Source organism: Acinonyx jubatus, chromosome B1 (genome assembly GCF_027475565.1).
Source record: "Acinonyx jubatus isolate Ajub_Pintada_27869175 chromosome B1, VMU_Ajub_asm_v1.0, whole genome shotgun sequence".
In the NCBI taxonomy this organism is placed as follows: Eukaryota; Metazoa; Chordata; class Mammalia; order Carnivora; family Felidae; genus Acinonyx; species Acinonyx jubatus.
Window position 1 is genome coordinate 146021433 of NC_069382.1, and position 129350 is coordinate 146150782.

The 129350-nt window shown below is 36.4% G+C and overlaps 2 protein-coding genes and 1 pseudogene across 5 annotated transcripts; all 3 read left to right on the plus strand.

Moving 5' to 3' along the window:
• Nucleotides 1–5120: 5120 nt before the first annotated feature.
• On the plus strand, nt 5121–50111 carry LOC106977024 (sulfotransferase 1 family member D1-like). Of its 4 annotated transcripts, none has more exons than XM_053217275.1 (8): nt 5121–5373; nt 26724–26881; nt 36064–36189; nt 36995–37092; nt 42992–43118; nt 44511–44605; nt 46158–46338; nt 49751–50111. In XM_053217275.1, the coding sequence occupies exons 2-8, from the start codon at nt 26734–26736 to the stop codon at nt 49861–49863; spliced, it is 888 nt and encodes a 295-aa protein (XP_053073250.1). In that variant the 5' UTR covers nt 5121–5373; nt 26724–26733; the 3' UTR covers nt 49864–50111. The 4 variants fall into 4 exon arrangements, with proteins under 4 accessions (XP_053073250.1, XP_053073248.1, XP_053073247.1 ...); XM_053217273.1 differs by lacking the exon at nt 5121–5373 and adding an exon at nt 15063–15215; XM_053217272.1 differs by lacking the exon at nt 5121–5373 and adding an exon at nt 17722–18664.
• A 19891-nt stretch (nt 50112–70002) lies between these two features.
• On the plus strand, nt 70003–92697 carry SULT1B1 (sulfotransferase family 1B member 1). The gene is made up of 8 exons (XM_015074496.3): nt 70003–70193; nt 77217–77419; nt 77938–78066; nt 81249–81346; nt 83283–83409; nt 84026–84120; nt 87754–87934; nt 92011–92697. Exons 2-8 carry the CDS (start codon nt 77272–77274, stop codon nt 92121–92123), a joined length of 891 nt encoding a protein of 296 aa, XP_014929982.1. The 5' UTR covers nt 70003–70193; nt 77217–77271; the 3' UTR covers nt 92124–92697.
• Nucleotides 92698–93868: 1171 nt separating this feature from the next.
• On the plus strand, nt 93869–98038 carry LOC128314537 (eukaryotic translation initiation factor 4H-like; annotated as a pseudogene).
• The last annotated feature ends 31312 nt before the right edge of the window (nt 98039–129350 follow it).

Genomic DNA, 129350 nt, shown 5'->3' on the forward strand with positions numbered 1-129350 from the left:
ACAAAAATAAACTCAAAATGGATAAAGGACCTGAATGTGAGACAGGAAACCATCAAAACCCTCGAGGAGAAAGCAGGAAAAGACCTCTCTGACCTCAGCCGTAGCAATCTCTTACTCGACACATCCCCAAAGGCAAGGGAATTAAAAGCAAAAATGAATTACTGGGATCTTATGAAGATAAAATGCTTCTGCACAGCAAAGGAAACAACCAACAAAACTAAAAGACAACCAACGGAATGGGAAAAGATATTTGCAAATGACATATCGGACAAAGGGCTAGTATCCAAAATCTATAAAGAGCTCACCAAACTCCACACCCGAAAAACAAATAACCCAGTGAAGAAATGGGCAGAAAACATGAATAGACACTTCTGTAAAGAAGACATCCAGATGGCCAACAGGCACATGAAAAGATGTTCAACGTCGCTCCTTATCAGGGAAATACAAATCAAAACCACACTCAGGTATCACCTCACGCCAGTCAGAGTGGCCAAAATGAACAAATCAGGAGACTATAGATGCTGGAGAGGATGTGGAGAAACGGGAACCCTCTTGCACTGTTGGTGGGAATGCAAATTGGTGCAGCCGCTCTGGAAAGCAGTGTGGAGGTTCCTCAGAAAATTAAAAATAGACCTACCCTATGACCCAGCAATAGCACTGCTAGGAATTTACCCAAGGGATACAGGAGTACTGATGCATAGGGGCACTTGTACCCCAATGTTTATAGCAGCACTCTCAACAATAGCCAAATTGTGGAAAGAGCCTAAATGTCCATCAACGGATGAATGGATAAAGAAATTGTGGTTTATATACACAATGGAATACTACGTGGCAATGAGAAAGAATGAAATATGGCCTTTTGTAGCAATGTGGATGGAACTGGAGAGTGTGATGCTAAGTGAAATAAGCCATACAGAGAAAGACAGATACCAAATGGTTTCACTCTTCTGTGGACCTTGAGAAACTTAACAGAAACCCATGGGGGAGGGGAAGGAAAAAAAAAAGAGGTTAGAGTGGGAGAGAGCCAAAGCATAAGAGACTGTTAAAAACTGAGAACAAACTGAGGGTTGATGGGGGTGGGGGGGGGGGAGGGTGGGTGATGGGTATTGAGGAGGGCACCTTTTGGGATGAGCACTGGGTGTTGTATGGAAACCAATTTGACAATAAATTTCATATATTGAAAAAAAAGAATAAATACATTTGGAGGCATAACTATACCTTTTGTATTTTCTTTTATTTTCTGAAAAATGGCCTACTTTGGAATTTATCTTAGTCTAATATAAGTTTTGGGAAGAACTGGACTGATTTCTAGATGTCTATAAATAATCCCAATGAGTATTATTTATGCTTGAATGTCTTTAGCTAATTTGAAATATTTATGCTCTAGAGGTCTTTCTGCCCTAATATATACAATGCAATGAATGTAAGCTCTGTACTCTTTAAAACTTCTAAAGAACGTGATATTTGCCAGTAAAACAAAACAAAAACAAAAGTAAGAGAAGAAGAATTGTTAGTTGCTATTTAAACAATGTTGTCTTGACTTGTATCTTATTTTTCTGTATTTGGTTGATGATTTTTTTCATCAATAAATGAAATTTTGCCATTTGTGACAACATGGATGAAATTTAAAGGCATTATGCTAAGTGAAGGAAGTCAGACAGAGACAAATACCATATGATCTCAGTTATATGTGAAACCTAAAAAAATAAAATAAAAAATAAACAAACAAAAACAAAAGGTCATAGATACAGGGAACAGACTGATTACCAGAGGCAGAGCTGGGGGTGATCAAAATGGGTGAAGGTAGTCAAAAGGTATAAACTTCTATTTATAATATAGTCATGGGGATGTAGTGTACAACATGGTGACTATAATAATACTGTATTGCATATTTGAAAGTTATTTAAAAGTCCTCATCGCAAGAAAAAATTTTGTATGTAACTGTGTTTGTAACTCTGCATGATGACAGATGTTAAGTAGGCTTATTGTGGTGATCATTTTGCAATATACACAAATATCTAATCATCATGTTGTACACCTGAAACTAACATAATGTTATATGTCAAATATACTTCAATTTTAGAAAAAAGTTTTTTTAGTATCTGGAAATAAAAAAATTAATTAAAAAAAAAAGCTGCCATGACATAAATATACTCAGCTCCATGGGCAGACCCTTATGGCCAAAAAAAAAAAAAAAGAGATCATCTGTCTTTGGCTACAATGGAGCTGAGGCATCCTGCCAACAACCATGCAAGTCAAGCATCTTATGTCTACCTAGGCACATATATATATATTTGTTATTAGCAAGAGTTTGAAAAAAGAAATTCCTTACTCATTTGCCAATGAAAATATTTTTTTCATTTATGTCAATTTTTTAAACCATTGAACATTAACTAAAATTTTTAGTACTTTTGTCCAAATCTGTGACTATCAAAACCAAAGTTGTCTACAAAGGGCCATATTTATTATAGACACTTTAGAGCAACTGCTTATAGGGAAAATATTAAACCTGTCTCCAACTTAGCCACCATTTAGGCACGTTTTATGAAAAGAGATTGTATTAGTCAGCTTTACTAAGAAATGAAACAATCTCAGACTTCTTGTTAACTACAACAAAGGGTTATTCCTTGTTTGTGTTGCTTTTGAGTGCTACATGGTTCCAGGCTTTAGACAGGCTGAGACTTTGACACATGTGTTTTTCATTTTGGGGCCCAGGCTGAAGGAGCAGTTCCTTTAGGAGACATGTTCACTCTCAAGGTAGACAAAAAAAGAACAAGAGATCCATGGTAAAATACAATGTCTCTTAAAGCATCATTGGCATCTTCTCACTTCTACTCACATGTAATTGGTCAGAGATCACGGCTTAAGTCCAAAGTTATTGAGCAGGAAAGTATACTGCTTTCAAACGCAAAGTACAGGACCGTGAATATTTGCCCACATTAATATAATCAACTCCCATAGCCTTCTCTCAACTTTTTACAGCTCTTTATTATCAAAACTGTTGGCATTGATTTGAAATCCTGCAGGAAGAATTGTATGATGAAGAGCTCAAGCACTCCCAATTTTTCTCTTAACTCCCTGCCATAACCTAAAACTCAGTTATTCATTCTCGTCTCACGGGAAGGCCTGTGAGAGTCCCAATGTTTGGGCTGAAGTGTCAGAATTGTTGGTGACTCCTTGACAGTGACAAAAACATTGAACTGATCTATACCTAAATGATCATTCAGGGTACATACTACATACATAGTAACATAGTTATAAGAAAATAGAGATTTATGTTTTGAGATATCTTGCCCTAAGTTTCAGTCTTATCTGATCAGGGTAGTATTGATGAAATCTACTGATATGTTGCTGCCAACCCTCAAACACTTATAGTCTCATTCTATATATAATTCATCTTTAAAGTATGTCTCTCTCTATATCTTTCTCTCATATATATATATATATATATATGTATATGTATATATATACACATATATATACACACACACACATTTGGAGGCATATATATATGTATATATATATATATATGCACAAGATCATGCAAATTTTTAAAACTTATTTCTAAACAATATTTATTTATAAAATGTATCCCTACAGAAAAGAATATTTAAAATACTGTTTCAGCAATCAACTTGACAATGCTTTTTAGACCAATAATAATTAGGACTTGGGAAAGTAAACCCTTTGAGTAATGGGGCAAGTTTACTAGGCTGGATACCTTTCATTTACCCCTCCAGGTTCCATCCTGTTTTCTGCCTTGGGAGGTTGAAGTGTATGGATTACATTAACAGGATTTTGGGCTCTCTGGCTTCTATTTGGCAGGAGATCTGAAGAAGAGAGGAGAATAAAGTTAAGCGGATTATCTCCCTGGACCTTTCTCATGAGGTCAAATTAAGTGGGATGCATCCTTCAATCAAACTAACCTGAAAAGTCTCATCCCTGAATTCCCTTGTTTTCATTAATGGCATGCTTTCTTCAGCTATATCTAGTAACACTAGGTCCTGAATCCATAAGTTGCAATTTTTCTGGAACATAAATCTTCAATCTCATGCAAGGGAGGCATGAGAAGAGCCTGAGCATCATATTCTAGCTGCAAGACCTGTGGAGAGGCAAACTGGAAATATTTTCCCCTGCTTTTCAGACTAATCTATAAATGGTATCTAATTTTCTCCAGATGTGTTGCCTTCCTGTAATTCTGTAGCAGTGTGACATTCAGGTTGTTTCTTAGTTTCTTCCCTGAAGCAGACTACAAGATAAAATCCTTAATCAAGATTTTCCCACTGGAGCCAAAGGAACGGTTGGATGTTCACAGAGGATGATAATATAGATTAATTATACCTTGGGGCACCAGAGTGGCTCTGTCGGGTAAGCATCTGACTCTTGACTTCAGCTCAGGTCATGGTGTCATGGTTCATGGTTTTGAGTCCCGGGACGGGCTCTGTGCTGACAGTGTGGAGCTTGCCTAGGATTCTCTCTCTCACCCCCTCTCTCTCTCTGTCCCTCTTCTGCTTGTGCTTCCCCCCCCCCAAACTAAATAAACATTTAAAAAACATCTTTATACTTTGTTGAATGAGAGGTTGCAATTTCAAATTCCATTTCTGTACAGTTTGATAAACTCACAGCTCTAAATAACTTTGCCCTGTGTTAACAGCATGATTTCAAGACCTAGAAACAAAAAGGAAGCATGTCATATATAGGTGATCATATGGAAAATGACAAGAGTTTCAAACCAGTTTTTCTATTTGGAAACAGAATTTTTACCACAGTCACCACTATTGACCCAGGGCTTAAAAAAGTGATACAGATCTGGCTCTGGATGGTAGAGGCTTCATTTAAGGAACAGAAGATATTCCAACTTTCCTTGGCTTCATGTTCTTTTCCCTTTGCTCTGACACAGGGAACATGTTCCTGCTGGTCTAATTTGCCCATGCAGTTCTAGAGGTACAAATAAATCACCTTTAAGTGAGGGTTTCTAATAAAAACACTGGAGCCATGAAATGGCATCCGTGTTATGCTTTTATAGCTGAAATCAAAAGCAAAAGTTAAAGAGCCTCCATTTACTACGCATAATTATTGGATAGTGTTCATTCCAGATTCCATGGATTTCTACAGGCTCTTTGTTTCCATCTATCTACCACCACAAGTAACAACAAAAAGACTTCCCTTAAGCATTTAATACTTAAACTGGTAATAAATAGACTTTGTACAGCTAATTATCAACCTCATATAGCCCTACAGATTTCATCTTTTCTTCCTAATGCATAAGACAGATTATCTTGGTTGACTGAACAATATATAGAGGGAAATTTCCAGTAACCAATTTCTGTAGAAACAAACTCTGGGCCTCCAGTTCCTCAAGACAAGCATCTGGTAAGTGATTTATCAACTCTCTCTTTAAAGTGTCAATATTTTGTGTAAAACTAAATTTAACAACTGAAAAATTAGAGAATGAGAAATGGAAAATTCTCGTATGGATGTTTTGCTGTGAAATGGGAACTATCTGGGGATTCTTAGGTCCAGATTTTCTATCATAAATTCAAAGCATTATTTTTCATATTTAAAATGGTATTGTCTGCAGAGGTAGTCTGCTCTACTAATTTTAACTTTGTAAAGCTAAAACTAATTTTAAAGGTTATTAATCTTCCACCTCAGTATTTCTGTTTATCTCGAAGGAATATTTATCTCAAAGGAATATCTCAACTACTTGGTTGAATTCTTTAAAAATGTGTGTGTAAGAATATGGAAATCCGATCTAGGTAAAGATACAAGTCTGCTTTTTTGTACTTCTTGAAATTACCAAAGAATTGTATTGTATAGATGTTAGATAAATGCATTTTCCATTGATGACTGCCTTTATTTCCTTTTTCAAAAATAATTTGACTATATGGCATGTGTTTCACTACAATGCATATATGATCTTTTTTATCTTTAAATTAGAGAACCACTACAGTAATGTGTTCTTCAGTTTCTACAAATTTATTACTTTCCTAAAGGTTTTGAAACATGATTATTTTTTCATGCACACTCTCCTACTGTCACTTTAATGAAAAACTACTTCAGAATGGTCTCGTCTATATCCCTTTGACTTTTACCTTAGATTTATTATTTAAGCAATATTCTAAAAACCCCACATTAGTACAGAAAACCTTAATAAATGAAGAGTCACTTGATATCACTAAATGTTTATTGTAGTAATGAGATTATTTAGCATTGTATTTTAACAACTGATGAAAAGAGTTTAATACATTTTAAACCTAAATATTTGAAATTAAAATGATTCTAGTAAGTCAGATTAATTTATTTGGGCTAATGCCCATGACCAGTCAATACAGGTTTTTTCAATGCATAAATGTTTACAATCACGTTTTTTTAAAAAGAAAAATATAAATATTTTCTTCAAGATGTGAAAATTAGAAGCCAATGTTCTGAAAATGTTCCAAAATTATATTTTATTTTACACCATTAAAATAGATTTATTAGCTATCAACATGAATAAAGCTATACTGAACTTTAAAATCACTATATTCCCGACTGAAAATGGGGATAATATAGTTGAAGGCTGTACGATCATATGATACCTAAATTTCCAGATATACTAGAAGAGGTATTTTATATGGTAAAAAAAAAAATTCATTTGGGGCCACATGACTCATTTAGTGTTTCATGATGGCTCAGACTATGCAGAGGGTATTTTCAGCAACAATTAGACCCTTTGTTTTCTCTGGAATGTTGGCAAGTGTATCCTTCTTCATTGCATCTAAGAACAACTTCCTGTTGTGTTCTGAAACTTGACAGAAATAAACTTGAAAGAGTTTGGAACTGATTTCAAAAGTCAATAGGAAGTAGCTATCCAAAGCCTTTAAAAGTTTGAAGAATACTTTCAAGGGTGTGTGTCCGGGCAGAATCTAAGACGTTGCAGTTGAAGATGCACACCTGAGTTAAAGTCATCTCCTTCTAGGAAAAATTAAAGCTTTATGAAACTTCACAACGCACACATCTAGCGCTCGCTTTGGCAGAACATACACAGGTACATTCATTTCATTGCATCTCATAGTACCACATCCTGAGAATAGATTTTAGAGAGGAGGAACAGTGGAATAACACTAATCTTTCCTAGAAAAGAGTAATTCTTTGTTTTGGAAAAGGTTTGGTGATAAGAGATCTGACATTGCCCAGGTAATTTTCTTTAGGTCTGATTCATCCCACTATAGGCCACTTTGCCTTTGTCAATGTGGGTTTAAGGCTTAATCTAACTCCAGTTTTGTCAAGTTAGCAGAAGTCAATGTTTTCAGCCTATATAAATATCATTATTTCTCAAAGACATTGAATTTTGTATCTTATTCTCCAAAGAAGGTTGTGCTAAAAGTTACAGTACCCATAGAAATTATAGATGGACAAGAAAGAAAGAAACATATTTTAAAGGAGAATAATGAAATACTTTTGTTAACAAAAGTGCTCAAATTGGTTTAAATATTAAAAGGGAATAAACATATGTGTGCATATATATATATATATATATATATATATATACACATATACACACACACATATGGATTTTTAAAAGGATGAATTGAGAAACAGAGAAAAAATATAGGCTAAGAAAAAGTAGTGCTATTGTCTAATAAGATAGATTCAAAACAAAAAAGATCAAGAGTTAGCTAAATCTATGTTAATAAATATTATATTCCATAATGAACACAATCACAGTTTTATAGTTCAGAGAGCATACTTTCAGAATAAGAAGAAAAACTCATTTACTGTGTATGTTAAAAGTTTTGAGAGAAATTGATAGAAATAGATATGCAGAGGTAAATCTTACACAACAGTAATCTATCTTAGAGATATTAAAATATTTTGAAGATTCAAAAATATATTGACATTGAATACATTTGTATATATGCATATATAAATATACACATTTACATATATATACAGATTTATACATACACATATATACACTAAATATGGACACTAATAGATATACCAATAGATATATCTTATACTACCAATAGATAATACAACTTGCCACAAAATGATCATTTTGATCATTTTGATCACAATCAAATGTAAAATATAAAATTTATGATGTTTGAATTCTCTAAACCAGCAAATTAACATAGAGAATCTAATTAAAAATTGTAAAATGAGACAAGTTAAATTTGCAAATTAAAGCCGAATCAAATACATTTTCTTTATAATAATCTATTGGGTTAGTAATCATATAATTAAATACAAATTATTTAGTACATAATGAAAACTGGAAATATTTGAGCCTCTTGGATTTGGCCAAAACTGACCAGTGACAAATTCAAAGCCTTAAATGTTTTTGGGGTGCCTGAGTGGCTCAGTTGGTTAAGCAACCAACTCTTGATTTCAGCTCAGGTAATGATCTCTTGGTTTGTGAGACTGAACACCATATCGGGCTCTGTGCTGACAGCATGGAGCCTGCTTAAACTTCTCTCTCTCCCTCTCTATCTATGCCCCTCCCCCACTCTCTCTCTCCCTCACTTTCTCTCTCTCTCTCTCTCTCAAAATAAATAAACATTTAAAAAGTTATTTAAAAATCCTTAAATGTTTTCATATTAAATTAAAGACAATTAATTATTCAACTGAAAAACAAACAAACAAAAAAAACAAAAAACAAAGAAGGAACAGGATGGTGTCCAGAATCCATAAATCTGTGTATTATTTTTTTGAGTATAGATGACCCACAGTGTTACATTAATTTATACACAGGTGTACAACTCAGTGATTTGACAAACTTGCACATTATGCTATGTTCACCATGTGTAGCTGCCATCTGTCCCATCACATCTCTATTAAAATGTCATTGCCTGTTTTCTTTATGCCGTGCCTTTTACTCCCATGATATATTCATTCCATAACTAGAAGCCTCTATCTTCACCTCCCCTTCACTGTTTTGCCCAACCCTGCATCTCTCCCCCCTCTGGCAACCATCAGTTTGTTCTCTGTATTTATAGATCTGATTCTGCTTTTTGTTGTTTCTTCTTCTTTTTTATTTTAGATTCCACTTTTGAGTATAATCATATGATATTTGTCTTTCTCTGACATATTTCACTTAGCATAGAACACTGTATGGTCCATCCATATTGTCTCAAATGGCACAATCTCATCCTTATTTATGGCTTAGAAATATTCCATTTTCTATTGATGGACACAGATTGCTTCCATGTCTTGGCTGTTGTAAATAATGTTGCAATAAACATAGGAGGGGATAAGCATATGTCTTTTCAAACTAGTGTTTTCATTTTCTTTGGTAAAAGACTCAGTAGTGGAATTATTGGATCATTTTTAATTTTTTGAGGAAACTCCATATGGTTTTCCACAATGGATGCACCAGCAGTGCACAAGGTTCTTTTTTCTCCACATCCTCACCAACACTTGTTGTTTCTTGTCATTTTGGCTTTAGCCATTCTAATTGGTGTGAAGTAATAGCTCTTGTGGTTTTGATTTGCATTTCCCTGATGATTAGTGAGGTTGAGTATCCTTTCATGTGTCTGTTGGCCATCTGTATGTCCTCCTGGGAAAAGCATTCAGGTCCTCTGCCCATTTTTTAATCAGTTGGTTTGTTTTTTAAGTATTAAGTTATATAAATTCTTTATATATTTTGGATATTAACCCCTTATTGAATATATCACTTGCAAATATCTTCTCCCATTCCATAGGTTGCCTTTTTGTTTTCTTGATGGTTTCCTTTATTGAGCAAACACTTTTTATTTTGATGTTGTCCCAATAGTTTATTTTTGCATTTATTTTCCTTGCCTAAGGAGATACATCTAGAAAAATGTTACCAGGGCTGATGTCAGAGAAATACTGCCTGGGGTTATGATCCTTCACTTCGTTATGTACATGTTGTTTGACTTTGGGAATTTCTCATAACATCTCCAACTCTCAGTTCCCTTTTCTGGAAAATAGGGGTAAATAATATCTATCTCATATATTGCTAGAAAGGTAAATTATTATTATAATTTTTTTGTGGTTAATATTTTATTGATCTTTACTCTGTGTCAAGCATTGTTCCAAGTACTTTACTCATTTAATTCTTACAAGTATCCAATGCGCTGAGACATAAAATAATTCCCATTTTTTATGGGATGAAGATATATATAGTCAAAAAAAATTACAAAAATTATTCAGAATCACACTTGAAAGGGCCTTTTGAAAACTGGCTCCAATCCATTGTGGGTGCTCCATAAATGTTTATTTCCCCACCTTCTTCCATCTGCCTTTGCCTACTTTTGATCGTACAAAACAGGAAACATTTGCTCAACCTTCTAACCAACTCTGCCAAATATTGCCTTTTTCTCTGCAGGAGAAATCCAAAGCTCCTACTTTTTAGGTGAAATCATACAGCACCATGGTGACAGAAAAGCCACATTTTAAAGAAAGAAAGACAAAATCAAGTTAAAGAAAAAAACAACCCACATTCAAACACAGACATACACAATTCTATTTTCAATGAAGATACATGCTTGTTATACTATTCCTAACATGTATATCATTTACACTTACAAACAAGAAGGCCCTATTATAAAGCAGAGTTGTATATACTTTCAGGAACTGAGATAGTGATCTCACCAATCTCTTCCATTGCTAGGTATTAGAGAGCTGTTTTCTGGATTTAACAAGGCCCTGGGGATGCCAGACGAAGAATATAATTAACTCTTTACCATAAAATACCTACGTTAAAAGACCCTGACAGTAAGAGTGCCTGGTAGCAAATGGCATCCATTACTTCCTGACTATGTACAAAGAATTGCCTGAGGATATGAAATAATAGGGTACATTCATCTTGCGAATATCTGTATGAGATGGAGGAAACAGGTAATTGCAATTATCTCCACTTAAATACTAAAGTTGTTAAGCATTTTTAAAGCTAATGGCTTGCTTAAGACAAATTATAGCGGCATCTGAGTTGCTCAGCCAGTTAAGCATCTGAGTCTTGGCTTCAGCTCAGGTCATGATCTCACGGTTTGAGTTGGACCTCCACGTAGGGTTCTGTGCTGATAGCATGGAGTCTGCTTGGGGTTCTCTCTCTCCCTCTCTCCCTACTCTTCCCCAGCTCCAGCTCTCAAAAATAAATAAATAAATAAACAAACAAACAAACAAACGTTTAAAAAAAGAGAGAGATTATAAAGCAGAGATTAAATATAAAAACTTAGACCATTATCTCTTTTTTGTGGGACTGAATCAAAGATAGAGAATAGTTCTCTAGATGAAAGAGAATGTATTTTTTTTCTGGTTTGAGACAGTGTTAAAATTTTAAAAAGCGTGAATTTTGAGATTATGATGGTATAAACGGTGACCATATGATAACACTTTTAGAAATACATGCCCGACAGTGTGCTGCATTTTCTTTTTCTTTTTCTTTTCTTCCAAGTTTTTATTTAAATTTAAGTTAGTTAACCTATAGTGTAGTATTGGTTTCAGGAGTAAAATTTGGAGATTCATCATTTACATAGAACACCCAATAGCATGATGCATTTTCATACACATTATTTCATTTATGATATTCTTTCAAGTTTTTATTTAAATTCCAGTTAGTTTCATTTATGAGCTTATGACAATGACATTGACACAATGACTATGATTCTATGAAATGGATGCTATCTGGTCAGATGAAATATTCTCTGCTCAAAAAAGTTCACTTGCCCAAAGCTACATAGTTGGTAAGTTCTAGATTTTTCTAGCAGTGGCCTTTTCAGCAACAAAGCTGAGAGCTTTCACTGTTGGATGAGTTAATTTCCAGGATGTGAAATCTGATTACCATTTAGAAGTTTTGTGTTATAGGGCAGGTTGCATAAACTCTGAAAATTTCCAATGATATATCATTTTCAAAGCTATTATTAAGTCAAGTGGAGATATATAATATGAAAATTATGACTATAAATGCTCATAAATATTAGTATTTTTCATGTATTATGCTTGGTGTTAATCCATGCTATCTTAGCCAACTAAACTTGATAACATAAACTAAGATCATTTATAGGATACAGTGTGTGGGAAAAGAACATGGGCTCATTTCTATGTAGACAGCAAACAAACAAAAGACAACAGTCAAAAGGCACATAATTGGATAATTTATTACAGACATAAACTGCCAAAAGTCATGTGAAAAATACAGAATATTGTATGTATTATTTTTGAGATTTTATAAATAAGAAGCTTTTATAAATGTACACTTTGAAGTTTGATAAAAGCAAAGCAGCATTTTAACTAGCAGTATCCTAACAGAATTTTTCAGCAATAGAGGAGTGTTGTGGTAAACATGTTCCTTTCTTGTTTCTACTGTTATGACCTAAAACATATAGTTGGGGGGCACTGGGTGGCTCAGTAGATTAAGCCTCCAACTTCATTCAGCTCAGGTCATGATCTCACTGCCTGTGAGTTCAAGCCCCACGTCAGGCTCTGTGCTGACAGCTGAGAGCCTGGAGCCTGCTTCAGATTCTGTGTCTCCCTCTCTCTCTGCCCCTCCCCTGCTAGACTCTGTCTCTCTCATAACTAAAATAAAAACATAAAAAAAAATTTTTTTTTAAACATATAGTTGGTAACCAGAGAATATTCGTTTTACTTAGAATTGGAGAATGTTAGGGGTGAAACAAACCAGAGTGACCATTTTGTGCATTTCCCATATTTTTTAGACAGGTAAAACTTGGCTCAGAAATAGGAGGTAAGTAATTCAGGTTTATACGGTTGGTTTGTGAAACAGCTCAAATGCCACACCTCAGATTCCCAATGCTGTGCTTTGAAAAGCCCCACAAATACAGCATTTCTATTGCTAAAATAGTTTAGTCTTTACACATTTAAAAAGGAGTTCATAAAATCTGTCCTGTTTAGGTGTGTTGAATATCGGGGCACCTGGGTGACTCAGTTGGTTAAGCGTCCAACTCTCGATTTCAGCTCAGGTCATGATCTCACGTTTGCTGAGTTCCAGCCCCATGTTGGGCTCCACATTGAGTGTGGAGCCAGCTTGGGATACTGTCTCTCTCCCTCTCTCTCTCCCTCTTTCTATCTCCTCTGTTTCCACTCTCTGTCTCAGAATAAACGCCTTTTAAAAAAGAATCTGAATATCAAAATATTATCACTTTCTAGGGGAATAATGTATTGATTATTGTGATTTTAATATTAACTTTTTTGTGATTAAGACACATCATATCCTTAGGTACAATATTTCATTATTTTAACTCATTAATAGGCATGAAAGCCAATGTTTGGTTTAGGTTAACATGGACTAACATTGACTTTTACCAGTGTGAAGAATATTAAGTAGTTTCCAAGGACTTATAATTATCTTCCAGAGGAAGTTATATTTCATGGGACATTTTGTTTACATCTATTTAATTTACTTGTTATTAGTAATTATATTTGATTTAAAAATTTTTTAAAAAAGATTATGCCTGGGTGGCTCAGTCAGTTAAACGTCTGACTTCAGCTCAGGTCATGATCTCAGGGCTCCTGGGTTTGAGCCCCGAGTCAGACCCTCTGCTGACAGCTCAGAGCCTGAAACCTTCTTGACATTTTGTGTCTCCTTCTCTCTCTGCCCCTCCCCCACTCACGCTCTGTCTCCCTCTCTCCCTTTCTCAAAAATAAACATTTAAAATTAATAATTACATTTGAATTACCTACAAAAACTTCATTAAATATTAGACAAAGTCAGCCATTATTCCAGTCTATTCTTTTGGTGTAGTTGACAGACCTTGTAAGAGACAATATGCACTTATTTCACTAGTAAACCCAGGTGGAATGAAAGTTTTATATCTAATGCTGAAACGTCTAAAGAAATGTCTGTTTCAATTAAAACATCAACATTAAACTAACTTTTATATCAAATATTTTCCCAGACCATGTGAACTTAAAAAAAACATGTAGGTTAGTTTCTATCTTTCTGAGAGGTTTAGAAAACCAAATCCTTATAAGCACTTGTCTTCAAACCAACTAAATAGAACTCTTTCAGAAATTAGTTTTAGCAATACCATCCAGAGGTAGAAACATGTCACATATTTACAACATATACGAGTGGACATACACCCAAACACACAGACACGTAGACCTTATTTCTTTTTTATTTTCAAGTTACTTAATGTACAGTGTAGTCTTGGCTTTAGGAGTAGAACCCAGTGATTCATCTCTTACATATGACACCCAGTGCTCATCCCGAAAAGTACCCTCCTTTATGCTGGTTCCCCATTTAACCCATCCATTACATTTTAAATGCATAATAAGAGGTATAACTTCAAAAGACAGAGAAAGAACTGATATTCTTCCAAGAAGCACTTTAATTTCTTAAAGCCAATGCTTTACAAGCCTTTAGAGATAAAAAGGGGAAGGCTTTTGTTTTGTTTTGTTTTTTCCTGGGAAACAAGGTTTTTATCTGTGGCTACAGCCACAACTGGGCAACAGGGGCAGGTGGGAACACCCAGGCTGGTGAGTCAAGCCAAGCCACCAAGTCAAGTTGTCTCCCACCTTCAGCAAACAGAATACAAAGGTGGTCAGGGGTAGGCCAGGGGCATTGGTGCAGCAGTAAAAGCAGCAACACTCAACCTCAAGTGAGGTACCTGGAGGGTCATGGAAGGTCCCTGCAGGATGAGGGAGGACTAGAAACCTGGGGCTGGGACTCAGAAGCCTTAGGAACAGGGAACAGAAGCCTTAGGAACAGTTTTCCAATGGTAAAGGAATAGGTGAATTCTGAATCGCCTGCACAGCTGACTTTTGTTTTGCAAAAGGATTTGTGAGTTAAGGATAGATTTTCTCAATCCCTCGAAGAATTGGGTGGTAACTTAATTGACATTATGGATTGATTCACCTATCCAATTATATTATCTTCAATTTGCTTCTTTCCCTCTGCGTACATAGTTTTAATTTTAAATATTTCTGGCAATATTGAATAACCTCCATCAGGTGTCAGATGGGTCCCTAAAGAGAATGAAAAAAAATATTACTTTCTCAAAATCCGGAGTCACTTATAAAATAAGAAAAAAGCAAAGCTAAGCAAAACAAAACCTTGCATGTAACAGGCAGGCAGAAAGCCAAGCACAGTTATGCAAAATGAGACCAGTGAGAAGGCCAAGGCTATCCCTGGGACAAAAAGGTTCAAAAAGCAATGGGTTTGGATTTCGAAAGGAAGGGTCAATGTAACACTGCATTTTGCAATCTTTAGCGGGCACTACAGAGACTCGGAAGAACTGATTTTGGTAAGAATTTTTACCTTTGGCAGGCTTCTACTGGTTTTTCAAAGATCCTCTCTATTGGCTCTGGTATTTGCCAGAGTCTTCCCTTAGTTGTTTCAAGGAAAAAAGTAACCATTTACCTGAAAAATCTCTCAGTTTTGTCCTGTCTAGGAGGGGCCCATATAGGAGCCATCCTTTGGAGGCAGATCTAGGGGTGTCTGTAAGGCCATCATCTGAGATTTTTGTTTACAGTTATGTAGTCTCTTCAGGAGAAACAATTCAGACAGAGGATCACACTGGGGGAGCAGCAGGAGTTAAGTCAGTCATATAATCTTTTGTTTCAGGCACTTCTTACATCTTTAATTTATTGTTAGCCTTTTGTAATCTTTTAATGAAACTGTTTTGAACTTTTTTAGCCTTGTGGAGGCTTCTGCTTGCCAATTAAAAGAGGTATTCAGTTCTGTTTGAGAACCCTTACTTTCAAGTGAGCTTCTTAAATCATCTTATCTGATAGGAACGATCCACGTATGGCCACTTTACTTCCACATTGTCTTTAGCAACATTTTTCCATCTTGCTAGACATCTGGAACATTCTGGAACTATAGTTCTTAGACATAAAATAAGCAGGTGAGTTGGAAGGAAGCACACTCAATTCTCTATATACAGAGGATCCCATTTCTTTCAGCTAGGTTTTGGGTTTCTTGGAGCCAAACTAATACTTAAGAGGGACTTGTCAAGGGGTTGGGATTTAGTGAGGTGTTTTGCAGTGTGTCTCACTGCATGGAAACTTTCTTGAGGTTGGTTGGTGACCTAGTGTCAACCTAACTCATTCTGTGACAAATTTATCCTAACACAGAGTCTTTGAGTTAGGCAGTGAGTGCTCTAACAGCTCTTAAATCCTCAACCTATGCCCACTAAGTTTTGCAGCTTTTTGGCCTCCAAGATCCATGCTACCAATAACTTTTATTTACATAAAACAAGACAAAAAAACATGTGCACCTTAATACACCTGCAGCAACCAAAACATGTCATTCTGGACTGGTCAAGAGAAGGCCCCGTGCATACCACAAGCAAACCCCAATGTGGGCTTAACCAGCATATGCCCTTCAGGAGACTTTGGACAGGAAATTGGGAAAGGATTCAACCAGCAAACTCTAATAAATAAGGACCTTGGACTGGAACTGGGGAAGGGATTCCAACATGGATTTGTGGACTGAACCAAGAGCTAAGAACTGGTGTTCTGCTCTGTGAGAGCCTCCTGTCAGAAATCCAGTTAGATCAGTAGCTTGAATATAAGAACGGAGCTAAAACCAAGACTTACCAGGAGCCCTCAGAAAGGACAAGAAAAACAGTGGACTCAAAGGGCTTGTGGGGCATCATACCTATGTTTCTTGTTGCCCCCCAAATGCTATCAGAAGTTCACTCTGGATCCCATGGGGAGCCTGAATGGCTCAGTCAGTTAAGCATCTGACTCTTGATTTCCGCTCATGTCGTGATCTCATGGTTCGTGGGTGTGAGCCCTACATCGGACTATGTGCTAACAGTGCAAAGCCTGCTTTGGATTCTCTCCCTCCCTCTCTGTCTGCCCCTCCCCTGTTCATGTTCTGTCTCTTTCTCTCTCTCAAAATAAATAAATACACATGAAAAATTACAAAACTAAAACTAAAAACTTAAAAATAAGAAGTTCACTTTGATCCCAATGCTACCACCAAATCGGTTAGGAAACAAAGGTCAACCTAGTAAATTTTAAGATCTAATTTGTTAAATGATTCATGAATTGGGCAGCATCCCATCTATAGCAAGTAGAGAGGAGCTTTCTCATGTTGTTATGTGTGAGTTTTCTAAAAAGATTTATAGTTAAGGTAGGGCCTAGATAACACAGTAGGGAAAACATATTTAGGAGGAAAGAAATGGCCTCAGATTTAAACGTTTTGAATTTGTCAAACAGTCAAGACATTCATAGAAATGTTCAGAATATATAAGTCTTTGTCAGCCTGGTGATGTTGACACTAATACGTGTAAGTCACATATCGAGGGTGTTTACAGAGTAGATAAGAATGCTGACACTAGATTTGAAGTTATCACATTTAAGGTGTGACCACTCATTTATCTGTCCTTTATGTATGAATTCTAGTTATCATTTTTCTCTTACTACTTAATTCTTCATTCCTTATCACTTTACCATGTTCTATTTTTCTTCTTGGTACTTATCTCCATATAGTATGTCTATTCTTATTTTATCAAACTCCACATTGGCTCCATAAGAGTAGATATTTCATTGAGAATGCTCCTGTAGTAGCCACAATATGTTGGATAGTACAATACAGACTCTACTGTGGTAGGGTCCCCTCCCTAAGGAAAGAAAAAAAAAAAAAAAAACCCTCAAGGCAACCTTGCTACTTGACAAAGTCCCTCAAGACCTTGTAACATGAGATCACTTAATCAGACTACAAGTTTGTGTGTTTCCATATATGGGAGACAAAGAAGTAAAAAAGATATAAAAAAACTACACCACGTGGCGTTCTGGGCTCAGTTCTTCGGGTACGAACCCAACTGAGTGGTGCTGGCAGGAATAAAGTTGCTTCCTGGAAAGAAAAGCCTCAGTGTTATGACACTCTGTGCGAGAATCCTGCTCCATTACTTGTGGGCTCTCATCCAGGATTTGGAGATGGTGCGTTTCCACCTCCTTTGCCACTAGGGATGCGAACCTCAGGGCGCCTGGAGAGGGAGTTCACCAGGCACCAGAGGACTGCTCGATCCGCAGGAGACTAGCCCTCCCAGCGCACGGAAGCCAGGACCCTGTGTGTGCCAACGGAACCCTTGAAGCCCAGGAACCAGTTCAGAGAATACCCGTCAGACTGGTAGGAACCCGGGTTCATTTTGTCAGACCTGCCCCTACGAGGCAGAAGGGGAGCCTGATCACCTCCCAGACTTGCCCTAGTAGTTCCACAAGGGAGGAGGAATGAAGCTGCAACTCTAAGGCTTTGGGCGCTGGGCAGCAGGTTGGAGTCACCATGTGACTATGTATGGGGACTTGTGTCTCCTTCATTTCCTGTGTCAATGACTATGATAATTAGAGCCAACAGTCTCTGGTTAGTCTACCTCAGAACGGAGACTTTAAGAAATATTCCCAAGCAGCTGCCGAAACTCCTTTTGTTTCGGGGAAGTTCCCTGTCTTCTCCGGACTGACATGGACTGCCTAATTCTACTGGTGAGAAACAAAACAAAAGAAACCTGGAGTCTGCTCCTCTGTCTGAGTTGACAAGATTTAAAACTGGGAATTCTCTTTCTCTGCCTTGTGCTGGCACCTTGTCTCTTCTGCCTTCCCTTCCCTCCCTCCTGCTTCTGCACCACCTAGGGGGAGGCCTGCATAACTGGCTCCTCAATACCTCAGGCACCATCAACTCCTCTTCCCACCCTAGCTGTTGAGAAGTGAAGACCACCGAAGACAGATTTCCCCACTAACATTCCAGGTAAAAATTAACCATGGGGAACAAATTGTCTTAAGTGGACTCAAGTAAAGCATATTCAGTGTTTAAGCTCATTTAAGTTTGTTGGTTTGAGATAGACAATGTTTAACAACATTAAAAATAAGTTATTCTACCTAGATTTGCTGTAGGTCAAATAAGCTCATGTTATCTCTGTTCCAATTTGTTAACAAAAGGATGACTTAAAGTGATGGTTAATTTTGTCTGTCTCAAAGTTTTCATGGGTAATTGTTAAGATAGCTTTCAAAGTCTTTGGTAACCTAAAACTTTAAAGCTTTGCATGATAAATTGAGATTGAATTCATTGGATATCTAATGAGATAAGAGGTGAAAGCACTAATTACCAGATGTAGGTTTGTGCTTCTGACTTGTTGCAGAAAAAAAAAAACTAAGGATATTTGGAACTATTGAAAAGCATGCTTTCTACTTAATGGATTCATAAGTTTGCCATCTAAAAAAAAAGTTCTGATGTAACATAGAATTCACAATTGGTCAGTACTTAGTTCACTGGTACCAAGGTTTCTAGAAGTTAAAATTCTGCCACATGTAGTTAAAACTGGTAGAAATAAGACAAGCAACTCTATGTAGACAAGTAAGAGATGTAAAAGAAAGATATAAAAAATGAAAATATATATTTTTTTGAAGGTAAAAGAAAGTAATTTTGTCCTAAACGAGATGGGCTATTTGGAGAAAAATGGCTTGAGACAAAATCTAAATGCAAAGAAAAGTTGTAGAAGGCTCGTGAAGGAAAATCTTTAAAAAGAAATTTTTTGTGTGGTCAGGATGGACTAAGGTTAAAATAAATGGATTTTAAAAGTACACAGGGTTAAGATTAAAATTCCTCCTTTGATCCAAAGAATGGGGAAATAATGGCAATACTCTTGGTGCCAGCCTCCAAATCCTCCACATTTGTGTTGTTTCTGTTTAGCAGAGGGATGGATGCCTCTGCCATATGAGGCATGGATAATATAAAGGGCTTTTACTAAGATACATGGGAGCCATTTTACTAAACTTAGCCCATTGTATGCCAAAAATGGATATCCACATGGCAGAAGCATATTTATGTGGGCATTGTTGGAAAAGGCAGGGGAATAGACCTTGACTTTGGCTCTTTAAGCCCCTCCCTCAACGGCAAAAATCGATATGTGAGTTATTGTTGGGCCATAATAGACTTAATGCACCCTATGACAACCAAGAAAATCTTGCTTGGTCACAGTCCATATGCCCAAGGTCTTACAGGCAGGAAATAGGGTGGGGGGAGGGGGAACCCTTTACATTACAAGGTTTAAGACAGATAAAAGGAGATCTAGGTAAACTTTCTGATTGGGTAAGTATATAAAGGCTTTTCAGAATATTACATATGTTTTTGAGTTGTCCTGGAAAGATATAATGCTTTTGTTAAATCAGACTCTTAATGAGACAGATGGTTTGGAAAAAAAAAAGGGGGGGGGAGAAATCTAAGACTTAGCCCTTAAATTATGCTAAATTAGCCACTATATTACAAACATAAAATGGGGAGACCAATGGCCTTCCTACAGAAGTTGAGGGAGGCTCTCATTAAATATACGGGAATCCCCCCGACACCTCTAAGGCTGAGATGATTTTAAAGGATAAATTTGTCACTCAATCAGCCCTAGGTATTCAGAGAAAATGCAAAAATTAGCTGTTGGCCTTGAAGGGACCCTGAAGGAGCTCTTACGAGCTGCCAATTGGGCATATTACAAACAAAACAGAAAAGGAAGCTTTAAAAAAAAAAAGAAAGAAAAGAAAAGAAATATGAAGCCTTAGTTGTGGCCTTACATACTATGTCAGACCGAACTTCCCGAGGTCCTGGCACCAAGTGCCATTTATATGGCCTTTCAGAACACTAAAATGGGAACATCCTCAGAGGGGACAACGAAAATGAAAACCCCATAAGCCATGCCCCTTGTATGGAAACAATCACTGGAGATCTGAGTGCCCTCAGGGACCTCTATCAATGAGCTCAGATAACCAATGTCCCTGGAATGAACTAACCAGGTCCTGGAGCTCTTCACGGTGGCTCCCCTAAACCAATTGTCTATCAGAAACCCAGAACATTGGGTAACTCTGAATATAGAAGGAAAATTGATTTCCTTCTTGACACCAAAGCTACCTCTTCTGTCCTCCTTTCCACTCCAGGCCAGCTATCCAAAGGCAGCATGATAATTAGAGGCATCTTTGAAAAATTTCTAACCAAATTTTTCTCTCAGCCCCTGGGATGTATATGGGGAAACCTAATTTTTTCTCATTTTTTACTGATAATGCCAGAGAGCCTCACTCCCTTCCTAGAAAGGAACATTATAACTAAATCAGAGACTATGTGCTACTAACTCCAGGACAGATAAACAATTACGTGAGTTTTTGAAAATTACTGGATATTGTAGGCTGTAGATCCCAGGGTTCAAAAAAATAGTTTCCTGCTATATCAATTATTAAAGGGGACTCAATCCTACTAGTCTCCCCCACAAAAGTAAACTGGGGTCTGACTTCCAGACACTGTCTCCAGCCCTTGGAATGGTTACAAACAGAGCAGGGCAATTACTATTACCAAGCTCACAGAGCTGAAAGATTATTAAAATACAGCATCAGGACTTTCATTTCGGGAGGGACAAAACTTATCAAATGGCCCAAAGAATGTTTACGAAAAGAAAAATTGTCAAGGACAGTTCTGCAAGTACTATCAGGCTGTAAAGTATGTCTTAAAAACAATCCTCTCAACCACAAACTTGCTTTCCCAGAAAATCAAGGAACTGGAGACTATCCAGTAAAGACTAACAATTAGGTTTCACTCATCTGCCAAAGTCAAAAAAAAAAAAAAAATCCCAACATCTGTTTGTGCGGGTTAATGCTTTTACTCACTGGGTAAAGACCTTCCCCTACAAGACAGAAAAGGCACATAAAGTAATAAAAATTCTGCTTTATAAAATAATACCCAGGTTTAGCTTATCTAAAAATTTACAAATTAATAATGGTAAATGGCTGCCTTGACTCTTTCTCTAGTAGAACTCCTGGCTCTTAAAGAAGTTTTACACATCAAAATAAAGCAGACTGTCTGCTTATACTCAGCAAAACTATTAATAACACCTGATAAGCATTAGATGCCTTAAATTTTTTTTAATTAAGTTAGGGCCAAACTCTTAGAAATAGAGCCACCATTGATTACTTACTGCCACCACTTCTCCATCACCTGGGTTATGAGATTGATTCCCTGACATAAATTGTTTACAAAGTCAGGGTCTCTCCTACATTGTTTGACAGGTTTTGGAACTGGGGACATTATCTTAAGATGCCATCTTGTTGGTCAGTATGATCTCTACGGTGTGTTTTTCTCTTTATGTCTGCTAATGTTTATGCCACCTCATGCCTGCCATCCTTCCTGTAGAACTATACTGTGGGCCAGTCGACTGACCCTTGGGTAGACTCTAACTGCTGAACCCCTACACCATCCCTTATCAACTTGAAGAAGCCAGAGCAGTCATCATCCCTATTTTCTAACAGCAGTTACAGGCCCTATTCCAGGGAAGAAATAAATAGGGAAAGGGTTAACATTAGGCAGGGAGAGATAAGGGACGTTCAGGAGGCAGACTGCAGCTACAAATGGGAGGCTGAAGAACCAGATGGGGTTTTCCCCTTATAAAATCCTTTATGGGCACCCTCTCCCCATTATCCAGCGCATATGGAGGGATCTAAATGAGGTAGACAACCTAACCCAATCTAAGGCAACAGATGCGAGCCCTTGGCTGTACCCTAACCACCTTACTCCACTGGGTCAGGGAGCGATTACCTGTGAGTCTGACCACAGACACTGGCCCCTTTAAACCGGGAGATGCAATATAGATAAAGAAATAAACTGTCCACCCCCTAAAAGCTCCCTGGAGGGTCCCGTTCACTGTCATTTTGTCCACCCCTACTGCAGTAAGGTAGGCAAAGTCGGTCTCTGCATTCACTACAGCAGAGTGAAGCCAGCATCTCGAAACTGGGAGTGCATTCCTGATCCATCAATGCCATGCAAGCTGACCATACGGAAGAAGCAATCTGCAACTCCAGAGGCTCCGGGAGACTGCAGCCCTGCTTTAGTCACTCTGGAAGCTAACTAATCTACACATGGCAGAGGGTTGAGGAATCGACAGTCCAGTGGAACAAAAGACTGCCCTTATTTTCTGTGTTTCCTTACTGTGATGCAGTGTCACACCTAGTTTCTTTATTATGATTCTTGCTCTGTTCTTTGCCTTAGTATCAGCAGAGGCCGACCCGGCCTGGCTAAAAATGTGATGAGAGATTTCCGTGAACACTCACCTTCCTTTTGTGGATAGGATACTTTGTTGGTTGGACCAACATGGGAAAATAATAGCCATAAGAGACTAGAAAAGTAGATCCCCACAAACCTTAGAGTAAAACAAAATACCCTAGTCTTACTGTCGGGGTTTGGCTTCTCAAAAGCTCAATTATTGGGGAAAAAAAAACTGTCTTGCCTAGTGGGGAAAAAGTTCATCTCTCTGTTTAATACTTAACATGCCTAAGCCAAAGTTTTTATAAGTCAACTGCCTGAAAAACCCAATGGTGGGAGATCCCAGATCACCTTGAGCCAGATTCCCCAACCTTTGTCTAACTTCTCTCATCTCTGAGAGACCTGGGACAATGTCAACACAGCTATCAAATGGCAGGCCCCAGGTGGACTATACTAGATATGTGGGAGGACAGTGTATATAAACCTCTAAACCAAGATGATGCCCTTTGACCCTAAATAGAGGGGTCTGAGCACCAAAGGGGGGACTGTGGTAGGGTCCCCTCCCTAAGGAAAGGAAAAAAAAAATCCTCAAGGCAACCTTGTTACCTGACAACATCCCTCGTGACCTTGTAACATGAGATCACTTAATCAGAATACAAGTTTGTGTGTTACCATATGTGGGAGGCAAAAAAGTAAAAAATACACAAAAAACTAAGCCACCTAGCATTCTGGGCTCAGTTCTTAGGGTATGGAACCCAAATGAGTGGTGCCAGCAGGAATAAAGTTGCTTCCTGGAAAGAAAACCCTGGGTGTCATGACTCTCTGTACGAGAATCATGCTACAATACTATAGGAAAACAACAACAACCATAGCAAAACAAAACAAAACAAAACAAAACAAAACAAAAACCCACAACACTAAAATATCAATGGCTTAACATAATGAAGAATTATTTTTTCCTGTCATGGTCTAAAGAAAGGTGGGAAGATCACCTCAATCATGGCAGGACTAGGCATCTGAACACACAGACTAGAAAGACTCCCTGGCCATGGAAGAAAGGTCTGGAGGGTCAAGGAAAAGTTTTATGTCACCCACAGCCCAGTAACCAAAACTTAGTCACATCTTCCCAATCTAACTTCAAGGGAGACTAAAAAATACTCTCTGTGCTTGGAAAGAGGTAAAGGTATTGTGAACACATAGCATTTTCTCTGCCCTGGCCCTTGACTATAAATAGTACCAAAGGTACCCAGTACTTCCCAGCAAATACTATTTTTTTAAAAATCAGAATTTGTTACTTAGCAACAGAGGAGGGTGGACAATGACTAACTATGAACTTTTAAAACTTTACATTTCTTATTCTTTCTTTTCACAGGCAGATATCCACAAAAATTTGCAAATAATGACAGGAAATATAGTAGTACCAATACCATCAAATCATAACCCAGTGCTGTCATAAATTTACTTTTGAGGTGTAGCAACACAAGTACAACTTAATACTATCTATTGTATTGGAACTTTAGGGTATTTATAAATCCTAAGACTTTTGGTAAAAGCAAAATAATAATTAAAAAAATAATGTTTACTTACTCTTAACACAGAGCCCACTTTGGATCCTCTGTCCCCCTCCCCAGCTCTCACTCTCTTTCTTTCTCTCAAAGATAAGCATTTAAAATAATAATAATAATATTTAAATATATATTCCTCCCCCATGATGCTCAGGAACATCTCAGAACCACTAACACATTACCATCCTTTCAAACTAGGTCAGAACTATTGTTAACTCTGTGCATAATGGCGGGTCAGTGAATTCTCCTATTCTGGTGGAGAACAGACAGAAACGCAGTTATATCCCAGACACATTTAATCACCCAGAAAAAATCCTGAAGTCTCTAGTTTCTTACAACATAATTTGGCAAAGTATTTACACACTCCAACCTCATTAACACTCTAGCCTTCTCTCTCCCATTTTAGGGTCTTTGCACGATGTGCTCTTTCCTGGTTGGAAAGTTTTCTTCTCAAAATTAACGCTTGCTCCTTTCTCAGGGGAAACATTTGTAAGCAGCTTGATTCTGTCAGTTTCCCTCTATTCATGGAATATATCTCTGCTTCATAGCACTTACCATCAACGAAAATTTCAATTTATTGGTATGATTGTTTGATCAGTATCTTTCTTTCCCACTCTCTTCGAAGCACCATGAAGATAGCTGAAAGTTTTTATAGTAGTTAGATTCTCCAGTGCAGTGTGTCCCAGATATTAAACAATAATATCCAATCGATACTTTTGAATTAATTAATTAATTTTGCTCTCACAACATTGTCCTTTATGTTAGTATGTACAAGGGTAGTGAAAATCAAAATAAAACAAGTAACAAAATAATAACACCTTGTTCTAGAAATCAAACAAAAACCTGGTAGCTAGCCATGCAAGAACTTGTACATTTTGTCCTTTGTTACACTGACGGAGTGGAGAACATAGCTGGGATTACTCTGGGTAGTATGGACATTTTAACAATATTAACTTTTACAATCCATGAACACAAAATATCTTTCCATTTATTTGTGTCTTCTTAAATTTATTTCATTAATGTCTAATAGTTTTCAGTGTACAGTTCTTTTACTTTTCGGTCAAATTTATTCCTAGATATTTTATTATTTTTGATGCAATTATAAACGGATTGTCTTCTTAATTTGTTTTTGATAGTTTGTTAGCATATAGAAACACAAAAGTGCTTTACATATTGACTTTGTATACTATAACTTTATAATCTTTTAAAATAAAAAGTATTTGCATGAGGCAGGGTAGGGGTGGAGTGAGGAGGATTTGAAAAGGAAAAAAAGATAAGAAATTGCACGTAAGAAAAGGAACAGGTTAAATTATATCCTTTGACTCCGGGTCTGGAGACTTCTGATTTTAATTCTTGAAGAGAAGTTCAACAGCTGCCCGAGGGCTCAGGAAGCCTGATAAACCCACGCTTGTTACATAGTCTCTGTTTTTCTAGCACTTTAAACAAAGAAAAATAACCCCTTAGGCTCATGCTAAATTGGGAAAACAACAATATGTTTCAGAGTAGTGCTTAGGATATATTTCAAGCTCTTCCACTTTTATATGATAGCTAAAGAGAGATAAAAGTACCTTTATTAGAACCATGCTGAGAATATAAAACTATACATGATGTCACTGGTGTTACAAAGTGCATTGGAGCAATGTATCTCCAGTGCTACACCTACCCCAAGCTTGTTTCTTTCACCCAGTCTTTTGTTGTCATTCCCTTCTTCTTCCCCCCCTCCCTCTATACATACTTTCATTCTTGTGGCCTGTTAAATACAATTTAGATGGAATCATTTGCCAGTCTCATCTAGTAATTTAAAGGAGGGAAGTACTACCTAAGGCCACTCTCCAGTTTCTAGTTTACAGCCTGGGTGGCTCAGTCAATTAAGCATTGGACTCTTGATTTCAGTTCAGGTCAGAGTCTCGTGGTTGGTGTGGTTACTCTCCCTTTACTCCAAAGCCCAGTACTTTTACTATCTATCCCACAAATCTCGGCCTCAATTGTCCAATGAACATGTTGATGGTATTTAATGTATAAACAGCACATATGAAATCAATAGTGTAAGACCTATGAGTTTTTATAATACTTTTTTCCTCCACTGGTTCATAAGGTACAGTAATGTGATCTAAAGCTGCTGCATCTATAGTAATGAAATACTAATTTAATAAAATATCAATTTATTTTACTTTGATTACCGCTATTAAAACAAATACTTCTTAACATATTCCTTTTTGTTTAAAATCTAGTTTCTGAAAAATGGACAAGAAGCTGGATATCTTCAGGAGGGAGTTAGTGGATGTTCAGGGTGTCCCCCTCTTCTGGAGTATTGCTGAGGAGTGGTCCCAGGTGGAGTCATTTGAGGCCCGACCAGATGACCTTCTGATCTCAACCTACCCCAAATCCGGTAAGATCTTTTTAGTTGTTTGTACTCGCTGATTGGTTATCGATCTGTATGTGTAAGCCCACTGATCTCATCACTAGTGAAGGGAACACAGCAGCAGTTGCTGGGACAGTTTTGTCTGAAATCAGATAAAACTCACTTTCGATTCTAAAAGATCTGCCACTGAGTAGGGGCTAATCTGAGGGAAAATTAATGCCATTGTCTTATTTTCCTTTTTAAATCCAAACAAAAATGATGAAAACTGCATATCTAAAATGATTTAGGTACATTAGATTATTTACATATTTATATTCCTTCTATGCATTTTAATGTTTACATTATTCATTGTAGTATTTTAAACATATTTGGTAAAATATTTTATTACTTTAAACACTTTATTATTATTTTAAACACATTTAGAAATGTTTTGCTATAATGTTAAACAGCTGCTGACCTCAGTGTTAAAAGCTGCTGACCTTCTCTGATCTCAGAAAAAATAACTTAAGATGACTCAATAAGAATCACTAATTTTTATTTCTCCAGATATTTTTATGACAGTCTTCCAATTCATCCAGTGATAGATATACAGAGAAATATCAGAGAATGAGTTTTTATTGCCTTTTATCCACTTAATTTACTTGAGCCCATAATCAATCAAGTGTTCCAATTGCTAAATTCTCTAATGTCAACTTTCCTTTATATTTCTGCTCCATTTCTTTCTTTTTTTATAACTTTATCTATTTATTTTTTTGTGAGGGAGGAGCAGAGAGAGAATCCCAAGCAGGCTCTTTGCTGATGTCAGCACAGAGTCTGACACAGGGCTTGAACCCACAAACTGTGAGATCATGACCTAAGCCCAAATCAAGAGTTGGTTGCTTAACTGACTGAGCTACCCTGGCAACCCTTTCTGCTTCATTTCTGAAAGGAATTGAGAGAGAGAAGGTTTTAATAATTACATTGACTACTAATTCTCTTTTTATTTTATAAATGTTGAAATTACTTCATAGGGCTATGTAAAAAAGCCTGGGAGGAAACACCTGAGTTTTTGGAGATTCTAATGCCAAAATTATAAACACTGCATGAGAACAAAGAGCTCTTATCAGAAAACAAACAAATGTACAATACAGACCTTTGTAGGAATAGAAAACAAGCCTATTTTGGCAAAAGCTAGTTTTTTCTTTCTTCTTACTACTTACATTGCTCTCTAAGCAATTTAGCAGACCCAAATTGTTTGGAACGAAAACTACTTTGCATTTCCTGGTTGAGGCACAAGTTTAGAAAAGGTGGGGCAATTACTAAAAATGTACATGATCTTTTGTTTTTGCTATTTAAAAAAATATATTCACAAGCAGAAAACCATTCGGATGATCTTTGGAAGGCACCATTATACAGTGCTTCATTTGTGAAAGTGCTTTTTGAAGCTGGATTTCTTTTGACGTAGTGAAAGCTAGGTGGCTAGCTGGCTACATGTAAAGTAATTGAATACTCTGTGGTCACGTTTTGTCTTTGATTTTTTTTCCCTTTACAAGCTGTTGAAAATGTGTCTTAATGTTATTAATATATCAGTTCCCTGTAAATTTTGAGAAGCCAAGCTAACTTATTCCTTATATGAGGCAAATCATGTGCTTTAAAAAAAAATTATGGAAAATAAGTATTTCCAATTTTAAGCATAGCAAAAATGGTACTTTCCGTCAGATCTCAATGGCCACAGTTTGAATCATCCATTGACAGGAAATAAAATGTGTTATATTTTGGAATTTAGGTCTCTTCGTCCCCATGAATCTTTGCTTAAGCCTAACCCAGATCAGGCAACAAAATTTTCAAGGATAGTATTAATTTGACTCACATTTTTCTTAACACTGTAATTGTCTGTGTTAGATGGATGAGAGAGATAGTCTCATACTCATGATTCAGGGACAAGAAGCAGAAAGAACTGTCTATAAGAAAGAACTAAAAAGGAGGCCGAAAGTACTCTCAATTATGGAACCAACCCAAAGGTGCATCCTTGTGCTGTGGTAGGGTCCCCTCCCTAAGGAAAGAAAAAACAAAACAAAAAAACCTGAAGGCAACCTGGCTATAGGAGTACATGACAAGAATCCTTCCCGACCTTGTAACATGAGACCACTTAATCAGACTGCATGTTAGTGTGTTACCATATATGGCAGACAAAGAAGTAAAAAATATACAAAAACTACACCACGTGGCGTTTGGGGGCTGTTCTTCGGGTATGAACCCAACTGAGCCATTCAGGCAGTAACAAAGTTCCTTCCTGGAAAGAAAAGCCTCAGCGTCAAGACTCTCTGTGCGAGAACCCTGCTACATTTCTTGGGGGGTCTCATCTGGGATTCGGAGACGGTGCATTTCCACCTCCCTTGCTGCCCAGGATGCTAATCTTGGAGCGCCAGGAGAGGTGAGCTCCCCTGGCATCGGCGCGCACCTCGATCCACAGGAGATTAACCTGTCCCGGCGCTCCGGGGCGAGGACCCTGTGTGAGCACAACCGAACCCGTGAGGTCCAGGAACCAGTTGGGGGAACTCCACCCATCAGACTGGTAAGAACCTGGGGTTCATTTTGGCAGACCTGCCCCTACGAGGCAGAAGGGGAGCCTGATCACCTCCCAGACTTGCCCTAGTAGTTTTGCAATGGAGGAGGAATGAAGCTCCAACTCTAAGGCTTTGGGCGCTGGGCAGCAGGTTGGAGTCACCATGTGACTATGTATGGGGACTTGTGTCTCCTTCGTTTCCTGGGTCAATGACTATGATAATTAGAGCCAACAGTCTCTGGTTATTCTACTTAGAATGGGGACTTTAAGAAATATTCCCAGGCAGCTGCCAAAACTCCTTTGTTTTGGGGAAATTCCCTGTCTTCTCTGTACTGACATTGACTGCCTTATTCCACTGGTGGAAAACAAAAGAAACCTGGAGGCTGCCCCCGTGTCTGAGCTGACAAAATTTAAATCTAGGAATTTTCTTTTTCTGCTTTCTGCTAGCTCCTCACCCCTTCTGCCTTCCCACCACATCCCCCTCCTGCTTCTGTACCATCTGGGGGGCAGCCTGCATTACTGGTTACTACTTAGTTTTCACTGGTGACTAAGGTTTCTAAGAGTTAAAATTCTGCTAAATGTAGTTAAGACTGATGAAAATAAGGAAGACAACTCTGTATGTAAAAGAATAGATGTATAAAAATATATAAGGAATAAAAATACATTTTTTGTTAAAGGTAAAAGAAAGTAATTTTGTTAAATGAGACTGGTTGTTTGGAAAGAAAAGGGCTTAGGTCAAAATCTAAAAGCAAAGGACAGTTGTAAAAGGTTTGTGAAGAAAAAATCTTAAAAAAATTTTTTTTGTGTGTATGGTCAGGAGGTCTAAGGTTAAACCTTGAAATTATGATAAATTAGCCACTATCTTACAGACACAAGATAAAACCCTGGTGGCCTTCCTGGAAAGGTTAAGGGAGGCTCTAACACCGCTGAGACTGAGACGTTTCTAAAAGACAAATTTGTCACTAGATTGGCCCCAGATATTTGGAGAAAACTGCAGAAACTGACTGTTGATCAGGAAGGCACCCTGGAGGAGCTCTTATGAGCTGCCAATTGGGTATATTACAACCAAGATCAAGAGGAGAATAAAAAAAGCAGAAAAGGAGGCTTAAAACAAAACAAAACAGAACAGAAAACACCAATCCCAGGCCTTAGTTGTGGCCTTACACACTATGTCAGACCGAACTTCCCGAGGTCCTGGCACCAAGTGCCATGTATATGGCTGTTCAGAGCACTAAAAATGAGAATGTCCTCAGAGAGGACAATCAAAACAAAAACCCCATAAGCCATGCCCCTTATGTGGGACAATCACTGGAGATCTGAATGCTCTCGGGGACCTCTATCTATGAGGGCTCACATAACCAATGTCCCTGGAAGGGACTGATGGGGCCTGGGGCTCTTCATGGTGGCTCCCCTAAACCAACCGTCTATCAGAAACCCAGAACATTGGGTAACTCTGAATATAGAAGGAAAACTAGTCGATTTCCTTCTTGACACCAAAGCTACCTCTTCTGTCCTCCTTTCTACTCCAGGCCCACTATCCAAATGCACCATGATGATTAGAGGCATCTCCAGAAAACATAACTAAAATTTTCTCTCAGCCTCTGGGATACATATGGGGAAAACTAATTTTTTTTTTCATTCTTTCTTGATAATACCAGAGAACCTTACTCCCTTGCTTGGAAGAAACATTATAACTAAACTGCAGACTATAGTGTACTAACTCCAGAACACATAAACAGTTATGTGAGTTTTGGGGAATTACTGGATATTGTAGGCTATAGACACCAGGGGTCAGGAAAATAGGTTGTTTGCTATATCAATTATTAAGGAGACTCAACCCTACCTACTCTCCCAAGAAAATAAAATGGGGTCTGAATCATAGACACTGTCTCCAGCCCTTGGAATGGTTACAAACAGAGCAGGGAAGCTCATAGAGCTAAAAGATCATTAAAACACAGCACCAGGCCTTTCAGTGAGGGAGGGACTTATCAAAAGGCCCAAAGGATGTTTACTGGAAAAAATTTGTAAAGGACAGTTTACCAAGTAGTATCAGCCTGTGAAGTATGTCTTACAAACAATCCTCTCAACCACAAACTTGCTCTCCCAGGCAATCAAGGAACTGGAGGCTATCCAGAAAACACTGACAATTAGGTTTCACTCATTGCCAAGGTCAAAGGAATTCCTACATCTGTTGGTATGGGTTGATATTTTTACTAATTGGGTAAAGGCCTTCCACTGCAGGAGAAAAAAGGCACAAAAAGTAATAAAAATTTTGCTTTGTAAATAATACCCAGGTTTGGCTTACCTAAACATTTGTAAATTAATAATGGTAAATGGTGGCCTTGACTCTTTCTCTAGTAGAACTTCTGGATCTTGGAAAAGTTTTACACCTCAAAGTAAAGCAAACTGTCCGCTTATATGCAGCAAAACTCTAAATAACACTTCACAAGCATTAGATGCTTTAAAAACATATTTTGATTAAGTTAGGACCAAATTCTTGGAAATAGATCCACCATTGATCACTTACTGCTCCTGCTTTTCCATCACCTGGGTTATAAGATATTCCCTGACATAAATTGTTTACAAAGTCAGGGTCTCTCCTACATTGTTTGACAGGTTTTGGAACTGGGGACATTATCTTAAGATGCCATCTTGTTGGTCAGTATGATCTCTACGGTGTGTTTTTCTCTTTATGTCTGCTAATGTTTATGCCACCTCATGCCTGCCATCCTTCCTGTAGAACTATACTGTGGGCCAGTCGACTGACCCTTGGGTAGACTCTAACTGCTGAACCCCTACACCATCCCTTATCAACTTGAAGAAGCCAGAGCAGTCATCATCCCTATTTTCTAACAGCAGTTACAGGCCCTATTCCAGGGAAGAAATAAATAGGGAAAGGGTTAACATTAGGCAGGGAGAGATAAGGGACGTTCAGGAGGCAGACTGCAGCTACAAATGGGAGGCTGAAGAACCAGATGGGGTTTTCCCCTTATAAAATCCTTTATGGGCACCCTCTCCCCATTATCCAGCGCATATGGAGGGATCTAAATGAGGTAGACAACCTAACCCAATCTAAGGCAACAGATGCGAGCCCTTGGCTGTACCCTAACCACCTTACTCCACTGGGTCAGGGAGCGATTACCTGTGAGTCTGACCACAGACACTGGCCCCTTTAAACCGGGAGATGCAATATAGATAAAGAAATAAACTGTCCACCCCCTAAAAGCTCCCTGGAGGGTCCCGTTCACTGTCATTTTGTCCACCCCTACTTTAGTAAAGGTGGCCAAAGTGGGTCTCTGCATTCACTACAGCAGAGTGAAGCCAGCATCTCCTGGGAGCTGATCCATCAATGCCATGCAAGCTGACCATACGGAAGAAGCAATCTGCAACTCTAGAGGCTCTGGGAGACTGCAGCCCTGCTTTAGTCACTCTGGAAGCTAACTAATCTACACATGGCAGAAGGTTGAGGAATCGACAGTCCAGTGGAACAAAAGACTGTCCTTATTTTCTATATCTGTTTCCTTACTCTGATTCACTGTCATGCCTTCTCACTATTATTGTGATTTTTGCTCTACTCTGTGCTGTAGGATCAGCGGAGTCTGGTCTGGCCGGCTGGAAATGTGGTGAGAGGTTTCTGTGAGCACTCACCTTCCTTTTGTGGATAGTATACTTTGTTGGTACCAACATGGGAAAACGATGGCCATAAGAGACTAGAAAAGTAGATCCCCACAAACCTTAGACTAAAACAAAATACCCCAGTCCTACTGTCGGGGTTTGGCTCCTCAAAAGCTCAATTATTGGTAAAAAAAAGCTGTCTTGCTTAGTGGGGAAAAAGTTCATCGTCATCTCTGGTCAATACTTCACATGCCTAGGCCAAAGCTTTTATAACTCAACTGCCTGAAAAACCCAATAGTGGGGGGGGCCCCAGATCCCCTTGAGCCAGATCCCCACCCCTTGTCTAACTTCTCTTATCTCTGAGAGACCTGGGACAATGTCATGCAGCCATCAAATGGTGGGCCACAGGTGGACTATACTAGATATGTGGAAGGACAGCCTATATATAGTACTTCCCTCAATCTGGGCATGGTCATATGTGCTGGAAACTATTCATCCATCTTTCTTCCTGCTCCCACTTGCCAGAGGGAAACATTTGGGGGTCAAAGTGTATGGGGACAGGGCGACTCAAATGAAGTGGTGTGCCTTACAAATAGGCGGTTAAAAATATAATAAATGGCCTCCCGAGCATATAATCCACTATTATGGCCGTGCCACTAGGGAGAGGATGTGTCCTGGGGCTACTGCCCTCCCATTTACATGCTAAACCACATAATCAGACTACAAGCAGTTATAAAAATTATAACCAGTAAAACTCCCAGAGCTCTTAACTTACTAGCCAAGCAGCAAACCAAAATGTGCAATGTTATCTATCAAATATTGCTCGGACTTAAAATATTGCCCGGACCTGCTTGCTTCTGAGGGAGGTGTTTGTAAAAAGTTTGACCTAAGCAACTGCTGCCTACAGACAGATAAGGAGGAAAAAGTCATAGAGGAGATCACAAATCAAATGAGAAGGATGGTTCATGTCCCCATCCAGACCCGGAACAGTTAAAATTCCAGGGAGTTATTTGGAGGATGGTTTTCAACTTTCCAGGGATTCAAAACTCTCATAAAAATTATCCTCCTAATTCTGGGAAGTTGCTTACTCCTACCTTGCTTAACTCCTCTTGTTGTACAGTCTGTCTCCTGTTTCACTGAGGCCACGATTTTAAAAAAGATGGCCACTCATGTAATGATGTTATGGAAATATAAACCTCTAAACCAAGGTGATTCTCTTTGACCCAAAATAGAGGGATCTGAGCATCAAAGGGGGGTAGGGTTCCCTACCTAAGGAGAGAAAGAAAAAAAAAACCAAAAACTGAAGACAACCTGACTATACACATAGGTGACAACATCGCTCACAACCTTGTAGCATGAGATCACGTCATCAGACTGTATGTTAGTGTGTTACCATATATGGGAGACAAAGAAATAAAAAATATACAAAACACTACACCACGTGGCATTTGGGGGCTCAGTTCTTTGGGTACAAACCGAACTGAGCCATGCGGGCACGAATAAAGTTGCTTTCTGGAAAGAAATGCCTCGGTGTCACAATTCTCTGTCCGAGAATCCTGCTACAGTGCAGGTCAAACTTCCAATGTCTATGCAGTGCATAGATCATTTAATGTAATTTTTAGTTTCTAACCATGATTATTCAATTTAAAGACTATCATTTATTGCACATTTGGTAAAGAGGAAAGGGATGGGAACAGTTAAGAAGATATTTTTCTCCAAACTTATATTTACTTTCTAAAAAAATTTATATTTCAAGAGAGAGCGTGTGTGCATGAGTGAGCAGGGGAGGGACAGAGAGAGAGAGAGAGAGAGGGAGAATCTCAAGAAGGCTCCAGGCTGTCAATGCAGAGCCTGATCCAGTGCTTGATCTCATGAACCATGAGATCATGACCTGAGCCAAAATCAAGAATCCAACGCTTAACTGACTGAGCTGTGCAGTCGCTCCGTATTTGCTTTTTTAACACAGCCTCAAGAAACTGATCTTTGAATGCTTTAGACGATTAAATATCCTTACATACAGACTTGTGATAATTTTACCTTCCTATAAATGCATCATAAGTTGAAACTGTATTTTAAACCCCTAAACCACTAAACATCATAGCTTACCCTAGCCTACATTAAATGTACTCAGAACACTTACGAAGCCTGCAACTGGACAAAATCATCCAACACAAGACCTACTTTGTAATAAAGTGCTGAATTTCTCATGTAATCTATTGAGTACTGTACCAGAAGTGAAAAATGGAATGGTTGCCTAGGTACAGACTGGTTGTAAGGGAATCTGTTTTTTACCCCCATTCAGAATGGGAGCTGAAGCTGCACTGTCCAGCATCTGGCCAGTATCTGTAGATATCTGAGAGCATCATATTGCTGACCCCTAGATCAGGAGATCAAAATTTTAAATTCAATGTTGGGTTTCTGCTGAATGCCTCTGAGTTTCACACCATCATAAACTCAAAAAAAAAATCATAAGTCAAACCATGATAAGTAGGGGACCATCTGTAGTCTCATAAAGATCTGAGTGACTTGATCTACTCTGCTCAGTGAGGATGTATTGTCTTCTATTTATGAGTAGCACACTAGTCACCACAGACACAATTCACAAAGTTCTCTTTGTATCCTCTCTTCACACCTCCACCAAATGTTGAACATTTTTACCTCAAGTATCCTTCAGTCCCAAAGCCTAGTAATATCTTTTGATATTAATAAGAAATGTACAAATCAAAATTGGCCACTTCCCTCTCCATTCCACTCAGGAGGGTTTGCTACATAACTTACCTCCTGTCTTTTACATTATCCATGTTTTACTTACTTTTCATGACTTACTTTATAATTATTTTAGTCATATTTACTCTCTCTCACACATCACACACACATATACACAATACATATGCATATGTTCAAGTAGATGGTGGTCTCTCCTATAAAAGGGAGAAGAGAGAAAGGGAATGGGAATGAAGAGCACCTTTCTGTTTCCTCTACCTCTATTGACTCTCTTATACTGTTTTGGACAGAAAAGTGTAAAGTTGTTCCATTTCTTCCCCCTTAGGAACAACCTGGATCAGTGAAATATTGGATTTGATCTATAATAATGGGGATGTGGAGAAATGCAAACAGAATGCAATATACAAACGAGTGCCATTCATGGAATTGATAATTCCTGGACTGGATAATGGTATTTTCCCTTAATGTTTCTTTTCCCCATAGCAATAAATCCCCCTATTGTTTTTTGGTGTCTGAAGGAGTCATGATAGAATCGATATAGACAGAACTTGGACAGTTGACTCATAAGTGTCTATAATAGAAGAGTAAGAATGCGGCTATACCAATATTATACTCCTCTTGCACCCAAAGATAATATCTGTGTTAGAGGAGATTTTGATGAGAATACTTTTTTCTTAATAGCACAGGTGGAAGTCTTCAACATTTAAATGTTGTACAATCATTATATACAGAAAATTCAGTGTTTGATCCAATATAAAATCATGTCTACTTCTTGTTAGCTGATGTTTACAGATTCAAGAACAGAACAATGGATGGTAATGCATTATTAAAATTGTGTTAGTTATGAGCCTCAAGGTTCAATTTGATCTTATAATTTGAATATAAGAAAGCTGGAAAAAGAATTTGAAATCTTCTAGTTCAATTTCCCCATATTGTAAATAAGAAAAAGAGAAAGATAAATGAAAGAAAATTTGGATATCTTGACATGGACCTGTTGCTGTTTCCACCTCATCGAGGTACTGTATCTGAGGATATTACAGACAGTTATTGACTGTAATACATGTGAAATAAAACACATAAGTAGCCAGAATTTATCAGTTTTGATCTCATTGCAGATTTTATATGAAGCCATATAGCCATATAATCATTTCAAGCCATATAGTGAGTGGGGTTAATGTCTGCAAAATCTTAGATTACATTGCCATTAACCTTTATGATTCCACATTTATAATATAGTTTAACTTTTGTGCTTGTAGGTGTGGAGGATTTGAAAAAAAAGCAGTCTCCTCGATTAGTGAAAACACACCTACCTGTTCAACTTCTCCCTTCTTCATTTTGGAAGAATAACTGCAAGGTAGCAAATTTTAAAGAAAACAAATCCTTATTTGTGTTGAAATTTCTTTTACTAATCATGCAGAAATTACGATGGGCGATTGCAACCTCTGGATAAATAATTGCAAAAATAATAATGTGATCCCTATACCCCAAAGATTGAAAAAAACACCAGTGGACACCAGTGCCATAGATAAATAGACGTAGACTTAGTGCCCAAGCACTGAGACTCTCTCAGGTTTTCTATTCTCTAAAATGCCTGTTTTTCTGTCTAAATCCCTTCACTCACTATCTACTTTTAAATATTTAATATTTAAGTATTTAAATAAATACTTAAAATACTCAAATAAATATCTAATATGAAAATAAACAACTATTTAATATTTAAATAACCCAATAACTGTTTATTCATGAATTCAATATAATTATAATTTACAAATATGGATTTATAATTATATATATATACACACATATATGTGTATATATATATATACATACACACACACACACATATATGGATGTGGATTCAGTTAAGCTTCCTTTTTTTTTTTTTTTAATTTTTTTTTCAACGTTTTTTATTTATTTTTGGGACAGAGAGAGACAGAGCATGAACGGGGGAGGGGCAGAGAAAGAGGGAGACATAGAATCTGAAACAGGCTCCAGGCCCTGAGCCATCAGCCCAGAGCCTGATGCGGGGCTCGAACTCACGGACCGTGAGATCGTGACCTGGCTGAAGTCGGACGCTTAACCGACTGCGCCACCCAGGCGCCCCAAGCTTCCTTTTTTAAACAACCATTTTAATTGAAGTATAACATTAAAAAAAAATTTGTTTAATGTTTTTATTTATTTTTGAGACAGAGAGAGACAGAGCATGAGCAGGGGAGGGGCAGGGAGAGTGGGAGACACAGAATCTGAAGCAGGCTCCAGGCTCTGAGCTGTCAGCACAGAGCCTGACACGGGGCTCAAACTCACGGACTGTGAGATCATGACCTGAGCTGAAGTCAGAAGCCTAACCAACTGAACCACCCAGGCACCCCTCAAGTATAACATTTAGAAAAGTACATAAATCCTAGGCATACTGCTTGATGAATTTTTACAAAGTGAGCATACCCATGAAACCTGCATCCAAATCAAGAAATTGAACATTACTAACACCCAAAAACTCTGTTTCTTGACATTCTGGGCAACAATCCCTGTATTCAAAGATAACTACTATCCTAAATGTTTTCACCATAAATTAGTTTGCCTGTTTTGTCTGTAATAAGAAAGTATGTAATCTTGAATATTTGACTTATTTCATTTAACACCATATTTGTGTGTTCAATTCTTATCATGTTTGTTATCTTGTTTTTGTTTTGTTTTCTTTAATGTAGCCTGCTATATCATATGTCACAAAATGTGGTACCTTGAACAAAAGAAACATGTTAGAGAAGCAAATCTCAGGCCCAATTCAGACCTACTGAATCAAAGACTATAGGGATGAGGTCTAGAAATATGAGTTTTAATAAGACCTCAAGGTGAATTAGAGTCATGCTAATGTTTGAGAACCACTGATATAAGGCATTCCATTACATCTATGTGAGTATTTCATAACCTACTTACCCACAGTATTATTGGTGGTTGTTAGTTGTCAGTAATTAAATAGTACTTCAATGCACATCCTTTTTTTTTTTAAGTTTGTTTATTTATTTATTTATTTATTTATTTATTTATTCAGAGAAAGTGAGCAAGTGGGGGTGGAGCAGAGATACAGAGAGAATCCCAAGCAGGTTCCACGCTGTCAGCACAGAGCCCAATGTGGGGCTTGAACTCACAACTGGGGAGATCATGACCTGAGCCAAAATCAAGACTCAGTCACTCCTTCAATGCAGATTATTATTATTTTTTTAATGTTTATTTATTTTTGAGAGAGAAAGAGACAGAGTGCAAGCAGGGGAAGGGCAGAGAGAGGGAGACACCAAACCCAAAGCAGGCCCCAGGCTCTAAGCTGTTAACAGAGATCTCAACGCGGAGCTCAAACTCATTCACTGGGAGATTATGACCTGAGCTGAAGTCCAATGCTTAACCTACCAAGCCCCCCAGGCACACTTCAATTCACATTCTAACAAAAGTTTTCATCACACGTGTGTGTACACATTTCTCCTTGGTGTTATATCTTGGGATGGAATTGCTGGATCTAGTGTATACATGTATCCAGCTTCAATAGATATTTTCGAACATATGGACCAATCCACACTTTGACCAGTAGTGCCAGAGTTAAAGTTACTCTACATCCTCATCAACCTAAAATATACCTAAAAATATTTAATTTTAGCCCTACTAATAGATGTATGGTGGCATCTCATTGTGGTTTTCTTCATATTTCCCTAATGACTAATTAGGTGAAACACCTTTACATAGCTTAAATATCTTCTTTCCTGAGGTATCTGTTCAAGTTCCTTGGCCTTTTTCTTCCTATAAGTGCTTCTTTTTTTTTGTTATTAAAGTAGAAATTCTCCATATATTCTGGATACAAGTCCTTGGATGAGATCATTGAATTTTTTTATATCCTAATTCACTCTATTTTTTTTTCTTAATAATGTCTTAAAGAAGTTCTTAATTTTGAGGTTGGTCAATATATCAGTTTTTTTCTTTATTTTTTATTTTTTGGAGTGTGTATATTTGTTTAAGAGAATGCCTTCCCCAAAGTTATGAAGATATTTTCTCTTCTGTTTAATTGTATTGGCTTTATTGTTTCAGTTATCACATTTAGACCTAAATATTTAATACCTATAAGAAAGATGTTCTTCTTTAAATTTTCTCATATAATAGTAATTCTCTCTCTCTCTGTCTTCCTCATGCACACACACACACAAACACACACTAGCATTATTTTATGAATGTTTGTTACTGGTATATTGGCATAAATCTTTTATCCTGAAACCTTATTAAATTCACTTAATAGATCTAATAGATTTTTTGTAGATCCCATTCATTGTTCTATGTAGATGCTCATGCTGTTAGTAAATAAAAAATACAAAATATTCTTACTTTTTTTTATGAATGCTTTTTGCTTATTATTATTATTATTATTATTAATTTTGCCTTATTGAACTGGAAAAAACTCTAATACAATACTGAATAGGAGTGGTGAGAGCAGATGCGCTTGTCTTGCTCTTGATCTTAGAGAAAATTCATTTCGAGTATGATGACGCCACCTGTAGGTTTTTTGTATATGCCCTTTACCTGGCTGAGGAAGTTCTGTTCTATTTACTTTGCTGAGTTTTTATCAGGAATGCATGCTAGATTTTGTCTAATGATTTTTTTCTGTACCCATTAAGACAAATCATATGAAGGCACCTGGGTGGCTCAGTTGGTTAAGCATCCAACTTCATTCAGGTCATGATCTCCTCGTTCATGGGTTCGAGCCCTGTGTAGGTCTCTGTGCTGACAGCTCAGATCCTGGAGCCTGCCTTGGATTCTTTGTCTCCCTCTCTCTCTGCCACTCCCCTGCTCGTACTGTGTCTATCTCTTTCAAAAATAAACATAAAAAAAAGACCAATCATACAGTTTTCCATTATTTTAGTCTGTTACTATGATTAATTAATTACACCAATTGATTTTTTAAATGTTAAAACAACCTTGCATATCTTATATTTAATTATTGATTGTATTCATTTATGATATGTATTAATTTGGTGTTGTCATATTATTGAGTACAACTTGCTAATTTTTAAAAAATAATTTGTATCTTTGGGAGATATTGAACTCTACTTTCCTTTTCATTGTAATGTCTTTATCATTAGGGAATAACCCCTTCCTTTGGTACTATAGGGACTAATAAGATGAATTGAAAGGTATTTATTCTTTTCCAATTTACTGAAGTGTTTGGTTGGAATTGGTACCATTTCATTCTTAATATTTTGTACAATTCACCAGTGAAGCGATCTAAGCCTGGAATTTTCTTCTTCTGGAAGGATTTTTAACTGCAAATTGGATGTATTTCATAGATTTAGTATTATTCAGATTATATACTTTTCTTTACATGATCTTTGGTAGTTTATGCATTGTAAGGATTTGGTCCATGTCATTTAAACTGTCAAATTTGGGGGGCACTTGGGTGGCTCAGTTGGTTAAGTGTCCATTTCTTGGTTTTGGCTCAGGTCTTGATCTCACAGTTCATGGATTCGAGCCCCGTGTTGGGCTCTGCATTGACAGTGCAGAGTCTTCCTGGGATTCTCTCTCTCCCTCTCTCTCTGCCCCTCTCCAACTAGCTCTCTATGTCTCTCAAAATAAATAAATAAACTTCAAAAAAATTTTTTAAAAATAAGCTGTCAAATTTTTGTAATGAAGTTGCTCATGATATTCCTTTAACATTCTTTTAATATATGTAGAATCACATTTCTCATCTTTTCATATTTTTCTATCAGTTACAGAGAGAAGGATGTTGAAATCTGACTATAAATTTTTAATTTCTCCTTGCAGTTCTGATTCAGCTACCTGTAAGCAAAATTCTTCAATAAGCATATAATCAGTAAACATTTATGGAAGTGCTACTGTGTGTGTACCAATATTGTAATTGTCATTATAAATGCAAACACAAATAAGACATTCTCTGCCATCTAAGAGCATGTTATTTTATTTAATTCTTATGAATACTATTGAGCTTATACAAGTAAGTCTGTACATGCATTTATGTGTGACTTTCTTTTTTATTCAAACTCTAATTAAAACAAAAAATGAAAAGAAAGCAAGGATACAGTTTATCATCTTAATTCCAAAGGTAAAAATCCTTAGATGTTTCCAGAAACACATGGTCTTGCTATTAAGAGAATTGGGGCATATCTTCAGGATGGCCTTCTATCTACACTGTGAGAAGTGGAAACAGTCCGCACTAAAGAACTTACATGATGATAGAATAAAATGATTGATTTGTTACCATATACTCCTGCTATTGAAATAGGAAGTTATTGGAAATGTTTATCTCAAGAAATTGGATCAGCAATAGTCTCAACTCTTAGAACTCTATACTCAATCTTTTGAAAAACCTCTTTTTACTCTCTCTCTCTCCTTGCCCCAGAATATGAGAACTACTATCAGTGACTTGGGATTATAAAACTTCCCATTTCTTTTTCCCATCAATTGGAAGAGAAGAAGGAAGCTGATTCTAATTAGAGAAAATGAAATTTCTTCCTGAATGCATTTTCCCTTAGAGTTATGTTTACTGCGTGGGTGGCTGGGACCTCAGGATTATTAGATGTACTTCAGGGGGAAAAGTAGGATTATGGATTTCAGTGGACTTCCCTGAAAATCCAATTAACACTGAGACATAATAATGTCATTTCTTTTGGAGAATATGTTCAAAATTTCTTTTTTCAAGTAGACTTTAGGACTCTATACATAAAATAAATTTTAATCTCACAGCAAATCACTATAAACAGCAATAATTGTTATGTATCCATGGTCATGAACAAAATGAAGAATGTTTAATCATTATTGATTAAATGTATCCTTATAAAAAATTTATTTTCAATTAAAAATAGGGCATTTTTTCAGTTTTAAAAATTTTACTTTAGCTTTCTATAAGTTTTATAATTTCTGTTTCTTTTACATGTTTTAGTAAGTGATATAGAATAATATTTTAAATTTGAGAACAATATTAGCTCATTTTTGTTAATATAACATTTACTATAATTCTTATTATATTTGATTTTCTGTGTTTTAAGAGATGTTCTTTTCAAAAGCTAAGGAGAAACAGGGTGTGAAGGCCCAAATCTTTGCATTAAACAATACATAGTTGTGAATATTCCATGTCAGGATATATATATAAATGCTGAGATCAGGACATTGATAGGAGAAAATAAGCATTCTCGCAAGACAAGCAAGTTTACAAAATATTAAAAAATATAAATGAAATGATGATTTGCCATATCTCTCCACAGATGGTCTACGTGGCACGAAACGCTAAAGATGTGGCTGTGTCTTACTATTATTTCTACCAGATGGCAAAACTGCATCCAGAGCCTGGCACCTGGGAAGAGTTCCTGGATAAATTCATGACTGGAAAGGGTGGGTTCAACTCTTACTTTGCTCAAGGTGTTCTATAGTGAAAAGTCTTTTTTTTTTAAATAATTTTTTTAATGTTTATTTTTTATTCATTTTTTAATTTTTTTAAATCTGTATTATTTTTGAGAGAAAGAGAGAGAGACAGAGTGTGAGTGGGGGAGGAACAGAGAGGAAGACACGGAATCCAAAGCAGGCTCCAGGCTCCAAGCTGTCAGCACAGAGCCCGACACGGGGCTCGAACTCACAAACCGTGAGATCATGACCCGAGCTGAAGTCAGATGCCCAACTGACTGAGCCACCCAGGCGCCCCTTTAATGTTTATTTTTAAGAGAGAGAGAGAGACAGAGAGAGAGAGAGACAGAGAGAGAGAGAGACAGAGCGTGAGCAAGGGAGGTGCAGGAAAAGAGGGAAACACAGAATCTGAAGCAGGCTTCTTCAGGCTCCGAGCTGTCAGCACAGAGCCCAACTGGGGGCTTGAACTGTCGAGCCGTGAAATCATGACCTGAGCCGAAGTCAGAGGCTCAATTGACTGAGCCACCCAGGCTCCCCATAGTGAAAAGTCTTTTTGCAAGAAGATAGAAAGTTCAAATATAAATCTGTTATTATAAAACTAATATGTGCCCAGCACTCTACTAATGAATTAGAAAGACTATAGAAGAAGCCGAATACATAGTCATCTCTTCCCTTTAAGAACTTTTAGGGAATATGTAACACAGATTTTTCAGTTATTAGTCTTGTTTCATTAGTGCTTAGTGACGATTAAGTGTTTTCATCCCTTGCTGTGCAGCCATCGTATTGTTTTGATTTTACACATATTTCTTAGGCTCTCTTTTCTCTACCAGTCCTTTATTTTTATTACATAGACTGAAAATTCTTGAGTAAAGATTTTATCCTTAAGGCTCTGTTTCTCTACCTGTGTATTGTCTTTCAGGGAAACATACTTATGCCAATAGTAGTAGCTCTACATGTAGTTCTCATACAAACATTCTTCTATAAAAACTCTCTTCTCAAGGCAAGTACATCTCAATGGTGTCTTGCAAATTTTTGCTCCTGCTACTGCTTGGATGATTGTCTGTGCATATAATGTCTACTCATTCTTACTATTATCAAAGCCCAATTTTTCCTCTTATATCCAAATACATTCTTCTTTCTCCAGAGCCCTTTCTTAACCTCTCCACCCCTATCATTTTCTCTCCCTCTCTCCTTCTATGAAGTTCCCTGCCACTCCTTTTCAAGTAGATTGTAAATTTAGTGAAAACAGAAGTAATTACCCTATCATCCCAATTTCTGAAACTGATAAGTGCTTTTGTATTGATAATGATGACTTGGAATAATATGTAACAGTTCTTTATGCAAATGGTTTTAATTTTCCAAACATTGTGTCTTTCAATTTAGTGGCTTTTGGTGCGTGGTATGATCACGTGAAGGGCTGGTGGGAGAAGAGGAATGATTATCGTATTCTTTACCTATTCTATGAAGACATGAAAGAGGTAAGAGGCAACTACGGTACAATTTCTCTTTTACTTTTTAACGAAAACTAAGATTCATCTTTTTTTATATCACATTTTCCTTTCTTCTTAATCTATAAATATGACCAATCCACTATCCTATTAATTACACCTTGAAAATTGATATTTTACTCAATCCCCTATTTTTCTACCACTACTGCCTCCTGCGCTAGATCAGACAACTGTCTTGACTTATTTGGGGTACCTCATTTTGCTTCTATTGTCCACTCAGAGAAAATGATCCTCTTGAAAACTCAGACCATGCCCACTCCCTTCTTCAAATCTCTCAGTGGTTTCTGTCCCTACATGAAATACAAAATCATTAAGATAATTGTGAGTTCAGCATTATTTAGTCCCTATCTATCTCTCCAACCTCTTCTGGTATCACCTTTTTCTCACTAAGTGAGCTTGCCTGAAATATTTTTCCCCACTATTTTCAAATTAACTTTTCCTCATTCTTCATGTCTTAAGTTAAATGTTAACTCTCCAGAGAGTTCTTTCATGTCCATAATGTCAAATACTTCACCTTGTCTTATCTATTAAAGTCTCTTTTGCAGGGCACCTGGATGGCTTAGTCGGTTAAGCGTCTGACTCTTGATTTCAGTTCAGGTCATGATTTCACGGTTCATGGGATTGAGCCCTGTGTTGGGCTCTGTGCTAACAGCATGGAGCCTGCATGGGATTCTGTCTCTGCCTCTCTGTCTCTCTACCCTGCATGTTTGCTCCCTCTCTCTTTTAAAATAAATAAATAAACTTTTAAAAAGTATCTTTTGCTATTGATTTTTTCATAGCATCTACTACCATATCTTTTTAAATGATCATATGATTTTTATGTTTCATTTTGTTAATGTGGTGTATCACATTGATTTGCTAATGTCAAACTACTTTTCCATCACTGCAATAAATCCACTTGATCATGGTATACAAACCTTTCAATGTGCGTTTGAATTTTGTTTGCTAGTATTTTGTTCAGTATTTTTGCATTGATATTCACCAGAGATGTTAGTCTGTTATTTTCCTGTGCTGTTCTTATCTGTTTTTGGCATTTGGGTGATGCTAACCTTGTGAAATTGGTTTGGAAGTGTTACTCCCTCTTCTACTTTTTTGGGAGAGTTTGAGAAGGATAGATATTAATTCTTCTCTAAATTTTTGATATGTAATCTATTCTTGATGTTAGATACGCTTTAAAAAAGGAGATCAAAATTTTGAAAATTATACCTTATGATAATAGTAACTTGCTTTATTACCATTTGTTATTCTATTGGTTAATTTTATTTTTGAGTGTGAAAGGTTGAATATTAACCCAATTTTTTTTTGCATTTTTTGAAACAGAATTTAATCTTCCTTGTAGCAGGTGATTGCCTGGCATAACCAAGAATAAGACATGTACTTTGGAAAGCAAAGTAAAACATACACATAAAAATGTAAAATCATTTTCTCAATCGCATTGAGATATGTAGAACCTTATTAAATACATTGCCTATTGCATGACTATGTCTACCTGAAATAATTCTTTTATTTTATAATTTTTTAGGATCCAAAGCGTGAAATTCAGAAATTGTTAAAGTTTCTAGACAAAGATCTGCCAGAAGAAACCGTGGATAAAATCCTCTATTACAGCTCTTTTGATGTGATGAAGCAGAATCCATTTACAAATTATACCACTGTAGCAGGAGTTCGTATGGATCATTCCATATCTCCCTTCATGAGAAAGGGTGAGAAATCATATACTAGTTTGCTAATTACATTATAGATAGGTGGAGAGCTAAGAGCAAATACTGTAGGAGATGGAAAGAGATTGAGTATGCTGACAAGAAAAAAATTAGGAACAACAACAGCAACAAAAACTTAGGGGAAATATGTGGCAAATAAACTCTGTAATTCCTGTAAGCCTATCGTGTAAGACAGACCTTCTAATGAGAAATGGTTACTCAAGAGCCTATACATTGATAAACATGAGTCTTGGCATCCATTGCTATGTCAGAAGAATGCCTTTCATTTGTGTGAACTCTCTAGATATTTTTCACATGCCTTACAATTTTTTCTGTGGTCAGTAGCCAGCTTAAATGATGTTAGACATCATTTTTTGCTAACAAAGCTCTTGAGGGCAAAGAATAAAGATTGTGAGACATTGAATTTTCTTCCAGTGACGTTCTTGAAGCTATTTGAGAGATTATTTCTTTATATAAGGTACTGGAAAAATCCATGGGTATTTTGGAAAACTAAGGAGGCCTGGGAGTTTGGGAGTGAGGGATGGAGTTATGGAGTTCTAAAGTTAAAGATTTAAAAATACAAGTGTGGTAGAATTAACAAAATTGATAACATCCTGGCTAGACTTATCCAGAAGAAAAGAGAAAGGACCCAAATAGATATATCATGAATTAAAGGGGAGAGATTGCAACCAACACCACAGAATACAACTGTGAGACTAATAATATGAAAAATTATATGCCAACAAACTGGGCAATTTGGAAGATATGGACAAATTCCTAGAAATATAGAAACTACCAAAATTGAAATAAGAAGAAATAGAAAATTTGAACACACCCATAACCAGCAGAGAAATTGAATCAGTAATCAAAAATCTCCCAACAAACGAGAATCCTGGGCCAATGGCTTCCTAGGAAAATTCCACCAGACATTTAAGAAGAAATAGTATATATTTTTCTCAAACAATTCCAAAAAATAGATATAGAAGGAAAACTTCCAAACTCATTCTGTGAAACCAATTGTCTTGATTACAAAACCAGACAAAGACCCCACTGAAAAGGAGAATTAGAAGCCAATATCCCTAATGAAATGGATGTAAAAATTCTCAACAAGATAGTAGCAAATCAAATTCAGCAGTCCATTAAGAGAATTATTCACTATGACCAAGTGGTATTTATTCCTGGGCTGCAGGGCTGGTTCAATATTTGCAAATAAATCAACTTGATACACCAAATTAACAAAAGAAAGGGTAAGAATCATATGATTCTCTCAATAGATGCAGAAAAATCATTTGACAAAATACAGCATCCTTTCTTGATAAAAACCCTCAACCAAATAGAGATAGAAGGAACATACCTCAACATCATAAAGGCCATATACAAAAGACCCAGAGCTAATATTATCTTCTATGGGGAAAAACTGAGAGCTTTCACCCTAAGGTTAGGAACATGACAGGGGTGTCCACTCTGACCACTGTTGTTCAACATAGTATTGGAAGTCCTAGCCTCAGAAATCAGGCAACAAAAAGACATATAAAAAAGGCATCCACATTGGCAAGGAAGAAGTCAAACTTTCACTCTTTGCGGACGACATGATATTCTATGTGGAGAACCTTGAAAAACACCAAAAAACTGCTGGAACCTGGCATATGAATTCAGCAAAGTCTCAGGGTACAAAATCCACATACAGAAATCTGTTGCATTTCTATACACCAGTAATGAAGCAGCAGAAAGAGAAATCAAGGAGTTGATTACATTTACAATTGCATCAAAAAAACCACATGAAATACCTAGGAATAAACCTAACCAAAGAGGTAAAAGCTTTTTACACTGAAAACTATAGAAAGATTGTGAAAGAAATTGAAGAAGACACAAAGAAATGGAAAAACATTCTATACTCCTGGCTCAGAAGAACAAATATTGTTAAAATGTCGATACTACCTAAAGCAATCTGCACATTCAATGCAATCCTTTTGAAAATAACACCAACATTCCTCACAGAGCTAGAACAAACAATTCTCAAATTTCTATGGAACCACAAAAGACCCCAAATGCTGGAGGCATCACAATTCTGAACTTTAAGCTGTGTTACAAAGCTGTAATTATCAAGACAATATGGTATTGGTGCAAAAACATAGGTCAGTGTAACAGAACAGAGAACCCAAAGATGGACCCACAAATATATGGCCAACTAATCTTCAACAAAGCAGGAAAGAATATCCAATGGAAGAAAGACAGTCTCTTTAGCAAATGGTGTTGGGAAAACTGTACAGTGACATGCAGAAGAATGAAACTGGACCACTTTCTTACACCATACACAAAACTTAATTCAAAATGGATGAAAGACCTATATGTGAGACAGGAAACATCAAATTCTTAGAGGAGAAAATAGGCAGAAACATCTTTGACCTCAGCCAGAGCCACTTCTTCTTGACATGTCGCCATAGGCAAGGGAAACAAAAGCAAAAATGACCTATTAGGACTTCAGCAAGATAAAAAGCTTCTGCACAGTGAAAGAAACAATCAACAAAACTAAAAGGCAACCCACATAATGTGAAAATATATTTTCAAATGACATATCTGATTAAGGATTAGTATCCAAAATCTATAAATAACTTCTTAAACTCAACACCCATAAAAGAAATAATCCAGTGAAGAAATAGGCAGAAGACATGAATAGATACTTTCCTAAAGAAGACATCCAGATGGCTAACAGACACATTAAAAGATGCTCAACATCACTCACCATCAGGGAAATACAAATCAAAACCAGCCCTGTCAGAATGGCTAAAATGAACAACTCAGGAAACAGCAGATGTTGACAAGGATGTGAAGAAAGGGAACACTCTTATGCTGTTGGTGGGAATGCAAACTGTGCAGCCACTCTGGAAAACAGTATGGAGGGTCCTCAAAAATAAAAATAAAGCTAGCTTATGACCCAGCAACTTCACTACCAGGTATTTATCCAAAGGATACAAAAGAGTGCAATAAGTGAAATAAGTGAAATAAATCAGAGACAGACAAACATCACATGATTTCACTCATATTTGGAATTTAAGAAACAAAACATATGAACATAGGGGAAGGAAGGAAAAATAAGATAAAAATAGAGAGAGGAAAACCATCAGAGACTCTTAAATGCAGAGAACAAACTGAGGGTTTCTGGAAGGGAAGTGGGTGGGGTTATTGGCTAAATGGGTGATGGACATTGAGGAGAGCACTTGTTGGGACTAGCACTGGGTGTTATATGAAAGTGATGAATCACTGAATTTAACTCCTGAAATAACTATTACACTATATGTTAACTGAGTTTAAATTATATATATATATATATATTCAAATTAAATTCAAATTAAAACTGATCTAAGAAGGAAATTTTATAGATGTCTCAAATTTGTCATTTTATCTTTCTTTTCAGGTATTTTGGGAGATTGGAAAAATCACTTCACTGTAGCCCAGTATGAGAGATTTGAAAAAGAATATGATAAGAAAATGAAAGGGTCTACACTGTCGTTTCGTTCAGAGATTTAAGAAATACTGTTCTTTCTCCAACTCCTTTACCTAACCCTTAAATTAGAAAAAAAATCCCTTCAAACATTTAGTGAAAAAAATTCTGCATGAAATGTTTCTTTACTTACTAATAGTAGTGTTTTGTAATAGAATATTCAAAGAATTTTGGAGTCTACATATAAAAAATCAATAGTCTCTATGATTTAATTAATTAATGTTCTTACTATTCTTAAAGACAAAATAATAAAATGAAGTTTAAAATCTATAAACATACCTGCTTTATTTTTTTAAGTTTATTTATTTATTTTGAGAGACATAAATAGACAGCAAACAGGGAGGGGCAGAGAGAGAAGGAGACAGAGAATCCCAAGAAGGCTCCATACTGTCAGCACAGAGCCTGATGGGGGGCTTGAACTCATGAACTGTACAATCATGACTTGAGCTGCAATCAAGAGTTGGGTGCTAACTGACTGACCTGGGTGATGCCTCATTGCTTTTTTTTTTTTTTTCAAGTTCTGGGTCATTGGACTTGCAAAGAAGATATTTAGGACAGTCTTCAAGATGGATGGATTAGAACCAAAATATTCACTTTAAAAAGGCTTTAATTTCTCTTTGTTACATGCTTAGAATGATACCAGTGTAATATAAGCTTAATGACATTTTTGTGCAGAGAGTTCACTGAAATGTATTACTCTAGAATGGTTTACTATAGATTAAATTTTGGGTAGTATATCAATCAGTAGTAGTCTCCTGTTATAGTTTATATGCGTTCAAAGAAATTTAAGCCAGATTAGCACTAAGAAAAAAAAATACACAATGAGATATGACCTCACACCAGTCAGAATGGCTAAAGTTAACAACTTAGGCAACAACAGATGTTGGTGAGGATGCAGAGAAAGAGGAACCCTTCTGCACTTCTGGTGGGAATACAAACTGGTTCAGCCACTCTGGAAAACAGTATGAAGGTTCCTCAAAAAATTAAAAATAGAACTACCCTAAGACTCAGCAATTGCACCACTAGGTATTTATCCAAGGGATATGGGTGTACTTTTTCAAAGGGGCCACATTCACCCCAATGTTTATAGAAGCACTATTGACAATAGCCAAAATATGGAAAGAGTCCAAATGTCTATCAACTGATGAATGGATAAAGAAGATGTGGTATATATATATATATATATATATATATACACACACACACACACACACACACACACACACACACATATACACACACACACATATACACACTCACACACACACACAATGGAGTATTACTTGGAAATCAAAAAGAATGAAATCTTGCCATTTGCAACAAGGTGGATGGAACTAGAGGTTATTTTGTTAAGCAAAATTAGTCAGTCAAAGACAAATATATGACTTCACACATATGTGGAATTTAAGGTACAAAACAGATGAACATAAGGGAAGGGAAGCAAAAATAATATGAAAACAGGGAGGGGGACAAACATAAGAGACTCAAATGTAAAGAACAAGCTAAGGGTTGCTGGAGGGGTTGTAGGTGGGGAGATGGGACAAGGGCCCACAGGAAGACACTTGTTGGGATGAACACTGGGTGTTATATGTAGGAGATGAATCACTGAATTCCACTCCTAAAATCATTATTGCACTATATGCTAACTAACTTGAATGTAAATTAAAAATAAATAAATAAATAAATAAATAAGAAAATTAACATTAAAAAAGGAAGGAAATACAGAGAAATAATTGTAAGAACATAAGAAACAGCTACAATAGCAGTAGTTGATATTTACTGACAGCTTACTACATACCAAGCACTGTGCTATACAATTTACATGGCTATACTTTAACTGATCTGCATTCAATTCTTTATTTTTTATTGTTATTTAATTTAATTTTTTTGTTTCAAGTTTTTATTCAAATTATAGTTAGATAACATATAGTGTAATATTAGTTTCAGGAATAGAATTTAATGATTCATCACTTACACATTGATCTTCATTCTATTCTTTAAAATAGGTATTCTAATTTTTCCCAATTTTCATAGTCAGTAAACTATCAGTACACACATAATAAATATTCTGTAAAGGCATAAAGAAAGGCCAATGTGGTTTCTGATCCTTTTTTATTAACTCTTATCCCCACATTCCTCTCTGACTTATTCTGTATTCTCCCTCTTTCATGTTTTCAAATCCCTGCCATTGTGTGTTAATCGCACTTCATGACTACCAGCTATTTCAGATGTAGTTAAACTTACCAAGATCACTGAAAATCTTCTCTGATGAGGAAAATAACAGAAGTTCTCAAATTTCATGCATTGTGAAACAATAAGAAAAACTGCGTTGCTTCAAAAAACCTCAAGTAGGAATAAATAATAGCTATTCTTGGATTTTATTTTTAACTGTATTTTACTGTGATATATACACATAGTAGCGATTTAATAATAATATGTTTTAGATGCCACAAGCTGAGTTTTCAAACTTCTTTTAATCCATATTTATTTTCTATTTTGAGTTACCTTAGATCTTGAAGTGCCTCTCACGTTTCTTCACATTATAGTCTTAATAATTATGACTATTTTATTTATTTTTTTTAAGGGTTATTTCTTTTTGAGACAGAGAGAGACAGAGCATGAACGGGGGAGGGGCAGAGAGAGAGGGAGGCACAGAATCGGAAGCAGGCTCCAGGTTCTGAGCCATCAGCCCAGAGCCCGACGCGGGGCTCCAACTCACGGCCGAGAGATCGTGACCTGAGCTGAAGTCGGATGCCTAACCGACTGAGCCACCCAGGCGCCCCAATTATGACTATTTTAAAGATAGAGAAAATCACAAAGAATTTAAATTATTTTCCCCAAATCATACATTTAAGAAGTAATGAGATTTGTTCTATAATACAAATGACCAACACCGGTTTTCCAATATATGTCATTGAAATGAACAAGTGGTCATTTCAAATTTCTGCCAATATCCTCTATGTTCTGTGCTCTCTTTATTCAATGAAGATTTAAAATTGTATTTTGAATGAATCAAGATATTATTTTTGGCTTAAAATATGTTAGCATCCAGGGGCGCCTGGGTAGCTCAGTCGGTTAGGCGTCCAACTTTGGCTCAGGTCGTGATCTCACAGTTTGAGTTCGAGCCGCACATCAGGCTTTGTGCTGATAGACTGGAACCTGGAGACTGCTTCATATTCTGTGTCCCCCTCTCTCTCTGCCCCTCCCTGCTCACCTTCTCTCTTTCTCAAAAATAAATAAAACATTAAGAAAAATAAAAATACATTGGCATCCAGGGAATTTTTGTTTCATTTTGTTTTTGGAGAAAGACAGCAGAGAATCGAACACACTTCAGATTTCTAAAAAATATAGTCGATATGCAAATGTAGACAAAACGTAATTCCTATTCAATGTAGTACTGAAACTATAAACATGGCATGCATGCTCTGATAAGGAAAACCACGCCATGAACTACAGTAACTACATAAGCTGAATTTACATAATGTCTCTCATTTCAGATACTTTGCCTTCTTTTTGTCATGGATATACAGGTAATTTTCAGACCACATTCCCGTATTTTGATTCAGAAAACATTAGCACTGCACTTGTAATTCTTGACTTAGTATAAAAATAACACTTTGGGCATAAAGGTAGTAAATACTGTCTATCTTTAGCACTCAATTGAAATGGAAGAGTTCAAATGCACTTACCTAAAATCTACATTTGATGTAAACCATTTGATCTTCAAATGATGTGAAGCGTTTTCTTATTGATAAATACTATACTATAATTTCATCAACCAGGTCCTTTTCAACTCTCAATTATTCTAATATTATAATAACCATCAAGAGCTCTAATTTGAAGAGAGGAGATCTCAATTTATTGAAATTAGCAGTTGAGTAATTGAACTTGGCATGCATGTTCCTAGGTTTTATTTTAAAATGTGGTAGTGGGGTGCCTGAGTGGCTCAGTCGGTTAAGCATCCGACTCTTGACTTCAGGTCAGGGCATGACCTCACAGTTCATGGGGTTTGAGCCCCATGTTGGGCTCTGAGCTGACAGTGCAGAGCCTGCTTGGGCTTCTCTCTGCCCCTCTCTCTCTGCCCCTCCCCTGCTCATGCTTGTGCTCTTTCTTTCTCTCAAAATAAGTGAATAAATTTTTTTAAAATGTGGTATTTATACTTTGAGTATCTTACATTCACCTGAAACAAATAAGACAGTTGCTCTGATACTATTCTAGACACACTCACATGACACTTTTAAAGTAAAATGAAAAAGAATACATACTCAAGACTAAGACTGTAGGTGGTTGCTTTTATGTTGCAGTGAAAGATGTAGTCACTTTCCTTACGCTATTAATTTAGCAAACTAATAACCTCCTGATACATAATTATAAACAGACCTATTCTAGTTGATTAAATAATTTTATAAAGTGTGAACTGTTTTATAAATTCAGTAACCATATAATATTATATATTATACTATGAAATAATATTAATAATTGTATTAAATATAAAAGTATAATTCCATATTATTATATTATGCAATGTTATAATAATATGTGTGTGTACCAACCTAGGTAATATTTTAGGATGTTTATTGCTTATGCAGAGCCCAAAGAAATAAAGGGAAAAAGTGGAGCTGTTCCTATGGAAGGAGAATATGAATAAAAACATATATGATTTAAATTCATACATATTTTATTCAGAATGGCAATATTCAGAAAAATTAAAACCATATATATAAACAGAACTTTAAGGAACCATTAAATGGGACTATTTCTTTAAACCACACTTTCCTATGCTTGGTTTTCACTGGTTTCCATCAACCAATTCATGAACACATGGATCTATGTTTCTATCACTACACTATTCATGTTAGAAACAAACAAATGCTGAGCACATGGCTCTTGTCTTTGGGGAGCTTACAACTGAATAAATCAAAGAGAGACATGGGACTACATATTAAGTGTTACATTGTCTTGTTCAGACATTAAATATCTCAGAAATTCTGATAAGATATTTCTTTCAGCTGTGAGAGACAGAGTACACATTGCCTGTCAGCACTGTTTTTATCTCTAGAAAGAAAGAGGTGCATTTTTCTTTTTTAAAAATATTTTTTAATGTTTATTTATTTTTAAGACAGGGAGAGACAGAGTGCAAGTGGGTGAGGGGCAGAGAGGGAGGGAGACACAGAATTTGAAGCAGACTCCAGGCTCTGAGCTGTCAGCACAGAGCCCCACTCAGGGCTTGAACTCACAAGCAGAGAGGTGATGACCAGAGCTGAAGTTGGAGGTTTAATGGACTGACCCACCCAGGTGCCCCAAGAGGGACATTTTTCTTTAGAATTTTATAAGTTACAACTTTCTAAACAATTAACTATCACTGGTCTATATGTCAAAAGATACGGACCAGGAAGATGTGGCGAGAATTATTAGAATCAAACAGTAATAGATGTAGATCAGAATTTCCATATTAAATGTTAAATAAGACAAAGAAAGAAATGGTTAAGATAGTTTTTAAAAATTAGTAAGCTAGGAAGAGAAGGAGAGAGGAAGAGAGAGAGAGAGAGAGTGAGAGAGAGAGAGAATTCCATTTTATATATGCCAAGACTACGGCATCCAAAGAGGGAATTGGAAACTTATCTTGCATTGCTTCCAATTCTTTAGGGAGGTAAAATGTTTTATCTTTTGAGCAAGTATAGAATTACATGTGACTCCTTGAACAGTCTAACCTTATGAATCCTCTCCATTAGTATGTCCTGTATTTCTATTTTTCAAAATGGAAAAAAAAACCCATAGATAGTGTGCTGAAGAAAGTGGAAAAATATTAAATTTTTTATCTCAACCAAGGACTTTAAAAAAGACCCCATTTATGAAAATAAAAGGGTTTATAACTTCAACAAAATGTATGGGAGAATTCCTGAAAATTTTTAACGAATATAATCACAGCCAGATTTACTTTTTTAAGATAAGAAAAAATGGACTGTATTTTATATACAAACTTGGTATAATATTTATATATAAAATATATAAAACATACATAATTTATGTATATAGTTATATGTAAACACATATTAATGTATCCATTATCACACAGAGTAGTTTTGCTACCCTAAATATCCTGTTTTGCCTATTCATCCCTTCTTCCCCACTAACCTCTGCCAACCACCAATCTTTTTACTGTCTCAATAATTTTACCATTTTCAGAATGTCAGATTATTAGAATCATATGGTACGCAGCCTTTCCTGATTACCTCGCTTCACTAGGTAATAAGCATTTAATTTTCCTCCATGTCTTTCTGTGGCTTGGTAGCCCATTTCTTTTGACAGATGAATAATATTCTATTGTTTAGAGTTTAATTATCCACTCACCTACCAAAGGATATCTTAGTTGTTTCCAACTTTGGGTTATTATGAATAAAGCTGCTATAAACACCCCTGTGCATGTTTTTGTGAAGGCATAAATATTCAACTTTTTTGGGGGAAAATGCCATGGAGTGTGGATTAGTGGGCCATATAATAAGAGTATGTTTAGGTTTCTAAGTAACTGCCAAATTGTCTTCTACAGTGGCTGTGCTGTTTTACATTCTCACCAGCAATGAACGAGAGTTCCTGTTGCCAGGATTTGACGTCTTAATGTTCCAGATTTTGGTCATTCTAATCATTTTTAGTGGCATCTCACTGGTGTTTTAAGTTGTATTTCCCTGATGACATAGGATGTGGAGCATCTTTTCATATACTTATTTGCTACTTGTATAATTTCTTTGGTGAGGTGTATGCTAAGGCCTTTGGCCCATTTTTGTGCGTGTGTGTTGTTTGTTTACTTATTTTGGAGTTTTAAGAGTTTTTTGGTATGTTTTGGAGAATAGTCCTTTATTAGATGTGTCTTTTGTAAATATTTTCTTCCAGTGTGTGGTTTGTCTTTTCATTCTTTCGACAGTATTTCAAAGACCAAAATTTAAAAAATTTTTTTAAATATAATTTAATGTCAAACTGGCTAACATACAGTGTATACAGTGTGCTCTTGGTTTTGGGAGTAGATTCCCATGATTCATTGCTTACATACAATATCCAGGGCTCATCCTAACAAGCACCCTCCTCAATTCCCATCACTCATTTTCCCCTCTCCCCCCTATCTCCCATCAACCCTCAGTTTATTCTCTGTGTTTAAGAGTCTCATGGTTTGCCTCCCTCCCTCTCTATTTGTAACTATTTTCCCCCTTCCCCTCCCCCATGGTCTTCTGTTAAGTTTCTCAAGTTCCATATATGAGTGAAAACATATGGTATCTGTCCTTCTCTGACTGACTTATTTCACTTAGCATAATACCTTACAGTTCCATCTACGTTGCTGCAAATGACATGATTTCATTCTTTCTCATTGCCAAGTAGTATTCCATTGTATATATAAACCACATTTTTCTTTATCCATTCATCAGTTGATGGACATTTAGGCTCTTTCCATAATTTGGCTGTTGTTGAAAGCGCTGCTATAAACATTGGGGTACATGTGTCCCCATGAATCAGCACTCCTGAATCCTGTGGATAAATTCCTGCTAGTGCTATTGCTGGGTTGTAGGGTAGTTCTATTTTTAATTTTAGTTTATCAATTCTTTCTTTCATGGATTATGCCTTTCGTATCATACCTAAAAAGTTGTCACCATGCCTAAGGTCATCTAGATTTACTCCCATGCTATATTCTAGCAGTTTTAGCATTTTGCATTTTACATTTAGATCTGTGATCCATTTTGAGTTAATTTTTATAGAGGGAGTAAGGTCTGTGTCCAGTAACTTGCAATTTAAAATAAAATTTATATCACTATTCAATGACTTGCTTTTCCTTAGAAATGGTAGGGGTCTTAAAGTCTGTTTTACCTGATCTTAAGGTGCCTAAAAATTTTTTTCTGATTAACATTTTGCAAGTATATCTTTAGCTTCCTTTTACTTTTAGTCTTACTCTTTCTTTATGCTTTAGGTATTTTCTTGGAAAAGACATTTACTGAATTTTTTTTCCTGATCTAGTAATCTGGTTTTTTCACTATTTTATTATTTATTATTTTTTCTTCTTCAAATTTTTATTCAAATTCTAGATTGCTAACATATAGTGTAATATTGTTTCCAGGAATAGAATCTAGTGATTCATTACTTATATATAACTCCCAGTTCTCAACATAACAAGTATCATCTGTACTTTGATGATGAATTTAATCCTTTTTTTTACTACAGTTGCAGATACATTTGGATTTATTTCTGCTATTTTATTTTATACTTTATATTTATCCTCTTTCTCCTCCTCCTTCCTTGCCTCCTTTCTCTTTTTTCCTCATTTCTTGCTCCTTTTGGGTTGATTTTTCCCTATTCTTGCTTCCACTTCTACTGGCTTAGAAGCTTTATTATCATTATTATTATTTTAGTAACTTCTCACAAAATTTTTCATGTTTAATTAACAAGATATAAAAAATAATCAAAAACTTGACCTCTGATTAATAGAAGGAACTTAGAATCCTATATAACAGTCTACTCATCTCTTCAAGTAATATGCTAATTTTGTATTTAAGTTGCCCCATATATTGTTAATCCTATGATTCACATTTTTTTTACTTTTATACAATTAGAATTTGTTTATATTTACTGTCATGCTTTCTCAACATTCCTTCTTGAACCTCAGAACTTTCTACCAGGATTGCTTTCTTTCTTCTCAAATTTTATTCTTTAATTCTTTTTCATATATATATATATTTTTTTCTTTTATTCTTTTCTTGTAGTGAAGTTCCACTGATGGTAAAGTCTTAGCTTTTAATTAAAGACATAAAATGTCTTTACTTTGGCTTTGCTCCTAAAGAATTATTTTGTCACGCACAATTCAAATTGCACAGATATTTTCTCATAGTGCTTCAGTATATTATTCTACAGCCTCGAGTTTTTATTGTTGCTCTTGAATTTGACTGGCATTCCAATTGTTATTTCTTTACACATCATCTCTTTTCTTGCTTTTGAGATATTTTCTTCAGGGCGCCTGCCTGGCTCAGTCACTTAAGCATTCCACTTCCTCTCAGGTCATGATCTCGGGTTCCATTGGGCTCCGTGCTGACAGCTTGGAGCCTGGAGCTTGCTTCCGATTCTGTGTCTCCCTCACTCTGCCCTCCCTCACTGGCACTCTGCCTCCCTCAAAAACAAATAAACATTAAGAAAATTAAGATATTTTCTTTATTTTGATATTTGCAGCTTTATAACTGGAATTTTTAAAAAAATGTATCATGTCTGCAATATATTGTGTATCTTGAACCTGGGAAGTTACGGATTTCATCATTTCTAGAAATTCTCATCCATAATTTCTTTAAAGAACTGATCTCCCCTATTCTTTCTGTTTTCTCATTCTCAAACTTTTATTACACATGTTAGAATTTCCCACTTTATCTTATTTTCTACATGTGTGTTCTCTTCCTCTTTCCTTTCGCATTGTCTCTTGCTTTGGTTCTTTTTTAGAACTGTTCAGTTTTTTAGTGTTGTTCAGTTTTACTCTTTTGTTGCTTGCCCATCTATTGATTTTTTTATTTCTGTAATTTTAATTTTTTAAATTTTGTTTAGTGTTTTCTTATAGCTGCATAATCATTTTGATAGTTTAATTTGTATTGCTATTTTATTTCTTAAAATATTTTATCATAGTTAATTTAAACTCTCTGTGATAAAACCAACCCTTAATATGTTGAAAAACCTATATCCCATTAACTTTGTTTCCACAATCTCTTTTTCGTAGTGGATTATTTCCTCCTGTACTGTGGAATTTTATTGGGAGGTAATAATTGTGTGAACTTTATATATTGGAATCCTGAAAGACCCATATTTAGAACGGTATTCATCAGAGAGCATTTGTATTTGCATTTCTCAGGCATCAGTGGCCACTACTAACTTGGGATAATATTACTGCAGCTTTAATACTTTGCAGGTCTATGTAGATCATGCACATTTGATTGCAGACCCACATGGTGAAGGCTTATGGTAACAAATTCTAATGAGGTGTTATTAACGTTATCAACTCACAATCTTACCAGAGAGAAACATCTTTCATTGTGGGGTTTCCCTGATTTCATTAGCTCTGCAATACTTGTTGCAATAAATTCTGTTTTATCATAGAGACGGTTCTTTGAACATTCTTTTGCCACAGTTAAAAACCCTGGTTTGTGTTTTCATTTTCTCCTTCTGATTCCAAACAACTGCTGGTGACTGGAGGCTACTACAAAATGGCACCAAGTAAAAGATTTTATGCATTCTTGGCCAAAAAACTGAAAAACAGGGACCATGCAAAACTTTAGAAGCGCGATGTGAAGCAGCCGTGGCTTCGGCACTGTGGAGTTTGGTGGTGGATTGTGGTGGTTCTTTTACAGCAAACAACACTCCCAAAAATGCGTCCATGAAACCAGACTCCATTAGTATGCAATGGGAATGAAACTGGGAAAAGAAAAGAAACGGTTTTATATTAAGCCCAAGTTCTAACGAGTATGAATTCTTACTAATAATTATGATGCCATATGCTCTGTTCCACTTTCAGACCACAAACATTCCTCATTTAAGACAATGTCCAAAAAGAATGACATCTGTGCCTGTATAGTTCTGAGGGTCAAATAACTTGCATTGATAAGCATGCTCCACTTACATCACCTTGTCAGAGATCTGTGAAAGGTTTTAACAGACCTGATACATCAAGACCATATTTTAACTCAGCAATCCATGGTAGATTTTTCTTCGGAGAGCAAATGAATTATCTATAAAACAGAAGTTACAATTGTTATAGCAGTGTCTTTAGTAAGAGTTTCTATGTCCCAAGTACTATGGGGGTTTCAAAATTCCTGGGAACAAATTTGGTAAGAGCAAATGTGAACAGCGTAGGGAGCAATGGTTCCTGTGGATGCCTGTGGTGTGTGAGTTTGGGGGGTTGGGCTGATAAAAGAAGACAGTAAAGGGGCGCCTGGGTGGCTCAGTCGGTTGAGTGTCCGACTTTGGCTCAGGTCATGATCTTGTGCTCCGTGAGTTGGAGTCCCACATCAGTTTCTGTGCTGACAGCTCAGAGCCTGGAGCCTGCTTCGGATTCTGTGTCTCCCTCTCTCTCTGGCCCTCCCCACGGTCATGCTCTGTCTCTCTCTGTCTCAAAAATAACTAAATGTTAAAAAAAATTTTTTTAAAAAAGAAAACAGTAAGAAAACCAGAGAAAGGGAAGAATTCAAACACACACTGACACTTTAGTTGCAAATATAGGTACATAGTAGCAATACTGGGTGTCCCGACTGAGCTTTCTGAGACAACACAATGGAAAACATAAAACATAATTTCTAGGAACTGTCCTGTAAAGCAAAGGAGATGTAGCATCACTGAGGGGGAAGCCAGCTATGGTTGGCAGTTCCATGGGAATAAAGTTATTTCTGTTGTGGACAAAACTGAGCATAACTGCATCTGGTTTATTAAAAATTCAGTAAAATAGCTCATTTCTGTCTAGGCACTGCTCAGAGGCCATATTCATTTTTCCAGCCTATCCTGCTATTGAATTAGGAAGTGAACACAGGAGAAATAATAAGTTCATACTTGCATTAGTGCTGACTACCACTGGAGCATGGTACTAAGTGTTTCACGAATGCTTTTTGAAATTTGCACATCGTCTTTATGAATTTAGCTCAGTATTATCCCCTTTTTACATAAGACATGACTGAAATACAAAGATAGTATGTAGCTTCCCTAATGTCCAATAGAACTGGTATTTGAATCTAGTCAATTCTGCTTTGCTACACAACCCTACCTCATCCTAACCAAAGTTAGTGCTTCATAAATTATAAAATTGGCACTGGAAAAATTAAAAATGCTTCCAGGCTCTCCTGATAGAAAGGGGCAGAGACTAGGTTAGAAAGTATCTTCAGTTCTGACTTTCAGCCCTAGATCTCTAACATGATTGGCTGAAAATGGTGCAGACCAGATAGTGAAGGGGATTTAAAACTAAAGTCATGATACAACAAAACAGAGGTAATTACATCCTGGACAAAGGACACACAGACGATGTGCATAAGGTGAGGGTTTGAGTTGTAATTCACCAATCTACACTTTCTATACTTCTCCCCTTCACAGATTTTTGGTGTAGTCTGGCTGTCCCAGAGAATTACAGCTCTTCAGGAAAAGTTAAAAACGATACCAAGAATAGCAAATACACGAGCCACCTATATTTACCGAAATTTGAATCACCATTCCATATTTACTTCTTGATGGAATGTCTTTATTTTCTGAGTACATTCAGATATTTATAGGGTGTATATTCAACTTTCCATGTCAATTAAAATACTGTATATCCAGATAACATGACATTAAGCTCTTTATTTCTTTAGATATATACAAACCCAAAAGGGTCTCCCAGATCTCAAGCTAATCTGAACTTTGGAAAGTTCAATAACTACAACATATAAGATCACTTTAATTTTATCAAAAGTGAAATGAAAATGTCATTATTATACCCTGTAATATATATACATATATATATTTTTTATTTCATGAAGGTAAAATAAAAGCAATGATTTGTTTTGCATTTCAAAGTCATAAAGCAAACATCTTAGACTAGTTGTTCTTTCATATGTTTACCTCATCTAGTTATGAAAGTCAAGACTTCTAAAAGTATTAACAATACAACTTCTTCAAAAGCAGTAAATGATAGCAATTATTTGCAAGAGCAAGTTGAATAAAAATCTACAAGGTAAGTGGTTAAGAGGGAGCAGAAAACTTTTCTAAAAACTTATTCAGCTATGAAATTATAATTTCTAACGATATTTTTAAAAATTGGTTATATAGGATTTTTGACAAAGTTGTTGACGTATATCCAAAGAACTACTTCTCAATCTAAAATAGGCATTACTAAATATTCATTTTTTAAAAAACCTTATACCAAGTGATGTATTCAACAGGGACTCTTGCCCAACCACACAGTTTCTCAGGCTGAGGGTGAACAAGGTTCTGATACAGGGCGGGTGTCTCCAGCACTGTAGAGATTGGAGAAGGAGAAATGATGGGCAAAAGTTGAGATATTGAAATGCAAATTACATGTAAACAGAAAATATCATTTCTATGTTTTGCTGAGACAGCTGTAAGGTCTCAGGCCAAAGGCTCATTTCCTTAAGAGAGCTTTTGTTTCTTTTTTCAGGAAATGGAAACCACAGACAGAAGTATGGACAGTGGAAGCAGCTGCTCACCTTTCCCAGGCCTGAAGGAGTAAAGAGCCAACCTGTGTTTCCACTGGCTTCTCTCCCCCACTTGGAGTAAGAGGAGGGAACGTCTTCAACTCAAGACCTTAGCATTATGATGTTAATCCCAAGAGTGGGATTACCCACTTTGTATTTTTGTGAGTCAGACTGTATGCGCCTTGCACTGGTTCCCAGGAAAGCAGCTCTCTTGTCTTCCATTTCTTCCTAGAGAGGAGTGCGTGAGTGTGTGTGTGTGTGTGTGTGTGTGTGTGTTGAAGTTGGGTGGGGTGGAGTGCGGCTAGATGGGAAAGAGACTGGAAATCAGGTAGTAGGTTTTATTTCCTTCTCAGGAGCAAGGGAAAGCCAGGATCATGTACAAAAACCATGGTTATCAAACACGGCTTTTCTCTTTGGCAACTAAGAAACTAAACACTCCTGGAGCACCCAAGATTATAACCTTTGGTGCTGAGACATTCACTTTCCATTGTTCTGTAAAATCACTTTTACTAACAATGAAAAAGAAAAAAAAATACGTATCCATACAGCCCCAACCTTGTCTTGCTTAATTAAACAAACTTCCCTTTCTTGAGGAAGAAGAGAATATATTTGATTGGTGGCAGTTATATATGAGAATTTACTTTTGTGCTCACTTTCGTTTCAGTGGAGTATACCCCACAAGCAACACGTAAGTGGAAGAATTTGAACTCGTTCATCTTCCAGATACTGAAGTTCATGATCTCATTGCTGTACTATGGTCTCATTGAAGGATGATTACTTGGACTTTGGGCCAAATTAATGATTAGAGGTAAAATAAGTGTGAGGTTAATTACATGCTAGTGTTTACCAAACACAATTTTCTGAATAAGATTAATCTACTTCTTATATCTAAGACTAAAAACTCCTATTAATATATCATGTAACTATGGTTATTAACATAAATCTAAAAGGCTTTCATTCATCAAAACATTTAGCAAGTGCATTCAAAGGGTCAAGGTGCTAGTCTATAGCACCAGCAAATATAGTTCTTTATGTTGTGCACTCTACAATTCCAGGTCATTCATATTACAGTGCACAACGTGGTGTACTTGAAAGACAATTCATTTATGAAGAGGAATAAGCTCTAGGTTTTGCCATCGAAGGAGTTTGAACTAGAGTTAAACAAGTGAACTCTTGCTTTTGAAGACATCTAAAGAAAGAAGGTCCAGATTCTGCCAGCCCACTTTTGGATATTTTCATTTAGTTTTCAATGTCAATAATTTTTGTTTCTTGTAGACATTTCTTTATTTTTTTTTAAATTTTTTAACGTTTTTTATTTTGAGACAGCACGTGCAGGGAAGAGGGGCAGAGGGGAAGAGAGAGAGAGAATCTTAAGCAGGTTCCATGCTCAACATGGACTCTCATGCAGGACTTGATCTCACGACATGACCTGAGCTGAGATCAAGATCCCTGTGCTTAACCAACTGAGCTACCCAAGCACCCCATATTTCTTGTGGATATTTCTTTACCCAATAATGACTCTTCATTACTGTCATCTTCTTCTTCATTAAAGATGACTGAGGCATACAGGGATGTCAATATTCAGATGAGGGAAGAAGGAAATGAGGAGAAAGCATTTTGGTGACATATGTCCGTGTAACCTGCCTTCACAGAGGGAAGTAGATTCATCTCCACCCTAATCCCTGCCTTCTTAGGTAGATGAGCTATGATGACACAAGGAATTTCAAGGAAATGACTCTTAGCATTATTTCTATCACAGAAAGAGAGAGATGGCCCTTTGCTCAAGAATTTGTAGGGAAGCAAAAGTTGCTAAAAGGATTGGCTTCTCCTTTGGACTCACACATTCCTAAGTAGTGTAACTGAGAAAAATATGCATGCAGAAACCACTGGTATAAAAACAATGACATTTGGAGAGCATAGATAGATATTAGGATAGTAAATTGCACACTCATATAAGGAAAATAAAAACAAATGTCCTCAAAGTGTAGAAGGGAACTAGAAAAACATCATAATGTGAGAAAAACTGTCATCTCTTTTGCCTTGAGTTAAATATCACAAAAATATCATTTCCAGTTTCAACATTTCTTCCACTTTCCATTTTTGAACTTGCTCTTTAAAAAAATTAGAACATTTATTCAATATTACTAGGTTCATAATCTGAGGCTACTATTTTTATAAACATGCAGTAAGATATACCATGCACTGTGGTCATTATAAGACTGTGGTGAAAATTTAGAGACCCTTTTCCATACCAATGCAAATATAAAAAGAAAGTATGTATTCAGCATTTCTTTGTATTTGCCTTGCATATGCTATTTTTTTAATTTTATTTTTTATTTTTTAAAATTTACATCCAAATTAGTCAGCATATAGTGAAACAATGATTTCAGGAGTAGATTCCGTAATGTCCCTTACCCATATAGCCCATCCCCCCTCCCACAACCCCTCCAGCAACCCTCAGTTTGTTCTCCATATTTATGAGTGTCTTCTGTTTTGTCTCCCTCCCTGTTTTTATATTATTTTTGTTTCCCTTCCCTTATGTTCATCTGTTTTGTCTCTTAAAGTCCTCATAGGAGTGAAGTCATATGATTTTTGTCTTTCTCTGACTAATTTCACTTAGCATAATACCCTCCAGTTCCATCCACGTAGCTGCTATTTTCAAAAGCATAAGACACATTCTCTGTCTTCACGGAACTTATCTTCTTATAAGATAATAAAAAAAACTAAAATTTATTAATAAATGCCAAGCTATTATGCAAAGGCAAATTGCATGCCACAAAAAATGACAAATTTGGGAAATATTTGTTCTATTTATGGAAGAAAAATGGTTACTGTCCTTAACATATACAGAGTTTTAAAATGACAAGAACATATTTTAATAGAAAAATAGGAAAAGATTAATAATAGTTTACCCACCCCATTAAAAGCAACATTAAATCGAGATAGTATAAAAAAGTCAAGCTCTGATATAATTTTAAAAATGTCAATTAAAACAATGAGATAACTGACCATTTTTGAATGTAAGATTATAAAGTCCATAAAGTTTTTCCAAGTCACTAGAATGAATAAAAAGTTCATTGGCATTCTGTTGATGAGAATTTAAACTGATAGAGACTTTACAATTACATACTTCTGATTAGCAATTCTGCTTCTAAAAATTTTTCTGAAGAAATAATTTTACTTAATAGTGAAATTCAGCATAAAACTGTTATATATAATATAATTTTATTTTGGGGGTAAAATGTGCAAAACTTTTAGAATGTTCTTTAAATACCCAAATATTAATAGTTGTTTCTGTATGTGAAATTTAGAACAAATTTAAATTCATATTTCTTATATCTTCTAGAATTATTTTACAATATGCCTCTTTATTTTTATAAACAGAAAAAAGCAAATATTTTATTTATTATTTTATTATCACTTTTAAGAGAAAGAGAGAAAATGCAAGCAGTAGGGCACAGAGGGAGAGGGAGAGAGAGAATACTAAGCAAGCTCTATGCCCATTACAGAACCCGACCCAGAACCGACACCAGACTTGATCTCACGACTTTGAGGTCATGACCTGAGCTGAAATCAAGAGTCAGATGCTTAACCGACTGATCCACCCAGGCACCCTGCAAAAAGCAAATATTTTAAAATGTTAAGTTCCTCTCAAATTTTTTTTTCTCACCTGCCATAAAATAATTTTCTAATTTCTATAGCACCTCATAGAATTTATTTATTTATTCATTTATTTATTTATTTATTCATTCATTCATTCATTCATTCATTTGCTTATTTATTTGCTTATTTATTTATTTTACTGGAGAATGACATTGAAAGAATCTAAACTTCTTAATTACTTCTGTTTAGACTGGTTGATGTACACAAAGGACCAATTTCAAAGAAAAAGGAATACATTCACTGTGAATCTTTTCTGTAAGTCTTGTTTTTAAATTAATGTGTATTTTTATTTTGGGGGCAGCAGAGAGAGAGAGGGAGACAGAGGATCCAAAGCCGGCTCCATGCTGACAACAGAGAGCCTGATGTGGGGCTGGAACTCAGGAGCCAAGAGATCATGACCTAAGCCGAAGTCAGGCACTTAACTGACTGAGCCACACAGGTGACCCTGTAAGTCTTTCTTAATCTCTCTTCCATCTCTATTATTTTATGTGTTAAGCTTACATGACTTGGAAGTCATAAGTTGTTTTCTGAAGCTGATTTGTTACCCAGTATTGATAAGCCCTTAGCCAAATCATTTAGAATCTCTGAATTTCATAGGTAAAATTTGAGTTACTGACGTTAAGCCTGCCCTAAATCAATAATGATTTATAAATCAGCAAGGCAAACACAATACCTTTCTTCTTTCCCTGTTATAGTATCTGGAATATGATAGTTTTGGAAACTAAATAAATAAATGAATGGATAGATAGATTAATGGAAGAATTGACCCTGGAATATTGGTGTCTCCTTGAAAGCAAGAGCAAATTTCTATTCATGATTCTCAAAGCATGCTTTTCAAACCAGTAGCATCAGCATCATCCTGGAGTTTGTCTGAATTACAAATTCTCAGGCTCCATCCTGGAGACTGGGGGTTGGGACTCAAGAATCTGTGTTTTATGAAGCCCTCCAATATTTGCTTCTTATTTAAGAATCTCTGACTTAGGTTACTTTTGAATTAATATATACTGATTAGAGTTTGATGAGTTCATTGATAATGTAGTTGCCAGGCAATCCATACACATTTGAATAGAGTTTTTCTGAAATTAACACCTAGTGCCAAACTTTGCAAATTGCACATGCAAATTGGTGCATGTGGTTAGTTGTCCATACTTGAGCATTTAGCATTTGGACACTTTTACGAGAAGAATCTAGATCTCTAAAAATTTTGCCCTCGTTTTCTGCATGGAAAAATACGCTGGATCTGGCATCATCATCACATTACTCACCCACTACAGAGACAAAGTATTATCTTTCGTGAATTGTTGTTTTTCTTAATCTCAAGCTATTTCATAAGTTGTCTATGAGGGGCGCCAGGGTGGCTCAGTCAGTTGATTGTCTGACTCTTGATTTTGGCTCAGGTCATAATTTCACAGTCATGGGATGGAGCCCTGTGTTGAGCTCTGCACTGAGCATGGAGCCTACTTATGATTCTCTCTCTCTGTCTCTTTTCTTTCTGTTTCTCTGTCTCTCTCTCTCTCCCTGTCTCCTACCCACTCTGCCCCTCTCCTCCACTTGCACTCTCTCTCTCTTTAAAATAAGAAAATAATTTAAAAAAATAATAAATTGTCTATTAATGTATGGGTGATTCATTTCTCCAGTTTGTCTGGGACAGACTCAGTTTATACCTTTGTCCTACAAAATTATTCATAGTCTTACCTTTGTCTCCAAAGTGTCTTGGTTTGGATGATAAATTATAGGTCACCCTATTCATAGACATTTGCTTTTGCTACTCCAGACTTGTCATCCCTTCTCAAAGCTAATGTTGAAGATCTTTAACAAAAGACAAAGGTAAATGTGATCCTAAGTGTGGGGAGGGGAAAGCAGACAGGTTCAGAAGTAAAACCCAAATCAAAAATAAAATTTCCTTAAAATATTGTATTTCATTTTAAAACCTATGTAAAATTTTATTGCTACATAATATGTATTTTAAAATTAAAAGAAATGTCTTTAAAGTAACAAATATAAGGACAAAATTGTCTACAATCTATTTCAATCGGTTGAAATACCATTGTATTGGGATATGACTCAGCAAGTTGAATCTTTTTCAGAAATTTGGCTGAATCAAACTGGAAAACAATACATATCAGATTAAAACTTCCAATCAATTTAACTTCCATATTTGGCATTATAATATTTTGAGAATCCAGGTGTTTATCAAAATATCTGTAAAAAATTAAAATATCATTTCTACTAGTTTGGTGATCATGACTAGGCCCAAATATAAATGCCCCTCTCTCCCTCTGCCCCTCCCCACCTTCTCTCTCTCTCTGTCTCTCTTTCTAAAAGAAAAAAAGAAAAAAATTATGAAATGTCCTTAACAATCTGTAAGTAAAATGGAGGGTCTTAAGGAATGTGCTAGTTTCCTTCTAGGCTGTTTGATTTCCCAGAACTACATAGGTATAATCTCCAGGACAAGGGCTTGGCAGTTATAGCTGGATCTATCTTGTTAAGTGGCCTTAACTAAAGGATTGATTACAGCAAGCAGACTATAAGCAAATCTTACAGAGTGGTTGAGATAACAAGGGTAGAGAACAGGAGCCTATTTCTGGGGCAAAGTTTCTTCCCTTCCACACATGGTTTCTTGTTTAATCCTTCTTTGTGTATAGTGACTCAGCATATAAAAATAAAATGCTGAGAAGTTGTAGAAATTAGAGTGACAGAAACCATCAGTTCTACCCTGTTTCTGCTTCCCGAAGTTATTTCATTGTCAGTAAATGTTTGTATATGTTTGCCCTTTCTGCGATATTGTAAACTTACGTTGCTTTTAGATGAAGCACACACACAAACACACGCCTTTTCATCATAATCAAAATTATTATGGGGCGCCTGGGTGGCTCAGCTGGTTAGGTGTCCAACTTCAGCTCGGTCATGATCTCGCAGTCCACGGGTTCAAGCCCCACGTCGGGCTCTGTGCTGACAGCTCAGAGCCTGGAGCCTGCTTTGGATTCTGTGTCTCTCTCTGCCCCTCCCCTGCTCATGCTCTGTCTCTATCTCTCAAGAATAAATAAGCATTTTAAAAAATTGTTAGAAGACATTCTTGTAAGAGGAGCAACAGGCTTACATACACTGATGCTTCAGATTTTCCCCTAGGCATTTCTCTCAGACCCTGTGAATCCCTGTGGAAACCTTCAAATCCAGGCAATCTGACTGTGCTTACTTCTGGTCACCACCCTGATCCATTTCCTTCTCCGCACTTCCTGGTTCTGTCAGCTGTTGAAACAGCAGTGCCCGCCTCTGTGTGTGTGAATGTGTGTGTAGTTCAAACTTTTTGTATCTTAACTGCCTGTAAAGTCACTGACTACTATATGCAGAGCCAATCCTGAACTTGCTTTTGTCCTGGCTTCAGAAGTGAGCCTCCCCAGGCTTCCCTCGCCCTGCCATCCTGGGACTACCATCAGCTCCCAGGGTTCTTTTCGGTGCCAGCACCACTGACTGAAAATAAACACTGAAAAAGGAGATTAAATTGTGAGGTAAAATTTGCGTTTTAAAATTTCTTGTCTTGAAGTTTTTGTCCTGCAGCCATAAAGCATTGGGCTTCTTTAGTGATTTCCGTTTTGAACACATGTTTGCAATTTAAATGCTGTTGCCTAATTCCAGTTTTCCCACAGGAAACTCAGTATTGTTGTTGATGCTGTGCACAGTCTCTCGGGCTTTCCGTGATCACATTTCTTTTTCTAGGGTCAGTTGGACTTTTCTGAAGCATGCCAGGATTGGGGGTCTTCTTATGAAACTGCATGCCTCATAGGGGAATAAAGTTGGATTTCATTAGGGTGAAACAAATGGAAACAAATATTCTTTTCTCATTAAAAGAACCGTTCAGTTTTAATGTCAATTATCTCAGTTAGTTTCTCCTAAGAGGGGAGTTGTTTTTCATTTTTCTCTTTTTTACCATTGGTCTCTTTTTTTTTTCTTGAGAGACAGGGAGAGATAGAGAGATAACACATGGGTAAGGAGAGGAGAAGGGCAAGAGGAAGAGAGAGACAGACAGAGAGAGAGAGAGAGAGAGAGAGACAGAAGGGGGTGAGGGGAGAATCTTTATCAGGCTCATGCCCAGCTCAGAGCCGAGGCAGGACTCAATCCCATGACCCTGAGATCATGACCTGAGCCGAAATCAAGAGTCAGATGTTCAACCAACTAAGCCATCTGGGAGCCCCTACCATTGATCTTTTTAAAAGCTAATCTAGATATTGTAATTTTCTCCCTATTGCTCAAGTAGGAAGACCTGTCATGTCATGTAGACTATCATATATAACCACATAAAATTGTATGTCACTTTCTGATAGGATTTAAAAGATGTTTATAAACTAATTTTTATAATTTTAAATATCATTCATAAACCACCTTCCAGGGTACCAGGCTCAGTGACATTAGTTACGTTATGTCTTCCAACCTGACCCCACTGCATCCATCTCCCCCTGTAATTCTGAATTCATCATTATCCGTGGGTCACACAAAGGCAGTGCAATTCAGGACTACTACTCCTAGATTCCTGAATTGGTTACACCCACTTTCCAGATGTGACTAGTATGTATTCAGAATCAGCTGCTTTATTTTCATCTTGTTACTCATATACATGCTTCTCTGACAACATTTTTGCAGCATTAATAGCTTAAGGTTTTGGTCAGAGGCAAGTCTGCTTTGTCAGAGAAAAATTTCCTTACAAATTATGAACACCCTCATTTGGATGAGATAAATCAAAGTCTGTTTCTGGTTGCCACTCACTTGTGGTGTGTCTTTGAGCAGAGTCTCTGCACTTGATACTTAATCTCTTCCACAGAATGAAAGTGAGACTCGCCATTGGGGTGGGTAGCACAGTCGATACAATTTGTTTTCTAGAAGACGTGAATTCGGTTTGATATATCATTTATATCTACCCTATATTGTTAGAGAGTAGATTAAAAGTGGTTTAAAGTCATGCTTTACACATTTTACTGTGCATACAAATTACCTTGCGCATACAAATTACAATTTAACTTTGTTGAAATATAAATTTGATTCTATGTTGAGGCCTGAGATGCTACAGTTCTAACAAGCTCTTAGGTGATGCCTATAGTACATGGTGCTTGTACATGAACTGTATTTGAATAGCAATTGTGAATTGATTACATAAATATTTTAAAAAATAGAACAAATGAATCAAAATGAATGATTTAATGAAAAAGAATGAGTGAAGACATGAATGGACCCAGGAATGATATTATAAACGTATGAAATAACATTAACCACCCACCAAGTGGGGAACGAATTTGTCCACATGATTTGTAGCAGACAGTACAAAATTGGGGGTGCTGTGTCCTCAGTATTTATTTGCTTTCCCATAATAATCTATATGCATAATAAGAGCTGGTAGTGGGGTTATAGTGCTACTGAATTTTCTATTGTGGAACCAAAGAAGAAAAAGAGAGCCTTACTTACTTTCCTCAATTAATTCAAAATATATAAGCATTCGAATGATATTTGGGATCAATAGTTACCTTTATATAATCTGGGCAGAAATAATTGGCTAATAAATTAGTGGAACAAAACGTTTTAGGGAAAACTGTTTCATTTATTATGTGAAACTCAGGTCTAATATCCAAATATATTATGTTGCCTTCTGCTGTCACTCATTCCTGTATATCCAAATTAAGAAGTATCACTACCCCCAAGATCTTAGAAGATTCTAAGTGGGACATGCAGCTTTAATCATTCACTCATTCAGTTCACTCAATATCTACTTCACTCCAAGTACAGAGCTTATAGAATCTATTTCACTCCTTTCTACTTCCTGCTTCTGCTGGGTTCTTGACCAACCACATTATTTGTTCCCTTCTTGGGGCTGCTGATGTATTCCACAGTAATTCATGCTAGAGAATTTCTTCTACTAGACTCTGTTCCTGCACTAACAAGGGACTGCTAAGGCAACCAGATATTTACCACAAAATAGAAGATGATTGAGAAGCATAGACAAAGCAACAAATTAATATGGAATATTTAATATAGTTTTCTTAAAATGCCCTGGTCACTCAGCTTTTATCGGCATCTCATCTTAGGATTTCATCTGCCTTAAATTCATGTGTCTACTTATACTAAACCTCTGCTTTTCCATCATTATACTGTTCTTCAGGCCTCCAAAGGACCCAGCTCCTTTATGAGTAGTAATAAAGATGAAAAATCCTGATTATTTTTACTGTTTTCCTAGCATAAGATGCCATATATTTAAATTTTTTTTAATGTTTATTTATTTCTGAGACAGAGAGAGACAGAGCATGAGTGGGAGAGGGGCAGAGAGAGAGAGGGAGACACAGAATCAGAAGCAGGCTCCAGGCTCTGAGCTGTCAGCACAGAGCCCAACGCAGGGCTGGAACTCACAAACCATGAGATCATGACCTGAGCTGAAGTTGGTCGCTCAACCGACTGATCCACCCAGGCACCCCAAGATACCATATATTTAAAGACAAGCCCATGATTTAGTAACAACCTTTACGGGGAGACAAAAAGACACACTAATTTTGTGTGCATACCTATTAATTATAATATATAAAATTACGATATATAATACATGTCTTATAATGTAAAATGAAGAAATCTTTGTCCAGATTTCTCTCTTCTAGACTATTTTTCAGGGATGTGTGGAAGAATTACCTCTAAAACACCAGGCTATTGTATTAACAAGTTTTTCCTAATCAAAAACATACTTCTTGCTATACAAATTAATTTTAGGCATAACAGTTTAAGCAGCAGGTAGCTTTTAAATTAGTGATTTTGTGTGTAGCTCCTATTATACAAGTAAATATTGAAAGCTTCATCACTGTCTAAAGTTCCTTCAAGGAATTTTGGAATCACTAAATTATTTACAAAATATTTACATGATAAAAATTATATATATATATATGTATATATCAATCCATTTAAGAACCTCTAGTTGGCAATCTTTGAAGTCTAGTTATAGTTATTTTGCTAGTGACAATAAGAGTTCTTCTAAGATACTATATAATTCAGATTGTTAATTCAAACTCTATTCATGTGTAATATATACTATGTATTATTTTTTTATTACAAGTCTCAAAAATAAATGGAACAATAGGTTCCAAGGGTCCTATAACTTCTATGTTTTACATTTCCTTCCATTTCTAGGATTTTTACATTCTGGGGATGGGGGGTGAGAGGGTTGTAAAATGAGAAACAGTAGTAAAAGCAAAGCTAGAGTTTTATTTACAAAGTTCAGTGCAAAGGGGCATCTGGGTGGCTCAGTCAGTTAAGCGTCCAACTTTGGCACAGGTCATGATCTCATGGTTCCTGAGTTCTGGCCCTATATCAGGTTCTGCATTGACAGTGTGGAGCCTGCTTGGGATTCTTTCTGTCTCCCTCTCTTTACCCATACCTGCATGCACATACTTGCACTCTCTCAAAATAAATAAATATACTTAAAAAAAAAAAACCCTTCAACAAAGTTTAGTGAGTAGCTCTCTGTGATGATCAATTTTATGTGTCAACTTAATTGGGCCACAGGGAGCCCAGATATTTGGGCAACATTATACTAGGTCTGTGAGGGTATTTCTGGATGAGGCTAACATTTAAACTGGTAGACTGAATAAAGCAGATTGCCCTTTCTAATGTGAATGTGCCTTATCCAATTAGTTGAAAGCCTAAATAGAACAAAAAGGCTTCCTCTTCCAGGGAGTCAGGGACAATTCATACAACCTGAATGCCTTGGAGCTGAGGCATCAGTTTTTTTTTTTTTTTTCTGTCCTCACACTCAAACTGAAGCGTTGGTTGTTCTTGGGTCTCAAGCTTGCTGGCCTTCAGATTGGAACTAAACTATTGGTTATCCTGAGTCTCAGTTTGCCATCTACATGTCCTGGAACTTGTCAGTCTTTATAATTGCATGAGCCAATTCTTCATAATGAATTCTCTCTCTCTCCAAATATATATAAATATATTTTTATTATATATAAATAAATTTATATATATAACATTAATTTTTATAATATATATAATTCATATACATATAATTTAACATATATTAAGATATATGTTATATATATAAAATATTGGTTCTGTTTCTCTGGAGAAGAGAGAATAATAATATAATCTGCTCCTAGGATTCAAATTTTTTTGAAGACTTAACAGAGCAATGAGATTCTAATTTGGATTTAGTATTGTTAGTATGATTATGATTAGGATAGTTACATCAAACAGTTTACTAAGGAATTTTTTATATGTACATTATGTACACACACACACACACACACACACACACATAGAGAGATTTATTATACCTAATTGGTTTATGAGGTTTTACAGTCAGACAAGTCCCAAGATCTGCAGGATAAATTGGCAAATTGGAGATCCAGCATAGCTGATGATTTAATTCCAGTGTGAGACTGGAGAAGGCCTAAGAACCAGGAGAGCCGATAGTGTTTTAGCTTGAAAGCTGTCAGTTACCAGACTCAGGAAAAGTAAATGTTTTAGTTCCAGTGTGAGGACGGGAAAAAGGCTGATGTCACAGTTCAAAGATTGTCCGGCAAGAAGCATTCTTTCTTAGTTGGGGGAGGGCCAGTCTTTTTGTTTTATTCAGTCTTTCAACTTTACGAGGGCAATCTGCTTTATTCAATATACCAATTTAAATATTAATGTCATCCAAAAACACCCTCACAGAAATACTCAGAATGATATTTAAGCAAATGTCTGGTCATCTCATGCTACACTCAAGTTGATCAATAAAGTTAACCATCATAGCTCCTAAGCAAGATGGAGTAACAGGAAAAAAATTGAACCTTGTGATTTCCAAATGACTGCCTTGAAGGAATCCCCAGGCCACAAGGAGATAAGAGCAGACATCCAAAAACAAAACAAAACGAAACAAAACAAAACAAAACAAAAACAAGGCATGTGAAGAAGCAGACAAAAGAAACCATAATAAAAAATATATTCAATTGAAAACTACCTAGAACTAACATGATGTTAGAATTAGCAAATGATGGCCTTAAAACAATCATTTTAACTGTATTCAATATGCTCAAGAAATTGAGATAACAAAAGTATAATCATTTCCAAAATGATATTCTGGAGATGAAAACTATGTCTGAGATAAAAAAGCAGTAAGTGGCATTAACATCGTCTCCACATTGCAGAAGAAAAGGTCAATGACCATGAAGGCGTAGCAATAGATGTTATTTTTTTTTAATTTTTTTCAACGTTTTTTATTTATTTTTGGGACAGAGAGAGACAGAGCATGAACGGGGGACGGGCAGAGAGAGAGGGAGACACAGAATCGGAAGCAGGCTCCAGGCTCCGAGCCATCAGCCCAGAGCCCGACGCGGGGCTCGAACTCACGGACCGCGAGATCGTGACCTGGCTGAAGTCGGACGCTTAACCGACTGCGCCACCCAGGCGCCCCAACAATAAATGTTATTTAAAATGAAACACAGGGGTGCTTGGGTGGCTCGGTCAGTTAAACATCGGACTGTTGATTTCAGCTCAAGTCATGATCTCATGGTTTGTGAGATAGAGCCTTGCATGGGACTCTGTGGTGAAGGCATGGAGCTTTCTTAGGAGTCTTTCTCTCCCTCTCTCTCTGCCCCTCCCCTGCTCATGCTTTCTGTTTCTCAAAATAAATAAATAAAATGAAACACGAGGAGAGAAAAGAATTTTTTAAAATGAATAAAGCATCAGTGAGCTATGAATAAATTTACGTGGCCTGAGGTTTCAGAAGGAAGAACAAGAGAAATAATGACTGTAAACCCATAATTCCAAGAAGATCAATAAATCTAAAACATGCACGCGCGCGCACACACACACACGCACACACGCACACATACTCCCTGTGAAAATAACCATACCAAGGCATATCATCATTCAATCGCTCAAAACCAGTGATAGAAAAAAAGAAAATCATAGTCACAAGGAGATAAGTCCCAGCATAGAGAATATAGTCCATGATATTTTAATAGCATTCTACAGTGATAGCTGGTAGCTACATTTGTGGGGAGCATAGATAAGTACAGAGAAGTTGAATCATTATGTTGTATACCTGCAAATAATGTCACATTGTGTGTCAACTATACTCAAAAAAAAATTAAAAAAGAAAATCTTAGAAGCAGACCAAAAAAGCAGAGGTGTTATGTACAGAAGAACAAAGGTAAGAAAGATGATGGATTTCCTACAAGGAAAAATGAGGTACAACTGAAGTGTAATGATGAGTGTTAGATATATCTTACCCTAAGTCCATATAATTCTTAGCATATTTCTGTAAAATCTGATTTCCAGTTCTAAGATGTGCTGTTTCATTTCTTTCCAAGGTTTCCAGTAAAGACCTTTGTCCTGCTTGTCACTGAGCCAGTTGCTTCTCTTGCAATCTACAGCTTTACACCCACAAAAATGCCCTTTGTATTTAGATCTCTGAACACTGAGTGTGTTAAAGGCCAATTTCACTCTGTATCAACTAACAGTGTCTTAAGAATAACATTAGTCACTCAACTTCTAATTTTTATCTTCTTTATTTTCCCAAGACTGGATTGTCAGAAAATAGCAGTATCTTAAGAATTTGTACAACCTGGTATAAAAATGACTTCCCCGAACGACATCATGAGAAAAAACCTGAAGATGATTCATGGCTATCCCATGGTCTATGCATTTACAAACAACTGGGAAAAGATTGAACAGTTCCACAGCAGACCCGATGATATCGTGATAGCCACTTACCCCAAATCAGGTGAGTTTTATAGCCTGACAAATACATATCTGACTTTAGCCTTTGTTTCCTGAAAATCGGCTTCTCTACAAAATCATTATCATCCTAAAGGTGCCTGGGTGGTTCAGTCGGTTAAGCGTCAACTCTTGGTTTTGACTCAGATCATGATCTTGTGGTTTGTGGGTTTGAAGCCTGCATCAGGCTCCATGCTGACAGTGCAGAGACTGCTTGGGATTCTCTCTCCCTCTCTCTCTGCCCCTCCCCTGCTTGTACTCTCTCTCTCTCTCTCTCTCTCTCTCTCTCTCAAAGTAAATAAACTTTAAAAAATAAATGAATAAAATCATTATCATCCTAAATAAAATTATTATTCCTGTCAGTCAGTCTGGCCATCGGCTTTGAGTATATTTTGGATGAGCATTTGGGGCACAGAAAGAAGAATTAAGTTTCTAATAGAATGCATTAAGATGGCAAACTCCCTGTAGGTACTTTTTCCCTCCAGATTCAATAACAGTTATACAAAATGTTGCCTTTCAACGCAGGTACCACTTGGGTTAGTGAAATTGTGGACATGGTTGTAAATAATGGAGATGTTGAAAAATGTAAGCGGGATTTTATAACAGTTAAAGTTCCAATGTTGGAAATGGCCGTCCCTGGACTAAGAACTTCAGGTAATTTTAAACCAGCTGGGAATTATATTTTGGTAGTATTATTTATACAACACATTAAATATTATATTTGCAATTTCCATTCAAAGAAAATGGAGTCAATTTGGTGCCATAAAATGGAATTTTGCAAGCAGTACAATCACCAATACATATAGAGAAACTGTAGTTTAATACATTGCATATCCAGGTATGATAGCCTAAGATGAAAGAATTTTGTTGTAGAAAACAACTAAATATTTGGTTGATAACATAAAAAATGTTCCTTATCTTTTTTTTACTTTTGTTGTATAGAATCTTATAGATTGGATTAATAAGCTCATAATTTAGGATATTGCTGTAGTTAAATAAGTAAAGTACCAATGCCTCTCAAACACAAAATTTATTATTAATACAATTCATCTTCATTCCACAAATATTTTTTGAGTGCTTCTAAAGAATTATGCACTGTGCTATGGGCTATAAAATGATTAGTAAATTCAATACCCTATTCCCAAGGAGTTTATAGTAATACTGTTATTAAAAAAGTAAATAATAATATGTGAATACTATTAGGCTCATGTATCCAAAGAATAGGGCTCTATAAAAGAGAGTTTATTTTAGCTCAGATATTTAGGGAACTCTACTTTGAAATTAGACATAAAGTCATGCACATAGTTGGAGAAAACACCTTTCAGGTGATGAAATAGTAGGTATGAAGTCCTAGATGCAGAAAAGACCTTGCTACAGTCCAGGGATTAAACAACAACAATGAAAGGGGGAAAGAAGGGCTTGCAGTTTTCAAGAAATGCTCAGTGATCTAAGAGAGGATCAGGAGTATGATGTCTTGTGGGCAAGTGAGAAGGGCTTAAGAAGTGAGACCTAGCTCTCCAATGCTGCTGGAAACCTGGGGTAGAAAGACAGAAGTATGGTGGTGAATGTTTATATCAGTTTAAAGAGCAGAATCCAAATTCTCTATCCTACCAGAGTTAGTTACTTCCACAAGCAGAGAAGAACCAATAGGGAAGGTGTCATTCCTTCTGTGTGGTTGCCTGAAGTCAGAGCAAATGCTGAATCTTGGTGCTAAAAGAGTTATTCTGGGATAAGCAAACAAAGTGAGTTCAAGAGTGAGATCAGACTCCAAAGCCATAAAGAAGTATGAAATGTAAAAGCAATAGAATCAGAATAATCAGGGTGGGAGACTCAGGTATGACTAATGGCAAATGGGGGTTAAGAGTAGGGAGTGAGGCTTTGTAGCATCACCAGAGAGTGAGTAGGTGAGGTTCAGCAGGTAATAGAAGGTAAAATGACACTCAGATGGACTCTGGAGCCTGAATATGAATGTGTGTAATGTCATTACGTATTCCCCACATTCACATTTGTGCAATAAAGGGTTCATTTGAAGGACCTTACGTGGTAAAACAATTACAACCTAGAGGTTGAGAAATCTTTTAAGGAAGTTAGGGAGGGAAGAGGAACAACAGCTATGGGAAAAACTTCATAAGAGAAACAAACGTAAGAGTTCATGTCATGGGCATTGAGGAATAATGAGTTATGGAAGATTATGATTTCTCATTTCTATATGCTTTGTAAGGTGACTGTCACTATCAGGTCAGTATTAGCATAATGAAATACTTAGTGAATTTTGTAGGTGTATAACTAATGTTTCCAGATAAAATTCAAGATACCAAATTTAATCTGAAATTCAGATAAATAGCTCTTTTATTTAGCATAAGTATATCCCAAATATTAGATGGAGGATACTTACACTAAAAGATGTCTGTTGTTTACATGAAATTCAAATTTAACTAAGATTCTTGATCTTTGTTTCCTAAGTTGGCCAACCCTATCCACATTAAAATTAAGAGATTCTTCCTAAGACAATTATGTGCTATACATTTTTCTCTACAGAACATTCATTGGTAAACAAGGCAAGCTAGATCTCTGCTCCTGTGGGATCTCCATTAGAGTGTGTGTGTTTGGGGTGGGAATGAGGACGAGGCATGGGAACTGACAATAAATAAATAGACAAGTAATAAACTATGAAACAAAAATAAACCTTACACAGAACATTTTAAAAGGATGTTTTAATAGAGATGCAGTGGCTTTTTAGCATATGTAATAACTTTTTGTAAACAACTGAAGCATAAGATTGTTTTGAATGAGTAAGTCAGCTGCAATTTTGAGCAGGTGTGCCTTGTATGCAAAAGGTGGGAAGATAATGTAGGATTAACAGGTAATCTAGAGGTTAGACTGGGTATAAGTAATATTGTGAAAAAATGCAAAGGACTTTTTTATTGGATATGAAACCTGAAGGAGGAGACAACAATAATTGAGATTTTAAGTGTTGGTGACTGAACAGGAAATAGCATCATTAACAGATATATCTAGGATATGGTAAAGCCACTGAGTGCATTAAAAGAATAGTAAGTTAAAAGTATAGGCCCAGCCTTTCCTAGTCTATGTCAGGAATTCTCTGAGTGTGCCTTTACCCCAGAAGTGACTTCAGACTAACCAAAGTCGCTTAAGTAGTGAGATACAGGATGCTGAGATCTTCCTAGCTCTGAATATACAAAATAAATGGATATTTTCCATCTCAGGGAAATTCACATACCCCTTATAAAAAGACTTGAAGCCAGGTTTCCCACATATTAGTTGTATGACTTTAGTGAGTCCAGCTAACACCTAAAAATTACACAACATTTTCATTTTGCATGTATATACATATGACACATAAAGGAAATAATAAAAACGTAGGTGCAACAGCAGATGCTCTACAGAAATAACATTGTCTAAACCATAATAGCTGATGTGAGAATTACTAGTTATTGATATCTCTTTGAGATACAGAAAATATTTTTGTAATTATTTATAATAATGCAAGGTATGATAAAACTCCAAATTGCTAAATCCAATACTATTACCCCTCATTTTGGAGGTGGAGAAAATGAAACATAGAGACTAACATACTTTCAAATATCTCATGATGAGTTCAGTGACAGACTTAGGATTCCAACACCTCAGAACTATGCCTTTAACCATGATGCAATATTGCCTCTTAGAATCCAGATAAATAAAATCTGTGATTGGTTTAAAATCTAGCAGCATTATATACTGTTCAAAAATATTTTAACCGGTTGTAGAAAATCAGGAAATGCAGGCTCCTTGAAGACTTTAATGTATCTCTATACCAAACTAAATTTTCCCAGGAGTAGAACAATTAGAGAAGAATCCCTCACCCCGGCTTGTGAAGACACATCTACCAATTGATCTCCTTCCTAAGTCTTTCTGGGAGAACAACTGCAAGGTATATTCTACATTGCAAGCCAATATTTTTTAATTAATTAATTAATTAATTAATGTATTTATTTATTCTTGAGAGAGACAGAGATGGTGTGAGTGGGGGAGGGAAAGAGAAAGAGGGAGAGAGAGAATCCTATGTAGGCTCCATGCTATCAGCACAGAGCCTGATGTGGGGCTCAAACTCACGAAACTGTGAGATCATGACTTGAGTCAAAACCAAGAGTCGGTCACTTAACTGACTGAGCCTCCCAGGTTCCCCTGCAAGTCAATTTTTTAATGTGAACTTATTGTTTTAATCACACAAATAGTGATTGCTCAAATGTTTTGTTTGTCACTATGAGAACTGAGCTACATAAGAAAGTGGTTAAAGAAAAAATACATATATTTCAATCTAAACCTATGTATTCAAGTTTGCCAAAGGCAGGTAGCAACAGGATCCCCATCTCAGGACAGTATTGCTGCTGTTATTCCCCAGCGGTCTCTAGATGTTCTGGCCTATTCCCAAAACTCAACATAAAGATGTCAGTTCTTATTTGATTATTTGGTAAAAATTCTCCAGTAAAACATTTGTGCCTGAATATTTGATTCTGGGGAAGTTTTAAATTTGAAATTCAATTTCTTCAATAATTGTGGGAGCTATTCTGATTATCTATTTCAACCTCACTGATTTTTACTGGTTTGTGATGTGTGAGGAATTCTAAGTTGTTGAGTTTTGTAATGAAAAGTGTTTTATAATTCTCTTCTTATTCTTTCTTTGAACAGACTGTGTTTTTATAGCTACTTTATTTTTAGAGCAATTGTAGGTTCACAGCAAAATTGAGTGGAAGGGAAAGAGACTTCCCATATATCCCTTGCCCCTACACATGCATAGCTACCTAGTTTCAACAGCTCCCACCAGAGTGAGACATTTGTTACAACTGATGAACCTACATTGACGCATCATTATCACCTAAAGTTCATAGTTTACATTAGGGTTCACTCTTGGTGTTGTACATTCTATGGATTGGGACAAAGGTATAATGACATACATATATATACCATTATAGTATCATATGGGGTAGTTTCACTGCCCTAAAAACCTTCCATACACCACCTGTTCATCCCCTTCTCCTCCCAACCTGGCAACAACTGATCTTTTATTGCCTCCATGGTTTTACCTTTTCTAAAATGTCATATAGTCAGAATCATACAGTTTGTAGCTTTTCCACATTGTATTCTTTCACTTAGTAATATGCATTTAAGGTTCTTCCATATCTTTTTATGGCTTCATAGCTCATTTCATTTTAGTGCCAAATAATATTCCATCGTCTGGATATACTCCAGTTCGCTAATTCACCTACTAAAAGACATCTTGGTTCCTTCCACATTTTGGTAATTATGAATACAGCTGCTCTGTGTATCCACTTGCAGGTTTTTGTGTGGGCCTTATTTTTCAACTTTGGGTAGATACCATGTAGTGCAATTGCTGGCTTGCAGGTAAGAGTATTGTTTAGCTTTATAAGAAACTGCCGAAGTGTCTTCCAAAGTAGCGGTATCATTTTTCAATCCCACCAGCAATGAATGAGAGTTCCTGTCACTGACTCCACATCCTCATCGGGATTTGGTGTCAGCTTTCTGGATATTGGTCATTCTAATAAGTATGGAGTGATATCTCATTGTCACTTTAATTTTCATTTCCCTGATGACATATGATGTGTAACATCTTTTCATACTCTTATAATTTTAATGGCTGTAAGATTTGTTGTGATACGGCCTGTTTTTTTCCTTAATATTAGTTGTGTCTTCTCTTTTTTATTACCCTTGCTAGATGTTCATTAATTTTGTGATTTTTAAAAAGAACCAGACTTTTGTTTCATTAATTTGCCCTAGTGTTTTCCTGTTATTAATTTCCATGGATTTCAAATCCATGTGGTTTCCTTCCTTTTTTTTTTTTCCTGCAGATGATTTATATGGGTCGAAATGCCAAGGACGTTGCAGTTTCGTATTACCATTTTGACTTAATGAATAATTTGCAACCTGTTCCTGGCACCTGGCAAGAATACCTGGAGAAGTTCATGACTGGAAATGGTAGGTATGCTTGGGCTTGAAATTAATACATAATTTTTTTTATTTTTAATAATACTAATAACCATTACTGGTATGGCTTTTCTTATCAAAACACTTTTCAAAGTCAGTAACAAGTATATTTAAATAGCATTTAAAAAACTTAGATCAACTATAATATCACACTATGACATCAATAAATAGATTTGGTGTTTTACATTGGCTTGATGAAAATTTTCTCCAATGTCTTTTCAGTTGTTAGAAATCCACTCTCATTTCTTGCTTATGACAGAAATTGCTTAACATGCCCATATCTTTAGTTAGATCTGTTATACATAAATAGTACTTAGACAAATAATTAATATGAGTACTTAGTAGGATAGTTTTCTTCCACCCGAGGTAAGTAAAACCCACTGGAGCTCAAAGCACTTTCATTTGAAATTTACATTTACTTTGTACTTTCTATTTTTAAAATCTAATTGTACATTCATAATTATTTATTTTTTTAATTGGCCTTATATATTCAGTTCCCTTGATTACTAAATTCCACAAAACATTTGTACAATTTGGCTTATTGTTTAGAAACAAATCTTTAATTTGATGAATGCTTGTGGTAATAGACTGTTTTTTCTGGTATTAGTGGCCTATGGTTCCTGGTTTAATCATGTTAAGAGCTGGTGGAAGAAAAAGGAAGAACACCCAATACTTTTCTTGCACTATGAAGATATGAAAGAGGTAAATAGAAATTCATTCTGGATAATTCTCCCACTACATCCAAAGGGTTGGGGCCAAGGGGTAATACATATTTTCAACTTAATCTATGGACTAAAAAAATGTTACGATTATTTTGCCTCTTCTCCATGCCTGCTTACTCAAATCTTTCTAAGATCATTAGTGACTTCTAGTGGTGAATCCATGACATTTTTATCTTCTCATACTTTTTCACCATTGTGTTTATTTTGAGCACCTTTTCTTTTTGAAATTCTTTCCTACATTTAACAAGTTATCATACTCTTCTGGTTTTCCTGTGGATCTCTGTCACTTAATTTTGTTTTGTTTTGTTTTGTTTTTTAAGCTGCTTGCTACATTTTCGTGATTATACCCATGCCCACTGCTGCCAAAACTATTTATGTGCTAATGATCCCCCAAAACCCCATTTTAACTTCCACCCTAATTCAGATGCATGCTTTAGTTAAAATGACCCTCAAATTTAACACATTCAAAACTAAACTCATTTTGCTTCTCTCTCTCTCTCCAACGCGTAAACCTTTTCTCCTTTTATTCTCTCTTTGCTTAACGATGTCATTTGTCCATTAATTTTCAAGTTTGAAAATATATTGTCTTCATTGGCTTCCATATAGTGGATATGGTTCCACTCTATTGTGAGTATCTCATTGGTTCATATGACCTATCTATTATAACTCTGAAATGTACCCCTCTCCTTTACTCTCTTACTATATCCCTCTTAGTTTGGAGACTCATAAGCATTCATGTAGTTTCCTGTATGAACTACTATTACTTCAAATACTGCATAGTTCCAGCCCAATTCTGAGGCTATTTTACTTAAATTAGGCAAACACACACACACACACACACACACACACACACACACCAGAGAAATATGTGGAAACCAAGTTTCTCTATTTGAAAAATCTGGACATAAAAATGAGGATACATTTTAGCCTTTCAGATTCATAATGGAAGGTACAATAGCTATCATTTTCACGGCTGCATTCACAGTACATAATATAGCACCTTACATATACGGAGGGACTCATAGGATAACTTGTATGGATAATTGATTATTTGAATGAATAAATAAATGAATGAGCAGTAATAACAAGCTTTTTAGAGACACCAATTTTACTTGTTATAACAGAAATCCTGCCCCATGTAAAATTTCCCTTGATCCAAGTATTTCTGAAAATGCCTCAGGGTACTTCTCACATTTTAACCAAAAGAGTCCTTTGAATTTTTCTGCTCTGCCCAGGCTCCCATCTTCCATCACATCTGTTTGCAGCCCATAGAGAATTCATGGTCTAAGCTTTACTATTGTCCACTTACACAGGGCTTGAGGCAATTTTTTTCAATTTGCTGGTAATATGCAGCTGTGACACTGAAGTGGTCTTATGAAAACACTTTTAAAAAGTGACACTATCCCATGAATGTTTGATTAGCCAGAGTTAAGTCATGAATTCATAAGAGAGAAAATTGTCCTTCTGTTCTATCTTTCTTCACTTTCTAGACCCAGCATAGCCCTTAATAACTTTATGAAAGGATCAATTTTAGCTTCTGAATATAGTCCTTTTTCTCCATAGGGATGAGGAAGTACATTTTCTGGGCCGGGCTGGTATCCAAATTCTGAGTCTGACAGCATGTTGTCCTCTACATGACATTTTTGTGTCAACCATGTATCTCCTTATTTAGCTAAAATGTGTTATTCAAACCCACTTGTTCATACTGATTTATGGTCCGACCCAATCAGCTTTATAAGCATATCTTATATCTTATATGAATATAAGCATATTTTTAATTCCACTCAAACGTGCTACAATCATAGTACTAATAGATGATCTTTTTCTCCTGTCATACCAGTCATTTTTAGACAATGTTATATGAAGAAGTTTATTCTATCAACAATAGAACAAAATTATAATTGCATATCAGTAATAAAATTCAGAGAGAGGTCCAGTAATTTACATCAGGCTTATGAGCATCTGCGTAAATTCTTAACCAATGAGGTGAAAGAGTAATACAGCAGAAGGAGATTCTGTAGGAGCCAGCACCCCGCTTTCACTTGTACTGCGCTATAAACTAACATGCTCATTGATATTTAGGCAGTGGCCAGATTATTCTCCAAACACTTTGAATCCCTAATAGAAACTGTTTTCTATTTGTCTGTCCATCTGTGGTTTTCCTAGCACCATTATTAACTTTTCTTTGGCCCTGTTTCCATTATCATCATTTCTGACCTTTTACTTCTTCCAAGCATCCCTTAATTAGTCATCTCTTTCTGCTCTCATTGTCTGACATATAATACATTGCCAGACCTTCCCTTGTAGGGAACTCCCTGCCAAAATGTACGTATGTGTGTACATGAACACACATACAGTTAATGACATATTATTAAATGCTGTTGCTTCCCTGCATAAGAGATAAAGTACAAATCCTTCAACAGGACATCCAAGGACTTTCTCAGTTTTACCCCAATTTATCTTTCCAGTTTTAAAGCCCTCTCTCACTCCTATGAACAACTCAGACCAAACTTCAACCTCTTTCCTTTTTTTTCTTCCTTCACCATATTATGAGACCCTATACCCCCAAAAGTTTTGACTGTTTTCTCTACTGGAAATGCAGTCTCCAACACCTCAGCAGACCACACATCATGGTAAATTCTGACTCCCTTTTTCAACTCAGCTTAGCTATCACCTTCTCAAAGTATTTCTAGACATACCCATATAGAGTTTAGTTTAGCTTCCTTAAATTTACAAATATTAAGTTTATGTCATTAGAATCCGGAAAGTGATCCATTTATCAAATTTTGTTCTTTTTATCCTCAATTATTCATGAATAACTTAAGTTTTGATATCTTTGCGCTTTCATGGGAGTTTATTTTTGATAATTTATATCCAAGCAAGGTTGAAGGTATAAAGACTCTATGGCAAACATACTTGAAGTTGTTCATGAATTTATTATTTTTGTTTTTAAATATTGTTATTAAAAACAAGAAAGGATGGTGTGTCTGGGAGGCTCAGTTAAGAGTCGGACTTTGGCTCAGGTCATGATCTCACATTTTGTGGGTTCGAGCCCCCTGTCAGGCTCTGCGCTGACAGCTCACAGCCTGTAGCCTGCTTCAGATTCTGTCTCCCTTTCTCTCTGCCCCTTCCCAGCTCACACTCTCTCTCAAAAATAAACATTAAAATTTTTTTTTAATAAAAATAAAAACAAGAAAGGAATTTTGATTAAGAACAAATAAATAAAGCCAGGAAGAATAAAAAAATACTACTGAGTCCCTAAACTTTCACTGTTCAAATCTGATTACAACTTGAATTAAAATAGCTGCTTTTTTTCCTCCATATATTGTTACTATTTAGCCAAGCTTTGTTCTTATTTTACTTTTGATATAAACGAATATAATATGAAATTTAGAATAAACAAAATATTTCTAGCCTATTTTTCCCAAACAGAAATTATTGATTTTTTCATTTTCATGATTAATTTTAAAAAACATTGATGACCCAACAAAATGTGGATTGAATATTCAGAACCAAGACTTAAGAAAACAAATTATAAATATTACAGTTTTCACATTATGTTAATGATGTGTTAACCATTTTCTTGGGTATGTCTCTCTTTACCCACTGATAGAATCCAAAGCAGGAAGTCAAGAAGATTATGAGATTTCTAGAGAAGAATTTGAATGATGAGGTCTTGGATAAGATCATCCATCACACCTCATTTGAAATGATGAAAGACAACCCTCTGGTGAATTACACACATATACCAAGTACAGTGATGGATCACAGCAAATCCTCTTTTATGCGTAAAGGTAAGTATTTTGCTGAATTGAATTTCCCTTTTCACTTTCTTATGAATTACTCTGAAATGAGGATTAACTTTGTGATCTCTAACAAGTTACTTAGCCAGTTTGGGCACCAATTTCTTTATGTGTAATATAAGGACATTAAAAATACCTGCCACAAAAATTTGCTGAACTAGATTAGAAATTACCAGAGGAAATAATGCTTATAAACCTGTTATCTGAATACCTTGGGTATTCGATGTGTATTTCTTCTCCTATTTACTCTGCTACTAAATGGGACTAGTTTTGTCAGTTCTCATGTGAGTCATTCCAAAATTTTTATTCTTAAATCTTGAATCTTTACCTAAATAGGCATAGGCCTCCCTCTCTTCCTCAGTAATTGGTTAACGTCACTCAATACAGAACCATCTACCTCATATCACTTAGAAAACGGAGGTCACTTTGTTAAGGATCCACCAGGAGAAAGGACTTTTTTTTACCCTATGGGAAGATTCTGTTCCCTAAAAATACCATCTGAATTATAGGAAACATGGAATCTAAATTTAAATTAAAAAGATGACAAGAGAGGAATATGGCATTCACTATTGATTCCAATGAAGCAAATATTTTAGCTTGTGGCTTCTTGTACAGGATTTGTGTCAAGAGATGTTTTATTAGTGATAAAAATAATGCATTTAACAAATTATTAACAAATTTGAGAAGTTATCCACCTAATAACGTCACCTTCTATTTTCAATATTCTTTATTGAAGTGGGAGGGAAAGGGGTAAAATTACAGTTAGTGTGCTAGGAAGTAAACACAACCCTAAAATGTACTGTGCATATGAACATGTGGCTGAAAACCCTTGATTTTCAAAGACTTACATGGTTAAATTGTTTTCTAAAACATTTTTCTCTATTAGTTATTAAAATAGCAGATAGTGTTGGTGTTTTCAAATTATTTTTTATTTTTTATTTTCAAAAGCATTACATTTAGAATGCTAGAAACCTAACCTCTAGAAAGTAAAATTTTCATTGTAAGTGGTGTCTAAACAAAGACTCATGCACACATACACACATTTTGCTGGCAGAAAGGAAAAAAAAAATCCGAAAAAAATGCTCCTTTACTAAATAAGGCAAATTGTCATTTTGTCAGATTATCTGAATGTAACTTCCAAGAGAGTTTTATTCCCAGCCATATGAAAATTGGTACCACCTCATGATATCTCATTAGGGTATTGAGGTAGATGAAATAAGTTCCATAACTGGATTCTATGTTTCTCCAACTTCAAACAGAAAAGAGTGCATGCTGGTCTAATGGGAGAGTCAGTCTTTACATCTGCTCTGGAAGTGGTAAAAAAAAAAAAAAAAGAACATATTCTTTGAGGGCAGATTGATCTGGTGTTTATCCAGGTTATTCCACTCCCTGAATCTATGACTTTGAATACATTGAATCAATCTGCCAAAGGTCTGGCTACATCACTGAAAATATGGAGAAAGTAACAAGCTCTCTGTCATAAATTTTGGGGGAGGATTATGGTAAATGACATGTAAACATTTGGAATGTTTTTTCTGACCATAAATAATACATTAAAAAGTAACAAGTCTTATTAGTCTAAATAGTTTATCCACTTATTCATTCATGCGCTCAAGAGACACTTAAAGAATCCTTATTTATTCATTCATTTGCGTATAGGAAACACTCTTCATGAACACCTGAATGCAGCATGTATTCTCTAGAACATGCTTGGATGAATGACACATGCATCTGCTTTAAGAGGCTTATAATGCAATGCAAGAGGCATGCATGTAAATGGATGTTAAACAGGGTTCAGATTGATGTATAAACAAAGGGCCAGGCGCACTCAGTCTTGAAGGATGCCATGTTGTCTAAGTCAAGGTCATAATTTAGTTACACAATAGTAAAAGTAGTATGGAGAGGATAGATGATCTACAATGTTCATACTTATGTCCCAAATCGCAATAAAACAGAAAAATCTGGGCTTCGACCAGCATTTATGTTGTCAAAAAAATTTATACTTCCCTTACTCTTGTGAAGCAAATGTGTTTATGTATATTATATAATTAATACTCAAAATACAAGATCATTGGAATACTTTAGATATAACTCTTTATTGTTTAATCCGTGCTTTTTATTTTTAATGGCATATTTACAGATGTACTGTTCCAAATATACACTACTCTTGCATTTCAAAGAGCTCTTAACCCTAGAGAGCATAGTGAGTGAACATAGAACACAAAGTATAATAACCAGGGAAAAACCTTGTTTACGGGGATGTTTTTCAATAAAAGGATTTGAAATCTTCATCAAGTCACCCTGAGTTAATGTAGCTTGCAGTTCAATAGGACATACTTCATATTTTATAAAATAGCAAAAGTAGATGTTTATCTCCAAGCACATTTGTAGTACATTAAAAATTTATTTATTTTGGGGGGCGCCTGGGTGCCTCAGTCAATTAAGCGTCTGACTCCAGCTCAGGTCATGATCTCACAGTTTGTGAGTTCAAGCCCAGCGTCAGGCTCTGTGCTGACAGCTTGGAGCCTGGAGCCTGCTTCAGAATATGTGACCCCCTCTGTCTCTACCCCTCCCCTGCTCGTGCTCTTTCTCTGTCTCTCAAAAACGTTAAACTTTTAAAAATTTTTTTAAATTAATTTATTTTCCAAATAAATATTTATAAGCATCCAAGTATAAGAAATAAATGTAAATTTGTATCCCAAAAGTTTTGTAAAAATGGTTCAGAGATGTTATATATTTGATTTTAAATGCTATTCTTCTTTTCATCTAAACTTCAAATACAGTATAAGTCTAATGAACTCAGGGAAAGCAGGGATCCTCCAGGTGTCATCCCATCTTCATTTATAAATTCATGGGAAATTATACTTATCAACTTTCTAGTTCATGGATCGTTTTTGCTGATGACCAGTCCTTTGTATAGTTTCCAAAATTAATTCATGAGATAAAATCTGCCCTGACCATTGATCCAATGCCCAGTAGTAAGTAACCTTATGACCCATGACAAACAGAAACACTAAAAGAATCTCGTTCAGGAAACTATTGTACAGCCTGTAAATTTTGACAAGAAAATTAATCATTTGCAGAATGATTCTTTAAAAGTCAATCAAAACCACAATGAGATATCACCTTACACCTGTTGGAATGGCTAGTATCAAAAAGACAAGAAATAACAAGTGCTGACGAGGATGTGGAAAAAAGGGAACACCTTGTACACTGTTGTTGGGATGTAAATTGTAGCCACTGAAGAAAACAGTGTGGAGGTTAAAATTAAAAATAAAATTAAAAATATAACCACCATATATTTGAGAAGATATATGCACCCCTATGTTCATTTCACCATTATTTACAATAGCTAAGATATAGAAGCAATGTAAGTGTTCAGCAACAGAGGAAGGGATAAAGGAGATGTGGTTTATACATACAATGGAATTCTACTTGCCATAAAAAATAAAATAAAATCTTGCCATTTGCAACAACATGGATGGACCTAGAAGGTATTATGCTAAGTGCAACAAGTCAGACAGACAAAGACAAATACCATACAATTTCACTTATTGTGAAATTAAAAAAAAAATAAATATTAAACAAAACAAAGCAGAAACAGACTCATAAATAAAAGAACAAACTGATGGTTGCCAGAGGGGAGGGGAGTGGGGGAATAGGCGAAATAAATGAAGGGGATTAAGAGGAACAAACTTCTGGTTATGAAATAAATAAGTGACAGGGATGCAGAGTACAACATAGGGAATGTGAATTACATTGTAATAACATGATAACTTCATTTATCATGTTGATCATTCTTAATGGATAGAAATGTCGAACCACTATATTGTACGCTGAAACGAGTCTAATATTGGATGTCAAGTATACTTCAAAAAAATTCAGGTTCTGTTTAGTTATAAGCCACCTTTTAGATGGAAGGAATTATCGATAAAAGAGAACTGACATTTTAAAGTATCCAAATACAAGGAAAGTCTTTCTTTTCTAACCTTTTCTTTTAGTATACATTAGTTTTTCCCTCATACTGGAAATATATTACTCCTTCATGTTTTCTTATTTATTTTTAGGGACTACAGGTGACTGGAAGAATTACTTCACAGTGGCCCAAAATGAGAAATTTGATGCCATTTACAAGAAGGAAATGTCTGGAACTGCACTTCAGTTCCGCACAGAGATTTAAAGAGCCTACACTGCCAATCTGAAGGAGGAAGAACTGAGCTGTAATTTGTTAAAATGGTCAGTTATGACTTTACTTGGGCAGTCAAATGGACTTATAAAGGAGAAAATGTGCTTTTAAAATGGATTTTTTTTTTTTTAGCATCATTAATCAGGTCTCAGTTTCACTCCTGACTCTGAGCTTCCAAATTCCCTAAAGTTAGGGCCAATTGTTACCTTTTTGTAGGATCTTCCTGCCTTTTCCTAGACTAGTATGAACCGCAAAGTACTTACCCTACTCAATCTCTATATATTGTGGCTGAGAATTCCATTCCCCTCTCTATTAACATGGTCCAAGAAGTGCTATTTGCACCCTGAAACTATATTTTCTAGCTCTGCCCCAGCTTCCCTTTGTTGAAAATTTGACTCAGGACACTGTGTTCCATTGCTGTGTTCCAGGTTTCAAGTTGTTCCCTGAACAACTTGAACAACATAGATCATCTTCTCACAGTGCCACTATTTGGATAACATAGTTCATGTCCCAGATGATGTGGTTCAGATTTCAGAAATGTTGTTCCTATACCTAATTTCTAAGCATACCAATTTTTAATTGATGAGGATCCAATTTCTGGGTCTCCATAGGTGAAAGGCCTATACTGGTCTCCCTAAGACCCTTCCATGGGAACTGTAGCTCTGCTCTGAGAGCCTGGACTGAGGCAGCAACCTGCTTCCTGTGCAAAGTCCTCCCCAACCTCAACAGTCTCTACTGCAAGGCTGAGAATTGTCTATTGCCATGCTCTGGGCAGCATTCAGGAATTTCAGTTACTTCATTTTGTGATTTTTTTTTTTTTGGTGTGTGTGTGTGTGGCATTTATCAAACTGGTATCAAAGGGAGACTCTGTTCTGAATTTCCACTATGCCCTTCTTACCCCATTTCCCTTCTGTGTACCATCCAACACCTATGCCCATCAGCTTGGGCTATTTGATAAAATGCTTCCTTGGGACATTTGTTTCTCAACTCCAGCTTTGCCTTAGATGTACTTATCTATATCTCCATGTGCAGCAAGATCTTTTATCTGCAGATAATATCAGCATGTAATTAATTGCATGCCAGGCCCAACCTCCCAAACTCATGCTTGGTGAGAATGTCCTGGGTCTTACTTGTTCTGGAGAAGAGTTCTGGAGCTGAGCCATGACTGAGACAGTTACAATAATTTGGGTGATGGTGTTTTGCCTTCATAGGCAAATGGCTGCCATCAGCCTCTGAAGTGGGAACAGAGCCTCAGGCATGTAACTTCTCTCCTCCCTAGCCCCAGCAAACTGTTTATCTAATGGCAACTGCAAATCTCCTGGGAGTGATATATATATATGATTTTGGAAATAGTTGTTTTGATAGTTTTATTATAATATGTATTATAAATTATTTTTGTATGTTCCTTAGAAATATGTTTAGTAGTAGTTAATCTTGAATACCTAGGGATATGGTGAACTAGTTTCAGCTTTCTAGAATATGCTTAACAACACAAAAGTGAAGCCGATCACAGATCTATTTGATTTATTATCTTTATTAATCAGTTAATGTGATACATGCTTTGGATTATATGGTCTATTTTTGAATAAAAAATGTGTCTTTCTGAACTAGTTTTTAATCTGGGTAATATCGGCTACACTGACTGCCTTCACTAGCAGGATAGGATAGTTTCTATTTTCCCTAGTTTTCCTTTGTGGAAATAAGTTTCTGTACCTGGATTTTAATTTTTAAAAAAGTAAGTAAGCTTTAACTATGTCCCAGGTATTTTATTAGGCACTGGATATAGAGTGGAGAAACGAATCGAATTTAGATTTTCATTTACTTTTCTTACAGGTGGTGCCTCTGATCCAAATGCCAGAACTCTGTTCACTCTCTCATCAACTCAAGCTTCACACTACAGAGTAACACTCCTACTAGAATTCCAATTTCAGAAGTGCCTGATATCTTTTAAAATCACTTAAAAACTGCCACCAAGTTAATTTTCCTAAAATAATGCTTTTATCATTATTTTTCCTATTCAACAATCATCCGTATAATTTTCAAACAAAAAAAATTAGAATAATCTCATTCTATTTTTCTCTTACCTAAGCACATACCTCAAGGATAGTGATAGCAGATGTCTGGCAAGGATGAGATTACTTTCATATCCTTGGCCCCTTGCTAATCAATCAAAGACCGTTTTCTAAGAAACCAAATGTGTCCACAAATATTGTTTCATTGTGGCATTCAAAGCAAGTACTGGTACTTGTCCAGAGTAGATGCCTATTATAAAACTGCCATTATTGATAAAAAGAAAAGAGCCACAAAAACTCCCAAGGGAACTGTGTTTTAATCATGGATTTTCCTTTAGTGAAATGCTTAAATTTTAGAAAACAAAAGAAATAGATTTTAGTTTCTTATTCTGTAAAATTAATCAGTTTGTGTTTCCTCCATATTCTAAAACTCTAAAACTATGGCTATCCTGGCCTCATGCTTCCATAAGCCAACTGTTTTCATCAGTGCCTGAATGTTCTTTGTGTTTCTGCACCAGTGCTTTTGTTCACATCATGCCTTTCTCCTCCCAACCTCACTCCCACAAACATCCAGGACACCATATTTCCACCTCCCTAGATTAAAAGCCCAATTCTAATTTTATTTCTCTTTTTTTTAAGTTTATTTACTAATTTCATTTCAATAAACATTTCTCTTGCCACGCTCTCTCTCAAAGAAACTTCTCCTTCCATCTGAGTCTTCTAGTGTTTGTCCCCTGGATAATTTATCTGACAGTTACTAACTAAAGAGGTATTCTCCTAAACACCATTATGCCTTTGGAGCTACCTACCTATCAACAAATTAAGCTATGTTCTTTGATGACAAGTACTGGCTTTCACCTTTTAGTGCTTCCACAAGTGCAAGCTCCATGTTCTTCATGATGACATTAGAGTCACTTGAACTCATCCAATAAAGTTTATTTGTAAACCTCTCTTTTGCAAATTCACAATCTATTTCAATACACATTAAATAACACAAATTAAACAAACACAGCATATATATGTATTGCACTAATAGATTAAGGCACTTTTCTCTGCTGGATTAAACTGTAGCCTCAGACACCTTCTTAACACAACACTATATTGATATATTAATTTACTGAGGTTGGTATGTGCAATGATCGGTTTTATATGTCAACTTAGATAGGCCTATGCTACCCAGCTACTTCATCAAATGAATATAGGTGTTGCTGAATAGGTATTTTATACATGTGATTAATATCTACCATCAATTGACTATTTTTTGAAATTTTTAATAAAAATAACATTTTTATTACAAAAGAATATTCCCAAAAGAACATAGATTATGTGACAGAGCGCCTGGGTGGCTTAGTCGGTTGAGTGTCTGACTTCAGCTCAGGTCATGATCTCACGGTTCAGGGGCTCAAGCCCCTTGTCGGGCTCTGTGCTGACAGCCTGGAGCCTGCTTCAGATTTTGTGTCTCCCTCTCTCTCTCTCTCTGCCCCTCCCCACTTGCACTCTGTCTGCCTCTCTCTCTCTCAAAAATAAATAAACAACAAAAAAAAAAAGAACACAGATTATGTGAAGTCCCAAAATGAAATATCTTCATTATGTGGGATAAGGACTCCTTTTATTTTTTTTATTTTTGTTTTTTGTAACTGATTGTCAAATTGACTTCCATACAACACCCAGTGCTCATCCCAACAAGTGCCCTTCCTCAATGCCCATCACCCCCTTTCCCCTCCCTCCACCCCCCATCAACCCTCAATTTGTTCTCTGTATTTAAGAGTCTCATGGTTTGCCTACCTCCCTCTCTATTTGTAACTACTTTTTCCCCTTCCCTTCCCCCATGGTCTTCTGTTAAGTTTCTCAAGTTCCACATATGAGTGAAAACATACGGTATCTGTCTTTCTCTGACCGACTTATTTCACTTAGCATAATACCCTCCAGTTCCATCCATGTTGCTGCAAATGGCAGGATTTCATTCTTTCTCAATGCCAAGTAGTATTCCATTGTATATATAAGCCACATCTTCTTTATCCATTCATCCGTTGATGGACATTTAGGTTCTTTCCACAATGTAGCCATTGTTGAAAGCACTACTATAAACATTGGAGTACATGTGCCCCCTATGCATCAGCACTCCTGTATCCCTTGGATAAATTCTTAGCAGTGCTATTGCTGGGTCATAGGGTAGTTCTATTTTTAGTTTTTTGAGGAACATCCACACTGTTTTCCAGAGCGGCTGCACCAGTTTGCATCCCTTCCAACAGTGCAAGAGGGTTCCCTTTTCTCCACATCTTTGCCAGCATCTATAGTCTTGATTTGTTCATTTTAGCTACTCTGACCAGGGTGAGGTGGTATCTCAGTGTGGCTTTGATTTGTATTTCCCTGATGATCAGTGACATTGAGCATCGTTTCATGTGTCTGTTGGGCATCTGGATATCTTCTTTACCATCAGTTGATTTTATGTAAAGGAGCTTCTCATTGATAAACTGAGATATACCTGAGGAAGAAGTAATTCAGAAGTTCCACTTAAAAAGTGCAATATCAATTCCTGCCTTAGAGTTTCTAGTCTGAAGGTTTGCCTTACAGATTTCAGACTTGCCTAACTAGGCCTTACAATCATACAAATCAACTTTTTGCAATAAATCTCATGATATATACATATATATGTATATGCAAACACACACATATATGCATGTACATTTGTAGTGTGTGTGTATATATATACATCCCATTTGTTCTGATTTATCTGACAAATATCAAAAATCATCAAAAAAATTAAAATGTTAATAATCTATTGGATGACAACTTTATTAAGTCTCCTTCCTTGTCATTTGTTGAAAGCCAAGAATTGAAGTCCATCTGATATTGAAAGAATTTTCTTTCCAGTAATTACAATAATAGTTAGTCTCAATTTCTAGGAGGGATGAAAGATATCTATGCTGAAAACTATAAGTCATTGATGAAAAAAAATCAAAGATACAAATAAATGGAAACGCATCCCATATTCATAGATTAGAAGAATTAATATTGTTAAAATGTCAATACTACCAAAAGCCACCTATAGATTCAATGCAATCTCTATCAAGATTCCAATGGTATTTTTTACAGATGTCAGAAAAAGCACTCATAAGATTTATATGAAACTGCAAAAGATTCCAAATAGCCAAAGCAACCTTGAGAAAGAACAAGGCAGGGGATATCATTCCTCTTGATTCAAGCTATCCTATAAAGCTATAGTCATCAAAACAGTATGATACTGGTTCCTCTCCCAGAGGAGAAGGCAAATGGCAGACTCTGGTGACAGCTACCATAATAGGTCCTACAGCAGCTCTGGCACGGCAGAGGGTCCTGCGGCAGTGCTTGTGGCCATGGTTCCCATAGCCAGAAGGAGATGCCCACAGAGCCCCGCTACACAGCATATGTAGGAAATCTACCTTTTAATACAGTTCAGGGCGACACAGATGCTATCTTTAAGGATCTCAGCATAAGGAGTGTACTGCTAGTCAGAGACAAAAACACAGACAAATTCTGCTATGTAGAATTTGATGAGGTGGATTCCCATAATGAAGGCTTGACATATGATGGTGCATGGTTGGGTGATCAGTCACTTCGTGCGGACATTGCAGAAGACACAAAACAAGATAAAAGTGGCTTTGGATTCAGGAAAGGTGGACCGGATGACAGAGGCTGTGCTCGCAGTGAGGACACGGGCGCTCCTCAGACCTTTGTCATGTGTGTGTCCCCGTCTCTGCCTTGCATTTATCTGTTTGTTCCTTGGCATAAGTAACAGTGAGATGCTGTGTTTACCACCCTCCCTGAATTTTATAATGAAAATGGGCCTAAAATCTGGCACTTTACTGTTTCACTTGATGAATTGAGGATTTTACTCTGCAGAGCTGTCAAGAGACTTCAGAGGCTATAAGTCACCAGGTCTCCTCCTTAGGACACGGTTGCCTGTTCCTACACACTGTGTTTGGCACATACCCAGGGCCAGGGCCTGGGCCGTTGCTTCTGAGCTCCAACGCCTGTGTGTGAACAACCTGGGTCCTGCACTGAGTCCCGGTCCTTCCAATTGAGAGTAGTTCAGGGCCAGCCAGCAACTAGAGCCAGTGGAAGAGACCAGCCAGTGGGAGGGGAAGGGGGTGCTACAAGGTCCCCTAGCCTGCTTAGCAGTGTGCTTAGGGAGTTGTCCTCACTAGCTGACATCCTTGGCTTCTCTCACTGTGTCTCTGTCCTGAGGTCTCAGCAACTATGAACTCTCTCTCCTTTCCCTCCTTTACCTGCCACCTCTCCTTCCAAAATAAGAACCATTTGTGTAACACCAATACTTAAGAAAGACATGCATTATGTGGTTGTAATCAAACCTGATGCTTTCAGATGACTACTTACATCTTCAATGTGGAAAGCTTAAGAACAAAACAAATTCATCTGAACTGTGCAATCCAGCTGACTTTTAAATGTGAGAATGGAATTCCACATTCAGCTGTATGTCAGAAAGTAAATCTATGGGTATGGCATTTTGTGAATAATCTTTTAAATAAAACAAAATCTTACAAAATACTTAAAGCAAACAAACAAAAACAATATGATACTGGCATTGAAGCAGACAAGGAGACCAATGGAACAGAATTGTCAGCCCAGAAATAAGCCCAAGCACATATGGTCAACTAATATTTGACATAGGAGCCAAATATAGTCAATGGACAAAAGGCAGTCTCTTCAATAAATGGTGCTGAGATAATTAGATATTCACATATAAAAGAATAAAACTGGACCCACGTTTACACCACTCACAAAATTAACTTGAAATAAATTAAATCTTCCATTAAGAACTGAAACCATGAAACTCCTAGAAGAAAAGAACAAAACTCCTTGACATGGGTCTTGGTAATTATTTTTTGACCATGACACCTAAAGCACAAGCAACAAAATAAATAAATAAATAAATAAATAAATGGATATATATCACAGTAGAAACTTCTGCACAACAAAAGAAATAATAAAGTGAACAGACAACCTACAGAATGGGAAAAAATATTTGCAAACCACTTTTCTAATAAAGGATGAATATCCAAAACATATATAGACCTCATATAATTCAATAGCAAAGACAAACAAAGACCAAATAATACAAATAACAAATGGGTAAAGCACCTGAATAGACATTATCCAAAGAAGATATGCAAAATGTCAATAGGTACATGAAAATTTACTTAACATCACTAGTCATTAAGGAAATGGAAATGAAAACAAGAATGAAGGATCACCTCATATCTGTTAGAATGGCTATTATCAAAAAGACATGAGATAACAAACTCTGGTGTTGATGTGGAGAAAAGGGAAACTTTATGCACTGTTGGTGAGATTGCAAATTGGTAAAAAAACATTACAGAAAACAGTATGGAAAATCCTCAAAAACTTAAAAATAGAGGGGTGCCTGTGTGGCTAAGTTGGTTACGTGTTCAACTCTTGATTTCGACTCAGATCATGATCTCACGGTTCATGAAATCAAACCCCACATCAGGCTCTGCATAGACAATTCAGAGCCTTTGTTTGGTATTCTCTCTCTCCCTCTCTCTCTAGTCCTCCCCTGCTCATTCCCTCTTTATCTCTCTCACAAATTAAAGTAGTTAAAAATTTTTTTAATTAAAATTGAACTCCTATATGATCCAGGAATTCCACTTCTGGGAGTATATCCAAAGGTAAGAAAAACTCACCTGAAAAAATATCTGTACCCCATATTCTAAGCAGCATTATTTACAATAGCCAAAATGTGGGAATGACCTAAGTGTCCATTGATAGATGAACAGATAAAGAGGTGATAGTACAAGTATATAAATAAACATTTTTTTACAATATTTACAATAGCCAAAACATAGAAAGCATAGGAGAGAATTATTTACAGTAGGCAATACATGGGAAAACGCTAAGTGTCCATCAACAGATGAACAAATTAAAAAATGCAACAGATAGATGATAGATGATAGATAGAGATAGAGATATGGATATATATATATATATATATATAGATAGATATATAGATAATGGGATATTATTCAACAAGAAAATATAAGGAAATCCTACCACTTGTAGCAATATGGATAGACCTTGAAGGCATTGTGCTAAGTGAAATAAGTCAGACAGAGAAGACAAATACTGTGTGATCTCATTTATATGAAGAATCTAAGGGAAATAAGCCATACAGAGAAAGACAGATACCATATGTTTTCACTCTTATGTGGATCATGAGAAATTTAACAGAAGACCATGAGGGAAGGGAAGGAAAAAAAAGAGAGGGAGGGAGCCAAATCATAAGAGACTCTTAAAAACTGAGGGCTGATGGGGGGTGGGAGGAGGGGAAAGTGGGTGATGGGCATTGAGGAGGGCACCTGTTGGGATGAGCACTGGGTATTGTATGAAACCAATTTGACAATGAATTTCATATTAAAAAAGAAAAAAGAATCTAAGTTGGGGGGGGGACTCAAAAGAGATGAGACTGGTGGCTACCAGAGACAAAGAGTAGTGGAAAAGGGAATTATAGGAAGGTGGTCAAAGGTGCAACCTTCTAGTTATAAGATAATGAAGTGCTAGAGATGTAATGTGCAGCATGAAAACTATGTCTAACACTGCTGTGTGATAAATAGGGAAGTTGTCAAAAAAAAAAGTATAAGTATACCCTAAGAATTCTCATCAAAGGAGATGTTTCCTCCTTTTTTTTCCCCTTTCTTATCTTCTTCTTTTCTTTTTATGAGAGTATGGATCTTAGCTAAACCCACTGCAATCATTTCACACTGTATGTAAATCAAACCAACATGCTGTATGCCTTAAACTTATACAAGGATGCATGTCAAATATTTCTTAATAAAACTGGAAGAAAATAAAGTGAGAAACCTGAAACTTTAAATTAGGAATAGATCTAAGTCTGGTTTACTCCAAAATGTCATTCTTAACAATTATATGACACTATATAGAATTATATATAAATAATCTCCTTCAGGTATTAGATATGAGATGACCTCTCAAAGCACTAACATAAATGTATTCAGGTAAAGATGTCCGAGCTTACAATGTAAATGTTCCAAGCTCTGTCCACTTTCAGAGACCTACTGCTGCAGGGACACTGCCTGCAAACCCGTGCAAGGTTAGATTTGTGAATGTTTTTCTCTGATAAACTATGGTATAATTGGCATTTGTTTATCATTTTTAAAAAGATGGCATCAGCATAGCTCAAGTTCAACTAAATTACTGTGTGCTTTGAGTGTTGATTTAAAAGCTCACTAAGAGTCCAAATACATAACTAATACGATAGTTTTTGTAATGCAGTCTATTCATAAGATGAGGACTGACCGTACCCTGTCCTGTTCTCTCCTATTCATGGAGGAAGAAAACAAGCTGTCATAAATCTTGTGGAGAAACTTCTCGTGCAAATTTGAATAGGGGAGGAGAAGGAGGAGAAAGGACAAAATATTTCCTTGCAACTTGTACCCTCTATATCTTTTCTTTTCTTCTAGGCTATTGAGCAGGAGTACCAAAATTCTTGAGCATACTGAAATTCAAGCATCTGTAAAGAAAGTAAAATTCTTGTGGTTCTCCTTAGAGATTCTAAGATAGCCTGGATAGTGGTTTCAGATTATACATTTTATGTAAACGTCAAAGGTAAACCAATGGCCATATTACCTATTGCTATTTCCAAGTGATGAAGAGCTATTCGTGTTTTCCAAGTAAATACCAGATGGAAAGATTATAGGTATATATGGAGATGGATAGATAGATAGATAGATAGATAGATAGATAATAGATAAATAGATATATAGATAATAGATATAGAGAGATATATGATGCATAAAGATATAGTGATAAATGAAAGATAGAAGAGAGATGATAGATGATAGATAGATAGAGATAGATAATATAAAAATAGATAATAAATGGATAGATTAGATGATAGAGACAGGTAGTGATAGATGATAAACAGATGATAGATGATAGATGATAGAGAGAAAGAGAGAGATAACAGCTATCAAGATACTCTTTTGTACTGACTGGATTCCTATTTGGAAATGCAAAAAATTCAGCAAATAAAACTTAAAACCAGTGGTTTAAAATAATTGGAAAGGAGGAAGGAATTTTAGTGAATTAGACAGCTCTACCTTGGACCTTTAGCCAAATGTGCACTGTTTCAAAATAAAAGAAATTAGTAACTTTTCCAGGACAGTTTGCTCAATGTGTGACCTATTCACTAGCTTAAATAATTGGTGCAAATTCCATTTCATTAACATTTTTGCTTATTTCATGAATGTTATTCCTTCCATTGGTTAAAAGCTAAATTTCTAAACAGATTGGTATGTGTGAAAACTCCGTTCTTACATTGTTTTGCCTGAATTGTCCTTATGGACATATTTTGAGGTCTTATACTTAAAGTACACTGGATTTCTACAACAAAGCCAATACCCAAGGAAAGTAAATCAGAAAAAGGCAGGAATACATAACAAATAGACATAAAGTAAATAGATATAAAATAAAGCTCAATGCAGCCTACTAGGGAAGGCATAGTGTTTAGTGTTACAGAAGTTCTTTGGCAATATGTGAATTTTCAGCTGTCAATACAGTTTTACATTTTGTGAAGCATAACATGCATTCAGAAGAATGTACAAATCTTAAGTATCCAGATAAATATGCCCAAGTAAACACATCTGGGTAACTAGATCCACAACTCAAGAAACAGAAGAACAGCATACCGACCTTCCCCTCCATTGGACCCCTTTCCGGTCAGTATTCCCCACAATGACACTGCAATCCTGAGTTCCAACACCACGGGTTAGGTTTGCTTTTTTTGAAATTTATACTAATGGAATGATACAGATAGATTCTTTGGCTTTCTGATTATTTTCACTCAATATTATAATTGGAGGATTTATCCATGTTGCTTGTACTAGTAGTTTTTTTTTTTCATTTTCATTACTATATAACATTTCATTGTGGAAATATACCAATATTTATTTGCCCTTGATGGCATTGAAAGAGTTTCCTGTTTGGTTTTACAAATACTACTGCTATGAATATTCTTGTTCATATTTTTGGCAGACATATTTTTGGTGTATTTTCCTTGAATTTAACCTAAGAGTTAAATATGATATTCACAGGTTTAAAAAATACCACATAGATTTTTCTAAAGTAGTTATACTAATTTTCAATTACATTACTGGTGTTCAGTCCCACATTCTCCCCATGACTTATTTTACGTAATTTTCATTTTAGTCATTTTGGTGAGTTTGTATCACGCCGTGGTTATAATTTACACTTCCTTATTGACTAGTGAAGTTGAGTAACTTTTTATGTTAACTGGTCATTTTAATATCCTTTTTTTGTGTGTGAAATGCATGCTCAAATCTTTTACTTATTTTCAATGTCTTGACTGTCTAAAGACAGAGTGTATTATGCTAATCAAAATAAGTCAATCAGAGAAAGACAAATACCATATGATTTCACTCATATGTGGAATTTAAGAAAAAAAAAACAGATGAAACTAGGGGAAAGAAAAAGAGAAGAGAGAGAGAGGGACAAACCAAGAAACAGACCTTTAATATAGAGAACAAACTGAGGGTTGCTGGAGGGAAGTTGGGCAGGGGATGTGCTCATTGGTCATAGGTATTAAGGAGGGCACTTGTGATGAGCACTTGAGTGTTGCATATAAGTGATGAATCACTAAATTCTACTCCTGAAATTAATATTACACTCTATGTTAACTAACTACCATTTAAATAAATACTTGAAACTAAATAAATAAATAAAATTGATTTGAAAGATACTGTGTGTCTATTATATTTATGAGTGTGTGTATATGTGTTGAGTATGTTTACACATAGATGTATATAGGTGTGTGTGTATATGTACATACATATATATATATATATATATATATATATATACACACACATACTGGTTATATTTCCTTTATTATATGTACTTCAAATATCTTCCCTGATTCTGTGACTTAACTTTTGGTCTCTTAGTGGTATCTTTTGGTATTATTATCTTGATATAATCTAATTTGTCATTTTTTCCCTTATAGTTATGTCCTATGTAAGAATATTTGCTTAATATCAGGTCATTAAGATGTTCTACTCTTCCTCTAAAAGGTTTGTTGCTTAATTTAACAAGTCTAATCATTCTGTAATGAATACTTTTATGGTAGAACTCCAGAAATGTTTTCCCTCCATAGACATATCCAGAATAGAATGTTTGAGAATATTTTTTCTGGCTCTCCATAATACCACACCCCCACCTCTACCCATTCAAATAATTCTGAGAAAACTAAGATATTCAAGAAAATATTTTCAGCTTTAAATATACATAGTCACATTATGTTTTGGCAGGTAATAATAAAGTCTAATGATTAGTATAATAAGAGTATGCCTTGTTCTAATTCATAGGCTTATCTATTTTCTTATTTGTAAAATAATTTCATTCAGACAGAAGGTAGGCCAACCACTGCTAAGAATTAAGATGTTCAAATGAATAAATTTCAGCTCTGAACTACTATGAAAGAAAATAACTAAGATATGGAAACTCGGATTCACATGATCATGCATATGACAATTTATGAATTTGTTCTTATTTGCCAAAGATATGTGGAAATAATTATTTCCTTAACTAATCTGTCATAGAACAAATGTACTGAAAGCACTTGAGGCCTGAAGTTATTTTCTTAACTAACACTTCCACAATGAAAACATGACTTCTATTCCAAAGAAAATTTGGAGACTGCATATAGAAAAGGAAAACAACTATTTACTAAACAAATCTCTACCTACCTCACCCACAGTAAATTCATGACCCTCCTTTCTCACTACTTCTTTCTTTTATAATAATAGTTCATAATTAGTCTTAGGCTTAGAATTAGAGGAAAGTCTGAAGATAGAGAAATATCATCTTCAAAGTAATTCTTCATCAAAGAAATCTAATAACAGATTTTTTAAATTGCCACCATCTGTTATATACCTTGTCATCTGTCTCTAGTAACTGCCTGCAGAGTGTACCAAACATTCTCACTTTATTGTTTTTGTTACTACTTACCTGCAATTTCTCAAATCAATACCTGAAGCCCAATTTGTCTGTGCCCGTTTTTATTGATAATACAATGGGCTCACAAGAATAACAACAAAAACAAACAATTTGAGGAATGTCATACAGTGCTTACAGTTTATGCCTCAGGTCTTTGTGAGTTCTTTTTGGCAGATGGTCCCTGAAGACCTATTTGACCCTTTATTTTATTCCAATAGAGCTTGTTAACCATATCCTTTTCTGCAGATATTTTCTTCACAAAATCCATTTTTCTTTAACTATGCAGTTAGAATTAGGTTCAAATAGCACCCTTCCAAGGATTTAGCAGTGCTAGGAACCAAGATATATCTTAATTGCCCAACTCCTCCCAACTGCATGATTCCCACTAACAATAATGATTCTCAGGCTTTGTAGCTAAGCACCAGGAAGCCCCTTCTCAGGCCGGTCTGGCCAAAATCCCAAAATGATAAAAAATGAACGACTGGGGCAGGTGTGGGAGGGGGGGATGTGAACAGATGATCATTGATTGCTCCATGATAATGAGGGTACTTCTGAGATTTCCTCAAAGCAAAAGGAGATTCGTTGTTTTAATTTTGAATTGCTATTTACTCCCTTATTCATTCTGCTCCTGAAGAGGTGAAGTGTCTTATCTAACTAGTAATTTGGAGAGAAGGGCTGGCATGTTTTGCTCATTGCTACTCTCTTCTGGGAGTGGGCATGTACTCTTTCTTTAAAGATAAATTCTGCCTAAATCTGTGGTTTAGTAATTCTCTTTGGCTAAGACCTAAAGTCATATTTTCCAGCTTGGCCTCTGTCAATAATAATGGCAATATTCTTGCATCATCTTTAATCATTTATTTTGTTTCCTAATATTGTACAGAAGCTGAGCCAAGAAGAGTAGCCTTCGATGGTCTGTAAAGGACCCAATTGTGCTTGGATTGAGAACACTAAAAATGAAATAACAAAATATTAGATAAAACACTCATGAGGAGAGGTTTTTGGAATGAAAAGGGCATTTGTTTCTGTCCTTAATCTCTGGTATAAAGGGAAAGATTTTTGAAGTTGATGTTTTAATAAGGGTTATACTGGGCCAGTTTTGACCCCTGTAACCTTGGTGTCAATCATATGGTATAGTGGCCTTATACATAACTGCAGCTTATGTAGGATTTCACCTTAAATGAGTGTTTTTTTTTTTGTTTTTTTTTTGTTTTTTCTTCAAGCAGGTCTTGGGCAAAGGTGGTATATTCCTTGAGAGCAGCCTCAGTAAGAGCCAGAAGAGGATCCAAGCCAAAGGCGGCCAAATGGATAGCCTCAGAGAATGGATGGAGGTCTGCGAGACAGAGCTTGCAGATGATAGCAGAACTTTCTGCTTTGTCTCAGTAGACTCAAAGACTCAGTTATAGGCACAAATACACAAGAACACCAACAATAGCACCTTAATAAAGTATGGCTCTGAGACCTCTTAGCAGGCCCTGCTTTTCCTCAATTGGAGCAGCTGAGACAAACATTCCATACAGAGAAAAGATCCTTTAAAGTTTTTTGGTCAATGGTTTGCAGAAGAGTATTGGTTGCTTCTAAACTGCAAAGAAGTTATATTCCTTGTTATTATAGAAATCAGCTTCTAGAAAGCAGATATTCTAAAACTCAGGTTCTAGCAGGATCTAGACAACAGAATCACTAACCCAAACTTTATTCCATGCTTAGGGCCACAGAGGAGCTGTAGAAAAGCTAACTTTGGACCCATCTGGTACTGAACATAAACTGAGGGCTACCCTCCTCCCATGGCATGATTTTATGTTGGCTATTGACTTATTTAATAAGAGGAAGCTTAGGATTCCTTCATGTACTCAACTCTCTCTAATATACCAAATCTTGTGTCAAAACCAACATCTTTCTGGGAGTTTGTTCACAGCTTAATTTAAGTATACAGGGCATGATGTGATAGTTAATTTTATGTGTCAACATAGCTAGGCTATGTTGCCCAGTTGTTTGATCAAACACTAGTCTAGATGGTACAGTGAAGGTATTCTGGAATGTGATTAATGTTTCTAATCAGTTGACTTGAAGTAAAGGAGATTATCTTCACAATGTAGGTGGGCCTTATTCAATCAGTTGAAAGCATTAAGAACAAAAAGCTAGATTCCCCACCCCCCCAAAAAAAAAATTCTGCCTTCAAGACTATACATAGAAACCTTACCCTACTGTTCCCCAGGCCACCTACAGATTTCAGACTCAGGACTGCAACATCAACTCTTGCCTAAGTTTCAGTCTGCCAACCCACTCTATGGATTTTGGACTAGTCAGCCCCCAAAATCATGTGAGCATATTTCTTGAAATAAATCTCTTCAGGGGCGCCTGCTTGGCTCAGTTGGAAGAGCATGCAACTCTTGATCGCAAGGTCATGGGTTTGAGCCCCCGTTGGGTGCAGATATTACTAAAAAACAATAATAAACTTAAAAAAAATCTCTTTACACACCCACATACCTACAATCACCCAAACTTCCTCCCACATAAATGTGTGTGTATATATATATATATATATATATATATATATATATATGGTTGGATGTGTATGTATGAATATAAAGACATATATACATACGTATATTGGTTTTGTTGCTCTGAAGAATCCTGAAAACCTCACATGGTATCTGGGCAACAGGCATAAATTAATTGGCACCCTGGAAAGGTTAAAACGAGGAATAGTTTCTCTTTTCCTTGAATACCATTGAGTTCCTGCTGTGGTCTTGATGAATACTCAATATTGAGGTTCAGTAGCTCAACATTGCCTGGAATAATTGCCTTAGGGAATAGTTTTTTTTTCTTTCTTTTTTTTTTTTTAATGTTTTATTTATTCTTAAGAGAGAGAGATAGAGCATGAGCGGGTAAGGGGCAGAGCGAGAGAGGGACACAGAATATGAAGCAGGCTCCAGGCTCTGAGCTGTCAGCACAGAGCCTGATGTGGGGCTCGAATCCACAAGCTGTGAGGTCATGACCTGAGCCAAAATTGGACGCCCAACCGACTGAGCCACCCAGGTGCCCCCTTTTTTTTAATGTTATCTTTTTTTTACTTTAAATATTATGTAATGTTTATTTTATTTTTTTTTTTGAAAGAGAGACAGACAGATAGAGCATGAGTGAGGGAGGGGCAGAGAGAGAGAGAGAGAGACACAATCTCAAGCAGGCTCCAGGCTCCAAGCTGTCAGCACAGGGCTTGATGGGGGGCTTGAACCCACGAACTCTTGAGATCATGACCTGACCTGAAGTCAGACACTTAACCAGATGAGCTGAATAGGTTTTTTTCTAAATGTGGTATAGATGGTGGCAGGGTCGTGATATTATTTTATATGTTACTAACTCTTCAAACTTTTTAATCTGCTGCATATCAGAAACTTTTTTTAGATTTTCTGAGACCCTGAAGGAATTAGGTTCATTCTAATGACAAAATTTAGGTTGCAACTGCTAATAGAACCCCAGAATCTACTAAATTATTAAGAATCCATCTGTCTGTGACTAAGGAGAATTCCAAGTTGAGAGAAATTGGGCTTTGGATTATGAACTTCTTTTTTTTATTATTCTTTTTAATAGTTTGTGGGTTCAAGCCCCACGTGGAGCTCTGTGCTGACAGCTCAGAGCCTGGAGCCTGCTTCAGATTCTGTGTCTCCTTCTCTCTCTGCCTCTCCCCCACTCATGCTCTGTCTCTCTCTCAAAAATAAACATTAAGGGGTGCCTGGGTGGCTCAGTAGGCTAAGTGTCTGACTTCAGCTCATGAGGTCATGATCTCACGGTCTGTGAGTTCGAGCCCCGCATTGGGCTCTGTGCTGACAGCTCAGAGCCTTGAGCCTGCTTCAGATTCTGTGTCTCCCTCTCTCTCTGCCCCTCCCCTGCTCATGCTCTGTCTCTCTCTGTCTCAAAAATAAATAAAAACATTAAAAAAATAAAAAAAAACATTAAAAGAATTTTTTTTAAATATTTATTTTTGAGAGAGAGAGAGAGAAAGAGAGAGAGAGAACAAGCACGAGTGGGGGAGAGGCTGAGAGAAAGAGAGACACAGAATCCGAAGCAGGCTCCAGGCTCTAAGCTGTCAGCACAGAGCCCAACGTGAGGCTCGAACTCACAGACTGTGAGATCATGACCTGAACCAAAGTTTAACACTCAACCGTCTTGAGCCACCCAGTTGCCCCTGGATTATGTACTTCTATTTCAGAAAAGAAAGAAAATTTTATTTTGGTAATTCTGTTTCTTTGGAGTTGGAGTTGCAACGGGATTTAATGTTTAACCTTTAACTTCTCTTAGGAATCTGACAAAAGAAGTGAGAATATAGTCCAATTTGGGATATTTTTATGCTGTTAGCAGTTTTTAGAATTTCTGGGGGGCTTTATCCTAATTGTATCATTTAATTTCATTGCAGAATCTCTAATAATCTGATGATGATCAATAGGGCTGGACATAATTGGGTTGAGAAATAGAATATGGAATAAATTATAGAATGGCCTTTCTGTTGACTTAATGTGCTGTTTGGATAATTTCACAGGTTTCTAAGGGCAAAATCTAACTACTGACCAGCAGTCCCAAAGGATAGACTGGTATTGGAGGAGTGGCTTTGGAAAGGTGTCACCAGGACAGTCCTGATTAAACTGCTAATCTCGGGGTGCCTGGGTGGCTCAGTTGGTTAAGCATCCAGCTTCAGCTCAGGTCATGATCTCGTGGTTTATGAGTGCAAGCTCCTTGTTGGACTCTGTGCTGACAGCTCAGAGCCTAGAGCCTGTTTCAGATTCTGTGTCTCCCTCTGTCTCTGCCCCTACTTCGTTCACACTCTGTCTCTCTTTCATAAATACATGAACCTTAAAAAAATTTAAACTGCTAATATCATTCAAGAGAAATGACATTATCCCTAGTTGATCATAGTTGATTAAGCCAAAGGAATAAAGAGAACAAATATTGAAAGAGTATTAGTAGGAAGCATCTCCTCCTCTTTGTGTTTTCTTTCTGTGAAAAGAGTTCTGATATTTAACTCAAGGCCTCTCTCCTCTACTGATTCTAAAGCTGAGGTTAAGTCATGAAACTAGTAAATTTGGGGAAAATAACTAAGCAAGCACTGTTCTGCTGCACTCTTCACCTTCTGACTGTTATTCTGGCCACTAAGGTATTCTGCTCTGCTTCTCCAGGTATAGGCCACCCCCCTGTTGGACCTGTAGACCATATAGACCTATAGACCTACCCCAGTTCAGAATTACTCACAACTATGTCTGCCTAGTTTTGAGACCAGTATTAACAAGCCTATTTGACTGACAAACATAAAATTAAATTCATGGACTTGGTTTCAATCAATAATAAAGTTATTTTAGCTTCTATCTTTTCCTTATATGTCCTTTCTCAGAACTTCAATGGAGAGCAGAGATTCTCTATATTGGGATCTATTTAGAGAGCTTAATATCTGGTTTCCATAAATATATTATTTTCCCAGTTATTCCAGGTACAACTATTAAACAACCATCCCCACATCTTCTACTGCCTTTTCCCTACGTAGAACTTACAGCCACATTTCTAAGGCATATAATTTGACGGAGTAATGAACTAGCTAACTAGTTCTCTCAATACCATTTCATAGATCAGATTACCTTTTCCCACTGATTTAACAACCCCTTCTTTTTTATGTCACATATTATATACATTCACATTTCTGTATAGACAGAAGGAAATATAGAGGAAAGTCACAGTCTTAAGTCATGAAAGTTCATGTATTTATGTGTTTATTGTATTCATTATGTTGTCCTCTTCTGTTGAAAACCAAAGCACATTTTTTAACCTTTTGTATTTCTTACCACTATGGATTATGCATTGATACATAAATAATTTGTTTTAATTGTCCACAAATGACAGTGTATCCTACCTCTGTTTTTTTCCCCAATTCCTAGCATAGTAAAGTCACAAGCTAAACATTCACTAAAGGGTTGTTGAATATATTTATATAAACTGTAAATCTGTTTACAAATATAAATTGAAGAAGTGATTATGGGTATTATTGAGATATTTTGTTGTTTCTAAAATATAAGACAATTGTCTTCTTTTGCTATATCTTGGGATACATATGTTTTTAAACTTCAGTTAATGAGGGTTATAAATAGGTTGACTTATAACTTACGGGTTGGAAGCTTTATCTCCTGAGTTTTATTGGTAGAGGTTTTAAGAAAAGATGATACTGACGAATAGCACCCCCCTCCAAAATCATTCTACTATAAGGGACCTCTAATAGATGGTTTTATAGATAATTTGGACTTACCTACAGATTGTCTAGTTATGTCTATGGTGGCATTAAAGATCTAAATACGCTTTTTCACATGTGGATCCATACAGCTTACTCAGGAGGAGAAGAGAGTCGAAGCCCAAACTTTGGTTCATAGACAGTGGGCCAGAGTATGAGGGGTAGAGTAATTCTTAGTGCTGCACAGGAACTACCGTCATTCAGATTTCCCTCTATTCCTGTCATTCAGAGCTTCACAACACAAGGGCAGACACAACTAAGAAAACTCCTTCTTGGGTTCACCCATCAGCACACTGAATATGGAGACTGGGAAGTATTGAGAATTTCAGAAATCACGGTCTTTAGATGGGTACTGTAAATGGTTGCAATATGGACACTGGCATCAGAGGATATATGCCTCCATGAACTGGGATGAAAGAGAGGAAATCAGAAACCACCACAGGAGCCTGGAACTAGACCAGACACATCCCCTAACAACTTCCAGAAAAATCCTGGAAGAATTTAAGAGCAACTGAAGTTCTTGCAAAGTACATGAAGTGAAAAAAGGAAGAAGAATGTTTTCATAATGTGTGCGCAGTACCTAAAAGGCATGTAAGAAATGGTCACTGCTGATATTAGTAGTACTGTTACTGAAAGTATTCAATGACAGAGTGTCTTGGAGTTGTTAAGATTGTAAGTTTTGGAGTTGGAGTGCCTGTGTTCAAATCCTGGCCATGCCGCTTATTGGCAATGTGATGTTTGTCAGGTGACTTAATCCCTCTGCTTCAGTTTTCTCCTCTGTAAAAATGAGCATAAATATAGTTCCTACTCATGGTGTAATGAGGGTAAAGTTTGTAACATATGTCAAGCTCTTAGAACTGTGATTCACACGTAGTAGGACTCAATAAATGTTAGATACTCTTCTCAGAAGGAATTTCATTTCAGAGAGTGAATGTATTGCCATCTTTAGACACTGGCCTGGCAAAGACACATTTACTTTTGAAAGCAACGTAACTTTTCTAAAAGCAAACATAAGATAATATGCCTAAAACAAACATGGCAGAATGGGAAACACACACACACACACACACACACACTTACACACACAGAGCCAGAAGATTCTTGTGGAGAAAAAAGATTAGAAGTATTAATCTCCACGCTACTAATCTACACTGTGAAGGAAGAACCACACTTGAAAACAATATATTATCGAAGCTTTGGTATAGTGTCTTGCATCAGTAAATTCTTACTGGATTATAATGTGTTTTCAACTTTTAAACTTAATATATAAGGGTGGATTCCAAAATCCTTAACAGACAACTGTGTTCAGATGATTCATTCTGAAAAAAAAGTTAGGAAACAAAAATGACTCTTAAAGAAACACACAGAGAGTACTGCCTCATAATTGTCTTATCAAAGCAAACTGTCTCGTGTACCATGGAAAAACAAAATTAAATATGACTAATCTTGAGTAAACACATGCTTAAGAACACATTTTAAAAACAAAAAAGAAGAAGAAGAAATCAGAAAAAGAAAAGAAAAAGAGGACAGACACAGGCATGCCTGGGACTGGGAGACATTTACAAACTGCCTTAGGCAAAGCTTGATTTGGAGCTGTGTTGAGTCGGCCCCATTCAACTACCACAGGTCTGTTTGGTTGAAACCATTTCTCCAGTGAAATTTCCCAGATAGTGAGAACATTCTGATGTGAGTAATAATGAGATACTATGATGTGCTTGCCAAAATGCATTGGTATAGCAGCCAAATTTTAATGCTCTTGCATGAGTCCTTTGAAGAGTCAGTGAAACCCCAAATATAAGCAAGTGTTGAATTTTATGTTTCATGACTCATTTATTAGAGACAAAAGAACCCCTGGGTTCTGAAGGCCAATATGACAAATTTCCGAAGTGAAAATACAGTACAATGTCACTATAGAGACAGGATTTTCAAACTGGATTCATGCATATTTTCTCTTTTTGTCTTGATGTTCTAAGACAAGATGATTTACGAAGTCCTGATAGACGAATAAGGGCTGTTTGTAATGATTCTAAAATGGAAAAGTTTCTTTTTTTTCTTCTTTCTTTTCAAATTTCCTTTCTCCCACAATATTAGTGTTAACGTGTTCTTGTCCCTTCCATCCCACTCCACGTACATTTGACTATATGATCAAGTTATAAATAGCTGAATTACTTATTGTGTTAGGTGACCTATATTCATGCATATGCAGAACACACGGACACACAAAGGCCATTGTCAGCATTGAGATTGTCTACTTTTATGTAACAAACTATTCAAAAACGTTAGTGGTGGGGGGCGCCTGGGTGGCTCAGTCGGTTTAGCGTCCGACTTCAGCTCATGTCACGATATCGCGTTCCGTGAGTTCGAGCCCCAAGTCGGGCTCTGGATTGATGGCTCAGAGCCTGGAGCCTGCTTCCGATTCCGTGTCTGCCTCTCTCTCTGCCCCTCCCCCGTTCATGCTCTGTCTCTCTCTGTCTCAAAAATAAATAAACGTTAAAAAAAAAATTAAAAAAAAAAGTTAGTGGTGGAAAGCAAAACATTATCCTCAAAGTTGCTGTGGATCAGGGATCTAGACAAGGCGAAGACAATATGGCTTGTTTCTGCTCTGTAATGTTAGGACATTCAACTGTGAAGACTCAAATCTCAAGTGGCTGGGTGCTGAAATTTCCCTGGGGCATTTTTAATCCCACGTTGGGAGTCTAGGTTGTGTTGACTCGAAGACTACTCTCAGCTGGTAAGGGAGACTAGGGAGCCACATGTTTGTTTCTCGTGGCTTGGGCTTCCTCCAGAATGGTGGCTTCACTGTAGCTTGACTTCTTACATGACAGTGCAAGGCTCCAAGAGCAAGTGTTCTGGTAAACACATTAGTAATTACGTAGCGTTGTATGGTTCAGCATCAAAAGTTAAATACTGGCATTTTCAATGTCTTCTTTCAGTTAAAGCAGTCACTCCCCTTCTCAAGGGGAGGTAAAGAGTACCACTCTTACTGAGAGGAGTATTAAAAATTTACATTCATGTTTTTAAAAACCACTGCAATAGTGTTGGAGATAAATATTAAAACAAAATTTCCTATTATAGCTGAAATCTGGATTTCTCACTATTTCATTCATTGGAATAGATATCCCTAGATTTTAATTATGACTGTTTTTCCTATTGATTCTAAGTAAAAGAAGAGCAGTGAAATCTTCAGCAGGGGGAATGAATCTGTTCTCCTCCTAGATTTTCTCCCCAGCATTGAAATAATACTAAGCAGTTCTGTGGGCTCTCCTTAGGGATAAAAATTTACACGTAGGGTGTAAGACAGCAGATTTTTGCTTGAGTAAAGGGAGAGCAAAGTCCTGGTTAAAAATATTAGGTGCCTAGCGTAGAAATAGGAGCAAGAGGACCAACCTCTTGTAAAAGAGGTAAAAACCTAACAGCTAGATGATACCACAAAGTAAAAACTAACCCTTACTGCTCAGTCCCGCCCTCCCCCCTCCCTACCTGAGTGGGATTTCATGGAGCTACAGTGCTTTTCCTCTCCTCTTCTCACATGTTTAGTCCTCTGGAATTGTTATCCTTTTGGTCAGTCATACTTTAGTTGGAAGAAATATATTCTTGGCCATTACCTGCTCATAAGCTTTAGAGAGCCACACTCTGGCCCTTCTCTGGCTGCACCTCTCTGGAAGCCAGGGAGTCTGCTCCTCCTTCTAGACCACGTTTTAGGAGTCTTGAACCCTGGAATTCCCTGCACATATAGCCCTAGCTTGCTCTCAGATCTATAAAAGTTCTCCTCAGGTCAGTCCTCCCCAGGCTGACCTCTGCAGCAGGCATGTGCCCAGCATGGTCAAGTGGGAGCTTTTAGCCAGGAGGGAGAGGTGTGGACAGAGCGTAAGCTTGTGGCTTAGTTGGTCCAAATACATTTATATGAGGCCCTTTGGGTGGCAAATGGAGCTAACTGGGGCTGTGGTCCAGGGCTTCCATTTGTGCTGACAAATGTCAGCAGTGGGCCAGTTCCAGGCTGTTTCTGTTTGGTAAAAAAAAAAAAAAATAAGAAATAGTAACTTATGAAATTGCTCTTCTTTCCTAATCTCTCTTCACACTGGCGTATTAATTTATTTTCCTGATACATGAGTCCATAGATATGGGAATGTAATACATTTCACCCTGTGTTACTATTTGTCTGAACAAAAGGTACAGGGTGTACAGTCACCAATAGGGACACCCACCACTCCTGACACTTGACAGGACAAATTGGAGCTCTGAGCACACATTCCAGAGAGTTATTGTTACACAGCGATTAAGACATATAGAATAGTTTGTTACGTGCAATATTTCATGAAGTTAATCAGTCCTAGGGAAAGAGTTTTGTTTAGGCCGGTTGAGAACTACAGAACAGAAAATGTGTTCTAAAACACGTGATTTACAAATGAATTTCATGACTACAGTTGATTCAGGGTAATGGTTGATTACACTGAAGCAGACGTCAAAACAAGTTTACCACTTAAAATTCTTCTGATGAAAATAGTACCATTTAACTTGAATTCATCTAGGTACAGAAACTTTTCAGAAGACTACAGTGCAAAAGTGGAGCAACAGTGATATTCAGGTTAAGCCAGACAGTTTAGGTCTGGTTCCAGATGGTTCTGAGCTCAGCGAGGGTCCTCTATCTGAGTCAGAATCCTAAAGGCTGAATACTTGAGGCTTTCAAAATTTTTCTTTCTGTGGCTTATTTGTTTTTATGAAATTATTGAAAGACTTATCTTCGCCTCATCCTAAATCACATACTTCTTACAAAATGCTACAGCTAAATTTGAGAAATAAAAGTTTAGTGATAATATGCAGAGCCCCCTTGATTAAAGATAAAGAAAGAAAGATGGTATATTCATGCTTGGGAAGTTTGCTAATCTTGGGGTTAGTTACTTTTCAGAACAATGTTCACTTGAAAAAGTAAGTGCTTCCTCCTTATGGACATTGAAAGCCATGAGGAGAATTAGGCACTTCCATCGTTGTTACAGGACGTATGATATAAATGTTCACTTTTATAATGATTTTTTTAACTAATTATATTCAGTACTCTTCAGTACTCTGGAGTTTATTCAAGGTCATGGGGCTTGGTATTTAACTAAGGATTGCAAAAATAAGTTCTCCTCACCCTCCTACCTCTTCAAGAATTTCACTCCACCAATATTTCCTTCTTTCTTGCACAATCATTCCCTCATCCCATGAATGTTATTCCTTCTATGTTAGAAAAATATATATACAAAAATCTCTTTACCCTGCATCGGCCTCCAGCAGTCACTTCATTTCTCTGCTCCCTTTACAGCAAACTCTTAGGTGTTGACTATCACCACAATCTCTTTGAATCCACTCCAGTGAGGCTTTCCCCCCACCCCCCACCACTTTATCACACTGCCCTTGCCAAGTTCACCAACAGCCTTCATATTGCTAAATTATATGGCAAATCTCAATAGGCTTACAATCAGCGATGGACACAGATAGTTCTTATTTTCTTCTTGAAAACTGACATTTGGCTTTTGGAACACTACGGTTACACATCAGAGATATTGCAGGTGCATTTTCAGACCACTGCAATAAAGCAAATATCCCAAAAAAAACTAGTCAAATGAATATTTTGGTTTCCTAGTGCATATTACATATACACTATATATACATTATATCATGTCTATTAAATGTGCAATAGCATTATGTCTAATAAAATGTACATATCTTAATTTAAAAAATACTTTGTTGCTAAAAAAAATGCTGGCCATCATCTGACCTTTCAGTGAGTGGTCATTTTTTTTCTGGTGGAGGGTCTTGCCTCAATGTTGATGACTGCCGACTGATCAGGGTGGTGGTTGATGAAGGCTGAGGTGGCTGCGGTGATTTATTAAAATAAGATGACAATGAAGTTTGCCTTATTGATTGACCCCTTTTCATTTGAACACTTAGAGGCCATTGCAGGATTATTAGCTGGCCTAGTTTCGATATTGTTGGGTCTCAGGGAACGGGGAGGGAGGAGAGGGATAATCATGGGGGAACGGCCAGTTGATGGAGTAGTCAGAACTCATACAGGATTTATCAATTAAGCTCACTGTCTTGTATGGGCGTGGTTTGTAGCACCCCAAAACAATGAGAATAGTAACATCATAGATCACCGATCTCAGATCTCTGTAACAAATACAACAATAATGAAAAAGTTTGGAATATTTCAAGAATGATCATCATGTGACAGAACAAATACTATTGGGAAAATGCTGTTAAGAGACTTGCTGCCATCAGCTATAAAATGGTGCTCAAGACAGGGTTGCCACAGACCTTTAATTTGTAAAAAAAAAAAAAAAAAAAAGGCTGTATCTGCAAAGCACAGTAAAGAAAAGTGCAATACAAGGAGGTAGGCCTGTTTTCCCAGTTGGTTCTTCTCTTACCTCCCTGGCTGCTCTCCCTCAGTCTCCTTTCCTGCTTTCCCCTCATCTTGCCAACCTCCAAATACTGGAGTCATCCAGAACTCAGTTCTTGGATCCCTTCTCTACCTATACTTACTCCATAGATGAGCTCATCTGTTGTCATTGTTTTAAAAATCATCTGCAAGCTGATGACTTCCAAGTTTATATTTCATTCTGGACTTTTGCTTTGCGTTTAAAACTTCTGCCTCCAAAAGTGTACTCAGTATGACTACCCGAATGTTAAATGAGTGTGTCCAGTGTAATATATGTGTTCCAAACTGAAATTTTGATTCCAAACTCCAAACCTGCTTCCAGCACAACCTCATGTCAGTAAATGTCAACTCTTTCAATTGTGCAAGTAAATTAACCTTAGACTCATTCCCTACTCCTTTTTTCCTAAGACTTGCAGCACTACCTTCAAAGTATATCCCAAATCTGATCTCTTCTCACCACATCTCTCACTAATACCTTTCCCCAAACTTCTGGTACTAATAGCTTTGATTATAGCAACAACTTCCTAACTGGTCTCTGTGGTTCAGCCCTTGGCCTTTACCCTCAACCATCAACCCAGGACAGAAAGCTTCCATAAAGGCAGGAATCAAATAATGCCACTCCTCAGCCTAAAACCCTCCTGTTAACACTGTGGCAAGATTCTCGCACAGAGAGTCGCCAGTGACACTGAGGCCTTTTTTTTTTTTTTCAGGAAGCAATTTTATTTGTCAGCACAGCTCAGTTGGGTTCCTACATGCAGAACTGAGCCCTGAACGCCACGTGGCATAGTTTTTTTTAAATACATTTTCTAATTCTTTGTCTCCCATATATGGTAACACACAAACATGCAGTCTGATTAAGTGGTCTCATGTTACAAGGTCGTGAGGGATGTTGCTACATATGTGTGTAGCTGGGTTGCCTTGAGGGTTTGTTTTGTTTTGTTTTGTTTTTTCATTCTTTAGGTAGGGGACCCTACCACGACACTGCATTTCTCACCAGAGTAGAAACCAATGTTCTTATAATGGCCTTCAAGTTTCAATGTATCTTTCCTTTTATCTCTTGGACCTCTTTATTTCCCCTCTCCAGTCTTGTCTGACCTCTTAGTGCTCTGTGAGCTTTTTAGGCATGATCCTGCCTCAGACTACAGCTCTTCTCTGTATTTGAAACATGCTTCCTTAAACATACAGATGACTCACTCCCTCAGTTGTTTCAAAGGTCATTTTACCAGAGAACTTCTCTGAAGACTCTATAAACCTAATAGCTCACTCTCCAATCCATTTTCTCTCAACCAACTTTAATTTTTCTCCACACCACTTATCATCATCTAACATATATTAATTTCATTACTTGTTTAGAGTTTGTCTTTTCTCAAAAAATACAAACTCCGAGAGTGTAGGACCTTGATCTGCGTGTATGCTACTGTACTCTCAGCATGCAGAATAATAAGTGGCAGGTGCTAAATAATATTCACTAAATGAATGAATGGACACAGAAGAAGATTCCCAAGCACACTAGTAGAAGACTGTTTATTAAGATGGTAAAAGACCATTTCAGCTTCTGTAATGACAAAGAAAATTCTTGTGACATCTACTGCTGCAGATAAGAATAAAACTGATAGAGTGAGAGCACACACAAGCAGGGAGGAGCAAAGAGAGAGGAAGAGAGAGCATCCCAAGCAGACTTCATGCTCAGGGTAGAGACCATACAGGGCTCTATCCCCTGACTGTGAGATCATGACAGAAGCAGACATCAAGAGTCATGTGCTTAACCAACTGAGCCACCCAGGCGCTCCTTTAACAGGGTGTTTTTGTTTTTCTTTTTTTGTTTTAGAGAGAGAGAGAGGGGTGGGGGCTCAAGTGAGCAAGAGGCAGAGAGAGAGAGGATCCCAGGAGGGGCAGAGGGAATGGGGGAGGAGAGAGAGAAAATCAGGGCTCACCTGAAGCAGGACTTGTGTTTTTTTACCTGAAGCAGGGCTCAAGCTTACCAGATGTGGGACTCAAGCTCACAAACCCTGAGATCATGGCCTAAGTCAGATGCTTAATGACTGAGCCACCCAGGTGCTATGTAAGAGGCTTTTAAAAAATAAAGTTTACTATAATTAAAAATACCATAGAGGCACCTGGGTGGCTCAGTCAGTTAAGCGTCTGACCTGGGCTCAGGTCATGATCTCGCAGTTTGTGAGTTTGAGCCCCGCATCAGGCTCTGTGCTGACAGCTCAGAGCCTGGAGCCTGCTTCAGATTCTGTGTCTCCCTCTCTCTCTCTCCCCCTCCCCATTAACTCTGTCTCTCTCTCTTTCAAAAACAAGCAAACATTAAAAAAATTTAAAATATTTTTTTAAATACCATGTCATTATTGGAAAATATCTTCGAAAGAAACAGAAGCAACAGTGTGTATTTATTGTAGCATTGTTTGCAGTGGTAACAAAAACTGCATTTTTTTTTGTACACCGGTATGGATCTGGTACAACAAACTGTGGTAAACCTAAACTACCAAATAAGTCAATTATATTGACCTTGAGAAGGCTCATGGTGTATAGCAAATTTAAGAAGCAAATTGTAGAGTGCTAAAGGCCACCTGTCATACAAGTGAGATTTGTATGGGGTGCCTGGCTGGTTCAGTTGGTAGAGTATACAATTCTTGATCTCAAGGTCATGAGTTCAAGCCCACATTGGAAAGAGATTACATTTTTAAAAAGTGAGACTTGTTACATATTGCATCAAGAAACTTTGGGTTTGTTTTAAGTGATTTGGGAAAGGGGTCATGACGGTGGGGTTTGTCCTACGGTGGGCCAGTCAGAAAATGGGAGCAACTCTGTGATGAAATTCTTTATATTTTATCTAGGTAGTGGGAGGGATGGAGTGAAGCTAAAGCTGTCATGGTTAGAGAACTATTAGTCACCCATGTTAGCTGAAAGAGAATGATATATACTATTTTTGTTGTTCCATGGTATTCTTGTTTTTGTCTCCGCTTAGTCATGATTACAGAGTGATTCTGTTTTTGTCTCATTTATCCAGTCACAGACAGAGCCTGTTGGATTTTGGCATTCTGCAAAATCTTTTATGTTAAATAGGAAACATGGTCAAGGTGATATTCTTGGTAGGACAGACCAGCTGACAGCTCTCAAGGCTACTTTTGTCTTTCTCAAGATTAACGCGCACGATGTGATATTATTTTGATAAAAACATGTCATAGGCAGCAACAACATCAGCTTTTATAAATAAAAAAACATAGTATTTATAAATAAATAAACATATTGTATAAATCTGTGTGCATATATATATGCATATGCATGTCCCCATACACATACATATTAGGGTATATGTGGGTACATATGTGTAGGAGTGTGTAAATAGTCAGGAAAAATATACAACAAATGATTAACATTAGCCACAGGGATGGGGGAGTCAGAAAAGCTTGAGAAGAAGATAAGAAAAAATTATCAAATTTTTCATTAAATAACTGAAATCCTTGATGGATTGCCATGATCATGTATGTGTGATAGTTGTCAATCTGAATGGGAAAGCTAATAAAATTTGAAGACAAAAGAAAAGAACAATTTGGCCTCTAAATGAGAAGTATGTAATTGGTGGAAATGAGTTCTGATTCCAAAGCTTTCAATTGTCAGGAAATTCTTAACTTCTCTGACCTTGATTTCTTCATCTATAAAATAAAGTTAATATCACAGACATTTGTGACCATTCAACAAGAAACTGTTTGTAAAGCACCTTTGAAGTTATAATATTACAAATGTGTATCATCAGGCCTTAGGTTAGACCTGGATCTCACTCGACTTCTTTGCCGGATCCTAGTTCGTCCAACTTTGGGATATGCTGCCCCCACGTGGATGGTAGTGGATAATGCTGACCAGGTATCATGAGTCTGAATTCTTAGGATTTTCCTAATTTTGTTCATGGAATAAATATAAGGTTTATCGAGATGTAGTTGTGTATATATTTGTGTATATATTTGTTGTGTTTAAATTTTTTAAATGTTTATTTTTGAGAGACAGTGTGCGATTGGAGAGGAGCAAAGAGAGAGGAAGACACAGACTCTGAAGCAGGCTCCAGACTCTGAACTCGGAGCTGTCAGCACATAGCCTGAGGCGGGGCTCCAACTCACAGACTGGGAGATATGACCCGAGCAGAAGTCGGACGCTTAACTGACTGAGCCACCCAGGCGCCCCTTTTTTGTGTGTTTATACAAATATGTAATATGAAGATATGTTTATGTATAAAACAAATACATGATATCACACCAATTACATGTGTATGTCTGTGTATGTACATAGATATACAAAACCAACATGAATATACACAACATCTATAATAGGAAATTTCATGGCTATTCTCTAATCAATAACTTCCTTGATATCTAGCCAGGAAAGTCTTTTTACATTAGGGCCACTGCTATTTATAAAATAACAAGTGTATTAAAAGTTTAAGCCGATTTCATTAGCAACATATAGGACTCAATGGCATGTTACATAAAATTATTAAAATGATATAAATTATTTATTATTAGATGTTAAAATTTCTAAAAATATATTCCTTACAATTTAAGAAATATGTAAGATTGTCTAATGTAATTCTCAAGACTATTGAAATAAAATATAACTGGGTTTCAAAATACAGCTGGAGAATAGTTTTTTTCATCAATAGAAGTTCACTCCTTAGTTCCATGGGAAATCTAAAGACAGTAACAATAAAAACAGCAAAACAATGAAAAACAAGGTGGCATTATCCTATTATTCTGTTTTAACATAGTTTTTGGAAATCATTCACATTTGCAATTTGATAAAAGAGAAAATTTTCTAGGTCTTAGGAATTAGTTATTTCAGAACTGTTCAATTAGGAGTCTAAAGAAATTCAAATTGTGGAAAAGTTGGTTTGGATATTTTAATAAATAGATTTCATATACATCTTATATATTCTCTACAATTCTATGAGAAAGATATTATTTCACATGCAAGGAAACCAAAGCCCTCATGTTGAGAAATTGTCCAAGAATGTGTGTGTGTGTGTGTGTGTGTGTGTGTGTGTGTGGTAGTAGTAGTAGTAATAGTAAAGTTGAAATTAGTGACTGGCTACATATATTGTTCTTTCTATGACATTGTGGTACAGCCAGAATTAAATGCAAGGTTCTTTTCGTATTGAACAGCTAGAGAAATGGGTCTGCAGCATAGTGTTTGTGTGTTTGTTTGGAGGAATGGGAGATAGGCATTGAATTTGACTGGAGTGGTTATAGTTCTCTTCAAAATATTTTTGGGGCAGGAAAATCAGGAAAACCAGAAATTCAGGAAGTCAAATTAATGAATCTGGTGGACGTTTCCTCTATAAAGGGAAGAGAAGAGACTAATAAAGATTGAAATTTTCTCCAACATTTTAAACAGTAATTATAAAGTGTTCACCAATGTAACCACCCCCATTTTAGAATTAGAATGTGTCTGGTGACTTAGAAGACCCCTTCATCACTATTGTTTCTTCCTTCTTTTCTTTCAAAGGTTACCCCTATCCTCACTTTTTGATAATAAATCTTTTTGCTATCTTTTCAGATGGGAATTCATTACTGAACAATGTAGTTTAATGTTGCTTGTTTTTACATTTTAAGAAGCTATTTAAAAGAGTTTGTTTTTGTAGAGTCCCTTTATCATGTTAAAGAAGTTCCCTTTAATCCTAGTATTCTATTTTTTTGTCAAATCATGAATAAATATTGAATTTTACTGGTGGCTTTTTCTACATCTGTAAAAATCACCATATTATTTCCCTTCCTTTAATCTGTTTAATGTTGTGGATTATGTTAATTGATTTTTGAAAGTTAAATTTGAGTTCCTGGAATAATCCTGACTTGTACTTGAAGCTTATTATACATAATTGGAAAAGTTTTGCTAAATTTGTGTCATTACTTGCCTCTATACTTATCAGTGTGATTTTCCTGTAATTTCTCTCTTTTGTACAGTACGTACCAAGTTTTGGTTGGGAAAATTTAACGTTACCTGTTCTTTGAGTACTTCGCAAAAGTTGCTCAGAAATCTGGTCTGGACCTGAAGTGTTTTTGTGGGAATTTATTTAACTACTGATTGAATTTCTTATATGGTTCTTGGGACAAATATATTTACCCCTTCTTCTTGCATCAGTTTGGTTAACTTATTTCTTCATTTTTTATTTAACTTTCTTATTAAATGTATTAATTCATAACATTAATCAGTATTTTCATTTTTCTCTCAATAAATTATCCTACATCACTTTAGCTCTGTTTATCCCTCATGACTTACATGCCATTGGAATGAAATATTTTCTTTCTTTCTCTTTTATATCTTTCAATTTCATGAGGGTTTTTCTAATGTTTTATTCAATTAATGGTTAGATTTAACCATATGTTTACAATTTTCTTTGTTCTACACAAAAAATATATGTATGCATTTTTGTTCACATATAAGAAAATTAACAATATTTATATGAAGATTAAAAAATATAAAATAATACTACATGCTATTTAATGATAAGAACAAAAATAATAACAGTACAAGGAAATTCAAGAGAATGCAAAGAACAGAATTCATTATTATGAGGGGCAAATGAGAAGTAAACTATAAAGAACTGATTTATAATTTCTAATTTTTTTAGCTGGCCTTCTTACAGATTAGTATTTGCTTATCTCACTTTATATGTAATATTTATAATATAGTACTAGAATCATTTACATAAAACCTTTGAAATTAGAGTTAAAAATCCAACTTAATGCTTTTTACAATAAATTAATCTGAAAAAAAATTAAACAAATATAAGGACCTGGGCAAAAATGTGTTAAAAAATGAAAGCAATAAAAAAGAAACAGATTTTACAAAATTAACGCTGGCAAAAAAGCACAGATAAAGTTCCTTAAAGAGGCATGTTGTGTATTGTAAACTACACAAGATTGCCTGATTTTCATACATTTTTTTGCCATGAATACAAACTCCTTTATTACTCATTGATTTTCTGTCAGCTTGTTCTATCAATTATTGAGAGAGTATTACCATAATCACCAAGTATAATGGTGGATCTATTTCTTTTTTATTTCTATCAATTTGCTTTATGTATTTCGAAGCTCTGATGTTAGGAACGTACACATTCAAGGTAGTGACGTTTTTTTGATGAAATGACACTTTTAATTATAAAGTGATCTTCTTAATCCCAATAATATTCTTTACTCTGAAAATCTACTTCATCTGATATTTAGATAGCCACTTCAGCTTTACTAAGTTAATATTATCATGGTGTGTGTATTCTTTTAACCTCTTTTTTTCTTGTAAAGTGGATGCCTGTAGACAGTGTACAGTTTAATCCTCCTTCTTAAAAAAATCCATTATGACAATATCTAACTTTTAATTAAGATAATTAAACCATTCACATTTAATTTGCTTATCTTGCTATTTGTTTTCTGTTTATCTTATCTCTTCTTTGTTCTTTTTTTTCTTCCTCTCTACTTTTTTTTTTTATGTTTATTTATTTTTGAGAGAGAGAGAGAGAGAGAGAGCATGAGCAGGGGAAGAGCAGAGAGACAGGGAGGCACAGAATCCAAAGTAGGCTCCAGGATCTGAGCTGTTAGTACAGAGCCTGATGCAGGGCTCAAACCCATGAACCATGAGATCATCACCTAAGCCAAAGTAATTTAGCCGACTGAGCCACCCAGGCCCCCCTCTTCCTCTCCACTTTCATTTGGATTAATAGAGTATTATTATTTCTATTGGCTTAGTAGATATTTCTCTTGGTTTTATTTTCCAGTGGCTGCTCTAAAGAGTAAGTATCATTTTTAGTGTAATTACTTTAAATAGTGTACGTCCTGTACCCCTACTGAGTTTGCAGTATTTTTCATGTATTTTTTTTCTATGTGTTATAAATTTCACCATACTTTGTTATTATTTTAGTTTTAAATAGTCATTTCACATTGAGAGATATTAAATAAAATAAGAAAAAAAGTCTTTCATATACACCCACATATTTACCATTTCCAGTATTTTTCTTTCATTTGTTTAGAAATACATTTCCATTGGGGATAATTTTCCCTCTGCCTTTAACATTTCTTAAACTTGTGGTCTGTGGAAGATTCTCTTGGCTCTTGTAGCCATGAAAAAAGTCTAATTAGTCTTTATTGTAAAAATTTTGTTAGTTATATAATTTTCTGGGTATATATATTAATTAGAAGAGTTTTAATTTCTTTTAGCGCTTTATAGATGTCACTCCACCGTTTTTTAATTGTTTAATTCATTTCTTTGTTCCTTTGTTAGGCAATGTGTTTTTCTAAATTTTCCTGTTTTTGAGATTTTTGTTTAATCATTGATGGTCAGCATCTTAATTATGATGCACTAGAGGTGCTTTTCTCTTTCTTTTTGTTTTGAAAAAAATTGATTATTAGAGCTTCTTATATCCATGTGTATATGTGATTTTTCAAATTTGAAAAAGTTTGGCTATTATTTCTTTCAATATTTGTTTCTATATCCACTCCCTCTTTCAGGGCCATAATTACATGTATGGTAGGCTGCTCTGTTCTTTTGGGGAGGGTGGTGGAGGGGAGTGGTTAATTTCCTCTGATTTTCATTTTGTGTAACTTCTATTACTATGTCTGGATGTTAATTTTTCTTCTATACTGTGTCTAATCTTTTCTATACTGTGTTAATCCCATCTGATGGATTTTTCATCTCCAGAAGTTTAATATGGGTAGGTCTCTGGAGCTCTTTTTTTTTTTTAATGTTTATTTATTTTTGACAGAGAGAGAGAGAGAGAGAGAGAGAGAGAGAGAGACGGAGCATGAGCAGGGGAGGGGCAGAGAGAGAAGGAGACACAGAATCCGAAGCAGGCTCCAGACTCTAAGTTGTCAGCACAGAGCCCAACGCGGGGCTCAAACTCACAGACCTCGAGATCATGACCTGAGCTGAAGTCGGACGCTCAACCGACTGAGCCACCCAGGCACCCCATGGAGCTCTTTTATTCTCTCTTCACATGCTTATGCTTATCACTATGTTTTTGACCATATGCTAGTTATAATAGCTGTTTTTAAAGTCCTTGTCAACTAATTCTATCATCTGTCATCACTATGACTTTATCTATTGAATGGGATACTGTATATTATACCCTATAAGTTATATATTCATACTTTGTTCAATGTCTCATAAATTTTTATTATGGATTTACTTTGTTGGGTAATGGGTTTTTATTTCCATTTCTTGGTATTCTTTTAGATATACAGGGTCGGGGCGCCTGGGTGGCGCAGTCGGTTAAGCGTCCGACTTCAGCCAGGTCACGATCTCGCGGTCCGTGAGTTCGAGCCCCGCGTCAGGCTCTGGGCTGATGGCTCAGAGCCTAGAGCCTGTTTCCGATTCTGTGTCTCCCTCTCTCTCTGCCCCTCCCCCGTTCACGCTCTGTCTCTCTCTGTCCCAAAAATAAATAAACGTTGAAAAAAAAAATTTTAGATATACAGGGTCTTTGTTCTAGTAGAGAGACATTTGGAATTTGATCCATTAGAAGTGTGCTATAGAGCTCGTTAAATCATATTCACAACATACTTATTTTAGGGTGAATTTTACTCCACCACTGAGGTAGTACATATCTAAGGATTCTGCTTAAACTGCTTGCAGGTCTTTCCACTCTAGTTGGGAAAACATGAACTATTCCTACACCACCTACTATTTCTCACGGTTCTTTCCCAATTTCAGTAGGGATAGGAGAAACGGAATACCATGTATGGATACCTTCATGGAATATATGGTGATTGGGAGGTCACATTTCAAAGGTCATGATTTGCAAGATGGGGCAATAGCACATGACATTCAATGGAGGTTCCATCACCCCTATAATCTACACTGAGCAGGATTGATAGAAAAAGAAAATGAATATTAAAGCAGCAAAGTAAATCGTTAACAGGTAAAACCACCTTGGCTGAGTGAACTAAAGTACTGTTCCAGGTTTCAATATATTTGAATGATCAACCAGTAGGGCTTGTGCTCTATATGCCAGACTGGGGACCCTCTGCCAAAGCACCCAACACCATAAAGTTATGAAAATCCTAAGAAACTGACACTGCCCCAACTCTCACTATAGACTAATGTGGTACACTGCTGAGAACACCAAGTCCTATCACCCAGTTGGAAAAGGTGTTGTCTACTGGAATTTACAATAGAATATTGCCCACCAAGATGGGTGAGTTACTTCCCACTCCTGCAAGAGGGGGAATTACTCAATCTCCCCTGGGATCCTATCGTCCTGCTGCAAGCTGCACCAGCTGAAACGCTTGATGCCTGGAATGGAACACGCACCATCACAAACGAGGAGAAGACAGGGGTCCTGATCTGGCATACTCATCCCCAGTCCATCTTCTCATGCCTAGACATATTTGGTTGGAAGGGGTGGTGGTGAAGGTTGCAGAGACTGTAATAACAAAGGCAATATTTAATGCAAATAGTTGCCAGAAAACCAATAGAAGAAAACACCTTTAACAGAAGATTAGGTGCTTAATAATGTAGAGGAAGTGGAATGCCTTAGGAGTAAACAAATCTGTATAATCTCTCCTCTATTTAAGATCACATTTCGCATCATGTTATGCTTAGTCAACTAAGATTTCTTTAAATTCAACTTTCAAATAGCAAATGAGTACTATTAAAGTTCTGGCTGGAAACTTCAGGTAAGAAATTTAAAAATCTCATGACTAATAATATATAAGCAATATATGATGTACATTTGGATTTATGTTTTCTTCTAAAAGAAAGGTCAATCATTACATGCTTGTGGGTTAACTTTTGGCTTGTTTAATCACTTTAGAAAAGTTTTCAGTTGTATTTTTACATAATTGGAGGGTTTTCCCCCCGGGTGTTATACTTCAGAATAATTTGATAGATCTTGAGGGAAGTGTACGACAAAGCAGTAAAGTTAAAGTTGTATACAACTGTGAGCTCACTGGCCTATCTATAACCTCGAATTTCTACCAGTGAAGAGTTAATTTGGTCCTTTAATAGGTAACACATGAAGTAAATACATAAAGGCAAATATGATTCTCACCAGTGACCACTACCGTCTTTAAGATAGCATGTGTAGATGAGCTAAGATATCATCCTTCGATGGGTATTTTATCTTCTTAATGTTGTGTACTGGATTTTGTATGTTTATATATTTTACATGTATGTATACATATCAAATAAGTTTTATGCAAAGTCAAATTTATTTATTTAAAAAAAGGATATTAAAGTTTCTCTAAAGAAAATTCTGTTATAGGGGTGCCTGGGTGTCTCAGTCAGTTAAGTGTCTGGCTCTTGATTTCAGCTCAGGTCACGATCTCATGGTTCGTGAGAGGGAGCTGCCCTGTGTCCCGCTTAGCCCTGACAGTGTGCAGCCTGCTTGGGATTCTCTCTCTCTCCCTCTCTCTCTGTCCCTCCCACCCCCTACCCCATACGTGTCCTCTCTCTCTCTCTCAAAATAAACAAATAAGCATTAAAAAAAGAAAGAA

Bases quoted from the DNA above. Each gene is read 5' to 3' on its own strand.
- SULT1B1 (XM_015074496.3), top strand. From the start codon at position 77,272: ATGACTTCCCCGAACGACATCATGAGAAAAAACCTGAAGATGATTCAT. The intron at 77,420-77,937 runs GTGAGTTTTATA...CTTTCAACGCAG, and splicing joins AGCCACTTACCCCAAATCAG to GTACCACTTGGGTTAGTGAA. The intron at 84,121-87,753 runs GTAAATAGAAAT...ACCCACTGATAG, and splicing joins ACTATGAAGATATGAAAGAG to AATCCAAAGCAGGAAGTCAA.
- LOC106977024 (XM_053217275.1), top strand. From the start codon at position 26,734: ATGGACAAGAAGCTGGATATCTTCAGGAGGGAGTTAGTGGATGTTCAG. The intron at 36,190-36,994 runs GTATTTTCCCTT...TTGTGCTTGTAG, and splicing joins AATTCCTGGACTGGATAATG to GTGTGGAGGATTTGAAAAAA. The intron at 37,093-42,991 runs GTAGCAAATTTT...ATCTCTCCACAG, and splicing joins TTTGGAAGAATAACTGCAAG to ATGGTCTACGTGGCACGAAA.